The 144,179-nt window shown below is 40.7% G+C and overlaps 2 protein-coding genes across 4 annotated transcripts; one reads left to right on the forward strand and one right to left on the reverse strand.

Annotated features, from left to right (window-relative positions):
- Positions 1–271: 271 nt before the first annotated feature.
- MXI1 (MAX interactor 1, dimerization protein) lies at positions 272–75,745 on the forward strand. Of its 2 annotated transcripts, none has more exons than XM_058543965.1 (6): positions 272–759; positions 18,920–19,052; positions 39,446–39,475; positions 68,696–68,810; positions 69,417–69,588; positions 73,963–75,745. In XM_058543965.1, exons 1-6 carry the CDS (start codon positions 498–500, stop codon positions 74,124–74,126), a joined length of 876 nt encoding a protein of 291 aa, XP_058399948.1. In that variant the 5' UTR covers positions 272–497; the 3' UTR covers positions 74,127–75,745. The 2 variants fall into 2 exon arrangements, with proteins under 2 accessions (XP_058399948.1, XP_058399950.1); XM_058543967.1 differs by lacking the exon at positions 272–759 and adding an exon at positions 16,981–17,144.
- Positions 75,746–81,799: 6,054 nt separating this feature from the next.
- Positions 81,800–92,639, reverse strand: SMNDC1 (survival motor neuron domain containing 1). Of its 2 annotated transcripts, none has more exons than XM_058543968.1 (6): positions 92,595–92,639; positions 91,249–91,368; positions 86,249–86,391; positions 85,487–85,648; positions 83,524–83,677; positions 81,800–83,051 (listed from the first exon to the last, which is right to left on the reverse strand). In XM_058543968.1, exons 2-6 carry the CDS (start codon positions 91,366–91,368, stop codon positions 82,914–82,916), a joined length of 717 nt encoding a protein of 238 aa, XP_058399951.1. In that variant the 5' UTR covers positions 92,595–92,639; the 3' UTR covers positions 81,800–82,913. The 2 variants fall into 2 exon arrangements, with proteins under 2 accessions (XP_058399951.1, XP_058399952.1); XM_058543969.1 differs by lacking the exon at positions 92,595–92,639 and adding an exon at positions 88,421–88,607 and having other exon boundaries at positions 91,249–91,330.
- Between the last annotated feature and the right edge of the window lie 51,540 nt (positions 92,640–144,179).

The raw sequence follows: 144,179 nt of genomic DNA on the forward strand, positions 1-144,179 counted from the left end.
TGACTGCTTTATGAGGAATTATTTTTATGTGAAGAAAAAAAGAGCTTAGTAGTTTGTTTTTATGCAGGTGCACTCAGAGGCATGGAGTATTTTTTCCATTATGCTTAAAATACAGTGCTCTGCACTGTGGTAAGATTTGGGGGGAGGCGGGGAAGGGTGCGGGGACGGGCAGGGGGCGGTCCCTGCCTCGCTTGTCTCCACCTTTTATTTTGACCGGTCGGATGGCGACAGGCTCGCACTAGGACCCAGGCGTCAGAGCGCCTCCGTCGGTCCTGTAGGTTCATTCAATCTCCCATACACACAGACCCACTGCGAGACCGACACACACTCACACACACTCAAACACACAACTGCACGCAGCGAGGCTCGGGAAGTCAGGTCGCCTGCTCGCCTCGGCGCCTCCTCCGCTGCGGCCAGCCGCTCTCCCCTGGGGCCCTGAGCTCGGCCGGGCGGCGCAGCCCCAGAAGAGGACGAGCTCCGCGGACCCCCGTCCCCCCATGGGCAAACGCGGGCGGCCGCGCAAGGAGGCGCGCTGCGAGCGCGCGGGGCTGGCCCCCGCCGCGCCCCCGGCCGTGGCCGCGCCCCAGCCCCCGGCCCCGGCCGAGGAGCCCGCGGGGGCCAAGCTCAGGTGCCCCTTCTCGGACATTTTCAACACCAGCGAGAACTCGATGGAGAAGCACATCAACACTTTTCTGCAGAACGTGCAGATCCTGCTCGAGGCCGCCAGCTACCTGGAGCAGATCGAGAAAGAAAACAAAAGTAAGTTTGTTCCTCCTCGGCGCCCTGCTCTTTCTTCCTCGCCCACTTGGGCGACCCCTGTCGCCTGCTCGGCCCGCGCCCCCCTCCCCCCAACACACCCATCCAGCCCTCGGCAGTAAAGCCGATGACACCGGAGAAAGGACACGCACGCACAAAGCTGCTAAAGATGTAACAAAGACGAGAGGGGGGAAGAGGGGGGCCTGTCGGTGCGTCCGTCTGTCTGTCTCCCGGAGGCTGGGAGGACAGCCTGGCCGAGGAGCGGGGGAGTGTTGTTGTTTGCTGACAACTGAGCCGAGAGCTCATCTCTTCGAGGTCGCCTTTCTTCCTTTTTTTTTTTTTTCCGGAGCCTTCTCGGGCAGACAAGTGTTGTTTTTCTGTCGCTCGTTCCTGGGTGGGGTGGGGATTAGAAGCCGAAAGTTGGAAACCGTAGGCAGAGCTCAGCGGTTCCAGAAAGAAAACGCACAGACACACACGACAACAATAACAACCACCACCACCACCACCAAACAGCCCTCCGGCGTGGGCTCGGGCTGGCTCGACTATGTTTCTCTCTCCTGTCCACTTTGCTTTTTCCTCCCCTCTCGCAGCAGAACTGGGCTCAGGCCATCGCGTCCACGGATAAAGTCCCCCTGCGCCTCTGTTGCCCTGTGGTGCCACCGGCTCCCCCTCCCCCAGCCCCACCAAAGAAACAGGCCGGCAGGGCCAAGCAGCGCCAGCAGCTCGCCCCGGACCCGCCGTCCTGCGCCCGGGAAACTTGGCGAGGGGGACGCGGCTGGAAGGAAACTTTGGGATCTCGCAGGAAACAATAGTTGGGGAAGAAGGTGTGGGCTGTTGTGTATGGTTTCTTTATTTTCCGCGAGAAGGCTCCCGAGTAAGCGCTCAGGGCGAGGAAGGCAGACGCCTTCCTGGTCGATTTCTGTCGCCTGCTCCCCCACCCACCCCGATTCAGGTGGAGAGTGATGCGTTGTGTGTATGTGTATGTTGGGGTGTGGGGGTGCTGGGAGCCCCACCCCGGCCTGCCCTCCTTTTTGTATTTGTTTGTTTCATTTTTGCCCCTGCCAGCTGGGTCCCCTAGTCCTCCCCAGGCAGTCGACTCAGCGCCCTAACGGGGGCACGCGTGTGCGGTGTCTCCAGCACGGTCCTCACAAATAATAGCAATAATAGCTGCGAGAAGGGGGAAGGGGCCGAGGCAGATAGACTAACAAACTGGAGAAAACAAGGCTGTTTAATCTGTCCGAACAAGTAGGAAGATCAATGAGACGAGAGAGGAAAAAAATGGTCCGATTGCAACGTGTCAGATCTTGCAACCTCCTCTGCCCCAAAACACAACAACCCTCCAACACAAAAACACCTTAGCTGACCGACACCCCAGGCCTCCAGGGTTAAAGTAACAGAGTGTTGGCAGCGCAATTGTGCAGAAGCTCTAAGGCAAAAACAAGGATTTGTGTTGGGAGGTCGGTGGCGCGTTCTTTTCTTTCTCTTCTCTCCCGTTTGCTCGGAGTGCCTGGGTTACGAGAAAGGCGCATCGCCAGCCATGTAGCCGAATCAGTTCGCGATTATTCATGGGGGTGGGGGAGGGGGGGAAGTGTGCATTGGTCGGGAGGGTAGTTTCTGAAAAGCCAGAGACGGTGGGGAGCTGGGTGAAAACATGGTTTTGTTTGGTGTGTTTGCTTTTGTTGGAGGGGGAGGGGCGCGATTTCTGTAGCTAACCCCCGCCCGGGTCACCGGTTCTCCGGAGTCTGTCCCTTGGCGCCGGGTCTGGAGGGGGGTGCACTCAAAGAGGGCACCTTGGCAGTGTGTGGCAAACCTGGTGTACCCTCCCCCCCCCGCGCGAGGTGTACTAAGGAGGCGGCTGGAGCTTCCACCGCGTCCCGCCCCCCCTTCGCACCCTCAGACAATCGGAGACCTCCCTCCGCCCCCGGCCGCCCTGGCCGCCGCCACCTCCTTGTTTACCCCGTGCCGGGGCTCCGGCGTGGCCACCAGTCACGTAAGCAGAGGGCCGGGCGCGCCGGGCCGGGCTGTCCCCGCACGGGGCGGGCCAGCGACGCCAAGCCCGGCTCCCGAGGCTGAGGAAGCCAAGGGGCTTCCTCCCGGTTCCTCTCCCGCGGCGTCCGCGCTGCCAGCCCGCCAGCCCCCGAGAGGGGCTCGGGAACCTCAGCGCCCCAGTCAAAGTCAACTTCGTGTGCGTAATCGACCCCACGGCCCCGCTGCCCCCCCCTCCGGCCGGCTCCCCGCGGGAGTATTTTTAGCTCTCTTGCCTCTTTTCGCCGCCGCTGTTTGGCTCTGCATGACGTGATGCCAACGGCCCCCAGATTTCCCCGAGAGCGTGGGGCGCTGCGCCGTGCCCAGCTTGGCTGCGGGGACCTCGCTCCAGGCCCTCGCCCCCTCCCCAACTGCTCACGCGGGCGAGGTCACTTCCAACAACCAGGGGCGACCATCCACGGGGCCCTCTATTATCCCCCCTACAAACAGGAGCGGCCCACGGGGCTACTGTATCCTCCCCACTCTCGCCACCCCACGCCCCCGCCCGGTCTGGGTCTCCCGGTACGGAAAACGACGGGCCCTACATCTCCCTCATTTGATTGGGGGCGCTCGCCGTTGTTTTCTGCTGGCTGCACACAATGCTCGCGCGTCACGGCGGTCCGCGTGTGCACAGCAATAACGCGAGTCGGGGGGCGGGTCGTGCGTGCGCCGGGCTCGGGCACTGCGGGTCGCTCCGCGCGCGCGGGGCTTGTTTTGCTTCAGAGCCCCGCTTTCCGAAACGCTTACATCATTCAGCAGTTGGGGGAGGGATGGGTATCTGGGAGTTCCGATAGGATTCCAGCATTTCCCAGGTCCCTGGTTTTGGGAAGGAAGCAGGGACCCTAGCGTTTTAATTATTATCGTGATGGGGGGGGGACTCAAGTTTTGTTTGTTGGGCAAGTTTATTGTTTTTTGGGGTTTTTTTAGGTCACTACTGCAAAGGGCATTGCTGGCCGGCTCAGGTGCACAACCTCCCCGCCTTCATTTCAGCCAGTTCCCCAGTAATCACTTGATCTCAGTTTCTCCGCCTCCTCCTCTTCCCCCTCCCAGCTAGAGACACATGGTTTCCACATGGAGACAAACTTCTTTCCTCTGACTGGACTTGACCTAGCTGCGTTGTTCAGCCAATCGGCAGCTTCAGCTTCCTCTGACGTCACGCGTTGCTGAGGCCACAGACTGGGGGGTGGGGCCAGGAGGGAAGCCAGGAAATATCTGGGAGCTGTAGTGTGGCCAGCCGGTACAATCCCTTCTTAAAGGGACGCTCTTCTCCCGGGAGACCGGTGTCGAGTCTTGATTCTCCATTTCGGGTTCTGTGAGACCTTACCGAAATGCACCGATAGACCCTAGTCACGAGTTCACACTTCCGTTTTTACTGTTGTTTGCAAAGTACTTACTTGGCAGGAGCTTGCCTTATTTTCCATTGTCGCCAGAACTGCTTTTCTTTGCCTCATTGAGGTTTCCTTACTGGGAGTGCTCACCAAATTGTGGCCACAGTGCTGAATTATTCCCAGTAGATATGGTGGCTTTTCTTGGGGGGGAGAGGTTTCAAATTAAGTCACCCAGGATTGACTATCTGCTCTGTGCAAAGCAAGGATTCCCTAGGATATGCAGGTACATTCTACTGAAGTTCCATCCGATGTGATTCCCTAAGAATCTCAAACTAAAGGACTCCAGAAATATTAATCATGGAGACTGTGACCCTGTTATCACAAATTCAGAAATTATATATAAATAACCTCTGGCATCATCACCTATATCCATTTGGGATCCCGTGGAGGGGTGGCAATTTAGGACTGACTGATAATTAGAAAATACTTTGTTTTGAAAAGGTTAAAACTGAAAGGGAAAAAGAAAGAGATTCACAAAGGCGTGTTATGTGCATAAAAGCTGTTTGGCAGGCAAGTGGGAGCTACTGTAACAGGTGAGGTTTTGAGGACAGAAATGGGCTTCCCAATGTCTGGGCGAAGAGGTTGTGGGGGCAATACTTAAGATGGAGAAGAATGATTAAATGGGAGTAGAAGTCATGGGTTGCTCTCTGGAGTGGATTACCTAGGTTTGAGGGCAATGTGCTTTCCTGGGGGCATGGACAGGCCAACTAGCATCCTCTTCCTCCTAATGGAGGAAGCGGCTGATGTGTGGTGTCATTTGGCCCCACCCTGCCTTCCTCACTTAATCTCCTCTGCTCCGGTCCACCAGGTCTACCAGCAAACTGGCTTTACAGTCATGCTTCTGTGCTTGACTCAGACTCTTCCTTCTGTCTAGAATGCCCTCATTCTCTTACTCCCCTGGGGTTATCTGCATCTTACCCACCCTTCCAGACCTAAGTCAGTTCCCACCTCTTCCCCCTGGCTATTTCTTAGGGTAGTTAAGAGAATGAAAGCTGTCCGGTCACCCAGAGCAGGGCCCAAATTCCTCCTTCGCTGCTTGCTGGCTGTGTGATCTTGGGCACAAGTTACCTAACCTCTCTGAGGTTCCATTTCTTTTTTGTAAAATGGAGATAACAATAGCACCACCAGCCTCACATCATTGCTGCACAACTAAATGAGGCACTCCATTTAAACATTTAAAGTACTTGGAATATAATAGGTGCTTAATAAATAGTCACTTCTCTGAGCTTTGATAATCAGCACCACACAATTCTCTACTTGCTTCCTGTGCATTAGCTTTATTCTCACAGTGAGATGATTAGCATCTTAAGGGAAAAGATCACCTACAGTATTTCAGTATATGTTACTGTTGCATCTAGCATACCACATACATACATACATACATACGTACATACATACATATGTACATACATACGTACACACATACATACATACACATACATATAGTAGACACTTAATATACATTCTTTGGTTGGATTTGTCATTTATTGGCTATGGCACAGTGATCAGGTTTGAAGGCCAAGGGACACATGACAGACTTTCTGAAGACTTGGAGAAGAGTTGGAAATACTGATCTCTTCCAACGGGGGAGGATACCTCCCATAATCAACAAAGACTGCTCTTGCACTGTAAAGACCAAGGCCTGTAAGGAGATGGTAGGTCAGGACTGGAGAGCTGAAAACGCCTACTCTCATCAGCTGTGACCCTGAAAACGAAACAGTTACTGGCTTAGAAAGCAGGGGACTAGGGTGACTTATGCTAAAATTGAGGGCTTTGATGGCAACTAATGTTCAAAAAGGTCACATTTCTGCATAGCAGGCATCTTATGGTTCATTCAGTCAGTCCACAGATATGTATCGAGCATCTACTATATGCAGTTACTTTTTTCTGAAAACTCTGTAGGTTGATTTGTGGTGGGAGTGGAGCAGGGTATTTGTTTTTGGTGGAGTTATATAAAGAGCATTCTTAAATCAGGCTCCTATTTCCTCTGCACCCTAAATTATGTTTCCCAGATTCAACTTTTTTTCCCAGTTTTAAATATGATCTCTGCCCACTGGTAAATGCCAGAAGTAAACTTTTGAGGATATTGTTGTGGATCTCAGCGTCCCAAGGCTCCCAGGGACTAGGTACCCTTTGGAGAGGACCCAGGGAAAGGGGGCAGGGCCTTAGGAAGTTGGAGAAGCTGAATTGAGCCAGTCCTGATTTGGGAGGAAAAAAGAGGCTCCATCAGTTCCCAGGCAAAAACAATAGCTGCTCATCTACCTTCCTTCTCTGACCAAAACACTGTCCCTCTGACACACCCAGACATGGGGATTTTCATCTGAGGATGGCTGGGCAAAAGTCTGGAGGTAAATCTGAAGGAAATGAAGAGGGTGCCAGCATGTAACAGCAGCACCTAATTGCATTGCATAGTATCAATACTGACTACCATTTATTGAGCACTGACTCTACACCGAGTATGGGGCTAAACATGCATTACCTCTTCCAACCTTCACAACAACCCCATGATGTGTGCAATTTTATTACACCCATTTTATGGAGGGGATAACCGAGGAGCAGGGATGCTGGGTAACTAACCCAAAGGTCACGTGGTTAGTAAGTGGCAGAGCTGAGTTTTGAACTTAGGCCTCTGATTCCAGAATGACCCTGCGGTCTTAAGCCTATAATACGTGTGTATGAATTTTACAGCCAAGGAACAAAGTCCAGAGAGGTGAAATGACTTGCTCAAGGTCACCCAGCAACCTGAAACAGAGCCCGTATTGGAAACACCCTGTCGATTGTCCAAGGTCTTCCTGCACACACCCTGCTTAGAAAAGGTTTAGAAGTGAGGCTGGAGACAGAATAGCCACCCAGAGACGTTTTTTTTGTTTTTCGGAGTTGTTCAACTCTTCTGGCCCTAACTCAAGTTTAGGCTCCTAGGAAACACCACCCTCCTCCTGCTGCCTTTCCCAAGTCTGTCCTCTGGGCATAGTATAGGACTTGGGGCTGTTGCTATGGTACTGGGACCAACAGCAGGTTCATCAAAAGCTGGGTCTTTTGCCTTTTAAAAAAAAGCCCAGCCCTGCAGAAACAAATTGCCACAAAGATTTGCATCAGTCATTGTGGCTTGTTCTGTTTTAGATCCCCCCTGACTCTCTACCCCACCCCCTCCTCCCTACCACCACCACTTTCTATAAATACAGTTAGATAAATATTGATTTAAACTGGGTTTCTTGGAGGAGAAGCACATGGTTGCCCTGGCCTCGTCTTCACTTAGATACCACCAGTATGCCAGGCCTGAAACACCTAACCCCCAACAGCTCTGGCTTCCAAATGACCCGTTTTGGGGAGGTGAGTTGTGGTTTGTGGCTTTTGAATTGAAAAAGAGAGAGAGACAGAGGGAGAGAGAGAGAGAGAAGTAAAAAAGCAACAACCCAGCAAGAAATGGAGAATCTTCTTGCAGAATGTAGAAAGCAATTTTCAGCAGGCAGAAATGGGGGGAGTTTTATTGCAATCTGGCCTTCTGAACCATTCTCTTCTCTTTCCCATTCTGCCTTCCACTCCATTTTGGGTTTTGTTTTTTAAAGTAGGCAGCTGGGAAGACAGAGGGTTAGGGCCAGAAGGAGCCCCAGAGGTCACCAAGTATCCATCATCCTCATTATACAGATGGGGAGGCTGAAGCTCAGAGAGGGACAGTGGCTTGCCCAAGATGACGCAGCAGAGGCAGAACCAGGTCCTTCTGGGCTGTGTTCCCTGCTGCCTGACATGAGAATGGGTCCCAGGCAGAGCCCCAAACTGGGCTTTTGTTTTACAGGTCAGGTGCTCATCAAGTCAGCAGTTCTCAAACCTGGTTTACTGATCCTAGGGTGTGTCCGGTTATTGCAAAGGTCATTGCAACATTCTCAATAGTCTTTCAAAATGAAGCTAATTTGAATTTGTATGTAGAAAAAATATTTTCTTTTACATTTTCGGGGGAAGTGGGAGGAGCCTAAAGGCGGTGACAGTGACAGGCTGGCTACCTAAGCCTTAACTGAGGAGGAGGAATTCAAGTCTTCCAGAAGGGGCCTCCTTCTGGGAGTGGAGGGTGACGCTCTGGGCTCACACTGGAGAGAGAGAGAGAGACAGACAGAGACAGAGAGACAGAGAAAGACAGAGAGAGCCTTCAATTCCCCAGGGACAGACACTTGCTCTCTGGCTCTTCTGCTAAACTAAAGGGAAGTAATTGTCTCTGATATCATTGCCCCTGAGTGGCCTGGCTGGAGGTGTTAAAGCTGTCAACAGCTGACTTGATCTCTCTGACCAAAAATAATGGGCATTTGCCACCACCCTCCCGAGCTGGAGGCTCCTTCTTTGCTTCCTCATCTTGGCAGAATGCTGTGCTGGGCCCCTTGCTTGTGAAATATTTTGAAAGTTCAGGTGACCCTTGCTTTGAGCAATAAATCTCCAGGAAATATATGTAAATAGGATCCCTTTTTTAAAAATTTAGAGAAACTCTCTTTAAAAGGCCTTTGTGGCAAATACTTGTTATAAAATGCAGAATTATGTTGCATGCCAGGAATTCTCCCTAAATTTGTTCTGTGACTTTGTTCATTCATCCATTCATTAAGCTGGTATTTAAGGAGCACATACTACTTTATGTCAGGCACTGTGTGAGGCCCTGGAGGTACAGTCCCTGCCCTCATGGAGTGTATACTCTATTCCAGTGCCAGGTTTTAGAAATTCACTTGTCTTAAAGTGAACTCCAACAATGTGGGATTGCAACTGACTTGGGCTTTGTGTCTTTGGTTCTAGCCATCACTACAGATAGAACAAAAATTTATCTTGGGCTTTCAAAGGAGTAGTAGTCCCTCCCCCCCACCCCCATATCCGCCCCCCTCCCCATTTAAAATCCTTTGTGTTTGTCCTTGAAATTTTTACAGATCTAACATTTTTCTCCTTACTGCCTGAGCTTAGGAAACCAAGTACCGTATAAGCAGCCTTGTAAATAAACACATTCCACTCTCGGTTCTTTACAGATTGGGGCATTCTGGACTTGGAGGATTGTCCACACCAGTGTTCCTACCAAGCCTGCTCTCCCATACAACGTGCCCTTGGCCACATACCTCTAATATCCAACTCCAGCGTCTGCTAAGGAAATTCAAACACAGCAAAGTTAGATAAACACAGTGTCCTGAGGGAAAGGGAGATTGGGAAATTCAAACTAAAGCCAATAAAAGGGGATTTGGATTACCTACTGTTTGAGATATTTTACTCTGTATCTTTATTGCTATTAGCAAGGATACTTGAATAAAGATGATTTTGGACTATTTTAATAGTGTTGTATTAAAATGGAGGGCATGCCCAGGGCTGCTCTGTTTCTGGCCGTGGGTGGCAAGTGGGACCTCATATGGCTTTTGGTTTTATTGTTACAGGGGCCCAGAACTATATTGTGGCGTCCCTGTTTTATCTCCCTCTTACCTCCACCACACCTGACCGTCCCTACCATGTTTCTTGACTCGCAAGACTCTGAGTGCCTTGCATACAACTTCCTTTCATTCTTTACACCAGCTGTAAAATTTAGCTCAATTCAACAAATAGTTTCTAAAACCTGCCAGGAGGCAAGCACTGTGCTTGTTGCTTCCAGAGTGCATGTGTATGTGTGGTCTCCAGTTCTAGTTCTATATTCCAGTGCAAATGATAGACAAATAGAGACCAACGAATAATTCTTGTCTGTCTCCTGGGAGTCTGATAACCTGTCCCCAAGGGAGCTGCTGACAAATGCAATGTCTTCTCTGTTTTCCAAAAGAATAGTGATAATGGCCTCCTTTTACTGAGCAGTTACTATATGCCAGCACAATGCTAAGTGCTTTATAGTAAATCATCACAACCATCCAATAGGAGGGGGCTAATATTATCCTCATTTTATAGATGAGGAAAACCTTGGCCTTAGCAAGGCTGACTAACTTTCCCAAGGCCACATGCTAACAAAGAGTAGAGCTGAGACTCAAACCCAGGTTTTTCTCTCTTCCTAGGAGACCTCTGGGCCCTGGGAGGAGCCTCAGGGAGCAGGAGGCAATGGAATCTGGAATATTTGAAGTCCAGGCTGAGGGTCCCCTTGGGGATGCCTCCCTGGAGTGACTTCCTTTACTTCCCATTCATCCGAGGGCAGAGAGCTAAGGCAGCCAAAACCTTCCAGGGCTCTTTGGATGTTGACATTGAAGCCAGATAAAGCCCTTTTTCTGGAGGGCAATGGTCTAGGGTGTTGCTACTTAGACGTGCAGTACCACCTTGCGCAGCACCCCCTGGGGAACTCACCCAACCAGTAGGGCTCCTGTGACTCTGCATGCTAGGGTGTCGGGGGTGTGAATCCACACCCTGTCAGGATGTACTAGGTTTCCTGAAGGTGCCCAAGCTTGTAGGGCAACTGGTCTGGCCTATGCTTGGAGCCAAGGGCTTTTGCCAGAGACGCCAGAGGAGAGAGGCAAGTGTGAGCCGCAGAGACAAGCTGTAGGCCCTGGCTGCCACCATGACAGCGTGGGCCAGCTGGTTCCGGTCAAACGGCGTAGGTCCAACCTCTTCCTCTCCTCAATCGAGATCTAGGAAACAAGAGTGAGCTTAAATATAACTGGGTTCATGTCACTTACTCGTTTAAAGCCTTTCAATAGTTTCTTTCCTGTCTCACTTAGAATAAAATCCAAATTCTTTGCATGGCCTTCACCCTGACCGTTTAGAGTGAGTACAGTCCAAAGATGGTCAGCCTTGGCATCTGCTGGGAACTTGTCAGAAATGGGACTCCCAGGCCCCATCCCAGTCCTGCTGAATCAGAATCTGCATTTTACCCCAATTCCCAGGTGATTTGTGTGCTCATTAATGGTTGAGAGGCTGGCCTAGACAGCTCTTGTGATTTCCCTGATCCCTCCACCCACCTAAAGCTACTCCCTCCCCATCTACCATTTATCCTTATCCTACTTATCACAATTTACAGTGGTTTTACTTGCTTGTCATCAGTCTGTCAGGCTAGAACAGAAGCACCTTGAGGACAGGGACCATAAGTAGTTTTGTTCATTATTCTATGTTCAGCATCTAGCTTAGTGCCCAGCACGTAATAGAGGCTTAAGGAATATTTGTTGAATGAATGATGAGTTCTCTGCCTTTAACCTTCTGACCTGGTGTTTCTCAACAAGGGAGCTATTGGTGAGACAGTTCTTCTTGTGCAGATTAGTCCAGGATACTGCAGGATTTAACCTCCTTGGTTCCCACTCACTAAATGCCATCAGAACCCCCCAGTCATTGTGACGCTCAAGACGCTCCTACACATTTCTAAAACCTCTTAGGGAATGGTGTTACCCCTGGTTGAGACCATTGCCCTAACCAATTTCGTTTGACCTTGTCAGATTGAACATATCCTGATGTATGCTCTGGGGTCCAAGAGTTAGAAAATCCAGGTTTGAATCTGTTCATGACCTATGTGACCTTGGGCAAATCACTTAACCTCTCTTGGCCTCGTCTGTGAAACAGGAATCTCAGAGGTGTGCTGAGGATTAAATGAACTGACTGTACGGGCAGCAACGTGCAAATAGTTGGCTCTCATTACTACATGGCAGCTAGTAGGCAAATGGAGGCAAATAGAAAATCCCAGAATCCTAGAATCAGAACGGTGGAACTGGAAGAGATGGCAAGATCACCGACATCCTTGGGTGGGCAAGGGCCTGGTGTTTTTATTCTAAATGTTGCACCTGAGGCTGAGAACTCAGCCACAAGGCAGCAGAGCTGGGTGTGTGACTTAGTGTCTAGGGCCTGGCTGGGCCTACGAGTGACCTCCACAAGTTTCTGCTGCCTGGAAGGGAGTGGTGATGCCAAGGGGTGGGGGCAGGGCAACCCTAGGCAGGCTCCTGGCAGGGGAGGCAGGGTTACCCAGGGCTATGGCAAGAAGGTGGGGCATCCTCTTAGCAGCAGAGGAAGGCCTCTGGCAATCTTTTTTTTAAGGTTTTAAAATCCAGTTGCATCTAACTTTGAAAGAACAGGTCATTGCATCCAAAACCTGATATATAATAAAAAATTATAGTATATTCTTGCTTTTGAATGTACATGCAAACATTAGAAACAAAACGTTAGCTCATGGAATGAGCAGTGTTTCAAAATAATAACGTACTGTGGCTGACCAGGCTATATGCCAGAGATGGCTGAAAGTCATGAAATCTACTGGTATAAATGATTATAACCGTAAATTAAGGGCGAATACTGTATGACTACAGCAACAAACGATAAAATGTCATTTGAAAAAAAGTATTCAGGAGGCCTTGCTAATGAGGGAAACGACTTCCATACAACACAGATTATTTACCTGTGGTGGTCTTTTAATTGAAGTTGTGCAGTGAGGTTGGGTCCATGGCTTGTGGTCATCACCAGAGCAGAGGAGTTGATTCTGAGGCCAACCTTTACTTAAGGAAGAATGAACTTTGAACCGAAAACAAATGCAGGCTTTAGATCCCTTTGGAATGTAACTTGATCTTGATATTTAAAGGATTGGGGCTCCACAGATTTAAAAGACAAGAAAACTTACTCCACTTCATTTATTTATTTATTTTTTTAAAACACAAATCAAACAGAAAGAGAATTATGGAGATGGTTAGAGAGCACAAGACGTGAGTCTGTAGGCCTGAGTCCTAACCCTTGCTCCATCAGTTTGATAGATAGCTGTGTGGCCTTGGCCCATAGGCTTGTGTCTCTGAGCCTCAGTTTTCTCATCTGAAAAATGGAGACTGGATTGAGGAATCAGCTTAATGACATAAACTTCTATGAAATAAACCATGAAATGTTATTTGGGGGAACATTCACTTGGTATGGCCCTAGCAAAATCCTCCCAAATACCTTATCAGTTGCACTCCCAAGTGGGGTGCTCCAGAGTAAGCAAGCCTCTTAGAGGTGCGTGTTAATTGAGTCCTGCAATGCAGATTTCTTGTTGGATTCAAGTTATGCAAAAAAGAAGGAAAAGAACATTCGAATTTAACACATCCATTATAATCACCGAAATAGGCTGCTGTAATAAGGGCTATTTAATAAAATGTAAGAAGCCCTTTTCTAAGGGGGAAGAGAGAGGCTAGGATGGAAGTCAAGTGCAGCTGTTTGAACCTCTGCCAGTGGCCTGATCTCACCAGAAAACTGAAGTTAAAAAACAACAAACTTCCAGATTCAGCCGTCTCAGATTAACACTGCCGTTCCCTCCCACCCCCATGTTCTTTCTTTCCCTTTCTCCCCAGCTCAGGCACCTGAGTCGCTTGGTGCTTTTCCATGTGGTTGGGATGTCAGCCGGCAGCCGGCAGCCCGGGCGACTGGAGCCCTGGGAGGCGGCGGCTACCTCTGGGTTTAGCATTACGTCATCCCTTCTAGACCCAAATTTATCTCGGCTGCACACAGACCCGCAGCTCTGAGCTGCCGCTGACTTGAGAGAGCTTACGCATGAAGTTAGGCGAGGCTGACTCACTGGGCAGAGGGAAACGTTTTCTGCTGCTCCTCACGTTTCTGGGCTCTGCAGGGAGACATGGGGAGGAGGTTGCTGTTGTCATTTTGGGGTGGGGGATGGAAAGATGTGTAAGTGCTATGGTTCTCATTTAGGAGCTCAGGACTCACCCTCCCCAGCCCCCAACCTTGATTATTTGAAAACCCTCATCCTTAGAAATGCAGAAAACAGTGCCCTGCACGGTAGGCACTTTGCAGTTTCAGGGAAGTTCTCTTAAGCACCAGGTGTCACCAACACAGTGACTTTGGACTTGTAACTTAACCTTGTGGTCCCTTCCCCTCTTTCCATCTCTCCTGTCTGCAGAGAAGATATAACCCGGACCAGCCTCCTCCATTGTTCATGAATCTGCAATAAATCATTTGAAAATTTGCATTGAGTAAACCATGCAGGGAAAGGACCCTAAGAATCAAGAGCTTTGCCTGCTTCCTCCAGAAGGCAGATTATCCCCATCCGGGCTGTGTTATAGGCCTTGGGGACTCTAGGGGACTTTTTTGATCTTTAAATGAGACTCCTCTGAGAGAGAAACTTTAGGGAGAGGACAGAACCAGAGACTATGGGTCAGATTCCAGGTTCTTTTGTCAGTAGACTTTGGAAGCCTTGCTTTTCCTCAGTTTCCCCATCTGCATTTGTAGTGCAAACTGGATTCATCTGAGCAAAAGAAAGGCCATGGCTGCCTCTGGGTTCCTCTAGGCAGGGACTGGTGCTGAGGGATGGTTTGTGGGTAGCATCACTCTCCCAAGGCTGGAGCCCCAAGCTTTGTGCTGCGGGAGGCCCTTGTGGCCAACATCCATGCAGAACTCTGGGAGTCAGCCAGAGGGAGGAGAACCTTCAATTGCTGAGCACCTTCAATCGCTGTTAGAAAAGGCTGGATATTTCTGTATATACACCAGCCCCTTAACGCTGCCAACTGCCTACCATCACCATCATCTCTCCTCTTCTTCAACATATGCAGGTGGCCTTTTGGTGACTCTTGCCCTACTTTCCCTCTCCTCATCTCCCTCTTGGCCATGGCTCTAAAAGAAAGGCTGGTTAATTCATCTGGAGGTCACTGTAAAACGCCAGGCACATGCACCAAGCATCCTGCTTTCTCTTAGCAATCCCACTTGCGCTTATGATCTATGGATTTAAACTTATCTTGAACCCATGACTTTTTTCTTGATTGCATGTCACATGGTTTACCTCCCATTGGGTAGACTTTTATTTGTTATAAAACTACCTCTTTTAAGTTCCTGGGGTAGCCTTTAGCAATTTGGGATCTAAAGCTTTAAGGGATTCTGCAAGTGGTAGAATCTAGCTTTCAACCTAATAATTTCTACCGTCAACTAACAGATGTTCTGAATGAATAGGTATTTTCTTTTATGTAATTCCACTTCCCCTACCCAATATGTCTCTTATTGAGGGTGGAGGGTTGTTGTTACCAACACCCAACAGGAAAGCCCAGATCTAAAATATCCTAGCCAACAGCTGAAAAAGCACAGTCTCTGTTTCAAAGGCTTTACAAAAAATTAATTCTCCTGTGGCTGTGAACACCTCTCATTTTGGGTCTCCCTGCAGTTGATGGACCATCTATTTTGTTCTTCAATGTGGTGCCAAGTGTAATATTTAAAAGGGCTGGCAGAATTCAGCTTTTGACCTCATTGGAAATCTTGTTCACCTTGAAAAAAAGAAACAAAAAGGGAGAGGGTGTTAAAATGCAGCATGAAGCCCACGACATATTTGAGAATAAGATTTCCATCCTGAGATGGTATTTTCTGCAGTTGCCACTGGAATGACCACAGAGAAGGGGAAATTCTCCCCTCACCAAGAGCTTCCTGTTATTTTGGATGTCCACCAGCAGGTTGAAATAATTAGGGTGGGAAAAGTTATGGATGTTTACGCAATTCCCAGCTTGCTCTTAGATCATTCAACAGTTACGACGCTCTTGCCCTTCCTCTCCCTAGACCATTCTTAACTGGGGGTGACTTTGTGCCCCAGGAGACATTTGGCAATGTCTGGAGATGTTCTTGGTTGTCACACCTGAAGGTTGGTGGTGTGCTACTGGCATCTGGTGGGTAGAGGCCAGGACTGCTGCTGAACATCCTACAATGCACAGGTACCCCCCTCCCCAAGTAGGAATTATTCACCCAAAATGTCAATAATGCTGAGGTTGAGAAACTCTGGTCTAAACTTTGAGGACTTGCTAGATTGAGGACTTGGAAAGATAGTGGTGTTGAGTGTAGCTATTGGCAGTCTTTTAATGTGGGCCCTGCTCTCTTTAGTTGCTGCTTTCAGTTTCCTCTCTATGGAGGAGAATATGAGGAAACAATCATCATAGCTTCCAGTTATTGAGTGTCATGTACTAAGTGCTGGAATTATTTTATTTAATTTTCATAATAAGCCCTACTGACTATACACTCCTTGAGAGCAGGATCCATGTCTGTTTCTCTCATTAGGTACAGGTTATGTCTAGTACAGTGTCTGGCACATGGCAGGCCCTCAATGTTTGGATAAATGGAGTAATTATATCCATTTTATACACGAGGTAAATGAGGCCTGAAGAGTCCACACAGCTAGTGTAAGTAACAGAGTCAGGATTTGAACGGAACCTTGTGTGACTCCAGCACCAAATCACTTACTCACTGAATTAGATCCTTTACTTGCAGCACCAGAAAGGTTTGCTAGCCTCTAAAATCACTAGTGAGGGGCTGAGGGAGGAGAAAGGAGTTTTAAAAAATAAGATTTAAAAAAACCTACTTCTGTGTGGAAACTGAGATGGAAGAAATGCCTATGGAAGCCCTCTCTGGCTCTGATGGGATCATCCCTTGTTTCTGAACAGTGATCGGCTTTTCAAGTGTTTCTACGTATGCTGTCCGAACAGCGCATTTTGCAGATAGGGAAACTGAGGCACAGAAGGTAAACGAGAAAGTAGTAGTAGATAGAGGAGTGGAACCTGGCACTTCGGATAAAGAATGCTCCAGCTCCTGGGCACCCGCCGGGAGCCGCTGAGAAAAGGACTTCCCGGGAGTAGATTTACAGCTCGCGGGACTACATCTCCCAGCGGCCATTGCGGAATTCGGCCGACTGCAGGCCAACTGAGGCGGCGTGCGTACTACGACTCCCGGCATGCAGTGGGGGGGAGGCAGGACTACATTTCCCAGGAGGCAGAGGAAGGGGCGGGAGGGGGCGGGCCGCGACGCTGCTCCCGCCCCTCCCCCGTGCTCGCGCTGAGAGGTAAACAAACCGCGCGCGGGCTGCCGGCGGCGCGGTGCGGCGGGGGAGGCGGAGAACGCGCCTCGCCGGGGCCGGGCTGGCCGTCCCGCCCGGACGCCCGGACGCCGCACATCGCACATGTCCCGGGGCGGCGCCGGGCGGTAGCTGCCTGCGGCGCCTCCTGCCGGCCGGGGAAGGGAACGCGGCGAGGCCCCGGTTGCCACCCGTGGTGCCCATGGAGCGGGTGCGGATGATCAACGTGCAGCGCTTGCTGGAGGCGGCCGAGTTTTTGGAGCGCCGGGACCGAGGTAACGGCTGGGCGCCGCCGCCTCCTGAGCCCGCGCGCTCCGGCTCCGCCGGGGAGTGCGGTGCGGCGGGTGAGGGGTGCGTGTGTGTGGGGAGGTGCGTATGAGGAAGGGTGCGTGTGTGAGGGGTGTCCATGTGTCAGCGGGGGTGCGTGTGTGAGGGCAGGTGCGTGTGAGAGGAGGGGTGCGCGTGTGAAGGGAGGTGCGAGTATGAGGAGGGGTGTGTGTGTGAGGGCAGGTGCGTGTGAGAGGGGTGCGCGTGTGAAGGGAGGTGCGAGTATGAGGAGGGGTGCGTGTGTGAGGGCAGGTGCGTGTGAGAGGGGTGCGCGTGTGAAGGGAGGTGCGAGTATGAGGAGGGGTGCGTGTGTGAGGGCAGGTGCGTGTGAGAGGAGGGGTGCGCGTGTGAAAGGAGGTGCATGAGGAAGGGTGCGTGTGTGAGGGCAGGTGCGTGTGAGAGGAGGGGTGTGCGTGTGAAAGGAGGTGCATGAGGAGGGGTGCGTGTGTGAGTGCAGGTGCGTGTGAGAGGAGGGGTGCGCGTGTGAAAGGAGGTGCATGAGGAGGGGTGCGTGTGTGAGGGCAGGTGCGTGTGAGAGGAGGGGTGCGCGTGTGAAAGGAGGTGCATGAGGAGGGGTGCGTGTGTGAGGGCAGGTGCGTGTGAGAGGAGGGGTGTGCGTGTGAAGGGAGGTGCGAGTATGAGGAGGGGTGCGCGAGTGAAGGGAGGTGCGAGTACGAGGAGGGGTGCGCGTGTGAGTTTGTGAGGGGAGGGGTGCGCGTGTGAAGGGAGGTGCGAGTACGAGGAGGGGTGCGCGTGTGAGTTTGTGAGGGGAGGGGTGCGCGAGTGAAGGGAGGTGCGAGTACGAGGAGGGGTGCGCGTGTGAAGGGAGGTGCGAGTGTGAGGAGGGGTGCGCGTGTGAGTTTGTGATGGGAGGGCATCCGTGCGTGCCTGTGAGCCCGGGGAGGCTGAGGCGGCAGGGGAGGAGACTGGCATCTGGGAGAGATGGGGAGAGGGGTGACCCAGGGCTGGGGGACGACAGGACGTGGACGAGAGGGGAGGGAGGGAGGCTGGAGAGTGGAGGTGAATCTGAGGGCTTGGGAGGAAAGACGGGGAAAGAACTGAAGGAAGGGAGCAGCACTGGGAGGGGTGGACGAGAGGAGGCTGAGCGCAAAGGGAGGGAATGCCTGCTGAAGAACAGGGAGGAGGACAGACGCTGGGGAAGGGACCTCTGGGCACTGAGGTGTGATGGGATGGGATCCCTTTAGGGGTGGAGCTGTAAAGAGATTGGGGTATGAAGAGTAGGAGCTCTGAGACTGGTGGTGTCAGGAGAGAAAATGTCGGTTCAAGACTGGGTGATTGAATTATTTGAAGTACACAAAAATGTGGGCCTTAGAGAGACACCTTCTAGAATGGGGAGAGTTAAAGGAAAAGGGGGATTTTGAGGCAAGTGAAATAATTGAGGTGAATGGTAACTGGTCTCAGAAATTAGGGTGTTTGAGTCAAGAATGCTTGGAGAAAAGGATTTTGGAGAGGAGAGAGACATTACTTGGTTTAGAAGAGGTATCAGTACGTCTTCCAGGCAGTGGGTTGCGACTGTATATAATGTTACAGGATTGATGTCCAGGCAAGGGCTGGGAATTTTATCTTCCAACCAAAAAGAGTGGAAAAATTTTACCTCTTTTCCTCCTTCTGTTGTCAATAGCCTGTCACTGCAAGGACTTCAGGATCCATGGATTTGGATATAATCCCCTTATCATATCTTTTTTTCTTGCTATCTCTTTAGAGTGTGAACATGGCTACGCCTCAACGTTCCCCTCTATGCCGAGCCCCCGGCTGCAGCATTCAAAGCCCCCACGGAGGTTGAGCCGGGCACAGAAACACAGCAGCGGGAGCAGCAACACCAGCACTGCCAACAGGTAGCAAGCTGGGGAGGTTTAGAAAGGGCAGCTGGAGGGAGGGAGCACACACTCAGACAGAAGTGCCAGCCCTCGGGACCTCAATTCTCTAATACCAAGTCTGGAGCAGCCATTGAACAGCCAGATGGGTTCCTTTACCACAATTTCTGGGAATTTGGCCCTTTTAAAATAATAAAGTCTAGGAATCATAACCTAACTTTGTGTGGAAGGGAAGGAATAGAATCTGGAAAGACAACCAAAGAAGTTCTTGTGGGGATGCTTAAGTGGGGAGATCTGTGACTGAGAGGGACAGTAAGTTGAGAGACTTGGCAGCATATGTCCATGTGTGCAACCACATGCTGAAAGTAATCTTGGGCCACCTTTAAACTTGGATGATCTAACAAGAATTTTTTTGTCTGTGTGAGGAAGATTAGTCCTGAGCTAACATCTATTGCCAATCCTCTTTTTGCTGAGGACGATTGGCTCTGGGCTAACATCCGTGCCCATCTTAAGAAAAATTTTTAAAAATTAGAAATAGCTTAGGCAAGATATAAAGCAGAATTAAGGGTTTTGTTAAAGGAAGAAAAATATTTAGGTAGAGTAGGAAGTTAGCAGAAATGGTCTAGTTGTTGTTTAAGGATGAAGAGAAAGACGGTGCTGTGAAAGTTTTGCCTCTTATTTGATGATAAGATTGAATTGGTAAGGGAGCTTTTAAAGCAAAAAAGAAAAAAAAAGAAAGAAGATCCTTACTCTTCAGTTGTTAACAGATCCTGGAAAATACTTGGATGTACTCAGACATAATTGACTTCTATTTTTTTTTTAATTTTATTTATTTATTTTTTTCCCCCAAAGCCCCAGTAGATAGTTGTATGTCATAGCTGCATATCCTTCTAGTTGCTGTATGTGGGACAAGGTCTCAGCATGGCCGGAGAAGCGGTGCGTTGGTGCGCGCCCAGGATCCAAACCCTGGCCGCCAGCAGCGGAGCGCGCGCACTTAACCGCTAAGCCACGGGGCCAGCCCTAATTGACTTCTATTTTTTAAAAACTTTTGGTAGTGTCTGGCTGTCTCTTCATAGACACACGCAATAGTAGAACCCCAACAGGAACACTAGCATGAAAGAGAAACATCACTTAGTCAAAACCCCAAGCTGAACAAAGTATAAGTCAGCAGATGACAAAGACTTATTAATGACTTGTAACATAATTGGTAAAATCTAGAGATGCCAGAGGGCCAGTGAATTCTAAGGACTTATCTCATATGAAGTTTTCAAAAGGCTGTCAATTTTCAAAAGAAAATCAACAGATGATGCCTTTTCCATTGATAAGAGAAATTAAATGAGACATTTTTTCCTGATTCCCAAAGCTTTGTCTAGAGCATATGAACATTCATTTTGGAGGGGCACAGAGCAATCTCTGGGTGACTAAGTTTGCCTCAAGGCTTTTGGGGAACTCCAGACAGGTAGTTGGGTAGTCACTTGGGGAGGCAGGTTGGGGAGGGAGCAGGAGTAGGTAGGGGTTCTTACTAATTGATGCAGAAAACCTGAGGCTCCCATAGAAAACAGAGCTCAACAGTTGGATCTTCCCACTCTGCATTTCTGACATCACTGAGGCAAAACTAGGATTCACTCTTCTCCCTTTGACTTACCTTTAAAGCTATGTTTCCTTTTTTGGCTGCTTTTCTTCGTTAAAGACTATTCTGTGTTTTTTAAACTTAATTTTTAAAATTATAAAAATAATTAGCTGTAAGTTTAATATGCCATATTTATGTTTATGTGTAGGTCTAGAGGGTTTGTTGTGGTATGGTAGGGTTGGGATGAAAATACATGCAACATTTAAAAAAAATAAATATGCATTTTCTTGCCCTTCACAGTTTCTCTGGTTAAGGTATCAGCAGCTAAGACCTATGTTCAGGAATTTATGGGTTTTTCAATCCATGTGTAGATTAAAAAAAAATTTTTTTTAACTTGGAGATGTGGGAAGAGTACCAGAGAGGAAACCAGACCTGGGTTCTGTCATGCTACAAGTATTTATTGAGTCTTGCTTATTTTCTAGAAATCAGGTATATGATCTCATTGCATTTTTCTCTTTGTCCCTTACTGTTCTCATCTGTAAAATGAGGGGATGGACTACGTACTCACCAAAGTCCTTTCTTCTTCTGAAGTTCTGTGACACTGATTTATTGACAGTTTTAGAGATCAGTTACTATATAAGTTACTCAGTATACCACCCTATCATTGCAGATGTGACATTTTTACTAACAACTCAAGGATTATAGAGGCATAAATAAGACATGCATTTCTAAATTTTACCAATTATGTTACAAGTCATTAATAAGTCTTTGTTGTCTGCTGACTTATACTTTGCTCAGCTTTGGGTTTTGACTAAGTGGTGTTTCTCTTTCATGCTAGAGTTCCTGTTAGGGTTCTAGTATTGTGTGTGGGACCACAGTGCTAATTACTGTGTGTTTTAGCACAGCATGTCAGAAAATTTGTAAAACTTGTAGTTTTACATGCCATGTTGTTCTTCCAGTACCCAAGGGAAAATAACTATGTATACATTGGACCACCTAAGACTAAGGAAGTCAGTTTTTCATGGGAATATAAGTAGTAAAAAAGAAAGAAAAAGAGAGAGAAAGAAATAGGTTTGAGAATATATCATCTCAAGGTCTATCCATTTATAGGGTTTCAGCGTGGACCTGTAAATGAGAGCTAGTATGTTAAGGTGAAACATTAGAAATTATTTCTCCTTGCCATTTATTTAAAATTTCTGCTTCATGGAGTAGAGGAGCCAAGGATCAAATTCCAGTACTGGGGTACTTGGCAAATAGTGTTTTTAGTCAATTTGTAAGGGAACACTGTAGACTTCCTGTTAACTTTAAGCCTATTACTGGATTTAATAGAGATTTTATTATATTGGCTACATAAAGCAGAAAGAAAGAAGACTTGTAAAAATTTCCATTTATTAGTCATCTGAAACAAGGGAGGGAATGGAGTTAATGAGTTAATATATGTCTTATTTTCCTGATCAAAAAGCTACCTACGTGGAAGTTGCTCTTCCTATTAAACGTCTTGAACATTGATATCTTGTATGTCATAAAGTGACATTTGTTTCCCTGACATTGTAGCATCTTTAAGATATAATAGTGATTGGCTTTTTTCTCCTAATATTCTCAGGTATATTATGATATTCCTGATATAATAAAATGTTATTTTATAAACCTGTGCTGAGAGTTGACTCATAATATTATAAATTGCTATTCCTCCTTTCCCCCAAGTCTTAAAATCTTACTTTCACAGAGATACTAAAGAGAGAAAATAAGTGATATAATGTGTTATTACAAGCATGTACCTTGAAAATCCCAGTAATTTTATCATTTGAGATCTTTCTGACAATTGGGACGTACTATAATAAATAATTATTTTTTAAATACATAGTTGACTTTACTGTAGTCTTGGCCATAGCCTTCTGGCACACTTCCTAAAAACGCCCTTGCTAAGATGTTACTGCTGTTAGAGAACGTGGATGCAGTCGCTATCTGGCTCTTAGAGGGGCATCAGATAAGCTCAAATTCCCAGCTTCTTTACTGTTTAGTCTCACAACTGACAAATCTCAAGATCTGTCATCTTTAAAACTCTGTTAACTCTACTCTACATGGCTTCAGTGTAATGCTGATTTCCTCTTAAATATCTCTTGAATCTGCCTTCTTTTCTCTTCATTACTACCTTCCTAATCTAAGATACCATCATCCCTCACCTGGACAACTGCCACAATCTCCTAACTGGTATCCCTGCAACCACTCTTGTCCCAAATAGAATTCTGATGTATTATATTGGCTAGCCTTCTTTTAATTCCTTCAATACACCATGTTTCCTCCTACCTCAAGGTTTTTGCACATACTCTGTTCTCTGCTGGGAATCATTTTTATTCCCCTTTTGCCAAGTTGTCGCTATCTAATAACGTTCTTACTTCAGCTCAATCATAACTTCTTCAGAGAATCCTTTCCTCATCTCCAAAGTAGATCAAGTGTTCACATACCTTATGGCACCTCTACTTTTCCTTCATTGTGTTTATCACAGTTTGTAGAAATACAGTTATCTGATTGTTTGATAAATTCATGTCTCATTCATTGGACTAAAAACTCCATGAAGGCAGGGATTGAATCTCTTCTGCTTAAACATTTATCCCCAGTACCTATCCCCAGTGTCCTGTACACAGTATATGTTTCCTAAAGAATGGAAGGTTTTCCAACTCCAGGTAGACTGTCCTAAATTGAAACTGAGTTTCTGTTTTGTGCTAAGTACCATATTAGAGTCTGGAAGGAGAAATGATGCAAGAATATGCACCTCCTGCTTTGGCATATTCTTTGATTACTTTGTATTCTAAAGGATGCTAATGAAAATACATTTGGAAAGGAAAACAATATGTAGTATTTGAAGAATAAAAATCTCCAAATTGCCAGTTCTTTTAAACAAGTATATGATAGACTACAGAATGCTACAATTAAAGAATGCTCATTGTCATCCTATGTCATGAAAATAAAATGACATCAAAAATTGTATATGGTAAGAACCATAAGTCTGTCACATATTGGCAATAAACATTAGTATGAGCCTGTGACAGATACATAGTATTGCATTATTTTAGGGTGATCTAGAAAGTATTGGTGAAGGTATTAAGGTGATCTAGTAAGTACCAATTTATGCTTGAATTTCAAGTTATGAAAAATTTCTTCTCTTTAGTGTTCTAAAGAATCTCACAATAGCAGTATTTCATTTCCACCTGCTAAGACTGAGATCATTAAACAACAAAACAACTTTCTTGTTGCCTTTAAGGCTTTAGTTTTAACTTTTCTTAAACTACAGAAAAGTGTTTTAGCCTTATTTTAGAGAGAATGATTGTATTGTTATATTTTCAGATTTATATCCTTTTTGGCTGTCTTCTTCATGGATTATTAGTTTTTTTGGGGGGTGGTGGGGAATTCTTTTTCTAGAATAGTTGGAGAGGATTTTTTTCCAGGACAAGTAGTTTGAGATTTGTTATATCTCTGTTTTTATTCTTAAACAGGTACCTATTTATTCGTAGACTAATTGAATGAAGCCTTATTTTTATTTTTGTGAAATTTCATTCTATTGTATGTTTTTCAAATTTTCTATATTAATAAATGATTTCTGGGTCTTTTTTCTATAGAAAACTCCCAGAGTTTCAGGACAAAAGTGGAGATTAGTAGCAGTTAAACACTTAATGATGTATGTTAGTATTATTCTTCACTATTTTCCAAATGTTGAATGATTAACAGTCCTGTGTTCTGTGATATTCTGTCTTCCACTAAAACTGAGTTTAAATGAAAAGTTTTCAGTTATTTATATACCTCACCTTAAACAAACTCAAGACTTGCTATTAAATGCTTCATTGAAGCATAAGTTTTCTGTTGCTGAGTTTCTTAAGGATATATTTCTCTGTGAAAGTATTATTTGAAGGAGACTTGCATGATCATGCCTTGTAAGTCAGTAGGACAACTGCTGCTGTTCCTATTTGATGAGAGGCCTTTTGCCAGAATGTTGAATATATGATGTGGAAGATCACAAATCATAGGGAATTCAGGATTTCATCTGGTATAGTTTTCTGCTTTATGAAAGTAAGATATTGTCACTCATTTTATGATTAAAGCACATGTGACCTAGAGATGGTAAGTGATTTACCCAAGCATTATAGCTATAGGTGGTGGTTGAGTTTAATATCAAGCTGGATTTTAAGCAGTATGTGCATCGTCCTAACCAAGCAGAACTGTTGACCTGAAGAAGGCTTTCTCTTCTAGATTTCTCCTCACAAATGACACGGCATTGCCTCTTTTTGGATATAACATGAGTCTTTGTCATTTCTTAAGCGAAGACAGTTTTCCAGATACTAATCTAATCAAAAAGGTTTCATGGTATGGTTTGGCAATATATATTCCCAGATCTCATTTTTGGTCAATAGTGCTGATGTAATTTAAGTGTGCATGTGTTTTTGTTAGGTTGTTTTGGTTTTTTATTTTGGCTTCCAACATTTTAAAATGCTGGTAGACTTTTTTCCCCCACCTCTGCGTGTGTGTGTGTGTGTGTACACCATATTCATTTCCATCTAATGAAGGAAACACATGTTATCAACTAAACGTATAAACATATTATTTCAAACTGTGATGAGCTTAATATAGGAAAAATACAGGATCTAATGAGGAATATAACACAGGATCTGATCAAGTTTAATAGATGAAGGAAGGTGTCTCAGGGTTGAACCTTTTGTAATCTTGCTTTCACTTATCCTGAACATTTTTTCATGTTTATACACATCTGTTAAATCATTTTTAATTACAGTAGGATATTCTGTTTCATGTGTGTACCATAATTTGTTAATCCAGTCATCCATCGATGATATTTAGTTATTTTTTTTTCCATTTCAAATAGGGCTACTATGAACATCTTTGTATGGATACTTTTGTGGATTTGTTCACCTAGATCCTTAGAATAAACATGAAGAATTAGAATTGTTGGGTCAAAGGGTAGAATTTATCTTCAATAATAATAATAGTAGTAACACTTTGCATTTAATATACTACTTGTTTATAAAGCCCTTTAACATACGTTATTATCTCATTTGAATTTCAGAACAATTGCTTGAAGTAAAGTGGAATTATTTTCCCTATTTTTTTCATGAGGAAACTGGACTGGTATGCAAAGTAACGTCCACAGGTAGAACTAGGAGATGAGACAAATCCCTGGGATTTGATTCTCTTGGATTAGCAAATAGTCCTTAGTAATAATTTTCTTAAAAACTAAGACTCAGTGACCATAACCTGAAATTTATGTATTTAGTGCTCTCCTTTTCCACTCTGCCGAATGCCTGAAATGTGTGGTCTGCACCTGCTACTTTAGTGCCTTCCGACCAGTGCTCTTTTTCACCCTTTGCAATTTGCTTCCTTTTTCACTACCTGTTGAAACTACTCTCTTAAAGGTAATTAGTAACCAAATTTATTGAACTTACTCTCTGTACATATAACTGTTGCTATACATGCTTCCCTACCATAGAGGAGCTGATGGTATATTTGGAAAGACATGTATATAATAAAATGGTAAATAATATAAATCAGTAAGATGTTATAAAACAGGGCCATTTCTATTTACGTCAAATGACAATACAGAGAGTAAATGATTTAAATTTATATAAAAAGAGATTATAAAAGTTTATTGTAGAAATACTGTAGATTCACAGAATATATTTGTTCATTGATTAACTTTAACATGCATTCAAGGAGATATAGAAATTCTATAACTTGGTATTAAAGTGAAATTCCTTATGTTTTATCTAAGTAACGAATTTCTTATAAGAGAAAACATTTGGTTTAGTAGATAATTTTCTTATTAATGTTTACTGCATACATTTCAGGAGTAAGTGTTGTAGATTTTCTTTGTATTTAGTTCTATGACATTGGATAAAATGGTTTCCATGTGGTATTTATTTCCTTGCCTTTGTTTATCATGGGAAATATTTTTGATAGTCATTTGAGAACACTATGTAAACACCATTTGTGGAGGCCACATGAGGAGAGCCTTGAGACCATTTGAAATGGACATTTTTTAATTTATTTGATTTATTTAGTTTCTTCCCCCAAAGCCCCAGTAGATAGTTGTATGTCATAGTTGCACATCCTTCCAGTTGCTGTATGTGGGACGCGGCCTCAGCATGGCCAGAGAAGAGGTGCGTCAGTGCACGCCCGGGATCCGAACCCAGGCCGCCAGCAGTGGAGCGCGCGCACTTAACCGCTAAGCCACGGGGCCGGCCCTGAAATGGACATTTTTAAATTATAGAAGAACATAATTTTAGTCTTCAGTCAGTCATATATTTTGATAAAGCAACTGATTTTCCTTTATTCTTATTTTGATTAATTAGACAGGGACAATTTAGGATTCTCTTTGAGGAACCATAAAGAACCTTTTCTTTTATGTAATAAAAGAGAGTAGACAGTAAAATGTAGTAAGTTTGCCCTGGTATTAGAAGAAATGTAAATTTTCAGGTTTTTAATTTTGTTCACTGTAGTCCTGTGTGATAGTATATCTTCTACATGAATAATAGAACAAAGTCATCTTCAGTCTCCACAAAAACTCTGGACCATATATTGTCATTAATACTGAGTCTCTTAGGATTGGTTTCTGTAGTCTTTTGTGGTAACAATCAATGCACATAAGTTACAATTTAAAATTTAGATTTCTAAGCCTGGCTGTAAACTTTTTGGTGTACTAAATATTATCATTTAAACATGTTATCCAGTCAGTTGTCCTTTGGAATGCAGGCTGCATTCTTGGAAATAGCACTGTAAGTCAAAAAGAAGTATTTGAATCTCATTTTTCTATAGCATCATTGTTTATTAGGGGGTTACCAAAAGCTCAAATATTTTTATGGAGTTTATCACAAATACCATATTTAATCCACTGACTGTTTAAAGAAACAAAATGATTTATCTGTATAAAATTTAAACATTTTTAAGTATGTGTAAATTAATTAAACAATTACATGGTGATTATCTGAGGATATAGTGCCAAGTGTATGGTATTATAGTTGTAATTTTCTTAATAAGTCCTGTCTCATTTATTTTTTGCAAAAAGTAGATGATGGAATATGAGCGACATGAGGGCAGGAATTTTGTAATTTTAGACTATTTATATTCTCAGTGTAGGTACTCAATAAATACTTGCTGAATGAATGAATGGCTGAATACTTTGAGCACAATCATGTAGGTCTGAAGGTATTTTTTAATGAAATGTTGACATATTTTTGAGAAGACTTAAACAGACTTAATTGATTGCTTTGTGTGAAACTGACCTAGGGATGTTTAATATCTTTATTCTCGTTGTCAGTTTATTTGTAGCAAGTACACTCATTGGAGACAAAGTTATATATATTTTTTAACATTTGAAGTTGAGGCCCATGTTATCAGAAATAGCTAAGAAATGTGTTTCTTTTATTCTTTTAACAAATATTTAAATATCAGTAGGAATTTAATATTAATTATTAAGTACCAGTATGTGCCTCATACTATTGGCCATTTTCACAAGTGTGAAAAATAACTTGTATGTTAGTGGTAAAGTGTAACAAGTATAAGGCACTGTGCTAAAAGGTGAAGATCTTCTATTCTACAGGTCCACAGGAAGACTTGAATGTGAATGGTCATAGCAGTATTCATAATCACCAAAAGCTGGAAACAATTGAAATGTCTATCAGCTAGTGAATGGATAAACAAAATGTAGTATATGCGTACAATGGACTACTACTCAGCAATAAAAAGAAACAAACTACTCTTACATATAACAAAATGGATGAACCTCAAAAACATTATGTAAATGAAGTCACATACATAAGAGTACATATTGTATGATTCCATTATATAAAATTTATAAAAAAGACAAAACTATAGAGATACAAAGCAGATTAGTGGTGGGCTAGGAGTGGGAGTGGAGATTGACTACAAACAGACATGAGGGAACTTGGGGTGATAAGAAGTGTTCTAAAACTGGATTGTGATAAAGGTTATACAACTGTATGAATTTACTGAAGATCATTGAACTATATACTTAAAATGGGTGACTTTTATATCAATTACACCACAATAAAACTGGTTTTTAAAAAATATATTGCCTGTTCTTACTTATTGCAGTAAGTTAATGAAGTCTTGAACATGCTACAAATGCTAAAAAGAACTAAAGGTGGAATGAATGAATGAAGGAATGAGTGAATGAATATTAAGCAATGATTCCTTTAAAACATGAAATAAACCAATAAGAGGTGAGGAGTAGGGAGTGTAGCTAGTTGGAAGAAGGCACCTCCACTGTCCTGCAGCTCCCACAGCAAGGAGATGCAGCTATTCTGCCAATCTCTCCTCTCTTAGTCCCTTTGAGAATCACTTCTCTGTGTGATGTACTTCCGTTAGACAGTAAGCTTCTTTGAAATGGATCTATAATATCTGCATCTGCTTCTAGTACTATAGGGAGGAATGGAGTATATTAAAAATAAAAATTAGGATCAACTTAAAAAATGGGCTTTATATTTATTATGAGTAATGCTATTAATTATGGTACCATTCACTTTCCCCCCCAACAAGTATCTACTGAGTGTTTATTTCATGCCTGATTCTTTCCTAAAATACTGAATTACAGTCAGAAGTCAAGTGATTTAGGAAATCACTGATATTTTCTCCATTTTTAAAGGTTTTTAAAATGTTGCTCTGTAATAGAATGTGTTATCAACTAATGAAGTAGTCTAGATAATTAGTGGTTTATTTTTTTAAATGTCCTGTTTTGACTTTTGAAACTATGCTTAAGAGCAATGGTTTTAATTTTCAAAATTCTCTGTAGTTTCCAGTGTTGCTCTCTCACCTAAGAAGTGATTATTTCACAAATACTGTATAACTTTAACATGTATTAGATGTTTCTTAATTTCTGGCACTACTAAGAATAGAAAGTGAGCTAGTTATCTTTTCTTTTCAATTCAGTCTTACCATTTAAAAAAGGTAATATATGTATATAGTTTTAAAAGTCAATTTATACTAAATGGCTTATAAGGAAAAATAACATTTCCCTGCCCCATTTCTCCCCATTCAATTTCTGCTTCCCAGAGGCTACTCCTTCCAATAATTTAACAGTTTCTTCTGTTGTTTCTTTCATATTTCTAAATAAGAAGCTTATCCTGCTTGTTATCTACTTTTTTCCTGTTATGGAAGATGACGGTGTGACTGTCTATACACTTGACCAACTGCAGATTAATTATATGCCAGAAATGAAATTTTTTTAACAAGTACGTGAAAATACAGATATTCCTCCAAGGAATGATATTTTTAACTTATGCACTTCCTAGTAATTTATATTATTAGTCTCCTACAATAAGGAATTGATACTTTACTCTCATTCCTGAGTACTTTGTGGTAGATTAGATTATTGCCTCAGTTTCAGGATGGTGTTCATTACTTTTTTGAAAAGGTAAGTTTTATTGTGATGTAATATCCATACAATAAAATTCCCCAGTTTTTAATGTACAATTCAGTGACTTGACATATGTATACAGTCATGCAACCCCCAATGCAGTTATGATATAGAACATTTTCATCATCTCAAAACATTACCTTATACCTCTTTACAGTCAGTTTCCTGTCTTCACCCCTTGTCCCTGGTAACTTCTGATCTGTTTTCTATCACTACAGTTTTGCCATTTCTAGAATTTCAAATAAATGGAATCACATAGCATATATACTCTTTTGTGTCTGACTTCTTTCACTTAGCATGATTTTATTTTTTGAGGTTGATTCACGTTGTTCTACATATCAATAGTTCAATCCTTTATATTCCTGAGTAATAATTCAGTATATGGATCTACCACAATTTGTTTATCCATTCACCAGTTGATAGACATTTAGGTTACATATAGTTTTTAGCTATTATAAGTAAAGAGGCTATGTACTTTAATGAACAGGTCTTTTTGTGGACATATGTTTTCATTTTTCTTAGATAAATATCTAGGAGTGGAATTGCTGGGTCAAATAGTAAGTGTATATTTAACTTTATAAAGAAATTGCTGGGGCCGGCCCCATGGCGTAGCAGTTAACTGTGCACGCTCTGCTGCTGGCGGCCCGGGTTCAGATCCCAGGCGTGCACTGATGCACTGCTTGTCAGGCCATGCTGTGGCAGCATCCCATATAAAGTAGAGGAAGATGGGCATGGATGTTAGCCCAGGGCCAGTCTTCCTCAGCAACAAGAGGAGTATTGGCATGGATGTTAGCTCAGGGCTGATCTTCCTCACAAAAACAAAAAAGAAATTGCCAAACTGTTCTCCTAAGTGGCTGTACTATTTTACATTCTGACTAGCAGTGTAGGAGGCTTCCGGTAGCTCCACATCCTGGAGAGCACTTGGTATTGTCAGTCTCTCAAATTTTAGCCATTCTAGTGGGTGTTTCATATCTCACTGTTTTGATTTGCATTTTCCTTGTGACTAATGATCTTGAGCATCTTTTTATGTGCTTGTTTGCCATTGATATATCTTCTTTGGTGAAGTGTCTGTTCATATCTTTTGCCTTTTTTTCTATTGAGTTGTTTGTTTTCTTATTGAGTTGTAAGAGTTCTTTGTAAATTCAGGATACGAGGCCTTTATTACATATATGTTTTGCAAATGTTTGCTCCTACTCTGTGATTTGCCTTTGTCACTTTCTTAACAGCATCTCTTGAAGAACAAAACTTATATATTTTTGAGGCAGTCCAGTTTATCATGTTCGTCGTTTATGGTTCGTGCTTCGTATGTCCTAAGAAATCTTTGCATAATCCAAGATCACAAAACTTTTCTCGTATGTTTTCTTCCAGCAGTTTCATAGTATTAGGTTTTACATTTAGATCTGATATTCATTTAAAGTTATTTTTTTGTTGTAGGTGTGAGGTAAGAGTTGAAGTTCACTTTTTGGCAAATGGATATCCAGTTATTCCAGTACCGTTTATTGAAAAGATTATACTTTCTACATTGAATTGCCTTGGTGTCTTTGTAAAAAATCATTTGACCATGTATGTGTGAATCTGTTCCTGGACTCTCTATTCTGTTCCATTGATCTAAATATTTATCCTTACTTCAATACAACTGTCTTAATTATTGTAGTTTTTCTAATAAGTTGTGAAATCAGGTAGTGTAAGTTTTCCAACTTGGTTCTTCTTTTTCAAAAGTTCCTTTGACAATTCTAGGTCTTTTGCATTTTCACATACATTATAGAATCTGTCAATTTCTACAACAAAGCCTACTAGAATTTTGTTTGGAATTGCATTAAATCTGTAGATTAATTTGGGAAGACTTGAGACATCTGAACAATGCTGAATCTTCTGATCCATGAACATGGTATGTCTCTCCATTTATTCAATTGTTTAGATGTTATTAAAGTTCAGCAATGTTTTGTAGTTTTCCAGTGTGTGAGTCATGCATATACTTTGTTAAATTTATCCTCAAGGGTTTAATATTCTTTGATGCTGTTGTAAATGGCAGTTGAATTTGGTGTATTGACCTTGTAAACTGACTTGGCTAAACTCACTTATTAGCTCTAGTAATTTGTATATTCCTTAGGATTGTCTAAAAAGACAATAAATAATGTGGTTTGCAGTAAAGATATTTTTACTTCTTCCTTTCCATTTTGTATGATTTTTTTTCTTGCCTTATTTCACTGGATAGGACCTCTAGTACAGTGCTGGATAGAAGTGGTGAGAGTGAACGTCTTTGCCTTATATCTTGGGAAAACATGCATTTTTTTCACCATTGAGTATGATAACCATAGATTTTTTATAGATACCTTTTAACATGTTGAAGAAATTCCTTTCTTTCCTAATTTGCTGAGAGTTTTTATCATGAATGGTGCTGAATTTTGTCAAATGCTTTTTCTACATTCATTGAGATTATATTGTGGTTTTTCCTTTTTATTCTGTTAATATGGCCAATTACATTGATTGCTTTTTTTTTTTTTAAATCTTAAACCAATGTTGCATTCCTGGAATAAACCCTACTTGGCCTTGTCGTATTTTGAGATACTGAGGCTAACTACCTGTAGAGCACAGACTCCACAACATTAAGAGTGTGGTCCCCAACATAATTGTCCTTACTAGAGGTGCCAGCTGCAAGTTCAGAAATCTCTAGGCCACTCACAGTTGTGATGAACTGGCTACAAATTTGGGTGTTCCCACAACCCCCTCAGGTTTAATAATTCACTAGACCTACTCACAGATTTCAGGAAAGCACTATACTTACGATTACAAATTTTGTTATAAATAATACCAATCAGGACCGGCCAAATGAAGAGACACACAGAGCGAGGTCTGGGAGAGTCCTGGACATGGAGCTTCTGTGTCCTCTCCTTGTGGAATCAGGATGCATTACCTTCCTGGCACATTGATGTATTCATCAACCAGGAAGCTCACCCAAGCCTCAGATTCCGGAGTTTTTATTTCAGTATCATTATGTAGTCACAGTTGGTTGAATCACTGGTCACATGATTGAATTCAATCTCTAGTGACCCTCCTTTCCCTGGAGGTTGGGAAGTTGGGCTCTTATCAGTGGCTCAAAGCCCCAACCCTCTTTAACGTGTTTGGTCTTTCTGGCATGACCAGCTCCCCATTTGAGTCATCTCCTTAGCATAAACTCAAGTGTGGTCTGTGCTACACATCTGTATGTTGTTGGGTTCAATTTGGTAATATTTTGTCAAGAATTTTTGTGTCTGTGTTCATCAGAGAAGTAGTCTGTGGGTTTGGTTTTTTTTTAAATGTAATTTCTTTGTCAGTTTTGGTATCAGGGTGATACTGGCCTCAAAATGAGTTGGGAAATGTTCCCCCTTCCTTTATTTTTTGAAAGATTTTCTGTAGAATTGGTATTATTTATTCCTCAAATGGTTGGTAAAATTTGCCAATGAAGACTTCTGGGCTTGGGGTTTTCTCTGTGGAAAGGTTTCTGATTATGAATTCAGTGTCTTTAACAGATGCAAGGCTATTCAGGGTTTCTCTTTCTTCTTGAGTGAGCTTTTTTTTTTACTTTGCATTTTTTAAATTTATTTATCTATTTTTTGAGGTAATGGTTTATAACGTTATATAAATTTCAGGTGTACATCATCATATTTCAATTTCTGTGTAGATTACATCATGTTCACCACCCAAAGACTAATTACCATCCATCACCATACACCTGTGCCCAGTCACCCCTTTTGGTCTCCACCTTCTCCTCTTCCCCTCTGGTAACCACCAATATAATCTTGGTATCTGTGTGTTTGTTCATTGTTTTTATCTTTTATTTATGAGTGAGATCATATGGTATTTGACTTTCTCCCTCTGACTTATTTCGCTTAGCATAATACCCTCAAGGTCCATCCATGTTGTCACAAATGCAAGATTTCATCTTTTTTATGGCAGAGTAGTATTCCGTTGTGTATATATACCACATCTTCTTGATCCATTCGTCCCTTGATGGGCACTTAGGTTGTTTCCCCAGTCTTGGCTATTGTGAGTAGTGCCACACTGAACATAGGGATGCGTATATCTTCACGCGTTTGTATTTTCATGTTCTTTGGATAAATACCCAGCTGTGGAATAGCTGGATCATATGGTAGTTCTTTGATAGAAACAAATGTACAAAACTACCTTTCTGAAAGAATTACTTTATTGGCAATTAGCATGATTTTCTTCTATTACAGTGTTTAAACTTTATTGCCCATTTTATTATACCACTAGCAGCAAAAAATTCTATATCCCCAATATATGTATTTGTATTTATAATTGTATACATGTATTACTGTACTAATATTTTATAAATACAGAATAAAGTGTAAGAACAATAATAAATATAAATAGAAGTTTTCCTATTCCACTAATACCAGTAGATTTTCTTTTTCAACCTCCTTCAGGTATATACTTTGGAGACCCCTGCTCTAATGTGGCTGAAGTTTTCTTTTTTCCTTGCCCTTTGAGTATGTGTATATGAAGTATAAGCTTTAGGATACAGTTAGAAGATAATAATTTAGCTCCATAGAATGTGTTTTTTTCATTGTGTGGAGGGCAACATCCATTAGATACTTTAGGATTAGAAAGTTAAGTGAAACAAAAATGCTAACAAATTGGGGCTTGGCTCATTAATTCAACAAAGATAGAGGTCTTTTCTTTTGCTAGAAGAGAATATTAATTCTGGGAATGTGGACTTTTATTTTCCTTCCATGGTGGCACTACTCTTGAGCCCAACTGTACCATTTTGTGCAGTTTCAATTCTTTGCTTCATTTCATTGGCTTTACCAAACTGTGCCCTAAAGAATTAAAAGTTTATGTATTAGAGCTGTGTTGTACTCAATGAAAAGTCCCTGGTCTGGTTGAGATAATGACTCCCATTCAAATAGGGAATGCATTAGCATGTCTCTCTCAAAGGGATGTTATTTGTGAAAAAGATTACCTGTGATTCAATGGTAAAATAATAGAAATGTCTTTCTCTCTGTCCTTGGAAGTTGTTAAGCATTCAGAGTAAAGGTATCTGAAAGAAAGGCAGTTCATTAGTGTTTGCTTTCAGAGGTACATTTTATTTGGAGAAGAAAATTGGGCTAACCAGATGGGTTATTTGGAACATCTCAACCTTACAGGGAATTTATCATAATTGAATATTTCAGTGGCACATTATTGGAAGGACTTTGTTGGACGCGTAGGCTTAGAGAAGCAGAGGTTAGTTCTGAGTGTGCTAGTATGTAATGTGTTCAATTACTCATTTATTGCCAGCACTATATGGATCATTATTTTCTCTGTGTACATGTAATTAGGCATCTTGCTCTCTGTCATACCCTAAACTTTGTACTGTCCTTGTAAATGACTAAATGATGAAAATATCTATCTTTTCTTTCAGTTTTTTTTATCATTGTTTATTTCCAGACTAATTTCAAGTGTTATTGAGAACCTACCAATCTGTTGTCCCATGTAGTGTACTTAACATCGTTTTGGGTATTATATTTTTAGTCTTGTTAAAAATAATAAGAATATTTGCAGTGGATAACATTTATTGAATACTTATTACATGCTAGATGCTTTTACATATTTTTCTCTAATTCTCACAGTAATCTAGCCACGGCATGTGGTATTATTCCAATTTTACAAATGTGGAAACTGTTAATCAGAGAGGTTAAATAATTTGTCCAATGTTACACAGCTAGTATGAGTGATACAGTTGACATTTAAACTCAGGACTTTTCCCCTCTAACACCAGAGGTCTTTATGACCTATACATTGTTCTCTGGTTTTGTTTTGGACTTCACAACTTGCTTGTTCTCTTATGCTATCCTTTCCACTTGGAATTGTCCTCTCCCCACCAGGTCCAGCCTTTACTAGTAGCAAATGTATTTATCATTTAAGCCCCAGACCAAATGCCACCTTTTTCTAAAGTTTTTCCTCATAGCCCCATTTGGAAGTAAACTCAGCCTCTTTTAAACTCCCACAAGACTTTGTACCTTTCTTTATATGTTTATTTTGCCTTGAGTTATAATTATTCCTATACATGTCTTAATTTACCAACTAGAGACTGTTTTTGATTCCTTGCAGCCTACGACAGTCTTGAACATTGAATATACTCAGTATTTATTGACTTGATATTACACGCAAAAAAGCCATCAAAATGGGAGTAAACACTAATGACGCTTTTTTTTTTTTTTTTTGTGAGGAAGATCAGCCCTGAGCTAACGTCCATGCCAATCCTCCTCTTTTTGCTGAGGAAGACCGGCTCTGAGCTAACATCTATTGCCAATCCTCCTCTTTTTCCCTTTTTCTCCCCAAAGCCCCAGTAGATAGTTATATGTCATAGTTGCACATCCTGCTAGTTGCTGTATGTGGGATGCAGCCTCAGCATGGCCGGACAAGCGGTGCTTCGGTGCACGCCCCCGATCTAAACCCGGGCCACCAGTAGCAGAGCGCGTGCACTTAACCGCTAAGCCACGGGGCCAGCCCCTGACGCATTTTTTAAACATTGGAAGAACATGGCAATATGGTAAAGATTTGTACATATATGATCATTTTTGCCTCTTGGTATTTGGAAATCTTGTTAAATTTTGCTAGTGGTGTAACTAGATATGGCATGCCTTTCTTGGTTTGGTGAAAAAGTTCATATTCTTAGCTATCATTTTATATTTTTTTTAGAAAGAAGATAAGTCTGAGAGGTGGGAAGAACCTGCTGTTTTAATTTTGTTCACAGCAGTAGGTCAGATTATGTTCTTTTGGTGCTAACTTTGATAATAGGCTCAATATAATATTGGAATTCAGTAATTGGTTATCTTTGGATATATTGTCTTTTGCATTTATGGCCATATGTAGGATTGCCAGACTGTTTAGAATAAGTTTATGGTAAAAGGTCTACTTGTCTCTAAGTAGATTGTTTTCATTTATTACTTACTCTCATATTTCATTGTTTTTGTTTTACTTGTTCTAAGCTTTCTTCTCAGATAAAGGCAATTAAACCAAAACTTGCTCACTAAGAGGGGGTGGGGAATTTCATTTTTGATAACTCATTCAAATTTTGAACAATATTTTTTGTTTCAAATCTCTTTAAAATATGCCTTTTCCCTCTTCTAACTTATTTACTTTGACATTTTATTCAAACAAACAAGAACTTAATCAAAACTTTTTGTAAATACTTATATGGTGATAGAAATTTGGTTATAATTTAATTTATTTATTGGGTTTTGAACTCTCAGTCTCTGTTAGACTAAAAGTTCTATGTTTTTATAGTTTCTTCCATCTGAATTGTATGTATCCTTGGCGTTAATTTGGCTGAACTCTTGAAGCATCCTAAGATTATTCTTTTTTAACCTCTTTTGAGGGAGAAGTCCTTTTATTAAGATAATCTCTTGAAAATGGACATCAGTCTTTTTCATCCTGTGCCACTTGGACCTTATGAAACTGCTAAGAAAGCAAAAAGTAGACAGGAGACAGTAACTCAAAGAAAGCTTTTGGCTCTTGAACTATGACAAGTGGGTAAAATTTCCACAAATTATGAGACTGACAAAAATACTCTTATTGTTAAAGTTTAGAAATTTGATTATTAAATATCCACTGGAATAGTAAATGAGATTAAAGTAATCAGTAAGGTAATGTTCTGAAGGCATTTGACATTAACCAGAATATATTAAATCATTACAGTTGTAGTTCTGGTGACAGGAACTTAAACTCTCCTTTATAAAATTACTGTTATTGTGTTTTTTTGTCATTTAAATTTTTTTTTTTTTTGGTGAGGAAGATTAGCCCTGAGCTAACATCTGTTGCCAATTCTCCTCCTTTTGCTGAGTAAGATTGGCCCCCAGCTGACATCCATGCCCATCTTCCTCTACTTTATACGTGGGACGTCTGCCATAGCATGGCTTGCTAAGCGGTGCGTTGGTCCATGCCCGAGATCCGAACCTGTGAACTCAGGGCTGCTGAAGTGGAGTGTGGGAACTTAACCACTATGCTACCGGGCCGGCCCCTAAAATTCCTGTTATTGTTAATGCTAAATTCTCATAAAAGTAATACATGTTCATTCAAGAGAACTAGTATAAGATAATTCTGATAGTGGCTAACTTTAGATAGAGTTTGTTTTGAGGAAATTGATCACAGAGAAATGAAGGGACTAATAAGGCCACACAGTATTTGAACACAAGCAGTCTGGCCTTAGAGTCTGTGCCTTTAACCTGTCTTCGGTATTGCTTGTCATTAAGTAGTTAAGAACTTGGCGGTGGTTAAGAACTAGTTAAGGAGTAAGAAAGACCTGAGCTGAAATCATGGCTGCTCCTTAAACTCTTGGGACAAGAGCATGTCTCTTGACCTCTCTGAGCCTCAGTATTCTTGTTTAGAAAACAAGGGTTATTTTGGGGATAAAATGAGATAATGCTTGTTAACTGCTTAGCACACTGTTTAGCAGACACTATGCTTGTTGAATAGATAAGTATTGTTATAACAGATACTGATAAGCAAAACGAAAAAACTCACTAAAAGAAAACAACCGTTGTTAGCATGTTGAGGTATAGGCTTCCAGTCTTTTAAAAATGTATTTCTTGGGCTGGCCCCGTGGCGTAGCGGTTAAGTGTGCGCGCTCCACTGCTGGTGGCCCGGGTTCGGATCCCCGGCGTGCACCGATGCACCGCTTGTCAAGCCATGCTGTGGCGGCATCCCATATAAAATGGAGGAAGACAGGCACAGATGTTAGCCCAGGGTCAGTCTTCCTCAGCAAAAAGAGGAGGATTGGCATGGATGTTAGCTCAGGTCTGATCTTCCTCACACACACACACAAAAAATGTATTTCTTGATTTATTAATATCTCTTTTATATTATTTTTCTTCCTTGTATAACTTTTTCTTGTTTATGTTTCGCACAAAAGGCAGGAAGGCTTGAATTTGTCTGTATCACTTAGCAGTAAGGCAAGCCTATTTCAGCTTCTATGCTAGACAAAATGTTTTTTCCCCCCATTTTTAGGAATGGGTAAGTGTAGGTGGAAGAGGACATAGAAGTACTACTCCTTTTTTTTTCTTTTTAAACAAAAATGGGATTATGTTTGAATTAAAATTTCTGATATGTCTACAAATCAACAAAATGTAGGCTATTAGAAGTAGGCAAGAGAACATGTGCTAGTATTAATTTTATTAAAATAACAATGAAATTCCAGTTTCAGAATATTTAGAATTAACTGAAAATACTGTATCAGAATGAACAGTCCTAGTGAATGTAGACTATTTCTTCTTGATGTGTGAGATTATAGAAATCTGACCATATATTGCATTGTTAAATAACTTCATTCGGTGTGGTATAGCAGTAACTAAACTAATCCCCCTTTCTATAGCCTTAGCAACAAAATATGGCTAATGCTCTTTTTTTTTTTCCCCCTTTAAGGTCTACACACAATGAGCTGGAAAAGAATCGGTGAGTCAGTGATGAGATGCAGCTTTCATTTATGTTTTACCTGTGAAAATAATGTAATAGTGCATATGTAGTTGTAATTTTATGTTTAAAATGTATACCATATCATGATTCTGATATATATGTATTCTTTCCAAAAAAATACTTCAATAGTAACCTTATACTGTCTAAATTGGAAGACATAAATACATTTTTAAGCTTATTTGAATTTTTAGTTTATGGTATAGCTTTTTTTATTTCTGTCTCTGAAAACAGGTTAGTTGTGATAGGCTCATGGCTTAAATATGGTCTTGCTAAAGGATTAGGTTTCTGTAGTGTAGCTAATAAATATTATGACAGATTGTAGGACATTCAGTTTTCTTTCTCTGCAGTTCATTCATTTGTTCATTTATTCATGCATTCAACAAATCTTTTTTAAGCATAAACTATATGTTAGTTCCTCACGGGCATAATGCTTTACATAGGAAATACAGGAATGTGTAAGATAGTTTGTGTTCTTAAGGAACTTACAGCTTCCTGGGGGAGACAGACAGGTAATTAAAATACTTTATAGTGTGGTAAGTATGGTAATGGAGAAGCAGAGGGTGCTGAAAGATCATTCTGGACGGTTACCTGATTCTCTTTTGAGGGAGTCTTGGAAGGCTCTACAGAGGATGGTTGACTGAGCACCGTATGTTGAGGAAACTGCAAGAGGTTCAATGTGAGTATAAAAGATTGTAGCACAAGGCAAGCCAGGCCAGATGTTGACAGCTATGTTGAAGAGTGTGGACTTTTTCTGAGAGCAATAGGGAGCAGTTGAATGATCAGATTTGTGTTTTGGAAAGATCACTTTGGCTACAGTGTGAAGAACTGATTCATTGGGAGAAGGGATCTCAGAGACAGGAAAACTCTTTTGGAGGCTATTGGAAGCTTCTAAGGTAAAAGATGATGGTAGCTATTGGAGATAGAAGTAGACAGAGTAAAGAGATAGTGTGGAGTAGAATCAATAGAAATTGGTGACTAGTTGACTACGGAAAGTTAAGTTTTAGATGGTGTTACCATTTACCAAGAAAAGGAATATAGGAAGAGGACAAGTTTGGGAGAGAAAATGAGGATTGTATGAGTAAAATATTCTCTTTTTGATACAGAGGTTAGATTAATAACCAAGAAATCAGAATTGTCTGCACCAGCCATTTTTAACAAACAAGATCTCCATGACCTTCAACTTTTTGTCTTGCTTTTTTTTTAAATAGAAGGGACCTTACGGATTGACTAGCCTAACTCCCTCATTGCAGATGAATTTAAATGTCAAATCCTCGTGAACAGGCTTAGCATCATCCTCCAGGCTGACTTAGTGGCTTTTACCTTTGTTTGCACAATGGTCTGTTCATATGTCCTATTGTAATACTTAGGTAGTATTGTAATTATCTGTTCATATGTTTCTTTCTGCCAAATGACTATGACTGCCTTAAAGGCAGGGATTCTGTTTTGTTCAATTTCGTATCCTTAGTGCCTAACATTTGATGCATTTGATGCTTTAATATTGAGTGAAGGATAAAACTAGAGCAAGTTTAGTTGTCTAGTCAAAGATGTTTTGCTAGTTTGTGGCAAAGCAGTTTGGCAGGAGACCTTTCATTTTAAAGAATCCCTTTTCTGCCTTATATTTCCGGTATATTAAAGGAAGTATCTGGCTAGTTTACACATGGCAAAAAGACTGAGAAATGACAGCTCTGAGGATTCTAAAAATGAAGCCTTTTATTGAACTTCAAATTAGAGCACAGAGTTTATTTTGGGCCACATGTTTTAAATACTGATAAACATGTTGGTTTTATAGTTATTTCACCCAATTATTTACCCCACTATGGTCCTTGGAAGACCCTCATTGGAAACCTGGCAAAAACTTGTTTAACCCTGGAGTAAAGAGACTCTTCAGTAAACTATTTGGAATGGAGCTTTTTAAATCTTTGAGTAAACTTTGTTTAATGCATTCTGCATATCACTTCTGACTTATTGATAACTTTATCACCGGTAGTACTACTTTGATAGGCCCTGAAGTTGTTTAATCTAGTTATCTGTCTGTGGCACTGGTGTAACATGTGAGGCTTTTATCATCTGAACTGTATGTGATCTCCAGTGTCTCTAGTGAAGGCTTTTTGTTCCCTTTTTATTTACTTAGGTCTAAGACTTTCTGGCTGGTTTCCTACCCTACCTCACTTAAGGCATAGTTCTCTCATCATCTTCTGATATTCCTAGTCATTATTTCCCAAATTATTTCTTCCCCTCTCTCCTTTCTTCCCTTGCTCCCTCCTTCCCTCCCTCTCTTCCTTGAGCCTTTATTGAAAGGTAATATAAAGTTAACTTTTCCAAGGTGTATTTGTTTTTAAAAGGGGTATTTATCAATGTAAGTAAATCTCTGATTTAGTGGAATGTGTCAGAGGGTGAGTGCCAAAGGAAGAATCCAATCGAATAACCTGTACTCCACTTCTGAAAAGTCACTGGCTTGTTATTTAGCAAAAAACAAAAATATTCATAGACGCCGGATGATTTTAAGGGAGGGAGATGTTTTAGCCAAATAGCAGGAAGGCAGCACAGGAATATTTTTAAAATTTAAGCCTATATTGTTGTTATATTTTTTAAGCCCCCACCCAGTTCTATTTAATGGTCATTTATTTTTCAAGGCACCATTTTTATTTGATGTGTTAAAGAAAATTAACCTAGCTTTAGCATTCTCTAAAATAAATAGAATTTTAGCTTTACCTTTCATTTGCTTTTGATTGTGAGCTTATATAAGAAAAGTAATTTGCTATCAAAAGGGTAATTTGATTTTGTCTTCATTCTGAAAAGATATTCCTGAAGTAATTCATATTCTTGAAATTTTGCCACTTTATATATAATATATTCATGTCAGAAGTTGTTTTTTTAGCTTGGTTCTAAAATCTTGCATATAAAGCTGCTCTGAGTTAGTATTTTTTACTGGGGCAATGCAGTGAGAATTAGAGTAGATGATTTTAAATTGTTAGTGAATGACAGAGTAATTCCAGATGGCTGTCTCAGACAAAGCTCTAAGGTGGTTAAAGCCCTGGGTCTGGCCTTGAGGAGACATTAGTCAACAAATATTGAGGTTCATATACTCTCAGATCTCAGAGGGAAGCCTAATGGTGGAGATTTGGGGTCTGGCGGGCCCAGAGTAATTTGCTCTGGCCCACAATTACTCCAAGATGCCCAAAGCCCATTAGGGAGCTTTACATAGTTTCAGGACTGGTAAAGAAATTCAGATTCTTTCTTGGATAGGTCCTGGGGGCTTATTTCTGCCTAAAACCCTGATGGTTACACTGAGCCTGGTCTAGATGGTTCAGAACATTTGTTACTTGTGTACTCACCCTGTCCCCCTAGATCCACAACAGGTCATTACAGTCTCAGAAGGTGGAGGTAAAAGGGAAGCAGAATACCTTTAGATGTTCTGTATTCCTCAGGAACCTGTGTGAATCATCTCATGGTAAAATTAACAAGTCTTTGAGATTTAAGAATTAAGAATTTACGTTGCCCATTGGCTTATCTTATGAGTTGGGTCCTTTGCCAGAGAAGAAACCATTTAGTACAGATTTTAGATCGCTTCATTGCTTTTTCATTTTCTTAATTCAAATTACTGATGATGTTTTTGAAAGAGTCCACAACTTTAACAGAACTTTAATGGTCAGGAACCTTAGTGCTGGCTGCAGGAGAGGCCATTCAACTTTAATAGCTGTCATTCCATTGAAACAAAGGCTTACCCTTATTACAACTTGGGCAAAGCTAAATGGGCCAAATGAGGACCCTGGTCTAATAATGCCTTCCTAGGCAGAGCAGAAATGCCAGAGTATTTGTGATAAAAGAGAAGCATGTCCAATGAATGGTAATAGGTGTCCTGCATATAGAGACTTTCTCATACTTCTGAGAGAAAGATGAAAATGAGCATTTATGGAGTACTTATGTGTTCCCCCACTCTGCAAGACTGTTACATAATCCTGTAAGGTAGGAATACAGAAAGTTAAGTCACAGTGTTATTGAAAACTAGCCATTTTGACCATCATAACTACAATTTGAAGCAAGGTGATGGGAGTACAAAACAGTCCTAATCATGATCCTATCTGATCATAAATATGATAGTCATGTTTAATAACAGTCTTTCTCTTCAGTAATGATTAATAAATAATGTGCTTGGCATCATGGTAGATAAAACGAAGTGTAAATACTGACCCTATCCTATCCTTAAGGTTAAAGTTATTATAATTTGGTAATTATAGGTTTCGTCTTTCAATACCAGCATCTAGTTACCAGTGAACGTCTAGAAAGGTGCACTAAAAGAGTTTTTCAAACTCAAGGTCGGTCTGTGAATCATTTTAGTGAGTCATTTTGAAAAATAAATAGAATAGAATAGAAAATAACCACAGTGCATTGTTTGAAGTAAAGTTAAATGTAGAATTGTGAAACTTGTGTATCTTGGGTCATAATTTAAAATACTGTGGTCATAGTCAAAAAACCACTGCTCTGGATAGTCAAGGAGAATGTATGCTGAGCCATGAAGAAGAGATAGATTTGAATCTAAGGAACGAATAAGGAGAAGGGGTCAGTGTGAGTAGAGCCATAGAAGCAGGAAGGTGGCATCATAAGCTGTGTTCAGGAAAGAATGAGTAGACCATATTGAGTGGAACAGCAAAGTCTGTCAAATTAGTGGGAAATGAGGCTGGAAAGGTGGTTTGGGATTAGATTGTGGAATATTGTTGAATGTGAAGGAATTTGGATTTTATTTTATTGGCAGTAGTGAATTTTTGAGGTTTTTGAAGCAAAGAGATAGGCTTGATCAAAGCATTTATATATATAAAAAAGTACAGTCTAGCTATAGAAGCAAGGAGACTAGTTTGGTTGCTTTTACAGTAGCCCATGTCATAGAAGGATATAAGAACCAGCACTCAGGTGATGGAATTGGTAACAGAAAGGAAGAGAGAGGACTAAGAGAACACCGTAAAGAAAGAATGTTATTTTCTGTTAACTGCTACTATTCATTCCTCCTTACACTTCATTCTTCACTTAGCAACAAGAGTGATCTTCTCAAACGATGTATGAGAGCATGTCATTTCTGTTTATAATCCTCCACTGGCTTCCCATTGCTATTAGATAAAATCTGTGGCCTACAAAGTCCTACCACTCCATCCCTTGTCTCCTACGGTCCAGCTGACACTGCTTTCTTTCTTTTCCTTAAACACACCGTGTTCATTTCCATCTTAGAGCTTTTGCACTTGCTCTTCCTTCTGCTTGCAAAGCCCTTGCTTTAACTCTTCATCATTATTTAGTTCTCCGTTCTCAGGTCATCTCCTTAGACAACAGTAATTGGCCCCCAGTCACTCTCTATCCCATTGCCTTTTCTGTCACCTTAACATTTATCTCTGTCTGAATTATTTGTTTGAGTTATTTGAGTTCTTTCACTAGAATATAAGTTGCAAGAAGGCAAGGACTTTGTCTTATTAACCCTTAGCACATAGGAGTCCTTCAGTAAATATTCATTGAATGAAAAATGATTATATGTGCTATTGAGTATATCTATAATCAACAATATGTTATTGAATTATAATGACTTAAGTGAAAAATGACAAATATATAAAATACTCTTGAGAGCTCAACAGACATATTATTATAATAAAATAATTTCATAGGAGATAAGTGGAAAATTTAATGAATTCTTAAAATGTAAAAAAGTTATATGAAAAAAACTTGATAAGTGGGAACATCTTAAAGGATTTTTACCATGCAGGACTGTATCTTGCTTATAAGAAGAGAATAACTTTTTTTTAAGAGGCTAATTGATTCTTTCAGTTCATTAGGATATTATATAGTGCACTAAGACAAAGACAGGTAATTTTATAAAGGGGACCAGTTACCTGATGGAGTTCATGCTCCACTTGTGAGGTCTTTATTCCTTTCTCATTCTATGAGCTGAAAATGGTAAGCATTTTTATGAGGTAAAAATTTGTATATACTTGGAGACTAGAATATCATAAATCATTTCAACTTTTTGGTGTTAGAATTTATGATGTATTAGTTATGTTTATCCCAATGGTTTGGACATGATATTGAATATAATATTTTTTTCTACAATATCTGCATGTCCCCATTTGACATGGACATTTTGACAGAGTGGTTGTTTTGATCTACCTTATCTTAGAACAAAACATAAGAGTAAATCTTTGTGACCGTGGGTTAGGCAATGGTTTCTTAGTACATCACCTGACTATTTAGGATTCTTGGGCAGGAAGAGCATATCTTAACTGGTTTTAGCTGCATATTTTAGGTGTTTGTATGACATTTGTTTTAAAAGAACATATACCTTTATATACAGTGTGCACATTCTAGAAAAAAATGTATATTTGTTTGTTAGGAGGAAAACAAATTACGAGATTGGTTTGGCAGAACTTTTGTTAAAACTCATACCTCATCTAATAGTACCTAAAGGATACTGGCTTGCGTTAAAGACAAGTTGTGGGGTTAGGGAAATTAAACTTTTATTGTAGGTTTGAAATATATAACTGCAGCTGGATCAAAAGTCTACAGTTTTAGACTGGGTCTGATTTCTGGAAAGTTTAGTCAAATGCTCTTCTTAGCCTTGGTTTATTACTAAAGATACAAATCTCAGTATGAAAATACCTTATATTAACTTCCTTAGCCTGATAAAGGGCATTTATGAAAAACCCACAGCTAATGTCATACTTAATGGTTAAAGACTGAATGCTTTCCCCTGAGATCAGGAATAAGACACGGATGTCTGCTCTCATGACTTTTACTCAACATTGTACTGGAGGTTCTAGCCAGGGCAGTTAGGCAAGAGAAGGAAAGAAAAGGCATCCAGATTGGAAAGGAAGAAGTAAAACCATTTCTATTTGTAGATATCGTAGTCTTATGTATAGAGGATCTTAAGGAATCTCCAAAAACCTATTATAGCTCATAAATTAATTTAGCAAAGTTGTAAGGTTCAGGATTGACACACAAAAACTAGTTGTGTTTCTATACACCGGCAATGAACAATCTGAAAATGAATTTAAGAAAACAGTTCCATTTACAATAGCATCCAAAAGAATAAAATACCTAAGAATAAATTTAACTAAGGAGGTGAAAGATTTGTACACTGAAAACTACAAAACACTGTTTAAAGACATTAAAGACTACCCAAATAGATGGAAAGATGTCCTGTGTTTATGGATTGGAAGACTTAAAATTGTTAAGATGGCAGTACTCTCCATATTGATATACAGATTCAGTGTAAGCCCTATCAGAGTCCCAGCTTCCTTTTTAGCAAGACTTGACAACTGATCCTAAAGTTCCTATGGAAATGCAAGGTACCCAGAATAGCCAAAACAATCTTGAAAAGAACAAAGTTAGAAGACTCATACTTCCCAAAATCAAAACTTACTGCAAAGCTATGTGATCAAGACAGTGTGGTATTGGCCTCAGAATAGACTTAAAGATCAGTGGAATAGAGTCCAGAGATAATCCCTCACAATTATGGTCAATTAATTTTTGACAAGGCTGCCAAGACAATTCAATGTCTTTTCAACAAACGATGCTGACACAACTGGATATCTACATACAAAATAATAAAGTTAGATCCCTATATCACACCATACAAAAATTAACTCAAAATGGATCATAGACCTGAATTTAAGAGCTACAACTATAAAATTCGTAGAAGAAAACGTGAGAATAAATCTTTGTGTCTTTGGGCTAGCAATGGCTTCTTGCATATGACACCAAAAGCACAAGCCACAAAATAAAAAATAAATACATTGGACTTCATCAAAATTAAAAACATTTGTGCTTCAAAGGACACTGTCAAGAAAGTGAAGACAAATTACAGAATGGGAGAAAATACTTCCAAAACATATATCTGATAAGAGACTTGTATCCAGACTATATAAAGAACTCTTACAACTAAACAATAAAAAGACAACCCAATATAAAAATGGGCAAAGGATTTGAATAGATATTTCTCCAAAGAAAATACATGAATGGCCAATAAGCACATGAAAAAATACTCAACATTAGTAATCATTAGGGAAATGCAAATCAAAGCTATGAGATACAACTTCACACTCAGTAAAATGGCTAACTAGTGTTGCTCATCAACTTTGTGGTCATCTATTCATCATACCAGTCACCACTGATTGGGGGAAAGGTCTTGAGAAGTCCACTGACCTCACAGTTTGGCGCTTAAAAAGTGCTGATGTCATCATCGTCTCATGGCACTGCACAAATGACTCAACACTTTACAATGTCTTGTAATTAACCACAAATGTTTCCAATATATTATATGGTGCTACTACCTAATGTGGTTTGAGTACTTGATATTGAGGAAAGATTGAGCTCTGTAACATATAAAAAGGATATATTTAAAGATTTTTAAGAGCCCCTAATTAGCAATGAAATCTAACAAAATTAAGACCATGTATTGAAAGAATGCAGTATCATTTTCACCTATGGTATAATAAAATATAACTTGATTGTATTTGTTAGGCCTTGAACAACAAAATTCAACAAGTATAGTTGTGGAGGGAAGGAGAAACAGCATTGTCCAGAGGCCAGGAGATAGCTACTGATCTAGTTTTCTGATTGGGCAAATAAAAATGATGGCTACTTCCCTTTTTTAGTCTCAAGATGGAAAACTGACACCCTTATTTTTAATTCATTTAAAAGTCCTGAAAAAGAAATAGGCATAACTCGGTGATGTTGCATATTGGGTTTCAGACCACTGCAATAAAGTGAGTTACACGAATTTTTTGGTTTCCCAGTGCATATAAAAGTTACCTTTACACTATACTGTAGTCTATGAAGTGTGCAATAGCTTATGTCTAAAAAACAATGTACATATCTTACTTAAAAAATACGTTAATGCTAATCTTACTTACAAAATACTTTAATGCCAGGGGCTAGCCCGGTGGTGTAGCAGTTAGGTTCGCATGCTCTGCTTTGGTGGCCCGAGGTTCGCAGGTTCGGATCCTGGGTGCAGACCAACGCACCACTTATCAAGCCATGCGTGGGGGGTGTCCCATATAAAGTAGAGGAAGATGGGCACGGATGTTAGCCCAGGGCCAATCTTCCTCAGCAAAAAAAGGAGGATTGGCAACAGATGTTAGCTCAGGGCTAATCTTCCTCACAAACAAACAAACAAAATACTTGATTGCTGGAAAATGCTAATAACCATCATCTGAGCCTTCAGTGAGTCGAAATCTTTTTGCTGGTGGAGAGTTTTGCCTTCAATTTGTAAAAAACGCAGTATCTGCAAAGCACAGTAAATCAAAGTGCAACAAAACAAAGTATGCCTGTAATTTTATTCTTTGTGCTTTTTTAGACAGTAGAAGTCCAGTTATAGTACTGAGTTATTGAGGGTAACTATAGAATACTAAAAAAGTAGCTATGCATTGGAAAGTAGAAGACACTTATTTAATTGAATTTGACTACTGATGAAGCTGCAGAACCAGATAAATATAGAAGTTAACATTATCAAACAATATGTAGAGTAACATGATCATTTCTCAGAGAGACATGTAATTGATGCATTTATTTTTGTATGCAAGTAAATGAATATACATAAAAATGAATATACAAAAAAATGAATATATAAAAACTGTATTTTACAGGTGTAGGAATGCTGAAAACTATAGACAAACTAAAAAAATAGCTCTAAGAGTGCGGAGATAGGCACCTGTTAGAGTTAGAATTGAATGTTATATGAGATAGAGATGAAGTAACGGGTCAGTTTTGGAGATAAAATTTATGGTTAATAGAGGAAGCATATCCAGGATAAAATTACGTCTAAAATGCAGTCTGTGCAATGATGTCATTGCAGCAGTGTCTAGATAGATTCACAGTTTCTATATTGACCTTTGTCAGAAATAGCTCATTAAGGCTAAGCTTTCTACTCCCTGACCCAGGCTGCAAGGTGACAGAGGCTGACTCAGACAAGGATTGCATTCTAGAAACCAAGTGTTCTCAGGACTTCAGCTTCCAGTTCCTAAAATTTAAATCAATTCTACAACATGGGAAGAGATGAGATCATTAAATCTTAAAAGTAACCCAGAAATGTAACTTGAAACTCAGCTTCTAAAATTATGTCTAGAAAGAAACAATTAAGTCAGACTTTAAATAATTGACATGGTAAATATTATAGTGAAGGTGTAGTAGCTTTTTATCCAAGTGATTGCAAAGTGTATATCTCAGTGCAGCTATAACTTGTTTAAGGAAACAGTTCCTCTCAAACTATGAATTCGTAATTTTAAAAAAAGGAATGATTTAATTAATAGATTTTTCTGATATATTTTAGATGATGAAGCATTCAAAAATTTATTTTATAAGCAGCTTTGAGGAATGTTTTTGAGCCATAAAACTTAACAAATCTTTTTTACTGATGCTCATAATAATTATACAGCAGCAGAATTCTACTAGACTTGAAGGCAATATAATCATGTGCCGCATAACAATGTTTTGGTCAACAATGGACTGCATATATGATGGTGGTCCCATAAGACTAGTACCATATAGCCTAGGTTTGTAGTAGGCTATACCATGTAGGTTTGTGTAATTACACCCTATGATGTTTGCACAACGAAATTGCCTAATTTCTCAGAACGTATCCCTGTCATTAAGTGATACATGACTGTGTGCTATTTTGCTAAATTCTTTTGCCTGTACAGTGATTAATGCAGTGTAACTGTTCTGATGAATATTGGTTTCACAATAATAACTGTAATTGAAGTACTTTTTCTTAAACTAGCATCTTCATTTAAAGAAATTTCTATTTTGGTACAAATTTTGTCAATTAAAGCATGCCAAGAGGTACGTCAGTAAGAAATCTTTTTATTACATGAGAGACTTCTGTAGTATCTTGCATTTATTTATCTGTTGCAGAGAAGGGGAATAGTTATTTTGTACTTGTTTTTCTTTTTCTTCGTATTCTAGTAAATAAGGCCAATCGAAAGTCCCATGGGTGTTACTAGTGAAAAAACCACAGGTCTAAAGGAGGATTCAGTAGCGAGAATAGAATTTCCTAATATGGTTACTTGCTAACCAGTTCTTGAAGACAGATTTTCTTGGAAAATAATTAATTCAGCCCTGGGACAAACACATGACATATTGCTTATACTCATATCTTCTAAATCAAGAAAAGTTGAAACTTAATGAACTCATAAGTAAATGACTTCCTTTTTTTGTTATTTTGGGGAAAGCCAATGGAGAAAGTATTAATTTTAATACTAAACTTGGTTTAGCAGCTGAATTGTCAAAAAGGATACCTGGAATCCAACACAGATGACTTCTTTGGGGATATGTAATGCATTGATGTGAGAATTGTACCAGAAGCCAGAGATAATAATTTTTCCTTTCATCTCTACTGCTAGTAGGCTATAGATGTTATATGAGTTATATAACATCTTGAGGTCTTGCTTTCCTTGTAAGGGAGGAGACCTAGATGATCTCTGAATTCCCTCCCTACATGAAAAATTTTAATAGTTCTGTGAATTCTTTTTTTTTGCTGAGGAAGATTGGCTGTGAGCTAACATCCATTGCCAGTCTTCCTCCTTTTGCCTGAGGAAGATTGTCCCTGAGCTAACATCTGTGCCACTCTTCCTCTATGTTGTATGTGGGTTGCTGCCACAGCATGGCTTGATGAGTGGTGTAGGTCTATGCATAGAGTCTAAACCTGCAAACCTGGACCACCGAAGTGGAGCATGCCGAGCTTAACCACTGCACCACCAGGCCGGCCCCTATAGTTCTGTGAATTTTTTAAATTCAGTAATTGTAGCCATATTAGAAACTTAATTACTATTCTGCTGTCTCCAAAGCATTTTCCTTGATATAAATACATGCATATGTATCTATCTATGTAAACACCCACACACACACACACACAAAATGAAAGGAGAGCTGGAAAAATGAGCTTAGAACCTCACCTCATTCAAACTTCGGAACTTTGTAAAATATCTAAAGATTATTATAACACATAGTGCTATAGCTATGATGATAAAAGCTTATTTTATAATAAGTACTTATTTTGTAATGATAAATAGTAAATATTTCTATAAAACTAAGAAGCATATGCATCTGTGTGTTTATAAATAATATAAACACATCACTCAAAGCTGTACACACACACACACACACACCGATATAGATATGAATTCTGAGATTTAAATACTAAATGGATATTTAGGACCTTGTCCCTTTTGGAAAACTACGTACCATTGACTTCTAAGGAATGTAACAAGTTAATTTAGAAACATTATTGTGCTAAATCCTCGTCACATTATTTTTTGTGTTCTCTGACAAGTTTATATTTGCTCAGGGTCCAGAAATCCAGTTTTGTGGTTGTAACTGTATTGTATTGCTGTGTTGAATCAGTCATTTTAATAGGCCCCAGCGATCATTAGATGACGTGTGCCATACCAGGAGGAAAAAGCATGCTACCGTTACACAAAACTGCAAGGAAGAATGGCTTACCTTATTTAAAACATTTGTCTATAAACAATCTGAAGAGTAGGTAGCTGCAGGTCAGTATATTGGAAAGTTTCTTCCTTACCATTTGGACAATCAAAGTAGGCTTTTCAGTAATGTCCTTACTGCTTTGATAGTCTGCCAAGCCCATCCCTAATTTTGGGACAGCTCCACTGTTTATTTTTTTCCCCCTTCAGAGTTGCTAAAGGGTGCTGGAAATCAGGGCTGTGCTGACTGGATCTGTAAGACTTTATGCTGTCTTTAACTGTAACCTCCTTATGGATCAGCCATTCTCACTCCTTATTGTCTCTCTATAAGCATTTATCACAGTGACTATTCAAACCTTTTTTTTTTAAAATCCCTCCAGCAGAGTGTGGGGCAAAAGCACAAAGCTAGGGGTCATCAAAATCACATTCTAGGGCCAGCCCTGGTGGCCTGGTGGTTAAATTTGATACACTCTGCTTCCTCGGCCCAGGTCCAGTTCCCGGGCATGGACCTACACCGCTCGTCTCTCAGTGGCCATGCTGTGGCAGCAGCTCACATACAAAAAGAGGAAGATTGGCAACAGATGTTAGCTCAGAACGAATTTTCCTCGGCAAAAACAAACAAACAAAAAAGCACGTTCTAGTTTGTGGATAGGGCTTTAGTTTCTCTAAAATTAGGTGGTAGAATTGAATGATTTTTAAGATCTCTTCTAGTCTGAAAATATCCTGAGATTTCAAGTATCCAATCTTACTTTTTACTCTCAGATCTAGTTTTTGAACCAAGAGCTAGGGCCCATATCTCCCAACTCCTAGTCTAAAGATATTTCCAGTACATTATTATAACTCCCATTTCCTCCTTTGCTGAAAATATGGATGTCTGGTTCAAACTTCATCTTCCCCTATATTTTCCACTTTTATACTTTTGGCTCAACTTCCTTGACTCCCCTCCCTCCCATTTTGAACTTCTAATGCACAGAGAGGCACGAACAAGAATAACGAAAGTGTGTATAATAACCAAAAATTAGAAGTAAGGCAAATTCTTATCAATATGGGAATTGCTAAATAAATGATAATACATCCCTACCTTGCAGCAGGCAAAAAGAATGTTATAGACCTCTATGTGTGTATGTGGAGAGATTTCTGAGATATATTAAGTGAAAAGATCCAATGGCAACATAGTATTTCCAATATTATCTCATTTATGTTAAAAAAATAACACAATCATATATGTAAATACATATATGAGTTCTGGAAAGATACATGTCAAACAGATAGACTTGTTACCTCTGGGGAAGGGAGTGAGAGTCAAAGAGAAACTATCATGTTGATTTTATTTTTAGAGTTTTTGTAATAAGAGTGTATTACTTGTGAACTTAAAAAAAGATTTTTAAAAAGGCAATAAATGTAATCCTATCCATACATTTCCGTAGATAATAAAGCTGGAAGGGACCTTAGAAAAGAAATCATTTAGTCTAGTATTCTTATTTTATGGATAAGGAAACCTAAGTCCCTGCAAGTTATATGCTCCACCAAGCTGATCAGTGACAGTCAGGATGAGAACCTAGATTTTCTGATTCCCAAACCAGAACTTGTTCACACTGCGTTCCAGGTACAGATAAAATATGTTTTTCAAGAAGTCTTTCTTGATTGTCCAAAGTGACGTATCCTCTAAATTCCTATCTGTTCACTGTTTGTGTCACTTGGATGAATTTTAACGCACACTACCTTGTACTGTAATGTCCTCCTTTTCTAGATCATATATATTCCATGAGGGGAGGAACTGTAACTTGCCTGTCTTTGTATCTGACACAGTGTCTTGCACATAACAGGTGCTCAGTGAATTAGTAATTAACACTTCTGTTTGATTTTTATAGCAGGCTCTGCACCTTGTATTAGATTAAGAGAAAGACGTTAAATGCCAAGTCAAATAAATAGCTATGTATTGTTTTGTTTTGTAAAACCTGCCACTTCAAGATAGAAAATATTTTAGGACGGCACATAGAGATATTTGCCACCCTGCAAATATCTTCCCTTTCCAAGGAAAACAGTTTTGTTCTCCACTCCTGCTTCAGAGAGAACAGTTTGTCCCCATAGGATATTCTAGGTAATATGACCCACTTAGGAAATATGTGGTGATTGTGCTTCATAATAGGGACCTCTGCTAAAGTTGTTGTACCTTGGGAAAATGCCTCTTGAGTGTGACGGTTTTACAGATGAAAGTACATTTCTTTCTGTGTTTGAATTGGTACAGCAGACCAAGAAACTCAATTGTGACTTAAAGTTTTACCATAAATAGCATAGAAGCTATAACAAATCTTTTTTTGTTGTTGTAAAAACATTTCCTCAAAATGTTTGGAATTTATACAAGTGTCTTGCCCTTGATGTGTCATCACCCTGTTCTGTCTACATAGCTCTATAACTTGATATCAGCATCTTATTAAATTTCAGCTTGCTTTTTGAGATATAGACTCTTCTCTATGATTTTTGTTTGCAGTTGTGTTAATCCTGTTTTGCTTCTGATTTTTTTTGTAATTTGGTTGATTCTAATAGCTGTCTAACTTGACATCATTAAAAGCCTATAGAATTATTTAAACAGATTCTTTAATGGAAGTTTCCATGATCAGCTAGAACATTGTTCTTGGGAGGAGCCTTGGGAAGACTTACTCTTTTTTGGAAGGCTAATGTCTCTCTCAATTTAGAATTAATAGCTTTAGGAAAACATCACAGAATGCTAAGAATTTCCATAAATGCTTCTAGCCAAAGAGATTATTACTGAATTGGCCATTTGGTGCTCATAGGTATTCTATGAGAGCCGTTCTTATTATGCCAGAATTTAAAAATATGTATGTTTGTATATGAATATATAAATATATAGCTTTGTTAAAAAAAGCAGTTATAATGCAAATCAAAACTACAATGAGATATCACCTCACGCCCGTCAGAATGGCTATAATTAACAAGACAGGAAACAACATGTGTTGGAGAGGATGTGGAGAGAAGGGAACTCTCATACACTGCTGGTGGGAGTGCAAACTGGTGCAGCCACTATGGAAAACAGTATGGAGATTCCTCAAAAAATCAAGGATAGAACTACCATATGATCCAGCTATTCCACTGTTGGGTATTTATCCAAAGAACTTGAAAACACCAATTTGTAAAGGTACATGCACCCCTGTGTTCATTGCAGCATTATTCACAATAGCCAAGACTTGGAAGCAACCTAAGTGCCCATCAAGGGACGAATGGATAAAAAAGCTGTGGTATATATACACAATGGAATACTACTCAGCCATAAGAAACGATGAAATCCAGCCATTTGTGACAACATGGATGGACATTGAGGGTATAATGCAAAGTGAAATAAGTCAGAGGGAGAAGGTCAAATACCATATGATTTCCTTCATTAAGTAGTAGATAATAACAACAATAAACACATAGAGACAGAGATTGGATTGGTGGTTACCAGAGGGGAAGGGGGGAGGGAGGAGGGTGAAAGGGATAATTTGGTACATGTGTGTGGTGATGGGTTGTAATTAATATTTTGGTGGTGAACATGATGTAATCTATGCAGAAATAGAAGTACAATGATGTACACCTGAAATTTTTACAATGTCATAAACCAATGTTACTGCAATAAACAAAAAATTAAAAAAAAAGAAAAGCAGTTATGAGTTTGACTCATCTGAAAGCTGTGAAGTAATTAAAATAGAGATAGCAAGAATTTATTAAATAGGAAGTGATCTGTGATTAGAGAATTTCAAATATGGTATACTGAAACTTGTTTTTGCTCTGTTGAGCATTGTAGTAGAAATTTAAAAAATAATTATGGTTAGCACATTTTGATCTGCTATGCTTGGAAGGAAAGATATTAGTGGTTAGTTTTTCACTGTTCTTGAGATCATAGATTTTTTATTTTTGTACAAATAAAGATATGTAGATTAATTTACTCATGATAAAGTTAATAGGCATTTGCCTGTCATTTTCTAAATTTTTAATTGGCCTTATAATTTGCTACCATAAAAATTCCTTTTATTTTAAAATTGTAGTCAACAGTGCTTAGTTTAGTAATATGTGAACGGAATAGAAAAAATGGATTTTTGAACATTAGCTTGAGGGCATTTTCTGGTTAGTGCTTTAATTTAAAAATAAATTTTTTCAGATGGTGGTCTTCTACGGAGAAATGTTTTTGGAAACGATATGAAGAACTGTATTCTACTTCTATCTGGGATTTCTTAGTTTAGACATAGCTAAGCTGGAGCTCAAACATATGTTTGAACTTGGCAGCTTTAATTTGCAAAATGGCCCTACCTTTCTTGGCAAGTACAGGTTAATTAGAGGTTTCTCAACATTTTTGATAGACCTTCGGGTATTTTAGTACAGAGGGATTGGATGCTAGTTACGGGTCCAACAGACGGTGGTTAAGGATAAACAATAGTTAAGAATTATTCGTCTTTTAGCAACAGTTTTACTCTTTGCGCTAAAGTACAATTTGACCTGTCTCTCAAACTCTCTCCCCTCCCCCGTCCTTTGCACTTTTACTTGCAATAACTATGAAATATGTTGAAAATTTAGGTTTAGGATTTGTTTCAAATTTCCTTGATCTTGAAAATTTAGGATTTATTTTGAACTTCCTTTTAATATCAATCTAGAATGACTTATAAGTAATGGGTAGTGGTCAGATGTCTATGCTAATGGTCTCTTAACAGTTTTATTTACCATTAACCCCAAGATCATGTTTTCTGATTTAAAATCCTTGGTGGAAATGAGAGTTCATTTGAAGTAGCTTAGTTCCTGGCACTGACAAAAGACTCCTAAAGATAATTAAAAATCAACTGACAAGCACTTATAAGACATTGACTGTATGCTAGGTGTTGGGGATAAGATAAAAGGAGTCATCCTGGGCCCTGCTATTAAGGATTTATAGTCTTAACTAGGTAGAAGATAAAAGATATTATTATAAAGCCCCTATAAGCAATATGTAATTAAGTGCTAAGTTGTGTGTGTCCCAGATGGGAGTTGAGGTGAACTCATAGCAGGTCAGGCTGAAGCTAGTATGAACAATTTAGTTATGAGTGATTATTTCTGTGACTTAGGTGGCTCTTTCTAGGAGTATGCCAAAATTGGTTTTATCACATTTTCAGTATGTTTGAAAGGGCTTTCAGGAGAAATGCTGCATCTGATACTTTTTTGCTCTTTTAATCATTAAAGTATAATTTGTCACTTATTCTGGGGTGAAAGTGAAGTTTCAGCTATTTAGCATGGATAAGATAGATATGGGTTTGGGACTACATTTACAGTGTGATAAAGGCTTCTTATTCTCTTAATTTATAGTTGCTTTTCTGGTATGTCTCCAATGACAGCTAAAATACAGTGTCGTTTTTAATTGGCTGTGTTTTCCCTGCGAAAGGATGTTTACTACTGTTCTCCCTCTTTTGTAGTGGCAGTGTTGTTGAATGCCCAAGTGTCTTGTGCAAACAACCAGAAGCTTCAACTAGGACAGAAAAATCTGCTGTAGCTTTGGGTAAATAAGGATAACTGAAAGCCCATTGCCTTAGCTCTCCAGAATCTCTTAGATGTGTTTTTGTTTTGGAGTACTGTTGAAGATGTTCATTTTATTCTAGTAATCCCTGTATGATGAAAAGCCTAGTAACTTTTGCGATCATGTATTTCCCCTTCTAACTTAATTTCATCAGAGTGCTTCTCAATTTATCCTTTAATAGAGAACCCCAAACAAGATGTTTCTGTGGGAAATCCTATGCCTTTGTAAACTTTCTGCCTGCTCTAGTACATCAGCCTTAGATTATTGACCTCTAAAAATTTCAACATATAACCTACCTCTTCTAAGTTTGCCTAAAAACCGATATGGGAGGTTGATATGGGATTTTATGTCATTACAAAAAAAACCTGTTTTCATGAACTGCTTTATTTTCCAATACTTTTATCCAGAAGTAATTTCAGCAGTGCTGACCCTTTAAAATAATCTAAAATTAAATGAAGAAAATATGTGCTTTCTAATTTGGAAATGCAACAGCTAAATTAGAATAAGGGAGAAATCTGGAAATTAAGAAAGGGTACACTAAATTTTTTTTACCAAAATCATAATTAGACTAGAATTAGGGAGTATGCTCCCTTGAAGCTTGAAGGAGGAATTTTCAGATTTAAAAAAAAAAAAAAAAAGGACAATCCTACTTTACACAGTGAGCGCCAACTAAATAGGGACTTATTACCCTAATAAAAAATGAAAATAAAATCAACTAATTTATCAACCAATTTAAATCAGTTCTTTGATAAAACATTGTTTTGGGCTTTAGTAAGATGTTAGGGGTATGTTTCTATAATATATATGTATTGTCATGGAGAACAACCATCATAGTTTCCCTGAGCCATCTGTTGGTGTCACTGACAAAAACATACTGTTTGGCATTTAGATCATTGGTGTGACCAATTATGGCATTTTTCTCTGGGATTGTAACGTCTCTATGGTTTTTCTATCTTGATTCACTTTATTCCAGCCTGATTCACAATTATTCCTTTACAGAACAGCTTGTATTTGGCATAGCTGTAAAAAAAATCCAGTCTCTTCTAAATAAGGTTCTTTTTCAATTGGAAATTCCATCTTTGCAGTTAAAACATTTGTAAACATAACACAATTTAGATAGAGTTGAACGACTTTGCAAGACTGCTATTTTTGTAATGGAGGAGGCTTTTCCTAAAGAGCAATGTGGTGATACTGGGCTCTTAGAACTCCCTTGAAAGTAGTTGGAATTTATTGCTGCATGTATTGGATCAGATGAAAGAGGAAACATGTATTAGCTGGCTTGCAGTGTTCAGGAAATATTGGTGTGTTTAGGAGAAAATACTAAATAAATTTGGGGTCTTATTTTTCATCATTTCAAAGGATCCTTCATATATCTTTTGTTTCCTGAAATTAGAGATGTTGGTGATCCTGAAAGATGTTTTGGGACTTTCATCTTGTGATATCTCTAATATCTGAAAGGAGATATAGCCAAGTTGGACAAAGTTATCCTCCCGACTCTCCCACCTTCTTTGGTTCGAGCAACAGTTTTTATGTTCTTGTGGTTGGAATATACTTAGGCTGGAGAGCCACACAACCTGCCCTGATGAACAGCTAGGATTTTGACTGGTAATGGTGACAAAATGAAACATGTTCCCTCAGCCTGGCTTTTCATTCTTCTCAAATTCACAGGACAATATAGATTTTTCAGGGCTATTTTCCTAGAATCAAAGTGTAATAGCACTTGCGTAGCAGTCCTTCTTAGATGGAAAACTATAATAAGTATTAAGTTGTGGCTGGAATCATACAAAATAAATATTAGGTCTCTCCTTCTTCTCTTATTTAATTTTTTCCTGGGCTTATCCAGAGGAGAGTCAAACTAAGATTTAGACAGATATAAAAAGAAACAAGTCACAAAGTGTAGTATTATAAACCAGTCATAATTTGAACCCAGTTTTTTACTGATAAAAGGTTGCCTTTTAGGAGACTACAGTAATTGTTAATCCATTGAATACCTCTTCCTTTTCAGAAGGGTTTTAAAAAATAGTTCTTAAGGCATGTTCACTTTCTGTCTACCTAAAAGTGCTCATCTGTCAGTGTGCTAATACAGCACTGAAAAAATTTCTGCTTTATCAGAGGAGAGCATGTCCAGGATTGGTGCCAGGTGTTTTGCGAGGCTGCCTCCAAAAGTCACTCTCAAAAACTGCTCTTCAGTTGGACCCTTTGTGGTCAGGAAAACACATGATGCAGTATAATGAAAGAGACAAATCAGAAGAGTTAAGTAACTTTGAAATGAAATGTTATACCAAAACATTAATTCTCTGTGACTGTCAGGACTGTGGCATTTTAAAAATTCTTTGAATCTTATTTTCCAGAGGTTCCAAATGACTTACGAATACCTCAGGATTATTATTATTATTTTTTAATTACACATCAGCCAACAATTGCTCTTTGTTACCCTCTTCCTGCCCCCAAATTTTGCCCCCTCCTCGCCCAAAAAAAAACAAACCAAACAAATGAAAAAACCCTGCATTTCGATTTTGGGGAAATTTTGCTAAAGTGGGACTTTAAAAGTAATCTCTGGCTGGCTTGATTGCATTGGCAGATGTCCAGCAATGCCAAACTATTTGCCGTCTGCCAGTAGTACGCGTGGTCACCACTTTTAATCATTTAGCTCCCTATTTCAGGTTACTCATATTCAGTACATATTGTGAATATTTATCTTCCAGGGATGCATTAATTCTTAGGCCAGAGTGTTCCTGTTCCATTTAATAAAACATGTTTTTCCTCCTAAGTGAATACACTCCCTTAAAGTGAACTGCTATACTGCACACATCTTATTATAGGCTTTGTGCTATTTTCATTTTAAGCTTCTAAATGAACATTTACCTTACAAAGCATTGAGTGTGCTGTTTGTGTTGTGTAGGATTTCCATTTTATTAGAGATCAGTAACAATATTTCTTCATTTCCCTCTGAAATCCTGGACTATAATTTGATATAATAAAACAGTTGCACTGAGCTGTGAGTAGGAGGAGAACTGCAAGAGTTAGACTTAAACTTTTACAGTAGTAGACTAATGCTTGTGTGCATTTTGTATATAAAACTAGGGCAATGTCTTACAGACTAACGTTATCACTATGTCTCAAATCTGACTTGCTAGAATTTAAGAAGTTTGTTTTGGTTTCAAAATGTACTTTACCCCTGGTGGCTGGCAGGGTACAATACTATTGACATCACTGTGTTTCAAATAGAAAATTAACAAGTAGCTACTGTTGTGATTGCAGATTGCCTTCCCAGTCCCTGTGAGAGCATGCTTTTTCTTTTGGACAGCAACACTTCTCAGCCCCTTGGTACCATTAAATCAGCCAATGGGGGCTGCCAGAATAGGGATGAACACCAACAAAAGGCTGAAGAGTAGAAAAACTGTTAATAATATGAAAATCTTTAATCAGTTTCCAAATTGATGTAAAAGGTAAATAATTAAAAAAAATTTCTCTCCCACCCACAGCTATGTTTTTGACAGTAGGCCAGGTTCAGAGCCTGATCTCTCCAGAGAGGAGTATCCTGTCCCTCCACCCAAACCCCTGGAGAGTTGCCAAAGGAAAATAAGCTATTTTGTATTTAGAACAAATTGCCACTGTTTTCTCCAGTGATGTAGCCCTATTTCCCAGACTTTGAAACTTGGAATACAGAAAGTTCTTCTGTGACCAAAGAAGAAATATGGTGAATGAATGATCAAGTTTTTCTTTTTTTTTTTTAAAACCAAATCCTCAAAAACAGATAAGAGGGGGGATGAGATATATGCATGGACGCTAAATTTAGCACAGAATGGACGTCAAGTGAGCAATTTCTGTTAAATCACTTTGGAGATTGGGTTCCTTATGGGAGTTTCATTGAAGAACATATGCCTCTGGAACCAGATTTTAATTATTTTTTTCAAATGAGGCTGTCAAAAGTCACATCTTCCTTAGCGATGAATGCAGGACAATAAAAAATAATAATTTATGTCTTCTGCACTACAGGCGTCAACTGGTCAGCAGTCCTGGGATCTTGTAAAACTATGCGACACTAGTGTCTCATGTTATCAGATGAGATAAAACTGTTTCTTTTTTTTCCTCCCTGGCATTGTTGAGTATTTCTTTTTAGACTTTCTCCTCTCAAACCTGAGTTTTCTTAGCTGTTTCTTTTCTATTTTCTCCATAGTAATTGCCTGCCTGTCATTATACTTGTTATTATCACTATTTCTTGAACTACAGCTAGAACAGAGGCCAAACTTAAAAGAGTCAAATTTCTTCCTTGCCAAGAGGCCTGTTAATAAGGTCAGGAAGTCGAAATTGGAGACAAAAAAACTGGACTTAAAAAAGGTATCTGTGAATTTCATTTGACATTTTGTCTTAGGCCCCCGCTCCTGTAAATACTTTGACAAGTAACTGTGTTGTAATGGCTGCAATTCTTAACCCTCTGCTTCGCTATTAAAAGAGATGTCGACTCTAATCAAGAGTTGAGTTGGATATTGTCACTTATTCTACATGTAGTCATGTTTGGTGGTGACCTCAGCTGCACACAAAAAAAACCCAGTATAGAGTTCTGGCATCCATAAGCAGATCTCTCATGAATATTGGCCTGGCATCTGATTATACTGTTTGGAGGCCCCAGTATTGTTACCTCCACTTTGGGGAGTTAGAGTCCCAGAAGTATCCTAGAAATTATGTTACATCCCTCCCCCACACTGTGCCAGTCATTCTTTGTGGTATGGGAAGAAGTGAAATGACTAAAAGTATAGATTCAGTCTTATCTAGAAGATAATTAAAATATAGTGTGATTAGTGTGAAAATCGAGTATTAATTATCTGAGGAAGGGGTATGGCAAGGAAGGCCTCATGAAGAAACAATAGTTTGGCTGTGGGCTGACAAATGAGTTAGATGCCCACTAGGTGGAGAGTGGAAAGAAGGGCATTCCAGGTAGAGAAATCAGTTAACTATAAAAGCACATTGGTTTGTGGAAGAGGTTTGCAAAGGCGGGGGTACTGGGAAGTGGGGCTGGAAAGGTGGTAGGCAGAAGGCCAAATTACATCATCTCCAAACAGATAGAGAATACTACTGCATCTTTTTTTTTTTTAAACTTTTATAGCATCTAGTTCAGTGGCATAATTGGGTACAGCTCATTTTTTACTGATGATCATTGTTATTGACTGAGTGGCACTTCATCCTGTTCATATCTCTGAGACGTAAAGACTAAATAAAATTTTAGCCTACATGGAATCTGCATAGTTTGAGAAAGAATATGTCACTATTTTGTCATCATTAATTTATTGAGTACTCACATCTCTCCCCCTTTCTCTACCCCTCATCCCCTCTGCCCCTCCACTCTTCCTCGGTACACCTTTGAAAGACATAATCCCAGCCATGATTCAGAAATGATGTTCTAAGTCCAGAGCTCTGATAGTGATCTGTAGTAATTTGCTCTAACGGTTTTAACATAGATTCCTGGAGGTCCTGGGATGTAGTGTGAAATAATGTGAGCTTTGTTTGAAGTCTTCGTTTATCTTAAAAGTATACTTTGCATTATTTGTGCTTGTTTTTATATAAAATAGTGTTTTTCTTCCAAATCTTTGAGGAAAATTATGATTTCTGGAAGGCATTCTGTTTTTAACCTTCTGGCTTTAAGTACTCTCTGGCTCCCTACTCTAAGAACTAAGATTTTATTGGGAGAAAGCGATTTTTTAAAAATCTTCCAAGAGTAAATAATGTGTATCTCAGCCTTACTGATTATATTTCTTATTTGTGTATAGACGAGCCCTTTTGTGCTGAGGTGGACAATGTGAGTGTAGAATAATTTATATTATAATAATATCATGTAGTATATATAATTCATATAATTTGCAACTTCATTATAATACTTGTTGATATTCCTATCTGGTTATTTTACACGATACCAATTGACTTAAGAGAAATATTAATGAAAGCAGTTTCTTTTTGAAAAGTGAGAAGAGGGTTCGAGTTATTCTCGTAAGTTTTTATTTTGTTGTCGTCAAGCCCCATGACACCACAGTCAGGTCTGACACTAGGGAAATGCCACTTACCAAGTTACTACCTGGTAGTTAATTTTGTTATTGTCTGTTTATTTTTTGTGAAGTAGATAATATATAAGTTGTAAGTGAAACATATAATTATATGTCATTTTATGGGACTAGCTTGTCTAAGCTTTCTTATTTCACAAACAGAATAAGCTGAACACGATCATATTTGTTTTTGTAAATAAAATTCATGAGCAGCATGAATGTGCTTGATATCTGGATCCATTTTTAATGTCATTTTTCCTAAGAAAAGGAGGCAGGCAGATTTTTGGGAGGAGTAACATGGGAGATTTTCAGAAGATTCTCAACACATTAAATTTTAGAGAAGCATTGGAACATAAAATGTGTAGGATAAGCAGCTAGCTGCTGTCATGTGCAAAAGTGTTGTGTAGGGAGTTGGGAAACCTGGCCACAAGCCACTGCAGCTTTGAAGAATGTGGCTCAAGGGAGGACTCACAGCCCATTGCGTAACATTCAGCAGAGAAGAAAATACAAGTACTCTCCCTATCAGTTGACTTGTTTTTCATTTTGATTTAGTTACTTGGCAAAGTCTTGGTATCCTGTAGTGGAGGAATGAAAGACAGGCAAGTTCCAGTGAAGGACCGTGCCTCCGAGCGCATCAGCCAGTGGACGGTTTGTGAGGCCGGGCAGGGGTTAAATTTCTTGTTGTTGGGCAGAGGGATTAGAGTGAGAGAGAGAGAGAGAGGATTGAAAAACATCATCTTATTGTACTTGCAATTTTTCATGAAAGGAAATTCTTTCCTCTCTCCTCCCTCAACGTTGTATGCTTCTTGTGGTTGATATGCCTATGCTTTAAAATATCACAGCTACTAGGAGGGGTCATTTTATAGCAAAATCATTTCCCCTCATGTTCTGCGATATTTCAGTTCTGCGGTAGACTTTACAAGGTTTGAAATCAAAAGCAGCATTGGTTCCTTCGGGGAAAAATGATCCCAGTCTACCAAAATAAAAGCCAAATAGTCTCTAATTGTTCCTTTTCCCATAAGGGGCTTGTGCTTTTTGAAGGTGTGGGTAATTTTGATAGGACCTTCTTTCTAACAGGGTTAGTCACTGGGAATTGCCTCTTCCCCTCGGTAAAACCCACTTTTAAATCTCATTTTAAAACAGACCTCAAAGTGACTTTGAAAATAAAAGTTCTTTGGTATCTCTCCATTTTCTTCTTCCCTCCCTCTCAGCAAGGAGACTCCAGTTTTCTCACAGGGTGCCTCCTGCTGCAGTGTCTAATCCTGACTTGGCTTTACAGTCACTCATTCTAAAGTAGGAAAGATTTTATAGTTTTTATTGAGCTATCTGTGTGTTGTGAAAAGTTAAGTAAATGCTAACTAGGGGGCTAAAATTTTTTTCACATTTTCCATCAAGTCTAGTTCTATAAATTTTACAATGTTCGGGTTTTTCTGTTGGTTGTTAGTCTAGTGTTCATCAGAATATTCACAACAGCAGCCTTAACTTTCCCCAACCTTCTTTCCCTACTTTGACTAACGATGCAGGACCATGCCTTTCATGAATCCTTGTTCTCTCTGTCAGCTCTTCTACTTCTTGGAGACTTGAAAAACATCATCTTATGATACTTGCAATTTTTTTCTCAGTGCCTAAGGATTTTCAAATCAAACCCAGCTTTTTTCTTTTCTGTCTCTTGTCCTCTTTTCTTCCCCCAATGTCTTACAGCCCATGATTTGGCAACCCCGTACAGGAGGCTTCTGAGCCACCAGTCACATGAGAATGAAGGCAAGAAAAGAAAGGACCAGATGGCATCAAAAGATATGCCTTTCTAGGTCGTTGGTGGTTAAGCTTGCAGTCTGGTTACCAGCAGGGATGGGGGAAAGGGTGGAGAGCAGCACAGCACCATTGTAAGGGAAGAAGAATTTTGCCATAAGTTTGTTTCAATAATTTGCTGGAGAGAAAAAATTTACACATCAAGGAGAATGGATTTTCTGATTTAACTTTCCACTTTACAGTCTCAGGGTGTCCACTACTCTTGGAAGGGTGCATTTACCTAAAAATGGCATATAAGCACATGTGGAAAACTGTGTGCAGTATTTGGATGGTGACTTTGAAAAGTGTGGCTCCCCCATGGTCAGCTGCTGTCCTTCAACTGCCATTAACCCTTTGTTATTCTGCTCTCCAAATGCCCGATACACTTACAAGTACAAAAACTGGAGGACATGGTATTTGGCTCCCACAGATACACCTTTCCCCGCAGAAGAGCAGAGGACATCATTCACCACTCATCCTTCATACTGTTGTCTTTTTTGGAGGATTGTATTTACAAAATATGGAAAATGGCATAACTGGCCTTACGTGAGACATTATAGCTCATGGTATGTTTTCTTGGTGTAAGCTGTATCTTGGAGCACATTTATAATTACTTGACTGGAGAAATGTTTAATAGAGGCTAATAAAAAATATTTTAGAGGGCAGACTGCCTTCCCTGTTTATTTAGGCATTACTTACGCCTTGATTGCCTTGGCCTGGGCAGCTCCTGATTTGACAGTGCTACTGCAGATCACCAGACTGCTGAACTTGGCTGATATTTTCTTATAGAATTCCAACTCAGTTGTTCTCCCTTGAATGAAGAAAACTAAGGCATTTTTAATTTTAGATTTAAACTTTGTCCCAATATATGAACTTTGAGTCTTTTACTCTTCTTTTAATAACCTTGAAAATCCTTGCTTTTTCATAGACAAATTCAGTATCCCTCAAGTCCAAAGTCAAGTTTCAACCTCTTTTATAAGTCTACCTCCACGAATGACACTCTCTCCTTTTATTCAGATTCTGTTGCCCTTGATATCTGTATGACTCATTTCATTATGAACCAAATGAAACAAAACAGTATGTTTCATGCTGGAGTCTAGATTATAAACTCTTAGTTTACATTTCTTTTTTTACTTTTCTCACTCAAGCATCTGGAACATTGCTGAGTACATAAAAGTCATGTAATAAATATACAACTGAATGATTCAAAAAAGAGAGAAAAAACATAGACATTTTAATATCATGTTAGTTGATTTCTACCTAGATTTTAATAAGACTTTAACTTAGATCTCATAAAACAGAAAATTGACCCACCCATTTTTTTCCTTGATGTGAAACTATAGTAAGGCGTCATTCTGAAGTTTCTTAAAGTAAAGGATATTTCCTATATATACACTGAATTTCTGGGGTTAAGTAATTTAAACAAAATTGACAAGTTATTCTTGTGGCAACATGTTAACTTTACTAGTTAGTTGCTTTGTTAACTTTTTTTAGATGACTGAATTCAGAGCCCCTTGCAAGCCTCTAATTATTAGCAAGAGAACCACCAGTCTCTCTCGCCACCCTCCAGTCATACCATATGAGTGCAGTTGTTAGGCATATGCCATAATAATCCCAATGAAGAGTTTAAAGGCACTTTTTACTGTGGATTTTTGTTTGTTTGCTTTTTTTAGTCTGCTCAGCAAGAGCATTGTGATCATGTGAGAGTCCTCACCTAGGATGTTTTCCAGTTAAAAATGAAAATCTTGCTAAAGGTTCTGTGATTTTGGGTAGCACAGCAGGGGAGGAGAGTGACTTTAAAATTGTTGAGTCTCATTAAGGGGAATCCATTGATATGGCTTTAATTTAGGGAAAATTAACAAAATTCGTTTATCCCCATCAGGTATGTCAGATTTTAGCCTGGAGCCAGTTATTAGAATTGAGTTATTGAATTCAATAAAGAGAATGGAAATTTAGAATGGAAATACTAACGAACCTTTAACTATAGCTGGGCTAGCGGGTACTGGAAGAATCTTGACAATTCATCAGCCAAACCTCTGACCTTTCTACCCTTAATCATCCTTGCTTGTCAGTGACATAATTGGCTGCTTAAGCCTTCTGCTACCCCTCTTTCAAATTGCTAGCATTTGAGAATTTCACTTGACATTATTTCTTGTGTATTAAGGCAGAGAAAGCATACTTTGGTGGGTAAGCTAGTAAAACCATTTTGGCCCTCTTTGAGGAGAAAATGGAGGATGTGTTTTATTCCTGGTGCAGTTGAGACAGTTGCTAAAAGTTCAGTTATAGCTCTTTAGGGAGTAGGGGTAAACTATAAACACATTGTGGATAGTCTTTGCAGATACACTATTAACTGCTGAATTATGTTATGCCTTATGAAGCACAAGACCAAAGATGTGGACTGGTATTGTTTTTGAGTAGAATTAGGTACCCAGAACTCTCATGGTGATCGCAGTTCCTTTAGGGTACAGGGAAGGTAAATCCATCAGGCTCTCTGCTAGCATTTCCAGGAGAAATTTCCCCTAACTTACTCACAGGATGGATGGATTAAAGAATGCAGTGACTTTTAGTAAAGAATTTTGTCACCTGGATTTTTCCCTGCATAGAAAATTGGAGGTGGGTAGTAAGAGAGAGAGAGAGGGAGAGAGAGAGAAATAAAAATTAAAAGCTAATTAACTGGTACACTTAGATACTAGGAAGCAGGGGACTGTTTTATGGGCTGTTGTTTCAGTGGCTAGAATTGACCACAGGGCCAGTATTTTTTGCCTAACCCTATCCTAGCTTGTCTCAGAATTTTGCTGTTTCTTTTTTGTTGAATCATATGAAGTTGCCATAAGTGAGAAATGGATGAATATCAGAAATTTCATATAGTTCAACCTAATACATAATAACATGTAATGCTGTAGGATGGCTACAGTTGTAGAGAGGGGTGAGTATGTGTGTGTAAAAGGGGGGAGGGAGGAAATGGAAATTTGTGAACATTTTATACCCCCTTGGGGTACCCCTGCTGAAAATCCCTACTCTGGCCTGTGGTTTTAGGCATTCAAAATCAAATACAATTGCCCTAGTGTGCCTTCCTACTTCCACATTAGTACAATTGAGACAGTTTATGGGGTGGGTTTAAAATTAAATTGTCTCTGACAGAGATTACCATTGGGGATAATAATCTGAAGTGGTCAGAGTCTACAGAGTACAACAGAAATGGCAGAGACTAAAATCAGTAGGTACTCCTGCACTTGCAGATATTTTGAAACTGAAGAATTAGCAGTGTTACATGGTTATAGACTGAATTAGGTGCAAATTATTATTCTTAAAAAAATAAGTTTTAGGATGTTCTTAGTGGAATATTCAGGCTGTGCTGATTTGACTTTTTTGTCTTTTTTAGGCGAGCTCATCTGCGCCTGTGTTTAGAACGCCTAAAAGTTCTGATTCCACTGGGACCAGACTGCACCAGGCACACAACACTTGGTTTGCTCAACAAAGCCAAAGCACACATTAAAGTGAGAATTTTTACTTTCATATTTGCACTTGATTCTCTCAGTCCTGGTTTCATTATAAGCAATGATTCCTATTCAACATCAGCTAGCTCACCATACCCTCCTTAATAACTGACCTCAAGAGAATTCTTTCTAAAAACTTATCAACTGATCTGATGGGAGCAACATAACCTGATTAAGCTAAATTGTTTTGACAGCATGGGCATTTGAAGAGCTAAGAATACTAGGAAAATAACAATTACTCTGCCGATACCCAGAAAAAAGGCAGTTGTGCCCTCTGGTGGAGGTGATTTCATTTGGCTGTGTCCCTCAGTATTTTTCCATGAAACTACGCTACAGGGCAAGTGTCTCTTTTGTGGAGATAACTTTACAGACTTTGAAAATTCCATACTGTTCTAGTAATGAAGAATTCATTACACAAAAAAAGTGAAGAACTATTTTTGATGTTTAAAAATATGTATTTATGTATGTTTTTATACACACACACAGTTGCATATTCATTCATGTTTTCTCTGCCAAAGAAGAAATCTTTTGCTATGTTAGGTAGAAATCAGTTTTATTGTTTGTGTTGGACTATACACAAACTTACATATCATTTTATCATTTTAGAAACTTGAAGAAGCTGAAAGGAAGAGCCAGCACCAGTTAGAGAACTTGGAACGAGAACAGAGATTTTTAAAGCGGCGACTGGAACAGCTGCAGGGTCCTCAGGAGATGGAACGAATACGAATGGACAGCATTGGATCGACTATTTCTTCAGATCGTTCTGATTCAGAGCGAGGTAGGCAGTGTACTTCTTCCCTAATGAAATACGAAGCATCCCTGTATCTGGATTTAGGGAGGGTAGGTTGGGAGGCACTGTATTTTCTTGCTTCTTTTTGGCCAACACTGTAACATTCTAGATTTTATGCGGTCACATCATTTTCTAGCAATGCCTGTATGAACTACAGTCATGCATTGCTTAATGATGGGGATATGTTCTGAGAAATGCATCGTTAGGCGATTTTGTCATTGTGTGAACATCATAGAGTATACCACAAACCTAGGTGGTATAGCCTACTACACACCTAGACTGTATGGTACTAATCTTATGGGACCACTGTTGTATATGTGGTTTTTCGTTGACTGAAACGTTATTATGCAGTGCATGACTGTATAGAACGTTTTTCTTGATTATATATGTATGTATTTTTAATTTTCTACTTGGAAACAATTTTAGATTTACAGAAAAGTTGTAAGTTTTCTGTAGAAAATTGTAGAGTTCTCATATACCCTTTGGCTAGGTTCCCCTAATGTTAATATCTTATATAATGTAATACAATTATCAAAACCAGGAAATTAACATTCATGCAATACAATTAATTAATCTATAGACCTTATTCACATTTCACCAGTTTTCCCACCAATGTCCTTTATCTGATCCAGGATCCAATGTAGGATCCCACATTGCATTAGATAGTTCCTCAGTCTTTCATGACCAAGATACTTTTGAAGAATATAGGCCAGTTCTTTTATACCGTGTCCCTCAATTTGGGTTTGTCTGATATTTTCTCATTATTAGATTGAGGTTATACTTTTGGGGGAAGAAATATCACAGAAGTGATGTTGTGCCCTTCTCAATTCATTGTATCAGGAAGATACATGATGTTGATATATTTTATTACTGGTAATGTTAATTTTTATATCTATATTTTAAAGTATCATACCCCTCATTTCTCTTTCCATCTGTCCCGGAACATATGTGTGTGGCCTAATTGAAGAGCAAAAATCAGCCAAAAAAGAAATTGTTTGAATTTTACTGATCTGTTTATCTATTGCTCCTACTACATCAGGCCTCATACCACAATAAAAGATCCCAGAGGTGAACTCTGGTGATTTTAAGCTTTACATTTGGGAAAATAGAGTTCATGAGATCTTAAGGATTCTAAAACAAAAAGATTTTTATAGAATTTATTTATTTATTTATTTTTTGCTGGGAAAGATTTGCCCTGAGCTAACATCTGTTGCCAATCTTCCTCTCTTTTTTTGTGCCTCCCCAAAGCCCCCAGTACGTAGTTGTATATTCTAGTTATAAGTTCTTCTGGTTCTTCTATGTGAGCTGCCACATAGCAGCTACTGACAGCATGGCTACTGACAGATGAGTGGTGTGGTTCTGCACCCAGGAACCAAACCCAGGCCACCGAAGTGGAGTGTGCTGAACTTGAACCACTAGGCCATCGGGGCTGACTCTAGAATTTCTTGTTTTGACTTTTTATTATGGAAATTCTCAAACATACACAAAAGTAAAATAATGAACTTATGTACCCCATCATCCAGTTTGAACAGCTGTCAACATTCTTCATCCTTGTTTCATCTGTTGTCCACCACCCTCACCCTCACCATTTTTTCTGGAATATTTTAAATCAAATCTCAGATAACATTATAATTTTGTCCCTAAATACTTCAGTATGTATCTTTAATAGAAAAGACTTTAAAAAACATAATTATAATGCTATTATAATACCCCACAAAATTAATAAAATCAGATAATCTTATTTAATGTCATCTAATACCCAGTCTCTGATTTTCTCAAAAATGGCACTTTACCATTGGTATGTTTGAATTAGAATCCAAACAAAGTCCACACTGCATTTGTTTGTGCATTTTAAGATACTTTTAATCTATAATAGTTTTCCCTTCCCCACTTTATGTTTTCAGTTCCATTTATTTGTTGTAGAAACTGGGAAACTGGGTCATTTTTCTTATAGAATTTCTCACATATTAGATTTGGCTAATTAAATTCTCATGGTGTCATTTAACATGTTCTTCTGTCCCCCATCTTTCCTGTAAACGGGTTGGTAGATCTAGTGGCTTGATTAAATTCAAGTTCTTTTTTTGAGGCAAAAATACTTTATAGGTTATGTTTTGTACTTCCTGTTGCATCAGTGTTACGTCTAGTTGTCCCACTCTAGTGATAACATTGGTCAGTGTGTTTAGGTGATTTCATCTTGATACATTTATGAAAATATATCAACCTTTCACTTAATAGTTTTAGCAATTGATGTTTAATAGTTTTAACATTGATGGTTGTTGCTCTGATCATTATTTCATTAGGTGTTAGAAAATAGTGATTTTTTAATTCTATTATTCTTCTTGCATTTATTAACTTTTTCTTCTATAAAGCAGAACACTTCCCTATCATCTTTTTGGTTACCCTGAAATAAAGTCCATACAGGGAAGATGGGATAAATGCTTGGTTTTGTTTTTGTTTTTATCAATTTTCTGAATAATGAGTTGGTGCAGTAGCAACCTCCAAAGGTAACAAGGTTTTTTTTTTTTGCTGTTTGTTTTTGAACTCATATGTTTGCATTTATTGAATGTATTCCAATTCATTGTAGTCATTCTTTTTAATACTCACATTTCCCATATTCTGTAGGAGACTTTCACATTGGTTTTTGATCCCTTTTAACACAACCCTAGGAGTCCTTGGGTTTGTTGTTTTTCTTGTTGTTTTGCTATGTAAAAGTTTGTTTTTATATGGCACTCAGTTTTGAAGAACAAAAATTTACCAGAGGCAGCAGCAAGAACCTCAAGCACACACTACATTTATGAGTGACAGTGAGGTGTAGCAGAAATAACCCTGAATTAGGAGGCAGACTTTGGTCCTAGCCTTTCTTCTGCTGCTTACTAGCTGTGTGACCTTGTCAGGTCTTCAGGTGTCAGCTGCACTTCCTGCTGTTATCTCCTCCTTGTACCCATCCCACCTCCAAATTTCAGAGAGGATGTATCTTTATCACTATAGTTCTCATTTTTTTAGTACTCCCAGTGTGCTAATACCTTATCGAGTACCATTCTTGTTCTTATCTGGCAGCACTCTTTCCCAGTGTTAAGGGGACTTTTAGTAACATCTCTAGTCCATTTGGCTACAGCAGTCTCTCATTTTACTTTGTTTTGATTGAATTCAGCATGCACTATTGGATAGGTCTTGATTTTATTTCCCAATTGTAGGTTGGATGAGTGTTCTGTAGTACTAGGAAACACTAAATAGCCTGTGAAGCATTATGGATATGAAACAAATAGTTATGAATTCACAGGATTATTTGTACAGCTTGTTTGGACAGCTGCCTGCATTTTAAAAACAGATCTCTACAACTTTTTGAAGCAACAATCCCTTTTGAAAACTATACTCTTTGAAATAACTTACTCTGTCTTCTTGGGCTCAGCAAGAATCCACTTTTCCTAAAGCAGTTGTGATCAGTGTGAATCCTTAAAGTAAGTGCCAAATATGAAACATCAGGTTTTAAGTTTGTTTTAAGAGAATTGAAGAATCTTGAGTTCATTCTAGCTGTTATGGGAAAAAACAATTTTTCAAGTGCTTTTTATTTTTTAAAATGTGTATTTCTTTTTATGTATTACTGGTAATTGTATATATAGTATTTAACAATTAAGATATCTATGCATTCAGGGTCTTTTTTTTTTATCATGTTTGTTTTTGAAGTAAAGTTAAATACCACCACTCAAATGCCTTTACTATAATCTTTACTATAGATCTCACTATAATCCAGAGCCTTATAAGCCTCAGGCCCTCATTTCAAGCTATATTTGATGCAAGAAAATTGAAGACAAATCTCTCAGTCTACTTTATAATGACTGGATTATTTTGGTTACTGAATCCTAGAAGTCTGTAGAACTATCTGTAGAATGATACCACCAGAGGCCTGGATGGAGAAATTTTCTAGTTTACCTACTTTGTTTATGCTTTTTTTCCCTTTAAGGCAACTCTGATTAATAAACAGCACTGAGAATTAGCTTCTAGTTTAATGCAAAACAGATGTTGTTAAACCACTTGGGGTTGGGATCTTTTAATATTAAGCACTAATTCCCAAATAGGCCGGGTGCTTTTGGTGGGAGGTCCAGACGGACTGGCGTCAAAGGCTTTAGTAAACTTGCTGCCTAAATTGAGGCCACCACTGTATACCAGACATTCCTGTTTGCAAAATGTATCCCTGTGTCTCTTCACCTTTGGTTCCTTCTGTTCTCCAGAGATCACTGATAATAAGCTTGTATAACAATTATTTTATACTACAAAAAGTAATCACTTTTCCTCATGCCTTGTTAGTTTTGATAATGCACATTAACTAGATTACTGATGTTCTTCCTTTTTTTTCTTTGGCAGAGGAGATTGAAGTGGATGTTGAAAGCACAGAGTTCTCCCATGGAGAAGTGGACAATATCAGTACCACCAGCATCAGTGACATTGATGACCACAGCAGCCTGCAGAGTATTGGGAGTGACGAGGGTTATTCTAGTGCCAGTGTCAAACTTTCGTTCACTTCCTAGAACCCAGCATGACATAACAGTGCAGGGCAAAATATTCACTGGGCCACTTCAAACAATCTCTTAAATTGGGTTCATGATACAGTCTCCTCTTTAAAACTAAACAAAACAAAACTATACTTGAACAAAAGGGTCAAAAGACCTCTATTTAAGCAAATACTTAGCAAAAAGTGGGGCAGAGCCTCCCCAGCAGAACAAATATCCATAATATTCGTAGTTGAAAATCACAATTTCTAATGGCAGCAGAAAACTTGTGTGAAGTTTTATTTGATTTAGTTGATTTGAAAGAGGACATTAGAGATTCCATCCTCTTTTTCTTTTCTAGTTTACTCCTACTACATTGAGTAGACACATTTAAGGATGGGATTATGAACCCTTCCTGAGCTTTATGGTCCTAAAAACAAACAAAATTAAACCTATTGTAAAGACAAGACAAGATAATCAGGCATTAATCTTGGATAGCTAAAGAGCTATTAAAACTCAGCCTGGGCAGCTTATCATAAAGCCTGTGGGATGATCAATTCTTAAAAAAAAAAAAAAGCTCATTTCATGCTCTGCAAAAGGAGAGACTCCCATGAAGCCTTTTGAAAGGGATCATCATGCAGCTCAGCTTTCTGCTGGATTCCATGCTAAGCAAGCTAACTTTATCCTGCATTGTTAGCACTAGGGCACCCAACCGCCAGCTCGACAGTCAGCTGCTCTTAGGCTCTTGGGCAGCATGGGGCAGTCTGTGCGTGACAGCCTCTACCACACAGGGCCTATGAGTTCGGATTGAGGGGCCAGAAGGAAAAAGCTCCACGTGCCTCTGTGTCTGCGTGGGCCAGAAGAGTTGTGCACGCAGATTAGCAGGCCAAGGTCTGAGCCACGGCAGCATTTTTATTTCATATTTTGATAACTGTTTGTATGTGTTGAAAACCAAAATGACATCTTTTTAAAGCTTGTCCATAAAAAACATAGATGTCTTTTATAGTGGAAAAACACACGGGAAAAAAATCATCTATTTTGATGCAGCATTTGATAATGATAAAACACCTCACACTTCACTCTTTATAGTGCACAAAATGAATGAGGTCTGGGCTAGGTAGAAAAAAGGTCAATGCTGTTTTTGTTTTCTTTTAGAATCATTACCTTTTACCAGCTTTTAACCATCTGCTATGTATAATAGACACACTATCTTAGTTAACATAGTTAAGTTCAGCACTTGTCTCATTTTAATGTAAAGATTTGCTTCTGTTTTCCTACAGGCAGTCTCTCTCTTCCTCACAATCCCACTGTGCAGGTGCTGTTGTTGCTCTTATCAATATTTTCGGAAACGTTATTTTAAGTGAAATTTCTAGCCTGCACTTTGATGTCATGTGTTCCCTGTCTTTCAAACTCCAAGGTTCCCCACTGGCCCTCTCCCTTACCCCAGGAAGCCTTTTTGGAGACCTTACCCCTGGCTCTTTGGACTTTGTATACTTTAAATAATTTAACTACCCTTAATTACTTAAAAAAAAAAGCTTTATGATTTTCATAACTTATTGCTGATTTTAATGGGTTAATTTCAGTCCTGTAGTTTTGTTTTGTTTAGATAGGGCTGGGCAAGGAAAAAGAAAATAAAGACAACCATATTTAGCAGTGCAGTTGAGTTGTGTGTGTAATGTTAGACTATCCTTTGTAAGTAGCACTTTAACAGCTTTCTCTACTTCTATATATGAAGTGTACCATCTTGGTCATACACAAGGCCTCAGCATATACTTACATGTTCTTGTGCTCTTCCTGTGCCTCCAAAAATATTTTATCCTTGATTGTGCTATGTTTGAGTGGAAGAAATTCTTTGAAGTAGATGTGTGAAAACTGCATGCCTTTAGAAGCCCATTATTAGAACTTGCTACTTCGGGTGCTGGGGACTTGATGAAAAACATGGTAAAACAAATTCATTTCTGTGACCCAGGTAAATTATTTCTAGTTTCATTTATGATTACTCCTGGCCAGGTCAAAGTGTTGCTCTATATATTTGCTTACTTTTGACTTTCCCAAGTGAGACAGTTTGAGGACTCTGCTACCTACCATGGAAAATAAATGGAAGCCAATAACCAAGCTTCCATTTTGTTATTCCCATGGCATACACTTGCATCACTTGCCTAGGGCTGGAATTTGGGGATTCATTCAGGTGAACTTGAGGTGCTGCCATTTTGTTGTGTATGTACAGGATGGTGGGCTGGGAAGCCTTTGTCACAAACCTATAGTACCTATTTCAACTGCCCTCTAAATTACTCCTTCCCTGGGTTTGTTTTCCTTGGGGGAGGGGGTGGATTGTATGATGAGTAAGAAGTATTAATTTTTTAAAAGACAAATCAACTTTGAAGATACAAAAGTTAATTGCAAGAAATAAAAATTGTGAATGAAGAAAACCCGACTGCTTTTTGTACCACCCTTCTCTATGAAGGAAAAAATATGAATGAGCATCTACACCCTGAGAGGCAACTGTCTCTTCAATGTCTATGTTGATACTAATTCAGTAGTCTGGAATTAATGGCAATTTGAATCATTGCCATTTCCTGTTCTATAATTTAAACAGGTGCCTTCTTGACTGATAACTCCACGTAACCTAACTGCAGATGGTTTAATTTCCTGATAATCTTAACTGCTTCAGGTAGGACACAAAGCCATTTGTCATTCTTATTATCTGTTCTCCAAATAGCTTTTTAGGGAATCCCTTTGGCTACACCATTATTCAAACTGAAAACAAGTCCAGAAGTTCCCATTTAGTCCCCACTAACCTGAGTTAAGGTACCCTGTATGTAAAATGCCTGAATGATATATTAACAGGTACAGGTAAATCCTATTTCAGTCTATATTACCAAAGAAGATCCTGATGAAGTCATTGTGACTCTAGTTCTGATTAGAATAGGTATGAGAACTCTGGTAGAAATGCCTTTTCTAGTCCCCATGACCATGACAGCTTTTAGCATTAGGAAGGAATTTTAAAAGGCAGTGAGGGTTATTGAGGCGAAGCTCCTAACTTAAGGCCACCCTGCTTCCTGGGTCATTTCTCATGAGAAAATTGTTTGGCTTCTTGGGGGAAGTTTTTTTGTTAGTTTGTTTTTTTCCACTTGAAGAAGCAGTTAGCTCCCTTTTCCCTTTCTTCTTTTATTATCCTTCCACTTCAAAAATTCCATACTCCCTACCAAAAACAGCATAATGTGGGAAGAACAAGGGTTCTGGTCACACTTAAATCCCAGTTCTAACAAACATTTGCTAAGGACCCTGGGCAAGTTACTTAATTTCTTCATGGAGCCTGTTTCCTCCTGAAAAGTTGTTACAAATACTACCTCTATCTTGAAAGGTTGTAAAGATTAAAACTGATACATGTAAATTACCCCCTCCCAATCTAGGAGCTTGTAGCACAAAAGGAAATGAAGAGGTATGTACTTCTCTCCTTTCTCTGATAAATGGAACTGTCTAATTTCTCCATCCTTAATCTTGAATTTTATTCTGACTCTGGGTCTTGCAGGAAAAAACTTCTTCTATTAAATAAAATGGTTCATTTTCACAAAATTCCATGGCAGGTTATACTTTGTAAGAAGTCAATTTTGATGTCCTATAGAATTTTTTAAATAAAGGCTTTATAAGACTGATGTATCATCGGTTTTAGTGGTTACCTGGTCTTTATAAAAAAAAAAAAAAAGACGACTACCCCAAGCTTGAGTATGTTACACACTGACAGTAACTACTGCATAATAACTGAGTGCCCCAGTTAATATTTAGTGCCAGCTTTGCCAAGAAAAAAAAAATCTTGGCTCATGTACCAGATCTAAGAGGAAACTAGTTTTCTTTTGGAATACATCTGATTCTTTCAAATAATCAGTGTAGTTCAAAATATGTACTGGCTGACAACTTCACTTCTTGGTTCTGTTTTACCTTTCTATACAGTCAATTGTAAGGGGAAATGGCTTACACGAAGCTCTTTTCAAGTACTATAATTTTGGAATTTTTTCTATTTCCTCAAGCTCTATGCTATGGAGGAATGCTTAAAGTCTTTATTGGTTGGGCAGTAATCGGGATATTTATTTTTGAGTTTCACACCAGAGCACAGAATGGCATTGTAAAGACATAAAATATCTCTAAACAACTGTGTATAAAAAAATACAAATTTTTTTTTTGTATACAACTAAACCTGACAGCACTTTTGGAGGGAAAAACTCTGGGCAAAAGAACCAAAGGGATACTTACTCCTCTTCTCTGCATACTTCTGAGCAATGAACAATTGGACAATTACCATCTATTAAAGACTAGCCTAGCTGCACATCTCAGGCTCCATCAACTCTAGTTTTCCCAAGATACAGATTCAAGTGTTTCCTCCAAACCTGAATTCTTTTGTTTGGTCAGAAACTCACTGCATCTTGCTAAAGTGAATACAGGGCTTTGAAAGGGGAAAAAACAGAAGCACATCAGTTTCACCAAGGGGACATCATGAGCCAGCAAGATAATAACCATGATTTTGGGCCTCAAATTAAGAAAGTAGCTCTTCAAACAAAAAGCAGACCTTTTCTGTTGAGTATAACCATGGCTGCTTTAGCTGTGCTCTTAAAAAAGACTAACTGGGGAAACAAATTACAATTTTAATAATTCTAGTAACTTAAGTCTATACTGGTTTTGTAAAAATGAACTGGTGAGGTGCTTGGTGAAAGTAAATTGCCAGTTTTCATTTCATGAGAACTGAAAGATGACTTAAGCATCCAAAATTTGACATTTTTAGCTAGTTCAGCTATCAACTACCTGAAGCCCAGCATTATTCTCAGATCTGCTTTACCCTACTGGAGGCCACAAAAGAACCACCTTTATATACATAAGCTGAAACGCAGAAAAGGCAATTGAAGAACCTCACAGAAATCTAACACCTTCATCTTATGTTTTCTTTTACTACTTTTGGCTAGGCAAAAACAAATTCTTAGAATGTCAATATTGGTTTCTGAACCTTTTAAGATGTTTCTTAAAAACACATCTATATACACATATATGCTTTTTTAAAAAATCATAGTATAAGGGGATTCAATTACTTGAGTTTTGGTTTGTTTAAACTATGGTATTACCTGTTATTTTGTCTGCTATGCTCCTCCTCTCCAATGCAGTAAAAATTCAGTTTAACTTGCAACTCAAAAATCCTAGATATAAAGAATGTTTACATTTACAGTTGAACTTGTAAATTACCATTTATACTAAATGGTTGCTTCACAGTATAATACAAATACTTAATACAATTCAGCAGATATTTATTGAACTCTAAAGATTTTAACAAATATAAAATCTTGTTGGTTTTAATAGATTTTCTTCTTTTATAGTTCAGTTAATATCCAAGTTGAAGCAAAAAGCCAAATCAAAGCTTTAAAAATATTTTTTAGCTGAATTTGCAAGTGGTGTTTTCACCTTTTATAATTACAATCTACAGACACATACAACTTACAAAATCGTCATCTTCCTTTTGTTACCTGATGGTTTGCCCTTGCTATTTTAAAGGCAGATAATATTAAGCATTACAACTGCATTGTAATGGAAACACATTCACATCCTTTGTTGACAAAAACAAGCATTTAAAAAAATGAATTGTTATAATAAATAGACGCATTCCATTTTGGTTTGCTCAATAGTCTCCATAATTGGACTAAGAAAATGGCCACTTATTATGGTGATTGTTCCTTCATTTCAAAAATCAATCAAACTGCTTTTACATTTAAGCCATGGTTCTCAGTCAGGGATAACACATCAGCATCACCTGTGTGGTTTGATCAAAAACAGACATACCTTGGCCTGGATAGGTCTGGGCGAGGACCCAGATCCAGGAATCCCTCTCTAATTTTAAACAAGCATTAGGGGTGATTTTATTATAACCTGTACCCCCTTCCCATTAAGAAACATGCCCTAAAATATTCTAATATAAAAATTTAAACCTTTACTAGGATGCACTTAATGTATCTTATAACTTGAGTAATTTGATAACATTTCAGTAATACAATTAGGGCCTCAAATCTTAAGCAGTGGGTGTTATTATCCATTATAATGTAAATTGTTATTGTTCATGTTAAGGAAACGAGATCAGATATTCACCATTAGCACTCTGCACAGTAATAGCAAACACATCTGTAGTGCTTACCACGTGCCAGGTGCTCTACTAAGCACTTTACACACATTAACTCACTCATCCTTACAACCTAATGAAACAGGTATTATTTTCATTCTCCGGCTGAGAAAACTGAGGCAGGGGACTTATGCATACAGGTGATAAATGAGGGAGCCAGGATTCAAACAGCAGTCTGGCTCGAGTCCTTGCTCTTCCAATACGGCCTTTCTACACGTTATTTAAAAAAAGGATTTCTTATCTGTGATTAATATTAAAATTTAGAAATTTATTTTGGGTGTTAGGACTGTTCTTTCCTTGAAATGGTCCATAATAACAAAATCAAATGTCAAGTTTTGAAAGATACATGCAACCATAGCTACTTGGGGGCCCTAAATCACTAGTGGTTCATCAGTTTCAGAGCTTCAAGTCTCCTTTTCTGACAAAGGGGAAACCACACATTAAATTTTATAAAAAAGTTTCAGAAGACCAAGTGTTATATTTGGTTTTAGAATACTGAGAGCTTAACATCTTTATTTGTAAAATACTGTTGGTATCATGCTTCAATTTAAGCATCTGCTCAACTTCCAGCGGCACACTGAGACAGAGACAGGTACTCTATCTCCCCAAAGGTCCTTTTTCAGTTTAGTCCAGAGACACTATCATCATCCTGAGACTAGGACTTTTCAAAGGGTCACATCTAGGTCTTTGACACAGGGACTCCTGATCTCATGCTATATGCCTATTTTTTAAAAACTGTTTTATATAATATAATCACCTTTATTCCTTTTCTCCTACTGCAAAGACCTCCAGGAAAATTAACGGGCAGAAAACAAGGCCCATAGGGTCAAAGGAGGCACAAGTCTCAGCACAAGAGTCTTGCCTACACAAACACACACTAGGTGAACTACTGTTCCAACATACCATAATCTCACCAAAAGCCATTTTGTGTGGTCACACAATTATAACAAATTTCTTTCCAGTGCTTGTTAATTCAAAGCGTTCGCTTGCAATCCTTCAAGGATACTGTTGATTATTAGTCCATTCTTAAGATGTTTGTTACACTGGTTACAAGAACATTAGTATACTTTATTTAAAAGTCTTCAGGCTAAGCAGCCCTTTTTCTACTGTAATTTGTGCCCTGTATTTAAAAAATGCGTCACCTTTCAATCTGTCCTGTATGCTCTACCCTCTGGCCATAAATTATAGGAAGAAAAACAGTGATCTCCTGGGTTGAGAGGCAGGTAGAAGAGCAATATAAAGAATTCTACCTCTCATCACTGTCCTCCTAAAAGCTTCAATTTACCAAAAAATAAAATTTCACGAAACATAAATTTTTATTTTCCCCTTCTACCAAAAATTCAATACCTATATACAGAGCACACACCCTTAAAATAAAACTGGTTTGTCCTTTAGGATCCAATTTCTTATGTCTAATGGAAGGAGTACATAAGATTTACTGAAACCTTTATCACATACTCAATGTTCTCTGTGGAAACAATGTTTGCAAGTACATTGAGGCTTAATCACTATATCAATGCTCGCAGCTAAGACTTCACCCTTCTGTTAACACACCCTGGAGATTTTAAAAACACTTTATTTAATAAAAGTTAAACATACAAAAACTGAAATTAACACACATCCTAAAACTCACCATCTTCCATTAATAGGACGGCCCTTCTCTATGCATATATTTGGCTTAAACTCAACTCAGGATAACTGTGATGTTCACTTATACTAACAAATGCTGACATCTTGATCTAGTTAACAAAAATTACAAACTCAGCTACGTGAACATAATATACAGGGAAATTATGGTCAGATTAATGCACAAGAAATACAGTAAATTTTTAATGATGAAACATTCAGTACTCTTGTTCATTAATTTAGCCTTGGATTTTTACAAAAATAGTATCTACACTGTATACAGGGCTATACATCAGCTTTTTGTTTTCTCATATAAACATTACATATCCAAAAAATAGGACCACTACCATAAGTGAAAAATCAACACAGGAAGAAAGTAAACGTACAAAACAAAACCAAAAAACATTAGAAAAGATCGCTGGTCCTAAACGTGGTTTCTTACACAAAACTAAAACTCAATGAAAAAAATACAGAGCTGGATCAATTTTAGAGATGGCCTAATAGGCTTAGGAAACAAGTTATTGAAGGAAAAACCTCAAACTTTGCCATTTATCAATTAACCTGTTTTTAGGCTTAACTGGGCAACAGCTAGGTTTACAATGAAGATAAGAAAAAAATGAAGATCTCTTTAGCATGTTGGTGTTTTGCCTTGATGTTCCAGTGAATTGCTAGAATATGTGGCAAGTTCAAAGCATCTGAAAATTCCAAGTTAGGACTTTACAAAAAGTATATACCATCCATTAAGTGGGGGGCCTGATATTAGGAAAATCAACAATTCATCTAAGTGCTGTATTTATGCACCATCTATCTAGAAAAGTTGCTTTATCCAACAAACTTTGAGGAAACTGGTAGTAGTAATGAAAAAAGTTAAATGAATAGCAGTTATCTCAAATGCAATTTCTTCAAGTTTCATTCTATTGAAGTCAAACAATGACGACAATGGTATCTTCCTTACTCATCCAACAAATAATTTACCTTTATAAAAATATAAGGATAAAAAGGTAAATGTAAAGCCCTGCAGAGATGAAATCCAACAGTTTTTCTGATTATTGAGGCATCAAATGCCTGACATTGTATTTAGAGGTATCTTGATATTGTGTCATAGGTTTATCAGCAATTCCACAAGTTCCTACTCCAACTTTGCCAGTTACACTCTCAGGTGAAGCAAAAATACTTCTCTTTACCTAGGGGAAATGAAACAGAAATCATTCTTGATTAGTTTCGGAAAAAATTAAAATTCCAAAATACACTCACAAAGAAAAGTACATCAAGGGAACTTGAGTGCTCTTCTAAATAAAACCACCAGTGATGCCCAGCATAAGGCATGTTAACAAAGCAGGTAGGGTTCAACACAATCCCTCTAAATGGTATGTTAAGATAGCAAACAATTTTTCAAATTTTAGTTTATACAAGGAAAACAACGTAGATCTTCTGTAATTCCTGATATAAACTCTCATTCATAGTGGTTCTATTGCAGAAACCTTGGCTAATGGAGATATTTTTGAATAAGCCAAACTGAAGATTGAAGTAGATTCTGAATTCAAGATCCAGTTATGTATTTTTTAAAAATCTATGACCTCCTTTTTCATTTTAAAGTTATTTTAATGACAGTTGTACTTTTCAAATTCACAAAGTCTGATGAAAGGATTTACTAACCTGGCCTTTTTTGTTTTTAGAATAGGCTCTGTTGTTGAATTGTTGCCATTTCACTTTCTGGTCCTCTCTTTCCTGCTCAAGTTCTTTTATTCTCTGTGCTTTTTTTAAAGCTTTCTTCTTTTTATATTCTCGCTGCTGGGCAATCATTTCTTTTCTGTGTGGATATAACAGCTAAATGACTTCCTTGGACATATTTAGCAGTGCAGAACTCCAAAAAACAAAAAACTCATAAACGTACATACTCTTCTCTCCATGAATAAAAGCGCTAACATCAATGCCAATCACCCAGCACTACTAAAAATAAATGTTATTTGAAATAACATTGGAAGCTTTCAAACATAACTAATCTATTATCCCTTTAAATCAAATATTTTAACTATGACTCTTTATTTAATGTTTACATTCTTTTGCCAGTTGTGTTTCAGGAATAAGATGAGTTTCAACATTAGTAGCTGTCCAAACCTTTATCAATCTCTAAATGGATAGTTAGCAAGTATAACAGGCTGTATTTGGAAAAAGTGTAGGAAGCGATTCAATGCAGCTAAAACTATTTCATTTAGATTGGAAGAGCACAGCAGCACAATGGAAAATCATAACTAACAACTCTTAAAACAGAAACAAGTGGGGTTTTCCAAAAACACTCTACATAGGATCCAAGCCTAAAGCTCTCTCAGTAATTTCTGCTCAGTTAACACTGACTTCTCACCATAGGAAAGATGAAGAAAGGACTTATGAAGCTAAGTGTGGCTTTTTACAGAGGTCAAGGACTAAAAATAGAGTTACATTGTTCTACAATCAGATTTTCTTATTGGGATGCTTAAATCAAATGTCATTTTAATAGATGATATAATTTTCTCAAATTCAAATATATTTATGCAGCAACTAAGTTTGAAAACTCTTGAAAAATCCAAAAGATGGCGAATTGTGGTAAATATGAACAAGTTAACCAAAATACTGTTAATTCTACTTCTTAAATACCTGTCAAACTGTACAATTCTCCATCCTCACTGCTACTCTCTGGGTTCAAGCCACCTTCATCTTACACCTGGATCACAGCAGTAGCTGCCTTCTCTCTGCTGCCAGTGATCACTGAAAAGCTCCAATCTGACCACATTATATCCTCTCTAATTGAAATGCATCAGTGGCTTTCAAGCTCTTTATGATCAAGCCTCTACCTCTCTAACCTCTTCTCTTGTCCAATTACTCACCCTTCAGCCCCAAGTTTTCACCACAGGAATTTCTTTCTGTTACCTCTATCTTCCCAACATGTTTTCTTTTTTAAAAGGAAACATTTACTGAGCTCTTACTACATGTCAAGAACTGTGCTACATGCTTTATTAATGCTATCATTTAATCCTCACAACCTCAGAATGTAGATACTATCGTCCCTGTTTAACAGATGAGGAAACAGAACTTAAGCAGCTTGCCCAAAAAGTCATACCTTTTAGTTTGTTACCTGCTAACTCCCCACCCCTACCCCAACAAATCTCACTTTAGATGTCATTTTTTCAAAGAAATGTGAACCGATGACTAGAGTGCAGTTTAGGTACCTTTTCTTTGTTCCCTTAAAGGACCCATTATGTTCCCTTCATAACTTCTACATTTTATTAAAATTCTTCTTTAATTATGTATTTTGTTCTCTATAGACTATAAACTCAGTCAGGACAAGGCCTGAGTTGGTCTTCTTCACTGCGGTGGAACCCCAGCACCTGATTTAATGAGAGGTATATAGTATCCTCTTAATAAATATTTATTGAATGGCTAAGTGGGAATCAAAATGTTGTCACTTTATGTAGGCATACATATACAGACAACACTGACCCTATATTGCTAATCTTCAAAGTAATGGTGAACAGTATCACAACTTTCTTACCCTAATCCAGCCTGCATAAATTCTACAGACTACTTCAAATACACAAATGGGGAAGATTACACATAAAATGCTAAAGTCAAAGTCACTTACTTTGACATGGGTTTGTTGCCACTGTCCTCCTTTGCCTTCCTTCCTTCTTCTACAGGCTTGAGGTTCAACAGTGGAGTCACTTCAGCATTGCCATAGCCAGCAAAGGTGATTGCAGCAGTGCCGTTTTCTTCATCTATCTCCTCAATCTCCGCTTCATAACACCTGTAAAGATATCATGGCTGTAAGCAGGTGAGTAAAGGTTTAGTACTCAGCCTACAAGACTTATACTGCAGTGTTTCAACTATTACATGTGTCTAAAATGAAAATTCTGTAATCAAATGGCCCTTGAACAAAGATAATATAAAAGAACAGGTGGAGTTAGCAATCTATCAAAAAAAGAAGTCCTAATCAACACATTATCAGGAAAGTCTCTTACATGTCTACTAAATGTGCTTTAGTCAATCTCTTTAAGATAGTTCTTATAGGAATAATTTCAGTGTACGTGCTTCATAGAAGTCTAAGATAGCCAACCATTCACTCAATTTTCAATTTGAGGAAAAAATAACAGATTATCTTTTAAAATATCCACTCATTTTCCTCTGCTCTCATTTTTCTTTCCTCTAGGATCCAAGCCAATCTTCTGCCCCAAAACTTAATCTAAAGCTAAAACCCAAACTGTATTAATGGTAACAACCCAAGAATCATATTGGCTCTATAAATCATATTGGCTATATAAAAAGATTAAAATAGGGTATTTCAAAAACATCTTACCATTGTACTTTATTATTTCATGTTATAGTTAGAGTTTTTTTCTACACTTACTGTCCATCTTCACTCCAGATTGCCATACACTTGTCTCCTACTTTCCATGAATGAGTGGGCTGAGTAGAAGCAAAACTGTCTGAACTTGCAAGAGTTTCAGAAGGTTGAGTTGACAGAAGGTCTTTGGTTAGTTCTATAACTTCCTACAAAGGAAAAACAAAAACCATAACATTATTTTTATAATTCACATTGTCATCTACTTTCAACAAGCAAGTTCTTTCAGTTTTTGATGATGACAGCTCTCATACCATATAGCACTTATTAAGTACTCTACACATATTTACTTGCAGTTCATAAAAATACTATGAAGTAGGTACTGTAATTATCCCCACGTAGAAACTGAGATACAATATTTTATACAATGGGCAGAGCTGCAATTTAAACCCAGTTGCCTTTCAGCTTAATTAACCTCAAACTCTAACAGAAATAGGGTAGACTTAAGCTTATACTGTACATTATTTCTAAGCACCTATTTCAGCTGAATAGATCTCTAAAGATGAGAAATAGTCAATTTGAGGGACTGAACTAGATTCAAGATCATTTTATCTCATATCATTGTCACATGTATTTCATGCAATTGTGCTGTTTTACAGAGCATTACTTGGCAGTAGGATTAACTGCATAGCCAACATGCCCCCGTCCCCTAAAACCCTCAAACACTTCAAGTAGCCTTATCAGTAATAAAAATGTTCCTGCTCATACATATTTCTACTAAAATACTGTAGGCATATATATAAAAAAAACAGTAAGCAAAGGAAAAAATAAATGTCACACACAGGCAGGCAATGCCTTTCTGTGTGGCAAATATTTTTTCTAATTCAGGCTTACACTTAACTGGCTTCATTCAAAGGTGTTTGGTAGGAGTGGTTAAAAAACTTAAGAAACAGTACAAATTGATAGATTTCTGCTACCTGTCTCCTATCTTTTTACTCTAAAGAAGATCCATATTATGTATCATCTTATCTGATTTAAAAACTTTCATACCTGTTTCCTTACTGTTGCATGTAAAATACCTTAAAACATCACACTGTGTTTTGGGAGAAAAACTAGCAAAGTTAAACTCTGTACTGAGTTTCTTCCGGTTCCCATTGAGGTTTTATAATAGTAGTTCTGGTTCAGTAGCCAAGAAAGTTAAACATTACCTCTCTCCTAAAGATTCTAAATCTTCCTGGCTCTTTCTGAAAAACTAATATTTGAGCCTAAAAAAATAGGAATATTAAGCCCTTGGAGAAAGGTCAGTTTTGTGAATAAAAAAATTTTGTGGCGGCCAGGCCGGTGGTGTAGTGGTTAAGTTCGCATACTCTGCTTCAGCAGCCTGGGGTTTGCAGGTTCGGATCCCAGGCATAGACCTACGTACCGCTTATCAAGGCATGCTGTGGCAGCCATCCCACATATAAAGTAGAGGAAGATGGGCATGGATGTTAGCCCAGGGTCAATCTTCCTCAGCAAAAAGAGGAGGATTGGCAACATTGTTAGCTCAGAGCTAATCTTCATCACACACAAAAATAATAAATAATAATCTGTGAGCAAAAAAACTAGAAGTCTCGGATTTGAGTTAAAAAATCAGTAGAGTAGTATCTTAATGAAGTTTTATTAGGTGCCAAGTAGCCATTCAAATACCTTTTAATTAGACATCCTTGCAAATAAAGCAAAGAACTTCCAAATAAACAGATCATGAACTATACAAAGGAGAATAATTATCCAGTTTTGTTTTTAATTAATCACTTTTAGGGCCAGGAATGAAATCCAGTAAGCCTGACTCAAGAGCCCATACAATCCCTATCATTAAATAATTCCATTTAACTAGGGATCATTTAACTACTAAAGCACAAACATGAATTCTGCATTTCTAGGTCTCAGATTTAGAACTCTACTTCTCTTAGGATAGACTATCTTCCCACTATATTTTCGTAAGGAAATACATTTTCACCAAAGAAAAGGGTCCCGAAAAGCTGTGCATATTATAAAGAATTTTCAGAGCCCTGCACTTAAATGACACTTTAAAAAAAAATCCGGAGCATTTATCCCTAGCTGTCCTTTCACTTTGCCATGTTTTACATACCCCTCCCAACAAACTGTGAAGACCCTTCTAAATTTTTTTCTTCACGTGCATATGGATCAAAATATTAGAGAAACTATTTTATGTATGAGGGGGTTCTTAAAGGTACATACCATTAATTACTTTTCCTCCCCCAAGTCTGAGTTCTGAAACTGCTCCTTCATCGACAGATGGGCAGCAGTTACAGTAATCGGCAATTCCAGGAAGCATCAGATGTTGTGATCTACATATCAGCAGGTCAAAGGGGGTGCACTCAAGCACTCTTACTGAAGGAAGGCGTTTCGGGGATGCAGAGAGCCACTGTAATATATGAGACAAGTGACTTGACCCCTGCCTCCTTTAGAACCAGTTTATTCAGCAAAACAGTCTAATAAATTGACTATTTTTGTGATTATCTTAGACTGCCTGGGGAGCTAGTCAGCTAGCTAGCCTGGACTTTACTATACCCACTTTTTTAAGGGAAAAAAAGGCAACCAATTAGGACTTCAGTAGATTAATGTGCTGCTTGCTGAGTAACTTTATTTTATATGAAAGACAGTACATAAAGAGATAAACATGGAAGCCTTACTGGCAAAATGGAAGTCACTGAAACAAATGCAGAAAGAGCATTTTGTCACAAATGATAGGGCAAACAAATTCATAACCAGGGTAAGGGTATTCCATAAGAGGAACACAAGAAAATAAAGAAGGCCACAAACAGTCGTCAGTCTGAACAGACTTTTCAGCAAATACAAAAGGCAGAATTAAATATCAATGCCCCAAGGTATATCCCAGAAAGCAGAGAAGAAAAAAAGAGGAAATTTTTTTTAAAAAATCCATGACAAAATAGAAGCTGTAACTGTAGTCAATGAGACAACAATTCCTAGGTGGAAGCAGATATCCAAATACTTTCCAGAATTTTATCTAATCTTAAATGATGCCTTCCATCTTTTGAGTAGTTTTGTTCAAAACAAATCTATATCTAGTAAGCAAAATGAAATTTTTTTTCATGATAGAATAAGAGAAAAAGAAACTGTGATCAAGATTGGTCAGGAAAAACATTCTGTATTATTACTACCTGAAGTGTTAGAACTTAAGTTTCTAAATCTGTGCCATCCAATATGGTAGTCTCATGTGGCTATTTAATTAAATAAAATTTAAAAACTCAGTTCTTCAGCCACCCTAGCCATATTTCAAATATTCAGTAGCCACATGTAGCTAGTGGCTATGGTATCACAGCAGATATAGAACATTTTCATCATGACAGAAAGTTCTATTGGACAGTGCTGTTCTAAATGGTTATAGAAAAGAAGATATCTTACAGATAAATGACCCCCAGGTCATTAATGCACCCTAAGTAAGTCATTTATGTGCTGACTACAATGCCTACCACAATGGTTTCTCTCCCTACAGTATTTTCCACTAGAGATCATGTCACAGTAAGGCAGTTCTGCCCAAACTCTGACAATTTATTCTAGAAATATTAAAAAGACCTCATAATAATGCTGTTTCAATCTTCACTCCCAACTCCTCCTCCACAAGTTGTACATATACCCTTCCACCCACTGCCCAGGAAGCAATATACCCAACACTGGCACAAAACGTTTTATTCTCTTCAAAGAAAAAAAGAACAGCTTTTAAGTTGGTAAAAGAAGGTGAGGACATGCCAGGATCTCTCTCTGAGGCAAGCAGAAAGTTGGCCTGGGAATGGGAGAAATGACTCCCAAAACATCTTTTTCTTATCGATTGGCACCCTGAAATCCACTGGCCTGACTTCTACATATTTAAGAGGGATCTTGTTTTCTGTGTTTTTAAAAATAACATACTATTGCAACTTTATGCAAGCTTCCTAAATCCAGAATATGAACCTGAAAATATTCAACTCATCTTAATTATGCCCAGATGAGCTCTTTCAGAATCCTGAATCTGGACCCCATTTCAAATAAGTTTCATTTGTTTGCAGTTCTAATATCCCTAAAATATTAATAATTTTAATAAGCAAGAGGATGATAAAGGGAGGGAAAGGATTACTTAGGATAAAGATGATTCAAGTTTTGTATTGAATCAGTAAAGAAAGACTACCTGATCAAAACACCTTTTAAAACTTTCAAAAAAATCAGGTTTAGAATTTTAAGTTCTCAAATTTGTTAAGGTAAAAAATCCTATGTTTACAAATATTATATATGGTGTTTTTATTAATCAACCTAGTGTTCTGAGAAACAACAGATAGTTACTATTATGGCTTTACATATGTCTTGAAAGCCCAATGCAGGTTTTTAAAAGCAGGTTTCATATCTACTGAACTCTCCCATGACAAACAAAACAAATTAAAATCTCCTTTCCAGTTAGATTCAATTTAACTTCAACAAGTGTGAACAACTACACTATAAAATCTAGTCTTAAGTTCAAATACTATGTAACATTAAGCAGAAAACTAGTATCTCTTTACATATTTTTATAATATGTTTTCAATACAGTGTTACAGGCTAGCTTTGAAACACACACACACACACTCATTTCATTTTCAGAGAATCTTGTGGCATTAAAAGGAATCTTAATCAGGTTCTATCTTTCTCTTTTAATTTTAGTTACTCTTTGAACTATATTTCCTTTTTCAGTGGAAAATAAAAGCACTTTCCACTATAAAGTTATATGTACCTCTTCTCTAGAAAGTTTCAGAGAGACTTCTAAAATCATTTTTTAAAATTATATGAGCATACAAGATTTACGTAACAAAGAATGCTTCACTCATTTAGATGTATACAAACTGAGGAAACAACCCCACTTCTACAAGCCGTATGCCTGTGCACACACACACAGGTACATAGGAAGGAGGAGGGTGGAGAAAGACCCACTCCAAAGGGTGCTTTGGGTATCTACACCTTCTAAGCAATGAGTCATTTGAAAAACACAGAAATAGTCTTTTCAAGCAATGTTACTATAAGTGTCCCCTCAGACTTACTTGTAAATCTTTCTTTAATTTTAGCAAATCTTCATTTTCTCCATTTCCAGACAACGCTGCTTCAACTTGCTGAAGCTGAGCTTTGTAGCTTGCCAGCTGCTTTGCTAGATCCTCTGACATCTAGGGAACATAAAAAGGATAAAACCATGAAAACTGAACCAAAAAACAACCATAAAAAATAATTTCCCTGTCTGCCTGAATTAACCCTTACCAATTTTGCTCCCAACTCTTGATTATAATTCATTGCAGCTTAATTTCTCACCATTAGCTTTGTTTTTAGTTCAGAGAAAAGCTGTGAGCCAAACCACAAACTTCAAGGCAATGGATTCTGAAGATTATAAACATGTCAGATAAATCCCATATACAAAGAGAAACAGAAAACAAGAGGTAAGAAAAAAAAGAACAATTTCTCATTTTTTTTAAAATTCCTGTAACAGGGAAAGCACTGCGTTAGGCTCAGTTAACAGCGTTGTTACATCGTCACCAAAAAACAAAAAAACCCCAAAACACAGCACTAATCTTTTGGAAAAATCGAGACTTCCGAAAAAAGTATTTTTAAGCACTAAAGAATACTTCCAAAACCAAATATAAATGGCTTTTGGATTAACTACACAAATAACTCTACCTAAGCTATTCAATTAATAAAAGCGTGTTTAAAAAGCTCTTTTCCAGAGCTAAAATCTTTCACCCAGTCACTTAAATGGTGCCGATGTGTTTTTTTTTTTTCAGTACAAGACACAGCACAAATACTCTCCCATTTAGGCATTCTAAAGAACGTGCCTTTCACCAATCCGGCTTATTCCTCTCCTGAAAATAAGACCCGAGAGAATCCTTTCTCGATCTGTAAGCAAACCCAGAGGGTTTCCGAGGACCCTCCTGTCCTACAACTCCCGTCCAACCACAGCCCAGAATCTGGAAGGGCTCCGAAGGAGTCAGAGCAGCCCGGCTGCTCCCCGCCGGTCACCCACACCTCGAAGCCCGCCACCACTCGGTCGATTACTTCAGACCACGCAATTCCAACATCTGCTTCCAGGGAAACCGACAACACGAGCGGAGCGGCCGCCGGCGGCGGGAGCCCGCGGCCGAGCGCGTCCTCGGCAGGCCTCGGCGTCCCAGCCCCACCCGACGCGGCCCCGGTGGGCCGTCTTCGCCGCCACGGCGCGCAAGCCCAACCCGCCCGGGGCCTCAGGGCTCACTCTGGGCGAGGGGAAGCCGGGGCCCCTAAAGCTCTCGCCGGCGCCCAGGCCTCTCCGGCGCGGCCGCCTCCTCCGCCTCAGGCCTCCGCTTCAATGCGGAGAGGCCGAGGCCCGGCGAGGCCTACCTCTTTCCCTCCCCGGGTTTGTTACCTTGTGTGGGGCTGGGGACGGGGCGGCGGGAAGGGGTCGGGGCAAAAGAGCCCGGTGGTCGCGGCGGAGACAGCGGCAGCAACAGCAAAAATCTCCGCGGCGACAAGGCCACTCGGTCTGAAAAGGATAAACTCGGCCGGCGGTGAGGGGGAGGGGAGGAAAGCCGGGCACTGGAAGGAGGAAAAGACAGGGGCGGGTGAAGTCTCGCGAGAGGTTAAAAACCCTCGCGAGATGTGGCTCCACTCACGTGATTACTAGCGCCTTCTGGGTCGCCTGCCCTTACTGGCATCGGAGACGCAGAGTGGGCGGGGTTTAGTAAGGAGGAAATGGCGTAGTTAGCCTGCGCCAGGCACCGGATGTAGGTTTGTTTTCCCTCAGTTCCGGCTCGGAGCGGGGAGGCGTTGGATTCTTCTTTTAGGTGTGGGACCTGTTGGGCTCTTCCTGGGATTCCCAGGGGAGAGGTTGCGTGTGCTTTCTTAGGCGAGCGGTGCTAGGAAGTGGGTTTACTGCAGTGTTCATGCTAGCAGTTTGTTCTCAAAGTGTGGTCCCGTGCCAGTGGCATCAGCATCGCCTGGTAATTTATTACAAATGCAAATTCTCAGCGCCCAACCCAGACCTCCAGAATCGGAAACTCTGGGGATGGGCTGAGCAGTCTTTTAGCAAGTCTCCCGGTGATACCGATGTCCGCTCAAGTTTGAGGACCAGTGCTTTATATCATAGTAAGCGCCTTAGTAGCAACAAAAAGCTAATTATGGCAAAGCGTGTTGGAGAAGAGACTGATTTATTTAAAACCTATTTTGTTACAACTTATTTGGTTTTAACTAAGTTAATTATATAGGTTAATCTCGCCTGATAGGGAACAATCTCCAAGTTATAGTCTTGGATGATAAGCAGACTGGTGTTAATACTGCCATTTATGTTTTAAAAGAAATGCGCATTGCGTATGTTTGTAATAATATGAACTCTTTCTGGATGGATATGCAAACCTATTCGAGACCTGGAGTGGAAGCCAAATGTTTTCACTGATTACGCTTTTTACTGTTTACTCTTTTTCTTTTCTAATATATGTATATAATTTTCTTTTACAATTAAAAAACAAAACTAGTAAAAAAAATAAATAAAGGCATGAGGCACAAAGAGGCTATGTAATTGCCAAGAAAGAAGCTTTTCTGGGGCTTGGAGTCTGTTGTGGAACGGTAAGAAGGCCCTCCTCTCAGATGGGTTCTTTTGGACTGTGACATCTTACTTTTGTTCCTTGCTCTTTTTTTTTTTTTTTTTTTTGGAAGGGCCTTCCCTTTTTTTCTCTACATACGAACACATATCCCTCCTATTGAGTCATAACCTATAAAGATGGAAACAATGTCAGGTTTGTGAGTATGATTGGGGTGGCAGGCAACGTGCAAGAATTTAAAATCCTGCAGAGGGCAGCAGTGTGCAGCTAGAATTAAGAGACGACAAACCAGAAAGGATGTATTTTTCCTTAACAGAGTAGAAATTTGTTTAAATATAATGTACTTTTTAACTGCTCTAATTCCAATTTTGTATTTTAGGAACTAATGCCAAGAGGATCTTCCTTGAATATAAACTTTATAGCTGTGTAAAAATCTCTCAAGTAAGAACTCTTCATGAAGCCCTTAGATCAGAAAATAGGAAAATACTTTATTGTAAGCTCCCGTCAGAAAATAGGAAAATACTTTATTGTAAGCTCCCATGTAGATTTCTCTATCACCTTGATAAGCTTTTATTTTCAAGATTGCTTTTAATTTCTCCCTCTGTGCAACATAGATTATATTTGGAAAGAAAAGCTATATTAAATTTTAGGTCTTCGAAAGAGATGATAACAGTTTTATGTACCAGGCACCCTTCTAAGCACTTAATATGTATTCATTTAATATTCACGATGATTCTGTGTGCTATTAAAGACAAAACTGGAGCAAGTATGAGCTTTGACTAACAGTGATACTTCAAATAGGGGTTCTGACTTACCACTTCCTTTGAAATGTCAAGATCTACTTTCAGTGTCTGATTTTTCTTAAAACGTTCATTCAAATTTAGTCATGTTTATTCTTCAAAAATAGTAGTATCTAAAATCTCTAGTTCTTTAAACTTGGTGTTTATTTTATTGAAACTCAGTAAGTAAACAAAATTTAAAGCCTGCAAGTTGTCATCAGAATATACAACTGTTTCCTTTCACTGCTAAAGAAAATTAGAGAAAGTATAGCTGCTGCCTTTGGAAATGTGCCAACGCACTGCAGAGCACAGAAGTATGTAATAAAGTGAGACGTGTTGGTTAAATGAGAGATTGCATTCTGTAGCTTAGCTTTTATTGTGTCCCTGGGCTAAAGGTAGCACCCGATTGGCCCACATTTTTTGTTCTATCCACAAATGCCTAAGGCAATGAATTAGAGATGTGTACTCAGTCATAATAACTGCTTATGCCCTTTGTTGTCTTTAGTCATAATAGGTGTTTTGAACGTTTGCATGGAGATTTGTTGCAGGGGCAAGCTACTGGCTTTTTGTGCTTATTGAGTGTTTTGGGGTACAGTGCATTGAAACCATGTCCTAGAATGACTCTTAGGTGGCATCATCCGTTTAAGGTTGATGGAAAAACAACCTTAAACAGATGCTTATCAATGCAGGTGCTATCAGTCGTAGCAATCCTGACTTGTTCACTTAAGTTTGCATTGCCTTCCTAGTGTTAGAATGTGCATTTTCAGCTGTTCTGTGTTTTATTTGTACCACTAAAGAACAGAAAACGTGCCACTACAAACAGAAAACACTACATCAAACTGAAAAGCTTCTGCACGGCAAAGGAAATCATCAATAAAATGAAAAGGCAACCTACCAAATGGGAGAAAGTTTTGCAAATCATATATCTGATAAGGGGTTAATATCAGAAATATATAAAGAACTCATGCAACTCAATAGCAGAAAAACAATTACAAATTTAAAAAAATTAAAATTGAGGCAGAGGATCTGAATAGACATCTTTCCAAAGAAGATATATAAATGGCCAACAGGTACATGAAGAGGTGCTCAACATCACTAATCATCAGGGAAATGCAAATCAAAACCACAATGAGATATTACTTGACACCCATTAGAGTGGCTATTATCAAAAAAACAACAAATAACAAGTGTTGGCGAGGATGTGGAGGAAAGAGAACCCTTGTACACTGTTGGTGGGCATGTAAATTGGTGCAGCCACTATGGAAAATAGTATGGAGATTCCTCAAAAAATTAAAAATAGAAATACCATACAATCCAGCAATTCCACTTCTGGATATTTATCCAAAGAAAATGAAAATGCTAATTTGAAAAGATATATGCATCTCCATGTTCATTGCAGCATTATTTATAATACCCAAGACATAGAAGCAACCTAAGTGTCCATCAATGGATAAATGAATAAATAAAATGTACACACACACACACACACACACACAAATACACACACACTTGAATATTACTCAGCCATGAAGAAGAAAGAAATTTTGCCATTTGTGACAACATGGGTGGACCTTGAGGGAATTATGTAAGTGAAATGAGTGACAGAGAAAGACAAATATTGTATGATCTCACTTATATGTGGAGTCTAAAAAAAAAAATTGAGCTCATAGAACAGACTGATGGTTGCCAGAGGCAAGGGGGGGTGTTGGTGGGCAAAATGGGTAAAGGTGGTGAAAAGGTACAAACTTCAGTTATAAAATAAAAAAGTCATGGGGATGTAATGTACAGAATGGTGACTGTAGTTAATAATACTGTATTGTATATTTGAAAGTTGCTAAGAGAGTAGACCTTAAAAGTTCTCGTCAGGGGCCGGCCCTGTGGATTAGCGGTTAAGAGTGCGTGCTCTGCTACTCGCGGCCCGGGTTCGGATCCCGGGTGTGCACTGATGCGCCGCTTCCCCGGCCGTGCTGAGGCCGCGTCCCACATATAGCAACTAGAAGGATGTGCAACTGTGACATACAACTATCTACTGGGGCTTTGGGGGAAAAAAAGGAGGAGGATTGGCAATAGATGGTAGCTCAGAGCCAGTCTTCCTCAGCAAAAAGAGGAGGATTAGCACGGATGTTAGCTCAGGGCTGATCTTCCTCACCAAAAAAAAAAAAAAAGTTCTCATCACAAGAAAAAATTTTGTAAAAAAGAAACCCAGAAAATAGATTCCTTCAGTATGAAAAAGATTATGATCTAAGGCCTTGCTAAGGGTCAAATAGTAGAGTCATTCAAAGTTCTTTAGACCTATTCAAAAGTGGTGTTTAATAGTACTCTTACATACATTCTTAGTGGGATATAGTCTGAGGACAAAAAGAACAAAAACAAAAAAATCTCAATTATAGATTTATTGCTAATAGTAATATTGGTAATGTAATTTTGAAACTCTTTTATGTCTACTATAAATAAAGTGAATAATTAATATATTTATGTAAGTTAAAACTCCAAGAGGAAAGAAAGAAAAATATAAAATAAAAGAAGTAATGGGGGGAAGCTCTCTGATGTTGAATTTGAATTAGAATTGTTTACATATGTATATTTCTTAGAAGTAATGTTACCCTGGTGAAGGGTGCCCATATCTTGATATCTAAATACCATTCCTCACTGAAAGGAAACAGCATTTCTTGGAGAAATGGTTGATTTTGGGTCTCAGGCCCAGAAAGTACAAGAGTACAAAGGCAGGCCTGGAACATCTTGCTAGAAAGCAAGAAGTGCCCCAAAACTAATAGGATGAAGTCAAAAGCTCACAGACCCCAGCATGAGGGAACTCCACTGGCCAAATGTGAGTCAATTTGGGCACTAAGAAGAATAATGGCTGTGACAGATTATCAAAGTATTGAATACATTTTTAAAATCCATAACTCCAGAGTGATGCTCAAAATCAAGGGTGGGGGAAGAGACTTGTTTTCTTTATAGAAGAATTCCAGCCAATAAATGTAGATGGAATGATAGAATTGGAAAAATCACCATGTGCAGTCCTCAGTGATTAGGGCAAAGATCATCAATAGAAGCTAAAACCCATCTTATAAAAGGAGGTAGAGAAAAGGAGGATGTTCACACAGTGTCAGAGTATCACCCCACAGATTACTTAATAATTACAAAGGAGAAAAATATACCTTACAATGGAGAAATTCAGCAGTCACCAGCTTAACTCAGTGATCACACTTAGCACCACTGATGGTGGAACAACCTGACTTGATAGGCCTCTTGATTTGATGTGTCATGAAGTAACAGCATCACCTATGAAGGAACCTTGCCAAAAGTGCTTAACCTGAATATAATCAAGCCTTTTGACTAAACTTCCAGCTTACAGGAAATGCAGGGAGAGAGGAACAACTACAATGATCCTGAGAGAAGAATCAGACAAATCCAGAGTGTGGGACATTCTATAAGAAAACTGGCCTAAATTCTTCAAAAGGTCAGTGTCATTAAAAAGAGTAGGACTGTTCTAGATTAAGAGACGAAAGACGTAAAATTAAATGCAAGGGAAATCTTGATTGGGTCTTGGTTTCAAAAAATAAAGCTATAGAAGAAATTTTGAGGACACTTGGGGAAATTTGAATATGGACTGGATATTAGATGATATGGAATTATTGTTAATTTTGTTAGGTGTGAAGTTTACTTAGGTTACTTAGGAGAATGTCCTATTTGGGTGTTTGGGTATGAAGTGCCATAACCTCTATAACTTGCCTTAAAATGGTTTGGCCAAAAAAATTATATAAAATTTTACAAAATTCGTGTGTGTGTGGGTGTGCACATGTATGAATATATATGTGTATATATATACGTATGTATATGGAGAGAGAAAATTAAAATGTGGCAAAATGTTAACCATCGTTATGCTGGATATATGTGTTCATCGTACTGTTCTTTCAACTTTTCTGTATGTTTCAAATTTTTCAAAATAAAAAGATGGAGAAAAGTGTTCATAGACTAGCCGGAATGGGGGATGTTTGAACAATGGTGGGGAAAAGTAGCAGATAGTTGAGGGGAGCTCTAGGAGTTAGCAATAGCTTAACAAGCTCAGAGGTAATACGGGAGATTACAAAAGCATGTGTGGTTGTCGGAAACAAAATGCTGTAGAAAGCCGGATGGGTCAAGGCGTAGCAGGAAGATGTGGGCAGTGGAGGCGGAAGCAGTTACAGGAGCTCTTTGAAGTCCAGGAAGGAAAGCATGAGAAAGAATTAGTTTGACATCCCCACATGCAGGAGAGAGTCCAGTGGGCCCTGCCCTCTGATGTGGTGACAGTAGCTTTTTTCATTGTTGGCCCTGTTTGCCTTTCTCCTGTAACAGCCTCTGGCAGTAGTCTTAAGATGGTCTTTTAAACCCAAGTTAATAGGATTCATCTGCATCACAGCCCCTGAAAGGACCCTCCTTATCTGGGTGTTTCCCACCCCAAAGTTCATGTTGCCTATTTATTTCTTTATCTTAGAAAAAGCTTATTTATTGCAGAAAAATTCCTCGTCACTTTTATTGCATGGTGGATAATAGAACAATTTTTTTTTAAAGGATATTTATACCAAACAACCACAGGTGACAGGCGATATACATTCCCAAATGTAGAAAGGAACAAGAAGACAGTTAACATGACTTTTTCCAGAAGTCAAAATGAGCCCTAGAATTTTGCCCCGTTAAGACTGGTGGCCCATAATTTGATATGGTCACATTTAGCCGTTTTACTGATATAGTGTCAGCAGTTGAAAAAAAAGGAACTACACAATGGAGGCCTTAATACTCAAAGAACCATTAGGTGGCAGTGGGGACACAGACATCTTTTGCTGTCTGTTTTTGTTTTTCCCCCCTCCGCAGTGATGGAGCCTTAGTGAAGGAACATTGCCAAGCAGCTTTGTGCGGGAGGAGATAGGGAAAAACAAACAGCCAAAAAAACTATGGCTTATAGTATCCAGGTGATGAAGAACTGCTAGTCATCTGTACTCAACTCCTGTTCTTGGTTTTAATGTACATGTATTTATTTGTACTTGCTATGATTCTTTTAATAAAATAACTTGATATCCAAGTCCTTTAGATCATTTATGTGCTGTTTACAACATCTCTGTGTTGTCAGTTTTAGAACATAAATAGGAAGGGTGGCTCATTTTGTTCAAGACCCAGTACATTGAACATATGCTCTTGTGGTGATACCCTTATTCTCTGTATTTATTTACATATTTATATGTAAATATGTATGTACATAAACGTGTAATTATTCCTTATGTGTAAATATCCCTTATTCTCTGTAAAAGTGCTCATGAAAGGCTCTTTGTGGTCCTGATAGGTGTCATGGGTTGGGTTTCCTGGGAAAATGACTCTGAGATTTCTGTGCAAGAGGTTTATTGAGAAGTGTCCTTGGGAACATCGCCTTTGAGAGGTGACAGGGGCAGGACTGGGCAGAGGGAGAAGGAGCTGCGATGCAGTTGTAACCTCAGCCAATCCTATAGGAGCTCTGGAGCTGGGATGGCCCTTCAGAGATGCTCCCCGCTTAAGTCAAGGGGGCCAGGACTTTATACCCTCCAAAACCCACATGATCAGCCAGTAGATGAGGGCTGCCCCTGTGAAGGGGGCTAAGAGCAGTTTAGCTGAGAACTGTCAGCCACCAACACTCCCCACCTCTGGGAGAATGAGCCCTACAGTCCTGAAGGGGAATCTGAGCTGCGCACCACAGCATCCACAGGAGGGAAGAAGGCACACTTTCCCCATATCACCCCTATTCTTGGCTCCTCTGCTGCTGCCTCTCTTGCAGAAGCTACCCATATTAGAAACTGTGAAACAATGTCACCTTCTCATCTTGTTTTCCTCACATTAAAAGCTAATGGAAAAATACCTCGGCACTTCCTGCAGATGATATCATGTTTGTTTCAAATTAATTTCTGATATATATATAATGCTATAGGAGAGCTTGCTTGTGTATAAGCATCTCACCTACAAAGATTAAGCATTTCCTCTGTTGAAGAGTGCTCCAAAAATTTTTGGCACAATTGGTGATTACTTACTTCAGCACATCAAAAGCCATTAGGGTGAATTTTATAAAAAGAAAAGCCATTAGGGTGAATTTTATTTTTTTAAAAAAGGAGGAATAAATGATATTTTCTGAAAATAGCCTCTTTGCAGGTAGAAAATACATGACCGACTATTTATAAAGAAGTTTTAAAATATATTTTCACCTGACTGTGTCCTTTTGTAAATTCTGTGACACTGATGCTCTTCCTAATTTTTTTCCGGTCTCACTTTCCCCCCTCTAGTCATTTGACTAATTCTACTCCCTAAATGTCTTTTGGATGCATTCCCACTTCTCCATCCCAGTGCTGCAGACCAGGCTGTTGTCATTTCTCACCTAGCCTGATGCAGTAGCCTAAGAATGGGATTCCTTCTCTGAGATGCATCCTCCACACTTGGCTGCCAGATTCATCTTCTGGAAACACCAATCTAAGCATGCATGCTCCTACTTATTAAAATCCCTGCTTGTTTAGTCTACCATATAAGGTCATTGGTGACATGGCCACAGCCTGTTTCCTGGCCTGAGCACTGACCACATACTCCATATGCAAACCTGCCGTGTTCTTTCATGCTTTACTGCTTTGTGCCTAGTGTCTGCTCACGTCACATGCCTTTCCCCACCTCCCTGCCTGGAAGAGTATCTTTTTTAAAAAAAGTGTAAATTTCAGGTATATGTCACTATATTTCAGTTTCTGTATAGACTACATCGTGTTCACCACCAACAGTCCAGTTATTATCTGTCACCATACATATATGCCCCTTTACCCCTTTTGCCCTCCCCCCACCCCTTTCTCCTCTGTTAACCACTACTCTATTCTCCTTATCTATGTGGTTTTGTTTATCTTCGATATATGAGTGAAATCATATGGCATTTGTCTTTCTCTTTCTGACTTATTTTGCTGACAAGCAACCCAAATGCCAATCAACAGGTGAATGGATAAAGAAGATGTGTCACATATATGCAATGGAATACTACTCAGCCATAAAAAAGACAAAAATGGAAGAATATCTTTCAAGTCCCAGTTCTGATGGAGCATTGGTGACTGCTCACCAGCTTTCACAGGCAGAGCTCCTTGCTTCCCTCTTCTGCTCCCTTAGTATTTTTACATCTGGTGAAAGCACCCTGGACTATTAGTGTTTAGAATGGAGCCTCTCTAGGCATCATAGATAAGGGGCAGTGATTACATCTTAGTCTTCTGTGCATCTTCAACACTTGGCAAGATGTGCCTGGCACTAGTAGAATTCAGTCTCCTCGAGAACACAGAGAAAGCAGACTTTTGATACCAGTGAATGTTATATTTGACTTTGGAGACTATTCTGAAGATTTCTTGTATTTAGTGGTATGATATTTCTCTGACACTTGGGCACTTGATAGCAGTTTCTTCATAATATTATTACTGTAGTAAGATATAAGGAATTAATGTTTTGAAGCATTTTCCTGGTAGAGAGAACTTCTGATTGATCCAAATTAACAGTGTGTTTCTTTGCAGGCAACTGAAAGTAATTTTTACACTCCTGTGTGCTGGTAAGTATATAGACAGGAAAAACAGGACTGTAATAGCAGCTTGATTGTGAGCAATTTAATCAATGTATCTCTGGTTTATTTTTTCACTGTTACTGATTAGCTGCCTAATTTGATGTTATCTTCACAGGCAGAGTGAAGCAGAACCAGTTAACCTGACAGTCATTGGAAGAAAGAAACTCATGTAACTGAGACAAGATAGTGACTACAACGTATAGATGTAATATGTGGCCACTGGTCTGTGGTTTATGGAGAGAAAAGTGAAGTATTGGACATGGAGCCTGTGTGTATTTACTCTCTTTTTCTGTGACTTGTAAAGTGCCCTGGGTTAAGTCACTTTACTTTTTTTGTGTCCCATCTGAAAAAAAAAATATGAGGATAAGATATTTCCCTGTATCCTCGTAAGACAAACAAGTTAATGTGGATATAATAGCTGCTTCTGACAGTTTGTGAGCCTGGATTAAATGGTCATGGGCTTTTTTTCGTTGTGATTGATGTTCTGTTTTGTCTTATTCAGTTTTTCCTTTGCATCATTCTCAGATCTCTATTTTATGACCAAAGGAAGACACATCAACATGCTTGACTGACAGGTGAAACAGCACACTGGACCTGGGATCCGGAGTTCTAGTGTGGATTCTGTCTCTCACTCGCTGTGAGACTTTCACAAGGAGACCTTAACTTCAGAGGGCTTCCATTTCCTTAGCTATGTTTCCTTGCAGCCCTAAGACTCTGATTCTTCAGTTTACAGGAATTCAAAAAACTTAACATATGATCTCCCCAATTGATCCAGTCCGTAGACAATTCCTCAATCCTACCCTCATCTCTCCTTCCTCTGAGTTTCTACTGAAGTGTATCAGGGCTACACAGTCTAACCCGTATTAGTCCTCTGATAGGAAGCTCTAGTAAGGCAGGATTCCCTGAACGAAATACCATCTCATCTCCCCCTCCCCGCCCCCACCCCAGCCAACTCCAGATCTAGGCGTCTGTTGTGGACTCAATTAGTAATACATGTTGGCTAAAGGAGGAAGCTAGGGGATTCTACAGCTATCTCTTAAGAGCTGACTTCTCCTTTTACTTTACAGAGAAAAGAAAGGTCACTTGGCAAGAATTTCCTTTGATAACTCCTCCCTCTAGCACACATACCTAAAAATTATTTGTGTTGATTCATCCTTGAAAAGATGGAAAAAATTTGAGTATATTAAAATTTAAATCATGTAAACAACCAAAAGCATCATTATAAAGTTAAAGACAAGCCATAGACCACGAGAAGATATTTGCAATAAAGAATTAGTAAGCAGAATATTTTTAAAAAATCCTACCTGTCATTAAGAAAACAGATAACCCAATGGAAAAGTGAAAAGAGTGAGGAGGATGGGGAGGAGGAGGGGAAGGGGAGGGGGAGGAGGAGATGTGAACAAACTACTTACAAAAGAAAAAAAACCAAATGGCCAATAAACATGAAAAATACTCAAGCATAGGAATAATCAGGGATATGCCAACAAAAATTATAACTCATCAAATGGGAGAAAATTTAAGTCTGAAAAAATCCCAGAAAATGGTAACACTCATGCACAGCTGATGGGAGTACATATTGTTAAATTCACTTTGGAGAACAAGTTGTCATTGTCTAGTAAGTGGAAGGTGGGCACCCATCGTGAACCAACAATTCCACTCTGAGAGAAGCTCTTGTATATATAAGAAGAAGACACATAAACTTTATTACAGCTTTGATTTTAAAAACAAAAAACATAAAAATTACCTGAATATCTATCAACAGGAAAATGGAGAAAAAAATGTGGTGCATTTATTCAATGGATAAATAAATATTTGTGAAATTAATGAAAATGAATAAACTAGAGGTACATGGATCAATATGGATAAATCTCAAAAACAATATTCAGCAGAAAAAAAAGCAAATTACTGAGTAATATGTACAGTAGGAGACCACTTATACAAATTTTAAAGGTGTGCAAAAATATATTGTTTATGGGAATACATGTGTATCGTAAAAGTATAAGACCATGCATGGGAATGAAAAACACCAAATCAGGTTGCTGGTTCTCGCTGAGGAAGGAGGGGCATTGGGATCAGAGAGTGGTATAAAGGAAACTTTCCCACATATCTGTAATATTTTATTTCTTTAATATATAATGTTTAATATGTTTAAAAAGAAAAAAAAATCAGAATCTCCTAAGAGTCCTCACACTATATTTAAAAATATGTAAGTTCTATGCAAGGCTTCTTTTGTAAATCTTAGGAAAAGGTACTCAACACCACTGAGGCATGGCTTGAACACTACATTAGTAAAAGGTGCCAACACTGCTCCACACCAAGCCTTACGACTTAGAGAGCAGAATGCCCCCGTCAGTCAGGGGGTCCTCATACAGAACATAACCTATACAACCATATATAGCAGCCCTGACTCTGTATATCAAACAAACAAATCCATCTTCTCCTTCCTTGCATCTCAGAGTCGAAGAGTGAGCTCTCCCTCCTCCTGCCCAAGGCTAACCCCTCCAGCTGGGCTGAGCTCATCTCTCCCCCACTCTCCTCTATCATTATCCCCTCATTCCCACAGCTTCAGCCCTGCTTCACTTCTAACCCTTTCTCCCAGCCTTTGACCCTATGTTTCTATTTGCTGCCACGCCATATCCCACTGTGATCTGGTTTTCTCTTCCATCACATCACTGAAATGACTGTCATCCACAAAGTCACCAAGGCCCTTCTAACTCAAAGGCAGAGAGCCACTCTGCAGTTCTCACCTCACTTGCTCTTTGCAATATTTGAACCTTCCTTGTGGAAACTCCTCTTGTGGCCTCTGTGACATTATTTCTTTCTTGGATTTCCTCTGTTTTGCTGCTGGGACCTTGGTCTATTTTATAGGCTTTTGTTCTACTACCCAGCCTGTGAATGCTACTGTTCCTTCCTCATCCATGTTTTCTTCTCACTCTCTTCTATTCAAGTAGCTTTAACATTCACTTAAATGTTTATTGAACACCTACTCCATGCCAGGCTCTTTTCACAGTGCTAAGGATACAGCCGTGACAAGGCCTTGCCCTTGTGGAGCTTACATTCTAGTGAGGGGAGACTGACAACAGCAACTTAAAAAGTAGATCTGTAGTGATTACACGGTGATAAGTTCTATGCAGAGAAATAAAAAAGAGCAAGGGGATAGGTAGTGCAAAAGGAGGGGATGGGTTGTATTTGTTTTGTAGCTAATGGTCAGGAAATCCTCACTGAAAAATTGACTTTGGGGCTGAGACCTGAAGGGAGTAAGAATGGTGAACCATGTGGATATCTGGTAGAAAATCATCCCATGCAGAAGGAACAGCAAGTGCAAAGACTTTGAGATGGGAGGGTTCTGGTTTGGGACATGTTGAGTTTGAGAGACCTGTTATACATTCAAGTGGAAATGCCAGAAAGGCAGTAAAAAAATATATATAATATATTCATTTATATATAATATATAATATATTCTTTTATATATTAATATATATGAACATATATATATATATATCTCCCCTTACTAGAATGTAAGCTCCATGAGGGCAAGGCCTTGTGACGGCTATATCCCTAGCACTGGGAAAAGAGCCCAGCCTGGAGTAGGTGTTCAGTGAGTTTGTTAAATGAATGTTGAAGTTACTTAAATAGAAAAGAGTGAGAAGAAAACATGGATGAGGAAGGAATACTAGCATTCACAGGCTGGGTGATAGAACAAGAAGCTATAAAATAGTCAAAGCTACCTTGAGAAAGAAGAACAAAGCTGGAGGTATCATGCTCCCTGATTTCAAACTATACTACAAAGCTAGAGTAATGAAAACTGTATGGTACTGGCACAAAAACAGACACATAGATAAATAGAACAGAATAGAGAGCCCAGAAATAAACCCATACTTACATGGTCAATTAATCTACGACAAAAGAGGCAAGAATATACAACAGGGAAAAGACAGTCTCTTCAATAAATGATATTGGGAAAATTGGACAGGTATATGCAAAAGAATGAAACTGGACCACTTTCCTACATCGTATACAAAAATAAACTCAAAATGGATTAAAAACTTAAATGTAAGACCTGAAACCATAAAACTCCTAAAAGAAAACATAGGCAGTAAGCTCTTTGACATCAGCCTTAGCAATATTTATTTGGATCTGTCTCCTCAGGTAAAGGCAACAAAAGCAAAAATAAACAAATAGGTCTACATCAAACTAAAAAGAATTTGCACAGCAAGAGAAACCATCAACAAAATAAAAAGGCAACCTACAGAATGGGAGAAGATATTTGCAAATGATATATTTGACAAGGGGTTAATATCCAAAATATAGAAAGAACTCACACAACTCAATAGCAAAAAAACCAATCTAATTAAAAAATGGGCAGAGGACATGAATAGACATTTTTCCAAGGAAACATATAAATGCTCAGACGTATAGATGGCCAACAGACACATGAAAAGATGCTCAACATCGCTAATAATCAGGGAAATGCAAATCAAAACCACAATGAGATATCACCTCACACCCGTTAGAATGGCTATTATCAAAAGACAAGAAATATCAAGTGTTGGTGAGGATGTGGAGAAAAGGGAACCCTCTTACACTTGGTGGGAATATAAATTGGTACAGCCACTATGGAAAACAGTATGGAGGTTCTTAAAAAAATTAAAAATAGAACTACCATATGATCCAGTTCTGGATCCACTTTTGGGTATTTATGTGAAGAAAATGAAAACACTAATTCAAAAAGATATATGCATCCCTATGTTCATTGAAGCACTATTTAAAATAGCCGAGACATGGATGCAACCTAAGTGCCCATCAATGGATGAACGGATAAAGAAGATATGGTATATATACACAATGGAATACTACTCAGCCATAAAAAGAATGAAATCTTGCCATTTGTGATAATATAGATGGACCTAGAGTGCATTATGTTAAGTGAAATAAGTCAGAGAAAGACAAATACCATATGATTCATTTATATATGAAATCTAAAAAACAAAATGAACAAATAAAACAAAACAGAAACAAACTCATAGATACAAAGAATAAATGTGGTCACCGGGGGGGCAGGGTGGGAATGGGCAAAATAGGTGAAGTGGATTAAGAGGTACAGACTTCCAGTTATAAAAAAAGTCACATGGGTATAATGTACAGCATAAGGAATATAGTCAATAGTATCTTAATAACTTTGTATGGTGACAGACAGTTACTAGACTTGTCATGGTGATCATTTTGAAATGTATATAAATGTTGAATCACTGTATTAACTAATATAATATTGTATGTCAACTATAATTGAATAATAAAAACAATTAAAAAAATTTTTTTAAACAGCATATAAAATAGAGCAAGGTCCCAGCAGCCAAAGGGAGGAAATCCAAAAGGGAATAATGTCACAGAAGCCACAAGAGGAGTTTCCATAGGGAAGGTGTCAAAATATTGCAAAGATCAAGTGATGTAAGAACTGCAGAGTTGCTCTCTGCCTTTGAGAGTTAGAAGGGCCTTTGTGACTTTGTGGATTACAGTCATGTCATATGTCATATATGTATGATATACATATGAAATATACATAAAGAAGACTTGAGGAGGAGCAGGTTTGCTGGAGGTAGAAGTGGGGTAGAGAGAGAACCAAGAATTTAATTGGGGCTAGGTTAAGTCTATGGTGTCTAACAGAGATCAATATAGAGATATAAAGGGGGTACTTGAATTTATTTAACAAATGTTTATTAAGTACCTAGAATTTCATGTCTGTTAATAGCAGAGTAGTTTATATTGGAATAATCCCTTTGCAAATAACAATTATAAACTTTGGAGGAAAAAAAATTACCTAGAGGCATTAAAGAGTGACCAAACTAGAAACTAGAGAAGAGTTGATGCTTAAAAGAACAAATTGGCACTAGATGATTTTCCTGTTTGTTTTTTGAAAATGACTTTTTGCCTGAGGGCAAGTCCCAGTCAGTTCCATGCTGGGGCAGTTAGAATTTGGTTAGAAACCTACAGTTTTGATGAATTAGTTTGGGGAATTAAAAGGCTATCACAGCAACTGGAAAATAGTAGTGGTGGTGGGGTATTCTAGAAAAGAGAGAATCACAGAAAAGGAGCTCTGAATTCTATGCATCATATGTTCCCAAATCTCTGTCTGACCTCTGAACTACACACATGTGGAGCAGACTTCAATCAGCCCAGCTAATGATAAAATAACTGAACAGAAATTTCAACCCTTGCCCACCACAAAGGGGAAAAACTTAGTCCAACCAAGTTAGCTATTTAGTAAAACAAAAAATTCAAAACTTTTCAGAGGAACATAACAGAAACCATAGTATCTACAATGTATCATTCACAATGTGCAAGCACAATCCAAAATTACTAGACAATCAAAGAGATAGAAAAACATGACCCATATTCAAGAGAAAAGATAATCAATGGAGATTGATCCTAAGATGACTCCGAAGTCGGAATTGGGAGATAATTATTTTAAACTAGCTATTATAATTCTGCTCAAAGACATCAACAAAAATATCCTTATAACGAATGAACAGATAGGAAACAGCAGAGGAACAAAAACTATAAAAAGGAACCAAATAGAAGTTCAAGAAGTGAAAAATATATCTGAAATTTAAAAAAATTACTCAATAAGCTTAACAGATGATTGGAGATGACACATGAAAGAGTCAGTGAATTTGAAGACAGGTCAACAGAAATTATCAAAACTGAAGAGAGAAAAAAGATTGAGGAAAAATTAACAGAGCCTCAATGACCTCTGAGACAATATCAAAAGTTCTAACATAGGTGTAATTGTAATCCCCAAGGAAGATGAGAAAGAAAATAATTCAGAAATTTTTTTAGAAAATAGTGGCTGAAATTTTTCCAAATTTGATGAAAGACATAGAATTATAGATTCCAGAAGCTTAGTAAACCCTAAGCAGGATAAATGTAAAGAAAAACAAACCTAGACACATCATACTCAAATTGCTAACAGCAAAAGATTCTTAAAAATATTTATGGAGCAGCTACTGTGTGCCAGGCACAGCTTGGGGCACTGGAATAAAATGGTGCACAAGATAGTTGTAGTCCCTCTTCTCACAGCCAGTATGTTTTTTACTGAGCAAATGTGTTTTTAAATATCAATTGACCATTACCTGGATGAACCACAGATCACAGACATGTCTAAAACAGAATTTATGTTCTTCTCTCCAAGTTGCTCCTCTTCTTATATCTCATTTTTCAGGAAATGATGCCACCTGCCATATTCTCCTACAAGAGGGACGCCTGGAGTTTCTCTGCACTCATCCTTCCCTTTCTTCTCTACATCAATTGGACACCAACTTTATATATTATACCATTAAATAGCTCAAACCTATTTCCCCCCTCACAGCTGCAGTCTTAGTTCAATCCCATTATCATTTATAGCCTGGACGCCTCCTAAATTGTCATCCTGCTCTCTCCTCTTTCAGCTCCCAGAATCGTTATTTTAAGCCCCAGTTCTTATCCTGTTACTTTCCAGTTTAAAATCTTCCAGTGGTTTTCCATTCCTTTGGAAATAAAAGTTTCTGCACCTTAGCATGATCTAGAAAGTCCTTCAAGATCTGAGTCTTGCTGACACTCCAGCCTTAGTCATACCAAATCACTCGCAGGTCTCTGAATGAGCTGTAGTATCACACCTCTGTGGCTTTGACAATGATGATTTTTTTCGTGGAAGTTTCTTCTTCTCTCATTTTCCTGGCTGATATGTACTCATCCTTCGATCCTCAGCTCAAAGATCACCTCCTCTTGGAAAACTTCCCTGACCCCTTTCCCCAGGTGGAATTGGATGTCCCCATGCTCCTCCTTTTTGATGCCATGGCATCCTGTGCTTACTTACCTCTATTATATCTAGTATTCCACTGTACTCTCATCATTGATTTTCCTTTAGGATCAGGTCTTATTCATCTGTAGGTCTCCAGAAATGGCATATAGTAGGTGCTTGATGTTTGTTGAATGACTGAATCCCTGAGTGAAATAGAGTTTGAATTGACTCCCTATGTGGATCCTACCCTTTTCTTAGCCACTAAGATTTTCTTTGCCATGATAAACTTTCCCAAGATAAAAATATCCAGGTAAAAAAAGCAGAAAAGAACCTGGGGTAAAGGCCCAAAGAGAGGAACTTTGTACACATGCATTGGTAAGAAGACCTGAAGGTAGTCAACTATACCAGGCTTATTTTCCCACCAAAAGGATGAGTTGTGCTAAATGATTCACCTCCTTAGGTGATCACCTCCTTGTATGATCATTAGGGTCTACATGGTTAGACCAGCTGGCTTAAACTGGGAGCATCGTCTTTTTCAGTGAAACTGTTTTTGCACTCTTCCCAGCTATAGGTGATAAACTACCCTTGTTTGCTTTTTATACCACTTTTTGTGGAATAGTACTCGTGCCCATCATTCATATTCCTGGGCTCTTTGCTTCTAACCTAGATTTAGTAGCCCCTCTTGTGAGTCTGTCCAGAATGGGTTTAAGCAACTCATTTGCCAAAACAAGGCTCAAATTTCTCCAAAATATTATCTTTTGTTGGCAATCATTTTCAGCTCCTAAGCATTATTGATTTCAGATGCACCGTGAGGAGAAGACTACAGAGTTGACGCTAGGGAAACGATTCTCTCTGAACTTAGAGACCAGCTCAAACCAGGACAGATGGAATCCACAGAAAGATTCGGCTCTCCCCACTGAAGGGGTGTGAGTCTTCTTTCGCTCTGTGGGGAGACTTTGCCACTGCATCCCCCCACATCAGCTGCCCCCTTGCACATCCCTGCTGCTGCTTCTGCTCCGTCTTCTCTCTTCTGAAGCTGGATGGGAACAGGGCTGGGAACCAGGTGAACCAGCTCTTACTTCCGCCCTCACTGGCTTATGCCAGTCCTCTCCTCTATGGCCTGGTGTTTTCTTTCTAGGAGCTCCCAGACAATAACCATTCTTTCATAAAGTTTACAGTACGACCCCTATTTGAAAGGTATGCACATAATTTGTTTTTTTCATTGCTGAATCTAATTACCACATGAGTACTTTCTGTAGCTACCTCTTAATCTACCCAGAGTTCTGCCCTGAACCCACTTAATATATAACATAGGAAAAGCTCTTGAAACTCGGGAGAGGCAATATTCCTCCAGAGTATCCAGCCCAAGCTACACATGGCAGATCTGTTGCCAAGTCTCTTTCTACCTCTGAGAAACTCCTTTGGCATGAGGGAGACCCCTTTAGATTTCACTAAAAAGCAATGTCTATGCAGTAGAAGTAGCAACAATAAAGATATACCAAAGAAGGAAAATAAGTTGTCAAGAACAGTGAGTAATGGTAGAGATAAAAAAAAATCAATATCTGTCCACATATTTCTATGCATGGGGTGCATCCATCAAAACAAGTGGGTGACATTTGTCCCAGCCTGGCTGAAGGAGCAAGTGCTGTATGACTCACCTGCTGTGCTATCAGCAAACCACGGAGACTCTGCTGGGAGTTAACAAACTCACTAAAGGAAACTCTCTCTGAATCTGTCACTAATTGAATCTTTCAACGTAATCCAATTGCCAGCCAATTTACAAACTTCCCCCGTATTCTCCAAGTTGTTTCTAACCTTCCTCCTAATCACTTTTGCAGCCCGGCTGGATTTGACTGTCTTAGTTTGCTTTGAGGAGGAATTAAAATGCCTCCTTCTCTAAGAAGATCATTGTGTATCCTGCACCCCCACTCCCACCCCCCAACACAGGTCGAGTAGAGCAGAGAGGTGATCTCATAGGGTTTTCCACGCAATGATTCGGATTTTAAAAACGTAAATATGTGAAAGCCCCAATCGTTGCCTCTTAAAATCCCCTTTGTGCTAAAAGAGGAAGCTTGGTGAATCGTTTCACAAAGTATCAGGAATATCAGATAGCGCTGATTCACCGAGTTCTGGAAACAAACCTCAGTTTCTCCAAACATTGGTTCAAGATGAGAAAACTTCCCTTTCTCACATACTAATATGGCAACAAACCAGAGATCAGCCTGTCCTCTGACAAACATGACACGTGAATTTGACAAGTGTTCCATATTTTTCTACCGCGGCTCATGCTGTGCACGTCTGGCTGCATTGCTCCCCAGGGTTCTCTATTTAAGGCTTATTCATCTTTGGAGATCCCACTCTCCCCCAGTAACCTTCCCCAACTTACTGCCTTAGAGGGAGCTTTTCCTCCCCTGATTTCCTCTGGCATATATGTCAAAATCTCTTAATTGACATTAAGTGTAGGCTTTCCATGGACCGTGCTGAATTCTTATTTGCACACTTATGGGATGGTGGTGCTTAGCTTACAGCACTGGTGTGCAATGCAGGCTGGACATCAGAATCACTTGTGTAGCTTCTAAGAACTACAAAAGTCCAGGCCCCACAATAGACCTAAGTAGTGATTCTGATTCACCCCTGGGGTGAGGACTACCACTTTGTCGTCATTGTAGGGATTACAGAAGCCAACATATAGACAGGCACTTTTTGAAACTGTAGACTTTCATTATAAATGTTCCTTATGGCTTGTCGTGAATGCTATGGCTGCCCCCTCAGCCCCACCCTCAGCCCCCTAGCTCCTACTCCCTTCCTTTCTGCAGAATCTCCGTGTTCAGAGGGCAGCTCCTCCTCCACACAGTTCCCTAGCTTCAGGCGAAGCCTGAAGGATGGCAGCAATCAGACAGTTCTTCATCCTTCAGCTCTAAAATTACAGGTTCTTCTGGAACTGGCAAAAATTTAAGTTCCCTGAAACAAAACTGCACACTCAGTGTGAGGTGAGGGGCTGAGTTGTCTGAAGCTAAATCCATGATTCAGGAATGGGCATGTGATCCAGTCCTGGCCTCTGAGAAAGAAGAGGAGGTGCTGGAGACTTCTGGGAAGGGTCTTCCTCTTGCAGGAAATTTTACTCTTTCCCCTGCTATTACCCTAGTTGCCACTGGCAGCCATCTATGATCCTTCTCTCTCCTTCTTCTCTCCCCCTACCCCAGAGGGAACAAGTCTTACGACAAAGCCATGAAAAAAACCCGTATCAAACAAACCTGAGCTGATCTAAATTTGGACTTGCATTCATGTGCACTGATAAATGCCTAAGTGTTTAACACAGTTCGATTACTTGTGGCTGAAATATCCTCCCAAATATACTTGTTTTTATTTCTTTGATCCCAAGTATCATGTGGCACAGTGCCCTCTTTAGTAAATGCTCAATAAGCATTTGTTGAATGAATGAATGAAGGAACGAATTCATAGTCATTGAGTGCCTATGTATGCTGAGGAGATAAAGTAGTAACTAAACAAAGTCCCTGTCATCAAGGATTTTATATTCTGATGAGAATAAAACTGCATTTGTGAGTCAGGTTAATAGCTTCTCTAGAGAAATAAGCTTTCTGTTTCTACTTGTGCAAGTAGATGGGTTCAACTAACATCAGTGGTTAGAATGGGAACACTTATGTGAAAGGATCACTGCTTAGGAATTCACCTGACCACCAGAGTGACTTTCTGCAGTTAAAGGAAAAGGAAATGACAAGCGGGATTACGAAGAATACTTTGTCCCCAAGTTTATGACTCAGAGGAAAAACTACAGTGCTCTTGTTACCAGATCTCAGCCCCAGAACATAAAACAGGTAAATTCAGAGAACTGAATGGGGAGCGACAATCTGAAAGGGTTAGAAAAACTTGATTTTAATAAATGAATGGAATTTGGAGAAGCGAAAACCAATGACCTACTGAATGTCAATCTGTGAGTAAGTGAAAGGTAATCATAAGAGGTAGTGATCAGCTCGTCTCCAAGTTTTCCCTCTCGTGAAAGCAGGCAAAGGAAGGGTATCTTCCCCTTAAAGATTGTCTAGCGCCAGTTTAAACTTGGGAAGGGCCTTCCTTAGAAATATTTTAGTATAGGATAGACTCTTGTTTAAGTCTGCTTTAGATGTATTTTTTGTGCACATGATGGGATGGTTTCATTACTTTTCTGGGGAAGTGAACACTAGTGAAGGTGAGTACGCCCATCACTGAAGATTAAGGAAGGAAATCACCTGGTGAGGGAAATGAATGAGGTGAAGGCCAACTTTGAGTAGCAACAGGCCTAGTGATTCAGCCGGGATGGTCAGAAAGCAAATTCAGAAGGGTGGGGTAGGAAGGAGCAGGCTGGCAAAATGTGGTGCGGGGCAAAATCAGGAAGATTAATGATGATGCAAGGCAAAGGTAGATGCTCTAGACCTAGGCAGTGAGGGCTTCATAGAGCAGGGCTAGGGAACTTTGAGAAACAAGAGTCTAGGACATTGACCCTAAGGTCCTGAGGTCAGGCCTTAGTAATAAAACTTAGCACAAGTTGACAGACAGGAGACTGACAAAGCATGACCCCTTCCAGGGTAGGAGGTGTCATATAGGCCTCATGAGACAAAGTATACGGTCAGTGCTGTGTAAATGTTCAGTGGGCGAATGAGCTCGTCAGACTGCCCTGCAGGATGGCAGCAATCAGACAGTTCTTCAACCTTCAGCTCTAAAATTACAGGTTCTTCTGGAACTGGCAAAAATTTAAGTTCCCTGAAACAAAAAGACAATCGTGGTGGACATCTTTCCCCTGCCCCCCCGTGCAACTTGCATCTCTTCTTCTGGTGACAGCATTGCAGTTTTCTTTGGGAGAAAGAAAACTCCTCCTCTGTCCCCAAACCATGTGATTCAGGTGATGCCAACTCCCAATCACACTCTCCCATCTAGGAATGGGAGAGTGATGTGTCTTGATCAATTAGCATATTTCATCTCTCTAGACACAGTGATTGGTTCAGGGATGGGCGTGTGATCCGAGTTGGTCTAATGAAAGCCAATTCTGAGATTTTTGCTGGAACTACTGAGCAGAGGCAACTGTCTTTCTGCTGGGGTTGTTGAGCTGTACAATGTAGAATGTCAGCACAGAGCTGGCAAGAGCCACTGCATGGAGAAGGCTTGCCAACAAGTGGAACCAATCAGAGGAAAGCAGAGCTGAGAGACAGGCGGAGAGATTGAAAGACAATAATTCTGGTGACATAATTTGAGTCTCTGGTATCAGTTGTGCCAGAATACAGGCCTACTCCTAGTATCTGTTACTATTGCTTAAGACAGCCTAAATTTGGTTTCTGTTACTTGCAACTGGGTGTCCTGAGATAATAAATAATGGAGACTATATTATGATAAACAACTTTGCTTTCCCATCTTCTCAGATAAGTCGATGAGATCCAGACAGCAAACTTATATTTATATAGTGCTTTCTATTTCCAAATACTGTTCTAAGCACTGGGGATACAGCCACAAATGAAATAGAGTCCTTGCCCTCAAGGAACTTACCTTCTAGCAGGAGGAGACAGTCATTAAACACATCAACAATAAATACATAAGAAAAGTTTAGGTATAGATAAGAGCTATCAAGAAGATTAAATAGGATCACGAGCAGGAGAGGCTGTTTTTAGTGAGGGTAGCCTGGGAAGGTCTCTTGGGAGGAGGTAACACTTGAGTTGAGGTCATAATGAAGAGGTCAGATTGATAATAAGAGGCAACTAGTTGTTCAAAGACTGTGGAAGAAGCTCCCAGCAGAAAGAAGAGCAAATGTAAAGGCCCTGAGACAGAGAAAAGACTGGGCTGTTCAGGGGACAGGAAGAAGGTGAGTGTAGCTGGAGTGTCCTGAGTGAGGAGGAGACAAGCGGAGAGAGATGAGACTGGACAGGTAAGCTGGGGCAGACCCCTCGACCTTCTGAGAGTTTGGATTTTACTCAGAATGGAATGGGCACTCACTGGAATGTTAACAGGACCTGACTTACCTTTTAAAAGCATTATTCCCATTGTTGGGTGAAGGTTGGACTGAAGAAGACAAGAGGGAAATGAGAGAGACCTATTAGGAGATACTGCAATAGTCCAGGCAAGAGATGATGGAGGGACTCTGGACCAGGGTTGGAGCAGCAGAGATGGAAATAGAGAAAGGTGGTTGGATTTAGGACACATTTTGAAGGTAGAGCCAATAGGATGTGCTGATGGGTTAGAAGTAAGGTGTGAGGAGAAGAGATGATTCAAGCACAATGACTAAGTTTTAGCCTGAGCGGCTAGATGGATGATGATGCCATTTACAAAGATGAGAAAGCTGATTTGGGGAGCAGACTTAGGGTAGTAAAGGATCCATATCTCTGTCTCAACTGGGTGAGCCACCTATGTAGAAATGTCAAGTGGGCAGTTGGTTGGCCACACCTGGAGTTCAGGGGAGATGTTTAGGCTGGAGATACTCATTTGCAAGTCATAGACATAAGGATGGACTGGATGAGGTCACTCAGCTAGAGAAGAGAGGAAAGATGGTCAAAAACAGAGCCCTGGGCTCTGTATCATTCAGAGAAGGGAGGAAGGGGCAAAGGGGAATGAGGAAGGGCCAGTGAAGTAAGAAGAAAACCAGACAACATGATGTCATGGAAGCCTAGACAAGTGTTTCAAGAACAAGAGAGTTGTCATCTAGGTTGAATGCTGCCCAGAGGTGGGGTGAGATAAGGACAGAGAACTGACTGTTGGCTTTGGCAGGATGACCCTAATGAGTGACCTTTGAGTGGAGGGATGAAGATGAAAGCCATGAGAAGAGCCAGGGAAAACACCCAGGTGGTAATGTAAAGCTTGCTGGCCGGGCACCGCAGGGCTGTGGAATGTATTGATGAGCCCTTGTTGGAGATATGCTTTTTTTCTTTCTTTCTTTTTTTTTTTTTGTGAGGAGATCAGCCCTGTGCTAACATCTGTCGCCAATCCTCCTCTTTTTGCTGAGGAAGACTGGCCCTGGGCTAACATCCATGCCCATCTTCCTCCACTTTATATGGGACGCCGCCACAGCATGGCTTACCAAGCAGTGCGTCAGTGCGCGCCCGGTATCCGAACTGGCCAACCCCGGGCTGCTGCAGCGGAGCGCATGCACTTAACCGCTTGCACCACCGGGCAGCCCCAACAGTTTATTTATTTTTAGTTTAAATTTACATACAATGAAATGTACATATCTTAAGTGATGAGATTTTTTATTGAGGTGAAATTCACATAACATAGAATTAATCATTTTAAAATGAACAATTCATTAGCATTTAGCACATCACAGTGTTGTGTAATCATCATCTGTATCTAATTTCCAAACATTTTTATCACCCCCAAGGGAGACCTCATACTCCTTAATGAGTATGGGGTTTCCTTTTGGAATATGTTTTCTTGATACATCATTTAATACATTCCAAGAAAAGAGAAGATTCATTTTTTGAGGTCTAAATAGATGAACTCCACATAAAACAGTTCTTTATTGAAAGAACATGGGCCAAGCCAAAGTAATCTATAGTGTTAGAAGTCAGAATCATTGTTACCTTTGAGGAGGAGAGAGTTTGTAGTGAATGGAAGGGGAGCACCGGGGGAGCTTCTGGGGTGCTAGAGATGGTCTATTTCTTGACCTGGCTGGTGCCTGCATGAATGTGTTCACTTAAAGATAGTTATTCATGCTGTACACTTAGAATATGTACACTTTTCTGTACGTATGCTTCAATTAAAAAAACTTTTTTTAAATAGCTAAGGAACCAGAAGGCCTGGGCTTCAGTTCCAGCACTGGAGCATTAGCTGTGTGATCCTAAGCAAGTCACTTAACCTCTTTGGACCTCAAGTTCCCTCATCTGTAAATGGAGAGGATTGAGTCACATGCCCTCTAAGGTCCCTTCTCCTCAACATGGCTCCACACGTGGTTTCCTCCATTTGAAGTCGGACAGCTGTGCTGCTGAAATCAGCCCAAAGCCCTCGCTGACCTTGGCAGAGAGGGAGTCAGGCCTTTTTTCACATTCTTCCTTTCAGAAACCAGCAGTTGCCGATGACGTCTCTGTGGTACCACTTGTCACCGGCAAGGCAGCTGTGAAGTTAATGATAGTGCAAATAAAAAGCTGCTTGTAATTAGGCGGCTGGATGTTCAAGCATTATTGTTATTTTAAAAAATCAATTAGCTGAATAAGAAAATGCCATTGAGACAAACATTTATTTTTCTCCCTAGCATAGTTCCAGCTGGGTAGGAGGATAATGTGATCAATTCCAGGAGGGGAAAATATGTTTCTGGTATACAGTCATGCGTCGCTTAACAACGGGGGTACAATCTGAGAACTGCACCGTTCAGTCGTCGTGTGAACGTCATAGAGCGTATTTACACAAACCTGGATGGTATAGCCCACTACACACCTAGGCTATATGGTACTAATCTTATGGGACCACTGTCATACATGGTCCGTCATTGACCGAAATGTTCTTATGCGGTATGTGACTGTATTGGAACTAATATTTTTTTAAAAACTGCATGGGGGAAGATGGAGGCTTTAAAAATTTTTTTAAGTTTCTGTATAGGAGGAAGAAACTTCACATAATTACCTGAGATTTGTCTCCACTGCTGCCTTATTATCAAGGCTCTAGCTCTGACAATGACCACATCTCCATTTCCTCCATTTAGAAGGCCTTTGGGAGGACCGGCCCTGTGGTGCAGCGGTTAAGTGCGCATGCTCCGCTGCTGGCGGCCCGGGTTTGGATCCAGGGCCCGCACCGAGGCACTGCTTGTCAAGCCATGCTGTGGTGGCGTCCCATATAAAGTGGAGGAAGATCTGCGCGGATGTTAGCTCAGGGCCAGTCTTCCCTCAGCAAAAAGAGGAGGACTGGCATGGATGTTAGCTCCGGGCTGATCTTCCTCGCGCGCACACACACACACTAAATAAATAAATAAATATTTAAAAAAATATATAGGCCATGTGAGGCAGAATTAGTTTAAAAAAAAAAAAAAGAAGGTCTTTGGTAACAAAAAATGCTTCTACGATGTCTGGGGTTATCCATCAGTACTCCTATCTCTGGGATAAGACCTGGAGGGTCTATGAAACAGAAAAATGAAGCAACAGAAATTTTTTCCTATATTTCTGTTGTTCATTGTTCAAATAAGTGCATTTAATCAAGCAGATAATGTAATATGGCTTTGTTTGTTTAGAGCTCTCTTCTGAAGACCGTCTGGGTCTGTGTCCTGCATTAACCAGGTAACTCTGGGCCAGTCATTGAAATTTCCTGAGCCTTGGTTTCCTTATCTGTGAAAGGAGATACCGTTAGTACCCACCTTAAGGAGTGTGTGTGTGTGTGTGTGTGTATACACATGTGTGCACATACACACGTACATGAATTAGTTTACTTAACCCATGGAAAATGCTTTGCTCAGTGGCTGGCATGTACAAATATTAGCTATTTTTATTCTGGGGAAAAATAGGTGGTTCTTAGGCCCGTGGGGAAGGGGCGGAACAGTGTCAGGCAGCAGTGGATCCGACTGTTTTCCTTTTGTGTGGCCTTAGGGACTCCTGCATACAAGGACTCTTGACCACTGGCTCTCAAGAAACTCCTGGCAGGGCTTTTACACTTCTCTGTGCTTATCAGTTTTCAGTCCCCGCTTGATGCGCTTTTAGAACCACAAATAGCCCCGGAGAGAGGGAGTAGAAGTTCTGACTCTTCCCCTGTAATGGATGGTGACCCCCCCACTGCTGCCACAGCTGGTGACGCCGGCCTTTAGCATAATGGAAGGCATTTGGGGATCTATTTTTCTCTCACTGCGCAGAGCATTACTCACCTCACTCCTCTGTGTCACAAGAAAGGAGAGAGGGGAAAACACAATAAACTGCCAAGGATGAGTCAAGTTTCAATAGAGCATCTTTGCTCAGAAGGCAACACTGCTGTTTCTTATGCATTCCTGAGATTCAAATTGCAAAGCAAATCCGAGCTCATGCTCCTTTCTTCTTTCTTTTCTGGGAAGGGCAGCAACTGGGACTGGATTTTGATTGTGTTCTTTCTAGATTAGAGAATGAAGGAAAGTGATATGCTCAGAGCTGGCTTCTTTAGGGCCTCTGTGAGTGTTGATCATGAACGCAGGCTGGTTCTATGCCACCTCAGCTCTTAGCTTCTCCTAAAACATTAACCCCCATCTGAGCCCTTCTGCCGTTCCCTTCCTGGAGAGGCCATGGTCACTATGGTTTTTCAACTGGCTCTGGATTCAAGATGAGTGTGGAGAACTTCTCCTTCCCTGACCAGTATACTCCTGCAGCCTTTTCAGCAGATGTACACTTAACCACTGCTACATGCATTTCAGTTAAGGGGCTGGTCAATTCCCACGTGGGTGTAAGTGCCTCTACCTATGGTACTGACCTTTCTATAAATCTTTCTTCTCAGGGCGGCATGGGGTCTTTCCCCAGGAGGTGTCGAGAGAGAATGCTAAAGAGAAGGAAGAGATGTGATCAGTTTTATGATCATTTAGTGTTTAAGCTAAAGAATTTTTCTTATATCACATTGTATTTGCATATATTTTCTTATTTCCATGGTATGAAGCAATGGAAAGATCAGAAGGAAGGTAAAGGATAGGGTCAAGTTCAAGGTGTAGGGCAGGAAATGAGAACACAGGACATTATTGAATTAACCAGCCTTCTGTCTGGCATGAGGCATATTTTGAGCAACTCCAAAGGCCACAGGAAACAGCATTGCAGAAAATATTGATTTTAACTGAATTGGCGTGCTTGAGGCCCCCGGTTCCCAAACTTGGCTGAGCATTAGAGTCATAGGGAGCTATCTGATGATACAAGTTCTGGGCCCTGTGCCAGGGAATTCTGAGTCCCTGGTCTTGGGTGGGAATCCTCATTTTAGAAGTTCCCTCAGGTGGTTCTGGTGACTGGTCAGGTTTGGGAACTACTAAGCTGGGCCACATTTTGAGGGGAGATGGTCACATATGATCATATCATAAGGCAGCTCGGGTTTATTTCTAAACCTCTTGTTGTGAAATGTAACACACACAGAGAAAAGCAGGCAAAATAGAAGTCTGGCTCAAATCAAACACCTAATGGTCCACCTCCCAGTAGAGAAATAGAATGTTGCCAACAGACGCATTTTTTGGCAACCACACAAAATCTCGAAAATTTCCCTATTTATAAACCATTGGAACTATTCCATTTCACTAACACCTGAATTCTGAGCCTTGATTTTAGATGTATTTCTGATACTCTTGGGCTTTTCTCTGACTTAAGAAGCTGACTTTTCACCCTTCATAATCTTGCACCTGGATCCCAAAATTAACCAGGAGTCAGGATCTTGCTTCAAACTCAATTCTTCCACGTGCCTGCAGTGTGACCTTGGGCAAGTTACTTTACATCTCTGGCACTTAGAGTCCTCATCTATAAAATAATAATAATAAGAAGATCTACTTCATAGGATTTTTGTGAGCATTCAATTTTTTTTAGCAAACTCAGTATTGCCTGGCAATCCTACAACTTTCCTATCAGACCCCATTTTCACTTTGCTCCTCTCCAAAATGACTATTCCCAGTAATTATTCCCTCTGTCCCCTGCATCTGGACCCTGTGCCAGAAGCCTGTGTCATTTCCATCCATATACGGACATGCTCTCTTATCTCTTGCCTTAAAAGGAAACAAGCAAACAAACAAAAACCCTTCTTGACCCCACATCTTTCTCCTGCCAACACCTTATTTTTCTGCTTCCCTTCATGGCAAAACTTTTGTAATTACTGTCCACTCATTCACTCTACGTTGTCTCCTCTTGATCTGCAGTTGGGTTTCTGTTGTCCCTAAGCCACTGAGACCACACCTGTCGAGATGACCAATGTTGTCTGCATGGCCCGGGCCAGTGATTACTGCTTTTCTCTGAACTCAGCTGGACTTTCAGCAGCATTTGACAGAGCTGACCACGCTGAGAGTTGGAGGGAGAGCCATCCAGGCAGAGGGAACTGCAAACACAAAGTCCCCAAGATGGGGACAAGCTTCGTGGGTTCAAGAGACAGAAAAAAAGCTAGTGTGGCAGGAGCACAGAGAGGGAGGGGTGTGAGCTGAGCAGGCAGAGGTCTGCAGGGGCCGAGTTACGTGGCATCTTGTCAACTGGAGTGAAGCTTCAGCACCCGACCTGGCCCAGAGCAGGTACCCAGTGTTAGCCTTATCATTGTTACCATTAAGAGCTTAATAGTGCCAAGTGTGAGAGAGGTGGGAAGGGGGCCAGGTAGGAAAATAAAGTGAAAATCCCAGGCCTTGAAGAGCTTTCTGTCTAGTTGAGGGTCCAGGTTACACCCGTTACATAGGTAACTGGACAAGAGAGCCTGCAAGACGATATCTTGATGATCAAATTGTCTTCATCGCTCTCCCCACCACACACACACTTTCTTGGTAAATTATGTCCCATCCAGTGATTCTCTCTGGATAATTAAGGTTTAGGTTTTCACTTGGAAGGGAGCAAAAGTGGGCTGTGAGTCCCAGTGAAGAAAGAGATGACTAAGAATATACCAGCCATGAGATCACAGTGTGGGCTGGGGACAGAGACAGCCCTGGTGTCCTCTCTGCTTTTCCAGAATACTCAGAGTAATCCCCTCCAAATATATAAGAGCTTGTTTCTGCTGTTTCATTTGAGCCAAGCTGCAAATCACACAAAAGAAATCAGACTCTGGTAGCAGACCTTTGGATTCCTGATGCAACATGTGTGACCTAAAGTGGGTGTGTTTTTATCCTTCTGGTGTCCTTGCCACACACATCCCTACCATGGGCACCCCTGCAGGCGCATGTGCACACACACTCAACACCCCCCCACACACTCAACACACACATCCAACACACACACACACACTTAACACATGCAGTCAACTCACATACACACTTAACAGCCAGATTTTAACACACATTCAACACATACACACACTCAGCACCTACAGCATACAAACACAATGTACACACATACTCAACATACACTACTCAACAGATATGCATAGGCAATACACATACACACTCAACACACATGAATACGTATGTTCAACACACTCATTCAATACTCACGCCAATATTCATGCACAATCTGCACATTCATGAGATACTTCCATTTCTTTGCCTTTATGGCCCAGCAAACTGAAAGTTGTATGGTATGGAAAACTGAAGTGAGTCAGGAAAGATTCACCACTTTCAGTTATAATTTCATGCCACTTATTTGCCAGATCAGAGTCTGGTGGAAAGGAGATCCAAAAAAATGAGCATGAAGACACAACTGGCATAATGTGCTCTCTTTTTCTATCTCTGTCTCTCTCCATCTCTGACTATGGAAAAGTTGGCCCAGAAGGGTGACCCATTTAGAAATGAGCTCAACATAAAGGTAATGTGTACTATGACCTTTAAAGGAGACCTATATGAAATGGGCCACCCTGTTTACTCCCATAAAGCTTGAAAGTTCAGAGAATAGTCCAGATAGCATCTGGGCGAGTTAATTGACATTGGAGGATAAGAAACCAAAACTTTAGTGAAGAATCCCATGAACAAGTGGAATAGATGTTCTTGCCATATCTAAAATTAATTTTCTTCCATTTCCAAACTCTGACGCTAGCAGAGTTCTTCCGAAAAATGATAAAGCACTCTTGGTGATGGCATGTAAATGAGTAAGATCACTGTGTTCCCTGTTTTTGATTCTGATAGACCATTCATATGGCAAGAAATATGCTAGGGAAGAATTAATTCCATTCTTATTAGGGTTGTTTTCAGACTTTTTTGCTTGAGGACATTCTGTCATTATACTGGTTTTCTAAGTGTTCCTCTTTTTCACGTCTGGTAGCTTGATTTTCTTTTCTGTCATGCTCCATTTTCAGCATTCCAGGCCAGTGTGATATCTTTATCCTCTCCATTTTAGATTCGAAAGCATCTGTCGAGTGTCTAAATGTGTCTGGCTCAATACAGGTGCTTCACTTGAAGGAAAAGTAATGGAGTATGACATAAAAGTCGAAGTCACAGAGAAGATCTTGGCAAGATTTCCTTGACATTTGCCTTAGCACTTTTTTTGTTTTTTTAATTTATATTAATAATCTTATTTTATGTTAGAACATATCAGTCTATCACTGAGGGAAATGGTAAGAAAAACCAAACTGGCCCATCACCCACAGAGAGTCTGAGAAGCAATGAAACAGACAACATTAAAACCAAGAAATTCTATTATGAAAAGGCATACAAAGGATAAAAAAACAAGGCACAGAATGGGGAAAATGTTTGCAGCACATTAATTGTTAAGAGAGTTATAAAAATCAATTCAAATAAAAATGGGCAAAAAACATGAACAGACACTTTATGTGAGAAATCCTAGTGCCCAGTGAACACACGAGGAGTTCTCAACCTCTCTATCACCAGGGAAATGAATATTAAAACCACAATGAAAGCCGTAGAGCCGCCAGATGCAAAAAACTAAGAAGTCTCACAATTCCAAAGTTGGTGAGGATGCAGGAGCTCTCAAACTCGCTGTTGGGAGAGTAAACCAGTCAACGTCTTTGGAACATTCTTTGGCAGCTTCCCCTAAGCTGAACACAGAAAGCCAGACCCGTGAGCAGCAATTCCACCCTGAGTCTTAGTGCTAGGAACCAACAACAACAACGCGTGCACAAACCCAATGACAAGGATAGGATCATTCATAGCAGCATGATTTGTAATGGTTGCCAAAGTAAAAACAAGCCAAATGACCATCAGCAGTGGACTGGATAAAAAAAAAGTGGTGTGCTGATCACACTATGGAATAGTAAACAGCAGCGAAGATCTTCAAGCCACAGCTTCAGACAATGCCAGCGGTGAAGTCTGCGGACTGCAGCCTCAGTCCTGTCTGGGTTCCGCAAGGGATCTGCAGGACATTTCAGGATCAGACTCGCCTACAAATTCAGTAACGTCCTAGTGCTGGAGTTACTCCTGTCTGCAGAGCCCGCCCCTGATTGATGCCTAGACGTCATGGGGGTGGGAGAAGGTCCCTGAAAAGGTCTTGGGTGAGAGGAGTCCTGGACTCCCCCTGGTAATCACTGTGGTTATTGCTGTCGCTGCTAGTGAGAGCATTTGGCCCACTGGTTCCTGAACCACAGGTGCTTGTTCAGGTTGAGTCGTGCGGCTCTCCTGCTCCTTGTAGGCTGGGTACCTGCCCTTCTCAAAGTGTTTCCCCAGTTCCTGCTGCTGTTCCCTGCTGTGGACCCTGCGTTCTTGGTGCCACCTTGTTGGGGGCCTCGGGGTGGTGTGGGGCCTATGAGATTCTTACGTTCTTGCCTTCATTCCTTCATTCCTCTGTTCCCTCCTCTTGAGCTTAGTACATTTTTAAACAGTTTTTGTCACATACTATTTCAAGCGACGTACCCATCGTCCAAAGAAAGGTCCCTCAGAAGCGTGAGAGAATGAGGCAGGCACGGCCTGGCCTCTGCAGACACAGCCCAGACTGATGACTGGGAGGAAGACACACAATGAAGACGGTAAGACGCTGAATGAACGCACAGAGTACTGAGCGCCTACCTTTAACCCCGGAAAATAACCAGCTGCCTCTTTTCCTTCCCAGCCCCACTCCTTAACCACATCTTTCAGGCCCGCTCCAAGATTTCATTTAAATTTTGCCTGATTGCTATAATAGCCATTGCGGCTTTTTCCTTCTAGGAGCCAGCAAGTTTGACCCCCAATCTGCCCCTTTTTCCACCCAAATCAGTGTCCAGATAGAACAAGCCTCAGCCCCAGCTTCTGGAAGGAACCAAGTCACAGGGCATCTCTGATTAAAAGCCTGGAGGCTCCTCAGAGCCCTGTGGTGGCTTCACATTGAAATGGGTGTGTTTTTGTAGCTATTAATAGTTGCATTTCTTTTTTTTATTAGTCAATCTAATTAAAAAATATAAAATAGGCAGAACATGTACATTGTACAAAATTCAAAAGGTAGAAAAGGAGACATATGGTGAATAAAAGTCCCTCTCGCTCTCATCCCTCTTCGCAGCCTCCCTAGCCCCCTCTCCAGAGGTAACGCTGTCACAGGTTTCTGCCAGAGACAGTCTACACATACGCAAGATTATGTGTAAATATAACCTTGCTCTTTTTTAAAACCTCAAACAATAGTATATTATACACAATGTTTGCCTTTTCACTTGACAATATTTCTTGGCAATTGGACGTTTATCTCTGCCTTGTTAAAGGCTGCATACTACTGCACTGCATAGAGCTTCCAATGGCTGGACAGTTGCGATTTTTCCTAATTTTTGTCTGTTACAAATGAGGCTGCAGCGGACAAGAACCTCTCTGTTTCAATGGTCCTTCTCCAGGCAGAATTTCCTTGGGCGATCATTAAAATGTTCAAGAAAAGAGGATGTGGGAAGGGAGGGGTCCTCGGGCCTGCTGGGAAATGGGGCTCTTCTCTTTACTCCCACGTCACCGTGGGAGAGCCGCTTGATATGTGGAGGTGACGTGGGAAAGCTCCTGTAAGGATGGCCTGGATGAAGTGCGATAACACCTGGGTCAAGGTGCTTTAAGAAGTTGAAAATATTGTACAGCTATAATAAGGTGTGACCATAAAATAGTAATGGGACATATTCCACTGGAATCACATACTGAAACCTGCCCCATTGCTTTATGTAGAGAGAGATGATACCCAGAAGATTGAGAACACCTAATTCAGACTGACTCAGGGAAAAAGTGGAAATTTGTTGTCTCCTGCAGAAGTCCATGGGGTACAGCTGGCTTTATGCACCGCTAGATTCAAATGCACAAATGATGTCACCGGGACTCAATTTTTCTCTCTGTCTTGGCTCCGTCTTCTGATGTATTGGCTCCATTCTCACAGGTCCCCTACCACGTGGGAACAAGATGACCACGGCAGCCCAAGCCTCATGTCCCCTCAGGCTTTCCTACAGCAGGAAAGGGAAAGAATTCTCTTCCCTGATAGCTGAAACCAAAGTCCCGAAGTGAGTCTCCTTGACCCTGACTGGGTGGTCTTTGATCAGGTGGCTGTCCCTGAACCAGCTGGGATGTAATGCCTTTTTGGGACTCAAGGTGAAGTCAACTCCACTGGAATCCCATGGACTGAAAGGAAAAGAGTGGATATCTGAACATAAACCCAGTGCTATTCTGGAGTTAAGTGAAATGGACACTGGGCCATCAAGAAGCCACAAATGTTCACACTTCCTGTTCATAAGCCTGTCATTTCAAAATTCCAGCTCAGGCGGCTGAGTTCCCTTCAAGGAATATCTCTGCATTCTGTTTTAGAAGGTGATAGAAACAAGCAATCAGATGCATGTGTGTGGCAAGAGAAGCATTTACATATTGAAATGGCCTTTAAAAATATTTCTTCCTTTATGAGACAGAAGAAAACTCTTCCTCTATCAAGTAAAGAGGTTTGCCCTACGAAGATCCAGCAAAATGAATTTAGTTCTTAATCAGAGTTGCAGGGAAAGCAAACACATGAAGGCTGAGCATCTTCCCCTGCACAACTGAAAGCAGATCAGGTGCAGGAAATCCCCCAGTACATGTAAGCACGTTTACATCAGAGCAAAGAGAAAAAAAGCAAAAACTGTTTTTTGATCAAAAGTGATTGCTTTGAAGATAAGCTCAACCATGCTTTTACTGTCACAAAGGGAAAGTGGAGGAGGTCCCCAAATAAGCTCTCCCACCTTCAAGCTTTGAAAGAGCCAGTAAAGGGACAAAAACGACCCAAAATTGTGCTAGGAAATTAACGCTGAAGGAACTTATGTGTCAACGCTCTAATCTTGTTTTCTCGGCCTATGAATCTGTTTCAACTCCTTTCTGCATCTTCCTTCTGTTTATTTTCCCAAGTGCACCCACCCTCAGATCTTCAGGTCAGGGAAGCTTGCCAGGGGAACCCAGCACCGTGCCTGCAACCAGTGAGCTAACTCCTGAGCTAAGGATGGCTGCTCAGCACCCTTTTTCCATCCCACCATTCATGTAAGTCAGCAGTTACCATCCTGCCCTTGACTCTGCTTTTGGGGTGAATGGGGTGACTCTGGGGAGGTGAGCCTCAGTAGGCAAGCTGGAAGGGGCCACAAGGAGCATGGGTGGAGAGCAGACGATTTGACAGCCACGGGGAGGAAACAGGACCAGAAGGGCTCTCCTGGCTCTTTTTCTGGCTCTATGACCAAGCAGTTCCCAGTTCCCTCCTCCACATTCTTTGTTTCCAGGCAACTTGTCCCCCTACAGTCAAGGACCCAAAACTGGTTGACCCTCAGATTTTGCTTTATTTAGCCAATAACAGGTTTTAACATATTTTAAATTTAAATGTCTTTGGGTACAGTATCTATCTATCTACCTACCTATCTATCTATCTATCTACCTACCTCCCTCAGTTTTCCCCAGTCCCCACCACTCCTTATTGCCTTTCACAGGCCTGCTTCATTATACCTTATCTGATTCTGACCTTCAGCGGGTGGGTGACATATTAAGCCTTTCATTTTTATCACCTTAATTCTCTCCCTCCTTTCTCTCTCTCTATGAAGTAAACAACCTCAAGAAATGACTCTTCATCTTGAATGTATGCCCCCTCCCATGCCTCCACCACTTCACTGAGCCACACTGGGCCCCACTCTCCACATCTGTCTTTCATGTCCTCAAAGAAGCCATCCCCCTCAGGGCTGCACATGTTCTGACCCCTCTTCCTGCCATTCCCTCCACGTCCTCCTACTTAATTCACACTCGGCCTCAAGAGCTCCACCCAAATGTCCCTTCCTCAAGAAAGTCTTTCCTGACTGCTCCAGACTAGGCTGGATCCCGTCACGTGCTCAGAACCCCCTGCGCTTCTGTTTCATATCATTTACCTTGATTGTCTTGCAATAATTCCCTGTGCAATTAACTACTAACTAATGTCTGCCTTCCTCCTTCTCCCCCACCCCCTGACCACCATTTCCCAAACATGAGCTTGGGCAGGGCTGTTCCCCTGTTTGTCTTGTCCTTAGTTGGATCTCCAGCTCCTGGCACAGTCTAGTGCTCATTACATATTGATGAGTGAGTGAGTGAAAGGATGGTTAGGACGTCATCAGACTGAGACGTCAGGGAGGAGCACTTCAGGAGAAAGGCAGCGTGAACAGAGGGCCCAAGGAAGTACTGTATGGAGCACGTGAGGGTACTGTGCAGAGTCTAGTTCATTCACAAGTCCCAGCCTCCGTGAATGAGCTGGGCTGCCGAAGACACCTCAGTAGACAGGAGGCTTTCACAGCATCATTCTTTCCCTCCTCACTGCGTCCCAAGTGCCCACCATGTGTAGGCAGAAGAGGGTGTCCCAGCTTCCGTGGGCCCTTGTACTTGTCCCCAGTAAGTCCTCTTTTGCATTCCCTCTGGTAAGCTTTCCTCACTTTCCCCACTCTGTTTAAATTCCTTACTCCATTCCCTCTCAAAATAAAGGCCATTTGGTGAGGTCTTCCTCGGTTTCTCTTTTTTCCTTCTCAACTCTGGCCCTTGGCAGCACTTATATTTAGTTGTGTAGAGAAAGTAGTCTTCCCAAGACAAGTTTTTCTAAACGTTTGCGGTTTTACGTGAATTGTTTTTGTTTGAAATTTAAATGGATCCATTGATTTTTCTGACACATTCAGGAACTTTGCTATTTTTAAATAATAGAGGGATGTGTCAAGTAATAGCCAGCTGAAACTGGCTGGCTCCAGTTTCTTGACTGCTCCAGACTAGGCTGGATCCTGTCACGTGCTCAGAACCCCCTCCATGGGAGGAAATCACCTTCAGAGGGTATAATGCAAAGTAAAATAAGTCAGAGGGAGAAGGTCAAATACCGTATGATTTCCTTCATTAAGTAGTAGATAATAACAACAATAAACAAACACATCGGGACAGAGATTGGATTGGTGGTTACCAGAGGGGAAGGGGGGAGGGAGGAGGGTGAAAGGGATAATTCGGTACATGTGTGTGGTGATGGGTTGTAATTAGTATTTTGGTGGTGAACATGATGTAATCTATGCAGAAATAGAAGTACAATGATGTACACCTGAAATTTTTACAATGTTATAAACCAATGTTACTGCAATAAACAAAAAATTAAAAAAAATAAATAAATAAAAAATAAAAAAAATAAAAAAAAAAAAAGAAGGACAGATCACCTTCCAGAGGCCTGGTGAAGTAAGGGAGGGACTCCATTCTGGACACAGGAGATCTGGGTGCTGAGCCTGCCCTGTCCCCAGCCCCGTGGGTGGTCCTGCACGTTACTGCCCCTCTCTGCACTATGAGACGCTTGGTCAGGGGACGGATCTCAAGCCCCTCTCTAACCCTGATGTGTCACCTTGGTCCCTGAGCTCAGGGTGGGTGGATGTTGCTCTTTCCCCCTGTACTGAAGCCCAGGAAAGCCCCAGTGCCTGGGTCACCATGTGGCAGCCTCAGCCGGCTTGCTTGTGTTCCTAGACAATCATCATGCCTGTCTGGGTAGGAGGTGCATTGTGAGGTTCAATTTACCGGAATGGAAGGAGATTAGAGAAGTGGCTCTTTCTGTGTTCTGTGAAGACTCTAAATGAGCTATCCTCTCACTTCCACCTACCAGGCCTGTGACTCAGAAGTGGGCCTCATCGTTGGTGTTATAGATAGAATGTTTGTGTCCCCCCAAAATCCATATGTTGAAATCCTAACCCCCAATGTGATGATTTTAAGAGGTGGGGCTTTTGCAAAGCAATTAGGTAATGAGGGTGGAGCCCTCAAGAATGGGATTAGCGCCCTTATAAAAGAGACCCCAGAGAGCTAACTTGCTTGCTCTTCACCATATGAGGATACAATGAGAAGTCTGTAGTCTGCAACTGGGAAGAGAGCTCTCACCAGAACCCCACCATGCTGGCACCCTGGTCTCAGATCTCCAGCCTCCAGAACTGTGAAAAATAAACGTGTTGTTTAAGCCACCTAGTCTATGGTAATTTGTTATAGCAGTCCAAACTAGAACAGTTGGCTTGGAAGAGGGGTTCTATGTATAAACGGGGTCTCACCATAGTCCTTTCAGGGACATATTTTCCCCCTCCAGCTCTTGCCACCACTGATCGGAATATACTGGTGTGGTCTAGCAGGGCTTGGTAGGAGGCCTCCTCCTCCTCTGCACCCCTATCCCGACCAAAAGAGGCATATTAATCACCAAAGTGGATGCAGAGCTGGTCAATCATCAGGTATTCTTCCTCTCCCAGGGAACACATTATAGTGGAAAGAAGTTCCTGGAAGAGTCACTGCCTCCAGGACAGTTAGGGCCTGGATAGTTAATAATAAAACACCAGGTTAATGCCTCCCAGGACCAGAACAACTAGGATCCGTTCACCCTGGGGCCCCAGGAAGCAATGGCAACCACTCAAAGAAGCTTGGAGCTTGCCAAGGGTTCAGTGTTGGGCATTGGGAAGAGACGGTGGGTGGAGAAGGGCATGGGACAGGGGCCCAGGACTCCATGTGCCAAGAGGTGTAAACCCTGCCAGCAAGTCATGCTACCATGTCTTGCTTATGAAATGGGACGAAGTTTACAGCTCCAAGTATGGCTGGCCTTCTGGCTCCAGGCTTGACCCATCCGGATCTTTCCACTCTTCCTAAATGGCTTTTTTTGGCCTTTCCCTGATTAGAAAATTTTATGAGTCTCTGGTTTTCTAAAGCAAAACAAATATGATCTCCCCTGCCAGGCCAGTACTCGAGGCTGTCTCAGCCTTTCATGATGGAGCCTTCCACTCTTGCCCTCCATGAGACATCTAGGAGCAGTGAGGCACAAGCCTCTATGCCCTGCCCCGCCCCCCCCTTTCCTCTAGTCCTTGCTCCTTTTTCAAGGTCCATTTCTGGGTCGTCTTCCTTCTTGAAGCCTCCCCTGTCCACCTGCTCTCCCTAAACAATGCTGTAGAAATGAAATGCTACAACCCAGTTGCAGCACAGGAACCCAAGTACGGTTCCTGTGTTGTTTATCAATATATAATATCCATCATCTAGGACAGTAGCTGGCACATAGAAGGTACTCAATAAACATTTGCTGATTTAATGAATTCCATTTTTTATTATTAGTTTTATTTCATGAATGTGATTTGGTTGCCCCAAGTAGACTGCAAGCTCTTCAAAGCTTAACCCTGGTTCCATAACAGATATTTGTCCATTGATTAAAATTCTTGTTTATTGATTAAGGTGGCCATCGGAGTCCACAGAGAGTAGTTACTACGTAAGATTGGGTAAGGTTGAGTGTCTTTGCTGACGCTTTTTCTGGAATACAATTTGACAATACAAATCAAGAGCCTTAAAACTGTCCACATCCCTTAGCTTGGGAATAGTACTTCTAGGAATCCATCCTAAGGAAATTATCTGAGATATCATCAGAATTAATGACGCAAGAATGCCTGCAATTTACTCAGCACTTACATGTGCCAAACCCTCTGCCACTGGCCACTTTACATATTTCCTGTCATCTGATCCTCCGAGTCACCTCATGAGATAAGTATTATGATCCTTATTTTACAAAGGAGAAAACTGAGGCTCAGAAAAGTCTATGAAGCCTGACTATGGTCACTTCCCTGGTATATGGAAGAGCCAGAATTTGACCTGGAAATATCTGACTCCAAAGCCCATGCATTGCATCCTTATAATATATATAGTATATATATAATAGCGGAAATCACAAGCAATCTAAATGTCTAGCAAGAGAAAACAAATTGAGTTAATTATGATATATCCACAATATAGAATATTATTAACCATCAAACATGATGTTTTGGAAGACTGTTCAATGACATAGAAAATATTTTAGATAAAAAGTTAAGTGAAAATAATAAGATACTGGAGTGGGTTGAATGGTGGCCCCTAGAAGATATGTCCACATCTAAATCCTCGAAGCCTGTGAATGTAACCTTATTTGGAAAAAGAGTCTTTGCAGATGTAACTAAGTTAAGGATCTTGAGATAAGATCATCCTGGATTATCCAGGCAGGTCTTAAATCAAATGACAAACGTCCTTATAAGAGAGAGAAGAGGAAAAGACACAAGAAGTGTAGAAGGTGATGTGTAGATGGAGGCAAAGATCGGAGTGATGTGTCTACAAGCCAAGGAATGTCACCAAACTAGAAGACACAAGCAACAGATTCTTCCTTACACCCTTTGTAGGGACTGTGGCCCTGCTGACACCTTGATTTCAGACTTCGGGCCTCCAGAACTGTGAGAGAATAAATTTCTGTTGCTTTAATCACCAAGTTTGTGGTGGTTTGTTGCATCAGCCCCAGGAAACTAATACAGATTTCTAGCCATGTATGCTTTTAGAAACCTTACTCCTTGCCATGGCAATCCAGTCCCGCTGCACTCTGACCCCAACCTACTTCTCAAGTAGACAAGCATTCTGTGGATTCTGCCTCAGCAAATGCTATCTTTTCTCTCCTGGGCCTGTGTCCCTTGAGTTCTCCATCTGGCCAAGGAGATCAATACACATATAGACACATACCAATATGTCTGATATAAAAATCTGTACTTAATACCACCACTGGGATTCAGGGCAGCCAACACTGACCAAGTGCTGAGCACTGTCCCGGGCACCAAGATTCTGTGAAGACCTACTTCCATTGTGTAGAGATTTAGAGTTTGCAAGTCACATCCACGTGCATTAGTCTATTTGATCTTCACATCCCCCTGTAAGGTAAGGCAAAACATTTTATACCTGTTTTGCAGATAAGTGAACTGAGGGTCCAGAGATATTAAGTGCCTTATTCAAAGTCAGGCAGTAGGGCAGAGCTTAAACCCAGATTTCCTGCCTATTCTTTCCAGGATACTAAGCTCCCTTCAAATCCAGTGTTTTGGAAGTCCTGGGAGAGCAAGGTGAGATCTCACAGCAAGGATCCTGGCAGGTTTCTTAGAAAAGGCAGAATTCCAGCAGAGTCTTGTAAATTGTAAAATGGTAGAATCCCAATAGATCAGGGGTTGGCAAATTATGGCCTGTGGGCTAAATCTGGCCTGGCTTCTATTTTTATAAATAAAGTTTTATTAGAACACAGCCTTACTCATTCATTTATTTATCATCTAAGGCTGTTTCCATGCTACAACGGCAGAGTTGCGTAGTTGGGATAGAAACTCCGTGACCTGCAGAGTCTAAAATATTTACTGTTTGATCCTTTACAGCAAAAGCTTGCTGACCCTTGGTTCCATGTGTGTGGGAGGAGCTTGTGGGGGTGGAGGGTGAATGCCTACAAGATGAGGAAATCCACAGCTTCTGGTTAAAAGTAATTTTCAGTTCCTTGGAGTAACTATCTTTCTAGCCTCAATAATAACAGCAAACACTTATATGCTACCTATTACGTGCCAGGCAGTATGTTAACTGCTTTACACGTAATGACTGTCTATTATTATTACTATCATCCCCATTTTACAGACGAGGAAACAAGGACAGAGAGATCAAGTAGCACACTCAAGCTTGCACAGCTAGCAAGTGGCAGAGCCAGGGTTCAGGGCCAGGCAGGATATACCAGAGGCTATGTGCAGAATTACCTCCATGTTGCTTCTCACGCCCTTAGGAATCCTGGGCACTCATTAATTCATTCGACAAGAGTGTGTGGAGCCCTGCTGTATGCAGGGCCGGTGCTAGATGCTGTCAGAAGAGCCAACTGTTTCTCTCTGCTCAAGCATTTCCTTCCATTTTCCTGACAGCCCCACACACCCTGCCGCTTACCTTGGAGCACAGACACTATTTGCAGCACGGTGATTCTCTTTTGATGCACTGGCCTTGGGAGGTCAGGGAAGCTATGACAGAGCAAATACAAAGGCTTTTCCAGAACAGAGACAAAGTGCTACAGCCATGATGCAGTGAGCAAAGACAGAGTCACCAGCTGAGTAAGGAAGGGAGGGTGGCTGCCGGGACCTGTCATGATGCCCGGGGTCTAGTCATCCGGCCGTGAGGACATCTTACATCCACTGAGGCTGCAGGACTCTGCTGAAAACCACACCATGATTAACCGGAGAGGATAAGAACAATGGGCAAGTCAGCTGGCACCAGCATTGTACCTCTGCCCCATCAGCACCCATCAGCTTTGTTCTGGTGCCCAAACATCCCACTCTGGCTTATTTCTCATCCTCCTGCAAAGGTGATTGGTGTAAGAAAATGGAGTATGTATCTAGCCTTTTTTCGGGAGACACAAAATTTCATACTGATTATTTCATCTGAGGTCAGGAGAAGGAAGGAGGCCGCTCTGCTGGAGTATGTTTAGAGGAAGCAAGGGGCACACTGGAGTAGGCACCCACCTGCAGAGCAGAATTCACCTGTCCCTGGCCTCCTGCCACTCCACTCCCAGTTGATGGCGAGATGAGAGGGGGAAGAGAAACTATCCACAGTCGGTATCAGCCCTCTCCACCCACAACTCCTGCTCCCCAGGCAGAGAGCCTGGGAGGAGAAAAACAGGTTTTACTTTAGTGCTCCTCTGTCACATAAATCCTTCCCCTCCCCACCCCACCAGCCCCATACTGAGAAGAAGAAAGAAAAATTGATCACAGCTCTTTGGCCCTGGGGAGGTGCCGCACACAGCATCAGTCATGGAGTCGTGGGTGTCAAGTTGAGAAAAAAAGAATACACTCCACCCCAAACTAAAAGGAATGGAAGAAAAAAATACTTGAGTATGAATAACAGGCTGCCCTCTCAAGATAGCTCCATTTTTCTGGAGGCGAGCCCAGAAGGCAGGAGAGGGAAATGTTTCTGAGTTTCTGAATCATTCCCGGAGTGCTGCAGCCCTTGGGGCGGGGGCGGGGGTGTCCACCTCGGCAGTCTGCCCGTCACCTCGGCTGACAGCCCCTGGCACAACTGCTGGTGAGCTGGCTGAACGGGGGCTGGGGGACCCTCACAGCTCAAAGAGATGGGCTCTAGAGAAAAGGACGGAGCTTCCAGAACCCACTTTAAAGACACGCAGAGCCTGGCTTCTACCTCAGCACCTCTGTGCCTGCTCTGCTGGAGCCTCTGCTGAGGGGCTGGGCACCATTCACTGCGCCAGCTGCCTGCTCACCACGTTCCCCTTGTGCCTAGAGCTAAAGGCTTAGGCAAGCTCCCAGCTGCAGCCAGCCCTGGCCGGGATTTCAGGAATGAGCTGGCCAACAGGCGTTTCTTCCAGGTGCCCCAGTCCAAACCAGCAGATGCCACCATTCATTTAAAGCAGCAAGTGACTGTGGAGGGCCTCCATGTGCCATTCGGGGGGCCCAGAGCCACCAAGGGCCCCTGCTCACACAAAGCTGAATGTCTGGTTGGGGGACACAGACCCGAAACAGATAAATATAGAACCGTAAATGACACTCTGTACTCTGAAAGAGAAGAACCAGGTGCTGAGAGGGAGGGAAGCAGGAGCCCTGAGTTAGTTGGGGGCTCAGAGGAAGTGTGGAGGCAGCTGTGCCCCTTCATGGTAGGTGGGCTGCTGAGGCTGGGGAAGGGGGAAGCTGTGCAGGCAGAAGAAACCACACCTGCAAAGCACGTGGCTTAAGCCACCAAGAAGCTACCAACGACCCAAGCTGGGTTCAAGGAGAGAGAGTGGCACAAGGAGAGGACAGGGCTCAGGTAGGGCCCAATCAGATGTCACTTTTACTGGGATTTCCCCAGGGCTCAGGTCTCCAGGTACCAAACAGAGCAGCCCAAGCTCTTTCTCGGGAGATTCGAGTGTTGTTTGCTTACTGTTTCTCTCTCTCTCAACTTTACTTTCTCACTGCGTTTAAACCCAGACCTTGCAGCCTTTTTTCCTGTCCATGTTTGTGTTTCAATGCCATAACTTCTGGTCTCTCTGAACTACACTGGGCAAAAATATATGTCTAGGAAAGAAACCAGAAGACATGAGAAAGACCCTCTGAGGAGCTCTAACTTGGGGTCTCCTTCCCTGCAGACCCCACTCTGTTTAGTGCTGAAGGCAAGGCTGGTACAGTGCAGGAGGGGCAGGAGCCAGGGGTTGGATTCGAGTCCTGACTCTGCTCCCAGCTGACTGTGTGTGACCTGGGGCAAGTCACTCACCCCTCTGGGGGTCTGCTGCCTCATCTGTGAAATGAATGGATGGCACTAGGTTGGGGATCCCTACCTGGGATCCGTAGGAAGGCTTTAAGCGGAGTCCGAAAATCCCTGGAATCGTATATAAAATTTAGTGGAAATGAATATTACGCATTTTTCTGGGGAGGGTCAATAGCTTTCATTCAGTTCTCAAAGGGGACCAGGACCGCCAAAAAAGATCAGGCACACCTGCCCTGGGTGATGTCAATGCGCCCACAGCTTTCACGATTGTTGGATTGTCGACTCTGAAGCCTCGTCAGAGGCGCACTTACTGTAAAGCTGACCAGACACAAGCTTCCGGGGCCTGTGAGAGCGGGGAGATGCTGGGAGTGTGCTAGGCAGGGAAGGCAGGCCAGGGTGCAAACAGGAAGCGTCGCTATGTGCGCATTTCTGGTAAACTGCCTAAAGAGATCTGTGGAGAAACAGACCTGAACCTGCGGGGCATCAGCAATGTGCTGTTAGCCCCCCACCGTGTCTAAGTAAATACTCACTTTTGTACTTAACTTTGCTTTCAGAATCTTGTATTCTTTTTATTACGGAATGCCCCCAAACTATAAGTCTTTGGACACCATATAACCTGGATTCCCTTCCGGGTCTGGAAAGTAACCAAGGCTAAGACGACCCAGGCCAGGGGTGGGGGGTGGTGTCCCAGGTGCTCCTCCGACTGGCCAGCGCTCCTCCTCCTTGGGCTGCTTAGCCATCCTGGTTTCTGCTTCTTTTCCTTTCCTTTTTCCTTCATTGTGATTCCAGAAGGGGGTTGAAAATGCCTGGCTCCCTGGGACAATGGCCCGGTATTTTCGATGTGGGAGTGGAGTCTGCTGTGACTCAAGCCCGCAGCGGCCCAGGGATGTTGCCTCCTTCAGAGGAGCCACGGCGTTTCGTTTCAGGCGACCCAGCTGCGTTCTGCGTGACCGCATGGGACACCTCTCACTTCCTCTGAACGGAACTTGGCGTTTGGGTGGTGGGCAAGCAAGTCGGTTGTGCAAAGCAGCACATCTTCACTTTCGGTCTCCCACCCCAAACCCCAAGGCCTAAAAAAAGAAAAGAAACAGAGAAAAGCAACACCTGAAAGGAACTGGACTTCAAACAAGTAAAGACTTGTATGAGAGCCACAAGCCCCGCCCTCAGGACTGGAGCGTGACCATGGTGCACCCCGGAGACCTGTTCAAATCTCAAGTCATGCCGTCCTGGCCTATGCCTAGGCCATAAGGTCACTGAAATAACACTGTTCTCAACTTGCCCAACAAGTAGCACTTGCTCTGAGCCCCTGGTTCTTCATCCTCCCGGGGACAATGACCTACATGTTTTGGGAGGCGTAGCTGGGGTGGCACAGGTAGAGAGCCCTGCACCCAGCAGGCACCTCCTCCAGGGGTAGCAAGAAGAGTTGGGGGATATGATGCCGCCACTGGCCCTGCTCGAGGGTGGAGCTACAAAGCGCCTTCCCCACCTTGGAAGAACCTCCTGCCTGCACTTTCTCCCACCCCAGATGGAGGGCAGGGCCAATGGTCCAAGCTTCAGGCCATTCCGGGGGTAGGTGGCCAAACCCTCCAAGTCAGAGGGAAGCCCAGTCTCCACATGGGTCTCAGGAGTCCCAGCTCCCCAGCGCTATGAGACGCACAGGGAACAGATGTTTTGGTCTCTGAACCTGCCCATTTCCTTCCTGCTCACAGGCTCAGTAGCTAGACCATGACACATCGATGAACAAATCCTCCAGGAATGATGCTCCTTTGAAGTTCTTGGCTGGGTTAAAATGAGCAAATAAATGAAAATATCTACCAGTCACCTGAGGCAGCCTCAGCCCGCATCGTCTGACAGAGGTGCTTCTGCTGGGCCGCCTCCCTGCAGGCCCACAGGCTCTCCTCCCACCAGTCTGCTTTCCTGAAGACAGGGGAAGATAAACCGCAGGGGCAGCGGGGGTGGTGTGAAAAGTCAGAGACCCGCCTGCGAACCGGGGCAAGTCACTGGGCTCTTTGGGCCTAACTTTCCTGTATGGGAGGAAGAGAGACCTCAGAGAGGGAAACCTCAGAGAGAGGTTTGGAGGATTAAAGGAATAGTACTCAGCATAGTGTCTGGCACATAGAAGGTGCTCACTTTGTATTCATGCCTCCCCCTCCCTTCTTTCTGAGCCCCTTCCGTTCCTCTGGCCCCACTGTCTCTGGAATGACCGTGTTCACCCTCTGGGTCCTGCCAGCATTTGAGGCCTCGCTCTCCCTCACCACATTCAGCAGCCACAGACGCCTGTGGATCCTCCGCCTTTGCACCTGGCATCCCTGTTTCTGCCCCAGCCCCGCTGCTGTGCCAGGTCTCTTGTCTCTGGTCTGGACTCCAGCAAGCACTTCCCGCCTGCCTTAGAATGGTTCTGTCTGTTAGACATGATGCTATTCTGCCAACTCATGGACTTTGTCTGCTTTGTTTACATGCCTTCCCATCTCCTCTTGCACTGTGAGCTCTCCTGGAGTCCTTCCCAGCTCAGTACTGCAGACCTAGCATGCGGTCAGGTCCACAACAGGGGCCCCCGAAAGTCACCAGCTAAAGGATCCGGTCTCTGCCTGCCTTCCCATCACAACACGGAGGGACCAGGAGTCCTCATCCTCCCAGGAGAGAACAGGAGTCAGAAGGGTCAGCAGAGCTCCACTCGCAGGCCAGGTGACTTCCTCATCAGGAGGAGGAGGAACAGAAGGAGGAAGTCGTAGCTTTTGAAGGCCTATTCCTGGGACGATCTGGTAGAAGGAACCAGAGTTCTGTCTTCAGGGGCTTTGTACAAGACCTGGGGTATAGTGGGGTCACCATCAGCCTCCATCCTCGGCCTCACCCTCTCCCCACACCCCCTCTGCCTCGTGATGGCCAGGAGCACAGTCGATGCTTCTTGTCGCACTCCATATTATCATCAGGTTAAGTTTGCAGCATGCCTCAGGTTTGACATCTTGGAATGCCTTCTGAGTCTACCTGAGTAATGTCCCTCTGGTTTTGAAGTTTCTGCCAAGGAGGAATGTCACTGGAATGCAGCCTCTGCTGACACCTGGGCTGCCAGTCCTCAGCCATGAGGCTTACCCAGCTGGCTCACCCATCGGATGATCTGGCTTGCCAGGTGTGGGCCAGCCACACTCTCCCAATGAGCATTTCTCCGAGACAGGCAGCCCAGGTTAACGATACAACCTGTGGCTAGGAATGATTACAACAATAGCAAAAATGAGCAATAGTAGCTAGCCTATTAAAGCACATCCTGTATTCCAGGTTCTGAGCCAAGCCCAGCACATGCAGGATTTAATGTAATCATCCCAGACAACCCAATAGGATATTAATATCCTTATTTTACAGATGATAAAACTGAGGCTCTAAAATTGAGCAACTTGCCTGAGGCCACACAGTGGTGATGGCTGTGTGCCAGGCAGCCTGGAGCCTGTTCTAACCATTGTGATCCACTGCCCATGGAAATGGAGTGAAGCTGACTGTGAACCCACGCAGAGGTTTAGGACAGCAGGTTTAACCAGTACAAATGGCTGAGTGTGTCCGAGCAAGGCTGCCAGCAACCGGTGGAAGGATTCCCCCCTACCCGGCTCCAGATGGAGAAACAAACAGGAGGGAGTGGGCCACTCCTTGCCTGCCCCTCCCAGCCTCACCCTCCCAACCCACTGTCCTCTCCCACATGTTTTCCAACCACCTTCCTACCATCTTCCAATGTCTACCAGAAAGGACACGAGTGATTTTTGAGCACCTACAGCATGTCGATTTCTCTTCATCATCCATTTAATCCTCATCCCAGCCCTCTGAGGTTGGGTGTCATTCTTCCCGTTTTATAGACAGAGAAGCTGAGGCTCTGAGAAGGCAAGCGACTTGCACAAGATCACTTTGTTGGCAGAACTGGGCTTAAGACAAAGCTAACCTGGATCTAGAGCAGGTCCTTGGTCTGCCACACCAAGAAAGAAGAGAACCGCTCGGAAGTAGTGGAAATGACTTCAGAAGCTTGGAGAGCAGGGCAGAGCCCAAGTGGGAAGGAGAGATGTGCCTTCCTCTGGCAGAGCTCAGCTCAGACCTCCCCGGTCGGGCCAGCCGATGATCAGCCCCTTGCAAAAGAGAAGGAGGACGCTGGCCCTCCAGCAGATGGGCGTCTGCAGGGTAAGCCATCTTTTGCCCACATCCCGAGTGATACACTTAGCACAAGGCATAGGGAAGCACCAGACCAAGAGGCTAGACTTCCGGATGCTGACGCCCAAAGGCCACTCATCCAGCCCAGAAGGCTCCCTAGCAGCTCACCCAGCCGGCCAGAGGTTCCCACGGCCAAGGAGCTGGGTTGGGCTCTGTGACTTCCCTTTAGGGAGATGCCTTGCCTGGGGCCACCCAGACCACAGGCCCTGATGCACCCGCCTGCCGCCTCTCTCTGTAGAAACAGAGGTGAGCAGGGGCAGGCCGCTTGCCCAGGGCTTGAGAAACTTCAAGGAGGAGTACATAGCCATGGAGCCGGGCGGCCCTGTGTTAAAGCCCAGCTCCTCCTCTCATCAGTCGGGTGTCCCTGGGCAAGCTACGAGGCCTGGCTATGCCTCAGTGTTCACATCTGAAAAAGGCATCGGTAATACCCCTTCCATAGTTTTGGGTGAATCCGAAAATTTACATAAGCTTCTATCCCAATGCCTGACACATAGTAGGGACTCTTTCAGTTAAAGCTTCTAATTTTTATTATAATATTAAGTATCTCCAAGATTCATGCAGTGGGAAAGAAGAGCTCCAGAGTAATTGCAAATGAGGGGGCAACAAAAGCCACTGATTAAAATGTTCTCTATGCTAAGAACTAAAGGATGGTTATTTAGTCTGGAAGTAAGAGGATGGTGGTGTCAGGAGAGGAAAGAGGACAGATCCAGCTTAGGTGGTGCGCTTGCACCCCAGTGTGTGTGTGTGTGTGTGTGTGAGTGTGCCAGAAGGGGAGGGGACACACATTCAATAGACTAAAATTTAGTCCCCATCCTCAAGGCATTTACATAGAACTGGAATCCCAAAAAAAAAAAAAAAAGTCAAAATTGACATTTGTGAGACACAAAGTGCTATAAGGCTGTAGAGATGGGAGAGTTCACTTGCCGCTCAGGTGAGGTCCTGTGTGGTTTGCGATGCTTTCTGGAGGAGGTGCTATTTGAAGTGACTTTGAAGACAGGATGAGATTTTGACAGGTGGCAATGAGGAGGTAAGGGGAGGGCAAACAGGATTGTTGAGAAAAAGCCGTGAAATGGGAAAGCAGAGCGTCCTCAGCGAATGGCAGGTAACATGGAAAAAACACCAAATACCAAAATATTGTTACTGGTGACCTACACATGGTAGGATTGATTTTTTTATGTTCTGAGTATTCTAAATTCTCTAAAACATGCATGGATGATTTTTATATTCAAGAAAAAAAATCATTTTTAAAATCAGCATCAATTTTTAAAATCAACGAAAAGATAGTTCCTTTGAGGCTGAAGGTAAGGAAGAAAGAATTTTTAAAACTCCGGGAGAGGTAGCAATAGAGAAGGAGGCTGGTGTCCAACTGGCGTCTCAAACTTAGTACTGTTGACATTCTGGACCGGATCATTCTCTGTCCTGTGCTTGTAGCATCCTGGTCTCTACCCACTAAATGCCACCCCTCCTCTTGCCCCAGTTGGAACAACCAAAAATGTCTCTAGACATTTGCCAGATGTGCCCTACAGGGCAAAAAGCCCCCTGGGTAAGAACCACCACTTTAAGCCCTAGAATCTTTGATGTGAAGGAAGAGTCATCTTCACGTAGTTCCCTACATGCACAAAGGAGGGGATTCCTTCACCGAGTCTTTGCTCTCCTGAAATGTCTCCTTTCATCCAATCCCAACCCCAATCCAGGAGGCAGAAAGCCTGAACTGACGTCTCAAGTCTTAGCACCACCTAGCAACATGACCTTGGGTGAGTTGAATGACCACTCTGCACCCCAGTTTACTTATCTGTAAAACGACGGCTAGTCTAGATGAGCACTAAGATTCCATGAGCCTGCATGTCAATGCCAACCCCCTTATTTTGTAAGCGAAGAAAGTAACATTCAGAAATGTCACTTTGCCCAAGGTCACACACCTAACCTTTTGCAGAGCCGTTACTAAAACCCAGGTCTCGTGGTTTCTGCCTGTGTCACCCTCCACCCCATGCTCTTCCTTCTATGTCCTTCATGGATTACAAGTCTTGCTTTTTTGTGCCAAATATAAGAAAAATGTAGAGTGACTGGGCCAGGTCACTCTTAATATGTGTCAATGAGTGAGCAAGGCCACAGAGAAACCTCCACTCCGTAAATAACAACAGCACCAACAACGTGACTTTCTGAATGAGCCAAACAACACACAGAAACACAGGGCTGATTGGCTCTTTCAAGAGAGTGGAGAATCTGGGTGTGATGAATTGCGAGCTCTTCAATGGCGGTTGCTGTGACAGAGGGCTGCAGATGCCACTCTGGGGCTGTGTTAGTGAAGGCTCTGCATGCACAACATGAGAGGCAATTATTCTATCCTCCCTGGCACCGGCTCCTCCTGGCGAGAGAGCTGCCGACAGGGTTGGAAGGAGTTCAACGGAAAGTTCACCGAGAAAGCAGATGGAGCAGGAACAGGACTCGCTGTCTGGGCCAGCCATCACCAAACAGACGGACAGCTCGTCCATCTGCGTTGCCCTTCTCCTGGAGGACATGAGGAGGAGGCGGCATGGTGGGAGGAAGAGGAGGAGACTCAGCTGGTGGATGGAAAGAGATCTGGGCTGCTTCTGGCCTGCGTGGAAGCCTCTCTCTCTGTCAACTCTACAGCCTCTGGGGCTGCCTTTCCTCCTGGCCTGGAGATGCCATCCAGATGGGGTGACAGGAGCCATCCCAAGACAAAACGTGGCCAGGAGGGGAATCAGGGAAAGAGGGAGCAAACGCAGATTGTTTGCAGATGGGTTGCATGGCATTCCCTTCCTGGGCAGACCCAGCTTCCTTCTCCCAGGTTCACGCAGGGGAAAGCTGTCCAGGGTAGAGGCTCTTCCAGGCGCTGTCACCTTCTCCTACTGCTTGGGACCAGCCCTGTTAGTGGAATTGTCCAGGCAAATTCGGTCCCCACCCCACCCAGGTGAAGTCAGGTTAAAAATAACATCCAGGGCAGCTGTGAAGGCTGGTTGAGTCACAAGGGCTTAGGGTGAGTGGGTCCCACACATTTCCTGGGGTGATGTTGGGGGACAGGAGCAGGTTATGGAGTCTGTGGAGGGTGTATGAGCCCCAGGTCTTAGCAGCGGCCTCCCCTCCCATCCCTACTGGTGTTTCCAGGCCAGGAGGGATAGTTCTGCTTCACTGTGT

This window comes from Diceros bicornis, chromosome 6, assembly GCF_020826845.1.
Source record: "Diceros bicornis minor isolate mBicDic1 chromosome 6, mDicBic1.mat.cur, whole genome shotgun sequence".
In the NCBI taxonomy this organism is placed as follows: Eukaryota; Metazoa; Chordata; class Mammalia; order Perissodactyla; family Rhinocerotidae; genus Diceros; species Diceros bicornis.

Coding starts and splice junctions, on each gene's coding strand:
- MXI1 (XM_058543965.1), top strand. CDS start 498: ATGGGCAAACGCGGGCGGCCGCGCAAGGAGGCGCGCTGCGAGCGCGCG. Junction 19,053..39,445: donor AACACCAGCACTGCCAACAG/GTAGCAAGCTGG, acceptor TCCCCCTTTAAG/GTCTACACACAATGAGCTGG. Junction 68,811..69,416: donor AAGCCAAAGCACACATTAAA/GTGAGAATTTTT, acceptor TTATCATTTTAG/AAACTTGAAGAAGCTGAAAG.
- SMNDC1 (XM_058543968.1), bottom strand. CDS start 91,368: ATGTCAGAGGATCTAGCAAAGCAGCTGGCAAGCTACAAAGCTCAGCTT. Junction 83,678..85,486: donor GGCAACAAACCCATGTCAAA/GTAAGTGACTTT, acceptor ATATCCACACAG/AAAAGAAATGATTGCCCAGC. Junction 83,052..83,523: donor CTAAAAACAAAAAAGGCCAG/GTTAGTAAATCC, acceptor CATTTCCCCTAG/GTAAAGAGAAGTATTTTTGC.